The sequence below is a fragment of the Poecilia reticulata genome, chromosome 1, assembly GCF_904066995.2.
Source record: "Poecilia reticulata chromosome 1, P_reticulata-male-v2, whole genome shotgun sequence".
In the NCBI taxonomy this organism is placed as follows: domain Eukaryota; kingdom Metazoa; phylum Chordata; class Actinopteri; order Cyprinodontiformes; family Poeciliidae; genus Poecilia; species Poecilia reticulata.
In genome coordinates, this window is record NC_088830.1 from 27,021,717 (window position 1) to 27,148,859 (window position 127,143).

Genomic DNA, 127,143 nt, shown 5'->3' on the forward strand with positions numbered 1-127,143 from the left:
ATGATTCTGTATGCCTTAATATGACCTGAACATGAATTTGGTGGGGGAGGTGGGTCCAATGGAGTGGCCAACATTTTTCAAGACGGGGGTCATGGTCCCTCAGGGCCCCTTCTTGGGGTTGCCACTGTTGTATCCTTTGATATTTTTTTTCCAAATTAAAAACAAAAAACTCTCTTAAATTTTCCTCACCCTCAGCGGTATATATTTTTTATAACAACTGAAGTTTATATAGTTACTTGATTGTGCTATAAAATGGGACTATATGCCCAGAAAATACACAACATTGTTCCTTTAATACATTTTAACTTCATAGATTTATTTATGTATGAGGATTTATTTATTTGTCAGGGTTTATATTTATGTCTTTATTGAAATAGTTACTCTGTATGCCTTTCTATGACCTGAACATGAATCTAAGGAGCCAGTGGAGAGGCCAACATTTTTCAATAAGGGGTCATGGCCCTCTTTTGCCCCCCTCTTGGGGTTGCCACTGTTTGTATCCCTTTTTTTTCTTAAACAAAATAAAAACCAAAAAACCCCTTATATTTAACTCACCCTCATACCGTTACATTTTTACAACAACTAAAATTTACATAATTACTTAACTGCCTCGTGAACCCAATAGTAACGTGCTCCGAGACTTTTATTTTGACATCACACCCGGAAGTTTAACGCCTCCGACGTCTTGTTTTGACGCTCAACACAAACTATTTATTGTAAACTTGGGTCAGGCCGGAGAGACGCGGAGGACTGCAGCTGCTTTTACAGCTGACACCCTTCCAGCTGCTAGCAGGTCAGTCGCTCCTCTCCTTCCTATCGCTTCCCCGGTCCGCCGCCGCCTGAAACGCGGCGCTGCCTCCAGCCGGGCAGCTGCTGCTGCTGCTGCTGCGTCAGTTCCTAACAGTGACAGCCCCACGCCCTCCTTATGTTTATTCCTCATTCTCTATTTGGATATAAAGTGTGTTTTAAAATCGCGGAACTGCTGCAGAAAGTCACTTTGCGATTTGTTTAGTGAGTCCAGCGGGCGACAAGCAAGTCAAACACGCAATGGGCTCCAACCAAGTACAGCGAGTGTGAACACATTTTTGTTTTAATTAAAGCTGTATTAAATAGGTGAGTCTTTATTCTCCCCAGCCTCTCGTCTATAAAACGGCAGGCTTTTATGCGCACCAATGAAGGAGAGGGAGAAGCAGGAGGAGGTGGGGTGGATTAGGGAGGAGAGGGGGGTGTTATACAGCCCTACAACCGTCTTTCCTGTCCTGTTTATCCGCGATGTAGGCCAGCTCTGTCCGGCTGCGAACCAACTTCCTGCATGTGGCCGTAGGAGGAAGGGGATTTCTGAGGCTTTGGCGGCCGCAGCTGCCGTCTGATCGCGATCCCCCGCTCCCCTCCGCGGATGGTGCGGGGTGGGATCATCTGGAGAGGCCGTGGCAGACATTTTACCCACGGTCTTCAGGAGCCTGGCAACTCGGACGGGGACCTCCGCGAAGGTAAAGCATCATTATGTTGTATGTTTGATACACGCAACAACAACAACATAAAAGTAGTTGAATAAAAGTTTGACTCAAGGATTTTAAAGCTTCACATAAAGAAGAAAACAATTAAGTTGTATTAAAGTATGACCTTCCGTTTAGAGCATGGGGTTTAGCTACTTTACATTTGTTCAAGGTAGTGAAATAAGCAGCTGGGCCTTTAACTCATAAGAGCACCAGAACTTTCAGAGTGTAGATTGTGTGTGTTATGCACCTCAAATCTGGAAAAACATGCAGAAAACTGCAAAACAGCTGAAACAGAGTTCATTTAAACCAAAATGAGAAACGCACCCCGATTACAGCTGCTTTTGAACCATGAATTGTACCAACATATGTGATGTGTATTGATGATTGCACTTTACAAGATGTAATGTCTGTTATTATTATTTTTTTTACAACTGTTGACTATATGATGTGTTTATTATGTTTACACAACGTTTAATAAATGCTCTATAGAAATGAAATTGATTGATATAATTGATAATCTTTCAAAACAAAACTGTTGATCATGGATGTAAATTCCTTCCCCCCCTTTGGGAGTATCACATTTTTGTTGAATAGGTTAATAGGTGAACTCAATGTTCTGGTTTTCAAAAACAAAGGATAATACTGCCTTACACTGATAATACAATTTACACATGCACAGACAGCTGCTAAACACAGCAAATGCTAGATGGCAAGAATTTTCCCCCGTATTTTGGCGCCCCCTCTAATGCAGCGCCCATGGTGCATACCCACTTTTTACGCCAACTGTCATTGGTTTAGAGCAGGGGTGTCAAACTCCAGACCTTGAGGGCCAGTGTCCTGCAACTTTTAGATGTGCCTCTGCTGCACCACACCTGAATAGAATAATTAGGTCATTAGCAAGGTTCTGGAGAATATATCTACACAAAAAGGATGTAATTAAGTCATTTTATTCAAGTGTTTTGTACCTGTGGCACATCTAAACACTGCAGGACAGCGGCCCTGGAGGACTGGAGTTTGGCACCCCTGGTTTAGAGCATACATACTTTAAAAGGACCAATTTAGAGAAACAAATTAACCTTATAAGGAAGTAGGAGCACCCCGAGAGAGCCCACAGGGAGAACATGGTGAACAACCCCAGGTTGAAACTCATGACCTTTATAGCTGCAGGGCAACAGCGCCTCCATTTAAACATTTAAAGAGGAAATCACTCTCTCTGGTGATAGTAGGAACCCCCTTTCAATTCAAAATCCTCCCTGCGCATCCCGGAGCCTTGAGTCGGTTCGGATTTTATTCCAAAAAAGCAACATTTCACACCGAGTCCAACTTGTTTTTGGCCCGCTACCATCGGGGCTGCAGGTGGATATAAACAGCGATTAAACTGTGTTTTTTTTTTTTTCAAGCTTTTGCCAAAGTGCGAGGCAGATTGGTTAAAACCCAACCCTTGATGGCGGGCGGGGGGTGGTTAAAAAAACGCGCAGGTTTGATTCTCATCCTCATTAATATCGGACATCCGGTGGCACTGCCAGCTGCGCCCCATTTTTTATTGTTGTCTGTGCGCTGAAAGGATGACTGCCGGGTCGTCTCTCCGCGCCGCGGAGCGCAGCAGCGGCTGCTGGTGAGGACATATTCGCTTCTTTTTATCTTTTTAGAAACTGAATATGCATAAGGAGGGTTATTAGGACTGTGTGTGTGTGTGTACAGTGGAAGAGAGGCTGTGCCTTTCTGGATGTTCTCCGCCGGCCACCCAGCTCCCTCCCCCGCTGCTGTTTCATCCAGCTGCGCGGACACAACCGCGTGTTCATGACCAGATAGCCCACCAACCCGCACCCGATCTCCACCCTTAGATCCAATTTGGTTGCCCTCATAGAAATGTTTTTTTTTTTGTGTGCATCCGATCGGGGTGAAGATGCGCTCTGAACGGACAGAGAGCCACTTCCATCCCTCCGTGGCTGAGTGGGAAACGGAGCTCCAAGGACACTGAGGGAGGCGGGGGTCGTTTATTTAACCTACTTTTCCTCTTTTGCATTCATTCATGCAATTACGACAGAAACGGAGAACTCAGACGCACGTCTATGGTTTGATCGGTGTCCAGATGGATTTGTTTAGCTTTAATTTGGGTTTAAATGGGCTTCCCAGATTGACTGACTGACTGACAGACAGCACGGTGTCTCCCCGGACCGCTTCCCCGCCTCCTCATCGCGGTTTTCGGCCATGGTGCTCCATCCCAGCCTCTCTCGCTGCTCCGCTCGCCTTGTTTCGTGCGCAGCCATCCGTGGCTCAGGATCATGCTTGAGTTATGATTGAGTCTTTATTCCAGCGACTGAATTTTGATTCTTTCTCATAATCTAAATTTACCGCAAGGTTCACAGACAGGTTTACTTTGTGCCATGATTTAAAGAAAGAAAAAAAAAAAAGAAGTTATTGCCTTGAAACTCATAAACATGTTTCTGCAGCTTAAGTTTAGATGAATTAAATTAAATAGTAATTAAAAAAATGATTGACTAGTCACATTTACTTAGATAACTTTTTGGACAAATTGTTCTTGTAGTATTTTTACTACGCTGCACTTTTAATTTTTACTTCAGTATTTATTATGAAGTATCGTTGCTCTTACTTGAGTAAAATTTCTCCCACTGTGAAGAACAAGCTTGTTTTAACTTAAAAAATTCACCACATAGACACATATCTGCAGTTTTTGTTAAAGTTTTGTAAGTTTCATAGTGAAAAAAATTGATTTGGAAAAATGTTATTTATGCCTGATTTTGCTACTTAAGAATGATATTATCTGTGTGAATTATTTTCATTTTGGACTTAAAATACCAAAATGTCCACATAACTTTGTATTTTGGTCCATCTGAAGTCATTTTTAAATGTTACATTATTTATTTTTTCAGTACTTAAGCAGCTTTTTTACCAAATACTTTTTTTACCGAGTAATTTCTTGTGTGGCTACTTTTTTTAACTTTTATCTTGAGTAAAAATATGTTGAAGTACTGCTGCTCTTACTTCAGTATAATCTCTGGACACTCTATTGATAGAAAGTATTAAAATGCTCCAGTTTTAATATAGATGTTATAAAATTTACATCTTTCAGGATTTCTGAATATTTTCCAGACTTTTCGAAGTCTTAAGCCTCAAATTTCCTCAGGCTTTATAAATGAGAACTGTTAAATAAAACCCTGTAAAAGACAAAGAAGAAAAGTAGAATAGAAATATCTTTTATTGGGCCACAGTGGGGAAATTTCTGTGCAACAGCATGAAAGTGTCAGACAATAACTGCAAACAGACTCACACAAGTATAAGATGTACATAAAAACAGAATAAAGAGTGAAACTAATGCACAGTATGGGCAGAAATTCAACATAAGTAGGAATGAAAGACGTAAGGATTATTGAATAGATGGACATACAAAATCGATTGATATATGAATGACTGAAAAGAGACAAATTGACTAGATAGATGGATGTATGGATTGATTAGTGGATGAAAAAAGCCTGAAGATACAATTTTTTTCCATTTTTCTAATATTGCATTTTTGTGTTTTTGTGAGATAAAGCATTTTGAACTGCCTGAAACGTGCAAAACAAACAAACTTGATTGATTGATTGAAGTCAAATTCCAAGCAGGAGCTTATTTAGATTTCTGTCCCGTGTTTATTTGAATTGAATGTCTTTGTGCATTCCAGGCACAAATATATTGTATTTTTTTATTTTTTGTGCAATTTTGACTAAATTATTGCTCTGACTGCGTTGTTCTGTCAGTAATTTGTTCTGTTTTTGAGTCTGTATGCTCCATTTAACGATTAATCGCTTACTAAATTAGTTGACGATTATCTCAATAATCGATTAATCACGATGAATCCAATTAGCCGTTTCAGCCCTATAGTCAGTTATGTCTTTGGTTGTGGTAAACATGTTCAGTTTTACTTTGAGGCTGGTGTTTTTGCTCCTACCTCCCTCTGAAACGGCGTAGCCCCCCTCTATGGACCGATATGAAGGACAAAATGGCCGCCGTCATGCATGAACTGCACCACATGAGCCGTATCGCTCCACACTGTAAATGTTAGCACTCTTGTTTACCTTGTGAATATATATCTGGTCACAGACCCTGCAGTGCTCAGGGCATTTTGTTTGCTCCCAGATTCTTGTTTGCAAAGAACAAAACAAATCTTCGGTCGATCTTCACAGTGATGGGAGCTGCTGGATTGAAACTTACGGTGTTTGGAGATTAATGGCTTCTGTTTGGTTTCCCTGTGGTGCTGCTGTAAAATCCACCTGTCAGAGTGAGTTTATTAGCTGTGGGACCTTTGGACCGAGTCCGATGTTGAGCCAACACTTGCAAAATGAAGCCAGTTGTTGCAGAAATACCTGCTTTGTAACTCGGCAGGAGCCTGAAATACTGTTGAACTTAAAAATCTCTGATTTTTTCAACCATTTTATTAGATTATTTTTCTTACTTTTTTATTTTAACCTTCTTTTCTGTAAGTTGCACAACAGAGTATTAGAACCTGAAAGAAGGATATTTGTTTAATTAAGAGAATATAGTCATAATATTAGCAGAATAAAGATGCCATTCTACCAGAAGACTGTCATAATATTTCAAGAAAAAGTAGTTTTAATTATTACAAAGCTTGAGTAATTAATCTTTTGGTATTTTTCATAAAATTTCTGGCTTTATTCTCATATTCTCATACTGTATTTTTGCAACATCATGACTTTATTTTTTATTAAAAGAAGAAATCTTAGCTTGACCCTTTGAATTCAGAGTTGACCTAAATTCAAAGATCAAATAAATAGAAACTGTAAAAGACTTTGGTCAAACAGGATGATATCTTCGTGGTGTGCTGACATCACTCTGAACTTTGAACTAAATAAGAAGTGGATTGGTGAGAAAAAAAATCTGGATTTTTCAAAAATAAAAACAAACAAAAATGTGATCAATCAATAAAATTGATTTATTGTCCAGCCCTAGTCTGAACGGAAACATAGAAGAGTCAGGGAGGAACATGAGTGTCGGGCTGAAACGATTAATCAATTGTTGTAATAATTATTAACTAATTTAGTAATCGATTTTTTTTTTTGCATTTTAGGCTATAAAATTTTTATTTTCTTACTTATAAATGGAATTGAATTACTTGTTTATTTGCATATTTTAATGTATTTCTCATATTGTATAAAAAGTCTTCAGTGGTTAAATGGAGAATGTGCAAACTTTTTATTTGATTAATCGATTAATCATCAGAATAATCGGTAGAATAATTGGTTATTGAAGCAATAATTTGTAGCAGCCCTAAAATCTGAGATTTTATTTGACTAAAAAAGCATGTTGACATGTAGCTGAACTCCTTTGTGTGTTTCTTTTGTGCCATAATTTGATGATTAATGTGATTACTAACAGGATTCCTGAGTTGTGGAGGCATTTGTCATGTTTTTCCTAAGTAGAGAAGGAAGCAGTTTAAACTGGCATTTAAGCCGGTCGTGTTATGTGCACAAGCAACCGCTGGCATGAAAATGCACACGGCACTAACTCTTCCACAAACCTGCAGCACTTTGCGGGTTGAATCGCCTCTTCTCCGTGCTAGAGAGGTATGTCTCTTAGCGTTCGTAGTTTTGCAGGGATCATTATACTTCTTATCGATTTCAGACTTTACTTTATGGGTCTGGCGGCTGTTTGTGTTACAGCGGCTTGGTAGCTGGCACGCTTTATGAGCCAAATACCAGTTTTCCAAGCGGCTTCTCACAACTGCCAGGCAGATTTTCATTTCCTCATTCCTGTGCTCCCGAGGTCAATCCAAAGGGAACATATTCTGGCATTGTTCTCAAATCACTGAGCAAGGGTCTGTTTGAGCTGCATGCTTTGGCTTTTCCGCAGTTTTCCAACAGTATGCCAGCATTGTTTCTGCTGTGTGTGTGTGTGTGTAGATGTTGCCCTGTATTTCATCATGTTGCCATTTGTAAGCATCTCAGGCTGATCAGTGCTTGCAGCTTTGCCGCGTCTCTTCTTTTATAAAGATGTCGTTGGTTGAGTGTGATCGGGTCGGGAGTCAAAACGCACTTTTTCTAAAGATTCGGTTTAACATGTTTTTCTGAACAACCTCAGCCAAAATCCCAGTATTCAGTTGTAAATGAGAAAGCAGTAAAAACCTGCCTGCGTCATCATAACAATATGCGGATGACTTGTCTTTTTTTTTTTTTTACCGTTTACAGTGAGCCGTTTTATGCAGCTAAGAAATGTTTTCTATAAACTGCAACATTTAGGCTCATCGTGGTGTTTTTGTTGTTTGTTTCCAGTGGACATTGACTCTTTATCTGCGTCGTTATAAAAAAGTTGAGGTTTCCAAGTAGCTTCAGCTGAAGTCGTTCCAATAAGAAGCTGCAGGAAGTATTAGAATATCTGGGCTTTTTTTGGAACATAAAGTGACAAATTCAAGTTCAAAAATACGTAATTAATCCCAGAGGGAAGTTAAATAACCTGCTCTCACATGTTGCTGTGCACTGCTAGTCAACTGGCCGAAAAAAGGTAATTAGATTGAGATGATTAATCATCATTAATCGTGATTAATTGATTATTGAAATGATTGTCAACTAATTTGTAATTGATTAATTGTTTACCAGAGTAAATACAGACCCCCAAAATTAAGCTTAAGTAGTTAAATAAAAGAAATTCTGCAGAATGTGCTAATTACTTAATCCAATTAATCGTCAGAATAATGGGCAGAATAATCGATTACTAAAATAATTGTTAGTAGGTAATCATATTAAGCATATTAACTTAAAATTACAGCTTCTATAGTAGGAATTTCTATATTTACGATATAACCGTTGTGTCACACGTTCTCAATTTTGTTGCCAAGGTTTTGTTAAAACTTTGTTAGCAGGAAACTGGTATTTTTACTCAAAGTAATCTGACCAAGATAATCTGGTAACAGTTGTGCACAGAATGAGGGAATATTGTCTTCTCAAACTCCGTTTCTAAAGTAAATAAAAGTCTACTTATCACAACAATTTCTTTTTATTTTAGCCTGTTTTCAGTGGGGATTTGTTAGCTAAGCTGCCTCTCAGTACATATTGACTGATCAGCTGCAGAAAAGCTCATGTTTAGACTTCAAGGATAATGTTTTCTTTCCACTTCCTGTTTCACAGCTCAGGATATTTTCACCTGGAGAGATATGAAGTCATGGCGAAAGGTTCTGACAGTGCAACAAATATATTCGGTGAACGTTGCAGATTCAGTTCCTGTGCGCTAATTTTAGACTTCAGTCTCTGACATATTCAAATTCAATCACAAAGACCTTAAAGAATGAGCTTTATGCTTTTGTGTTTGTAAAAATGATCAGCTGCACTTTATTTCAGTGCGGTGATATAAATATAATAACCCACCATCTTAAATCCGTTTATCAATCTGATTAGCCGATCGATTGCTTTAAAAAAATCAGTATCTACCTCCTGAACACGTGCAGCTACCATTGCTTTGCTTCAAAATGGCCTTTTGTTAAAGGAAAATCAGATAGAAAATGGAAACATTCTGCAGATTTTTTATTTAAGCTTTTTTTTTTTAAAATGCAATACTAAAAATACATAAAAATCATTGTATACTTTCCTTTTAAAATAAGAAAATAAACATTTGATTGCCAAAAATGCAATAAAGTAGCATTCCTTTAATGTATGGTTGATCATTTAAGGATGCATTTGCAGTTAAAAAATACTTTACAGAAAATAAATTTGCTGTATTAAATGAAAGGCGTCTAGTTTTTAGTTTCTTTTGGGCTTGATTTAACAAATTTATTTTCTGTAATAACAGGATTTCAAGACGCTCGCTCTGTTTATGGCTTATAAAAATAATTCCTCTCTGGCTCTATGTAAATATCATATTTATAAACTAATAAGAGTTTATCAAGAGAAACTTCTACTATTGTGGATTACTTTTATTTTTCTTCTGTTCTTTTGTTAGTATTCATGTAAAGCACGTTGAAATGCCTTGTTGCTGAAAATGTGTTTTTTAAAATAAAATTACCTTATCTTACCTAAAAAACAGATAAAATAAAAGCGGATGTGGGAGCAGCAGAGTCGGCTTTTCAGTAAACGTCTCTGGATAAATAAATGGTTTTACTTCATGTAAAAACTTGGTTATGAAAAGACGAATACTTTGTGTTGCACTTTACGTTTTTATTTTAATTAATTCGGTAATAGTTTCACCCTGATTACAAATAAAAATTGCATCATAGTTGAATTGTAGTTGGGGGGGGGGGGGCCGCAAAAATTAATCCAAGGTGCACAAACTGGCCGCTGCGCCGCACTTTTAACACCCCAGCTATAAATATTAAGCTTTCACAGGAGAGGATCCTGTAAGACTTACAAATGTGTTCATAACATGTGTGAAAAAAACATTTGCGCCGCCATTGGCCATAAATCTATAAGCTGTTTGAATTTTGCTAAGATTTTGCCTTCATGAATCGTTTAGTTTGTGTTTTTACTCTAGATTTACTGTCTTCTCCTGTTTCCAGGTGCTTAGATTTCCATTCCACCTCTGCAAGTTGTGTAATATTTAACAAAGTGACATCAAAGTTATTCTTTGTTGAAGCTCGTGTCAAAACATCTGTTCATGCAGAAGTAACAAATGCTCTGTGGTAATCCTCCCTATTTGCTGCATAATCAAATTTAACCTTTTCTTGCCCCATAAAAGCTTCTGCAGTTGTTGTTTGGAAAGCTCTCTGTTGACAGGAAGTGACATGTCCTACATTTCTGGCAGCGGTAGCAGGAAGCTGGTTTATGTCGAATAAATGGATGTATTAATAGCAAAAAGAGAAGCAGGCCACGAACGTGAGCAGTTTTAGCTTTGGTGGCTGCACGGACTTTAAAAAGCAAAATACAGCAAAATAAAGCCAAACAGTGAAAAATGGCTCCTGCTGCCGAATCACATTCATCTCAGAAATGTTTGCTGTTGGACACATTAAAATCCTCTGGTAGTTTGTCGTTTTTTTGATCAAACAAAGCAAATGTGAGTGTAAATTTAAGGAGACTCACAGCTTCTTGTTTCTTTTGTTTCTTCAGACTGTGACAAAGATTGTTTGGGAAACGAAATGTGAAAAAAGGGCTCCACTTTTTCACCTTCTCAGTCTAAGGTAAGAAACATTTCCTTCTGTCGCTTCTGTTTGGAAATGTTTTGACTGTGTGACGTTTTCTCTGGAAATTAATTCGTCTTTATCTTTTTTTACTGTAAAATATTTTCCTCTGCTGTGTAAAACCTTTGTGTTTGTGTAAATCACTTCCACTGATGCTTTATGGGTCACTTTCCCTTCTGCAGAAAAGCGGCTGCTTTTGAAAACCCACAAAACGAAACGCCTCCCCTGCCTCCTTCAGTCTGAAGAGCTTTTTAAATTGTTTTGGATAACATTTATTTGGCAAGGTGTGCATAAATAACTCTGAGATGAAGATGGAGTTTGAATTTTTATGACGGCTGACACTTTTATGATGCAAGTTTTCATGCAACTTTGCTTTAAAAGTGTCATTATTTTTACCAAATAATGCAGAGTTGACACTTTTAATTAAACTTTTAATGCGACTTTGTATTAAAGTGTCATTATTTACTGAATGACACTTCATGACAACAGTCGCAAATATTCATGGAGACTCCTTCATGTTCATGCTACGTCAGTCTTATGCACACCACTTCAAATAAGGTGTTACCTTTTACTGTGTGCAAAATTACATCCAAAATTTATTATTTCTGCAGCTTTAGCGATCTGAATAAATGGACATTCTCAATGGGATTTAAAAACAAACAGAGAAATCAGTTCAACCTGCTTTATTTAGGAGAATTAGCTTTTTCTAATGTAGTTGTATTGTTTATAGTCACAGTAATTCAGCTGTTTTCTGTGTGTGTGTCGTTTTATGAAGGTCTGGGTTTTAAATTAACCTGCACAAAACGACGGTTGCTTTGTTTTGAACATGTAAGATCGCTTGATGTGCTGCTGTCCTTTAAGTTGAAACGGAAACCAGCTTTTATCTTCATTTTTTTGAATTTGGCTACTGAGGGCGAATCGATGAATCCTCCATAATTTCCTTAATTTTTGGGAGATTGTCTGATCTTTTCTGTCTTGACAGAAAATGAGCCTCGTCTCCTTTTGCTCTGCAGAGAGAGAGGACTGAGTCTGAGAGAGGACACGTCTCTGTACCCACAAATTTAATGTTTTTTCCCCACACGCCAAAAAACATGAACTTATTGGCAGAAAGCAGCTGAGTGTGTTTTTTATTACTATTTTAAAGCACTTGAGCTGTTTTTAGAAGCAGTAGAAACTGAAACTGAAAAACAAAAACATGAAAGTTTTCATGATACGTCCCGTTTAAGATCTAATATTATCAGATTACTACTGCCAAATATAGTCAAGACCATTTATCGCATTCATCATTTCACTAACACTTTAAAATGTGAGCAATGTGAAACACTGAAGCATAATAGAAACAAATAGAAATAAATAGAAATAAATAGAAATAGAAATAGAAATAGAAAAGGATAAAGACATCGAGGTGGTAAAGTGGGAGACGACTGAGACAAGATTCAACAAGTATGAAATATTTTCCTCAACAAAACGCCACCAGTTCAGCCAAATTTAAATAGTTTTTCTGGGGTGAAAAACTATTTAACTTCTTTTTCTTATGCAAAAACAGAAAATGTTACCTAATATTTTTGGTCTAGTTTCTAGTGCAAATATCTTAGGACACTTTAAATAAAAAGTAACTTATAAATAACTTTGCAAATTTAATCAAGATGAATTAAGTCAATAATTAATTTAATAATTATTGACTTTCTCAGTCAAAGTGCTTGTATAAGGAAGATAAAAACACATCAGACAGATTAAAGTTAGACAGATTACATTTAAAAAGAAAAAAAAACGATAAAAAGTTCAAATTTTAAGAGTAGGCAACAGCAAACAAAAATGTTTTTAACCTTTTTATCCAGGTGAGGGCAGTTTTTTTTTTTCTTGCATATTGTGAAATAATTATTTGGTTTAAATTGCAGCATTAAGTTAAAACTCATAATTCATATTAGTGAACTTAAAAACAATGTCTAGACTACTTGTCTCTTGTTGTTAAATCAACTTCATGAACTTTAATTTCTGAATTTAAACCAACTTTCATTTTCAAGTTACACCAACTTCACATGTTTTACAGTGAACAAGCTGCTTCACCTTGCAGAAAGTCGGTTAGTTTTGTCTGATTTCGAGTGAATTACGACGTTTATTCTAATAAAACACGTGGTCAGGTTTTGTGTTTTTGCAGAGCGGAAACACGCAGCAGAGCTGTTCTTGCCTGAAATTTTGTTTTCGCTGCAGAAGTTGCCTGATCTGACGTGTCCACATCCTGACACCTTCCTGCCTCGGGCATGCCTCAGGTAAAGCCGCTCCGGCGCCGTCGCTGCGCTTGGCCGACATGTTCAGAGTTTCTCACCTGCTTCTCCGCTTGCAGCCGGGTATGAATGGGATGGAGCCTGCGTTTGGCGAGGCCTACGGGGGCCACAGGGGCCTGCTGAGCCCCTGTCCGCTGGCCATGTCGCCACAAGGGGGCAGGACTGAGTACGATCAGGTAGGAGACCAGGGTGGGGGATGGGAACTGATGGGAACTGATGGGAATTTAGTGATACTAATTCCATCATCGATATCACTTATCGATTCGTTTATTTCACAACTCTTTGAGTTGTGAAATAAACAATTTGATTAAGAAATCGCTCCATGATTTAAAAAATAAGAATCCCGCTGTCAAATGAACATTTTAAGCTAAGTTTTATCCACTGAACCCCATTGAAAATCTCCTGGTTTTTCCACCAAACATTGATTTCCGAACTCTTCCTGATTGAAACATTAGTATTGTTGTTTCTAAATGAACATGAATTTGTTTTCTTTGCATCATTTTAGGTCTGAAAGCTCTGCATCTTCTTCGTTATCTTGACTATTTCTCATTTTCTGCAAATAAAAACTAAATTTTTGCTGGTAACTTCAAAGACATGTTGTCAGAAGTTCATAGAATAAAAGAACAAAGTTCATTTCACTCAAACGAAAACCTATAAAGAGTAAAATCACAGAAACGGGTCATTTTTAGTGGTTTCTTGATGGTTTCCAGAGCTGCATGTTTGCTGCTTTCAACAAATTTAATTTCCAGTAACATTTTCTTAATTTAAGAATATTTTTCTTATAATATCTTATTTGTCTAAGTACTTGGTGTATTTTCAGTGGTTATAAGTGAAAATTCTTACTTGCTGCTTACACTTTTAAACAAGAAATAGGGGCTTGTTTTAAGCCAATAATTCCTTAATACTGATGAAAAGTGCCAGTTTCATTGGCAGATTATTTTACTTTCAACGAGACTTTTTTCCCATTTTATACGTGAAATAATCTGCAGTGGAACTAGAACGTCTTCATCAATATCAAGGAGTTACTGACTTAAAATAAGCTCTTATATTTTGATGAAAAGTAAATTTTGTCTTATTCCAAATGAAATAAGATATTTGCACTAGAAATTAGAGAGAAGTACTCTAGTTTCTACATTTTGAGCTTTTGCAGTTTCAGTTTTTGACCGAGCAACTTTTACTTGTAGTTGAGCAGCATTTGACCATCGGTATCAATACTTTCACTAAAGTACTCCAGTACTTTACTAAGTAGTACTTTGTCCATCTCACACATAAATGTCTTTCCCCGCTGTAGAGCGTGCTCCTGATGCTGGGCTCCCCGGCGTCGCCACGGAAACGGCCCTTCGAGCTGCTGAGCGACCTGGTGGATGACGGCGGTTTTGGCGAGGACCAGCATCCGGAGCGCTGGGACGTGTCGGCGCTGGACGAGATGGCCCGCTACACCAAGCTGGGCCTCGGAGTCGGCGGGGAGCTGCTGGCGTGCTCCGAGGACGCCATCTTGATGGGCCGCTGGGGGAGGAGCCGCGAGGAGGAGGAGGAGTGGAAGAAGAGGAGGGACGGCTGCGCGGCCCCTCCCGTAACCCAGGAAGTCCAGGTCACGGCGGCGGGGAAGGAGTCGCCGCGTGGCCCCGTTACCGTGGCAACACAGAGGGAGCTGTGCGCCGCCGGAATGGGGATGGGAGACGAACGCGACCAAGAGGTGTCGAGGGAGTGTACGGTGGAGGTGTATCAGGTGGCGCCCGAGGAAGAGGAGGGGCAGGAACAGGAGGCGGCGGCGGCGGCCGGGTCAGGGCTGGCGCTGGAGCACTGCAGCGAGGAACACAACTACTCTCTGAGCCAAGGAGGCGAGAAGGCGGCCAGGCCGGCGCTCAGCGCTCCGCCGGAGGAGGCGAAGGAGGCTGAGGTTCAGCAGGAGGTGCAGGGCAGCGAGGACAGCCAGGCGAACACAGAGCTGGAGGACGAGGAGGAGGAGGAGGAAGAGGACGAGGAAGAGGAGGAGGAGGAGGAAGGGGCGGAGGAAACGGCGGTGGAGGCTGAACTCTCGAGCTCCTCAGAAACTGAGTGTGGTGAGTTTTGGCTTCACGTGGCAAAGTCAAGTCAAGTTTATTTATTTGCACAGCACATTTCAAAGTGTTTTACTTCATAAAAACATAATAAATTATGAAATAAGCAATAAAAACTACAAGTTTTGAAATCAAACAATCTTACTAAGTAAATTAAGAGCCTATTTTAGTCGATCTTTTGTGAATCTTGTTTTAAAAGTTCTGGTTCCACTGGCAGATTGTTTCACTTACGGGAAAAATGTCATGTTATAAGTGAAATAATCTGCCAGCGAAACCAGAACTTTGTATCAATATTAAGGAATTAATTACTTAAAGCAAGCCCCTATTTCTTACTAAAAAGTTACTTGTAAGTCAGTTTTGTCTAATTTCAAGTTTAATAAGATATTTGCAATAGAAACTGGACCAAAATTCTTAGTAAGATTTTGTGTTTTTGCAGTGACATTGTTGCTCATTTTTGTCCCACTACAAAAGTGCAAATAATGTGAAATCCTGGTTGGACCAGAGGTTTCATTATCGGGAATAAACCTGAAAAAGGCCTGACCATATGGACATGTAATCCAGAGCAATGACGTCAGTAAGATTTTGTGTTTTTGCAGCGTAGACTTTGTTTTCCAGAATGTGAACCCAGTTTCAGACTGTGATATCTGCAGTTGGTGGATTTGAGCCACACACTAATCTTTGTGACTTGCTAATTGTTCTGGTACCAATAAACCAGAACCTGAACGTGCAACAAGAGCAGACCTGCACAATGTTCCACATCTGAAAACCAGCATCAACATGATAAAGAGGGAGATCCTACAACCAAACAGTTTTTACAGTAGCTTCTGTTTCACCGGAAATAAACACGGGTTCTAATATTTTCAAAATAAATCTAAACTTCTTGTATTTAGCAAATATAAATAATTATAGTAATGGTAACTGGTCTGAAACAGGAAATATTTAATCTGGTTTAATGTGAAAACAGTGATTTAAAAAAAAGAGATGTTTTTTAATATAGTGCATAAATGTCTAATTTCATCTGGGTCTATACCAAATGATAAATAAATAAATTATATAATAATAAATAAATTACCAGGGAGCCGCACTGGTTTGGTTCATTTTAAATATCAGGAGATTTACTGTAAATATACCTGTGTGAAATTTAACCTAAAAACATCAGGTAGATAATTAACTTGCTAACTAAGAGCATGCATTCATTAGGATTCATTAGTTGACCTGAAGTGTTTTCTGAAGAAATGCTTTGCTTAGCAGCTAGCGGTGGGCGGCATGGACATAAAGTTTTAGCATATTTTCTACAAATACCATGATATTCCTGCAATTTGTATCACTAACCTGCAAATAGTAAGTGCTTTCAATTATTTTTGACATTTAAAAAAAATATTTATTGATAGTTTCATTGAAAAAATATGAAATATGCAGAGTTTCCCACAGAAAACTACTGTAGCTAAACCCGATGGTTTATGCTAGCTTATATTAGCTTCTGGCAGATAGCAGCTTCAGGAGACAGACCACTGCTGCAGATTTGAAATTTAAATTGAACAAATTAAATGCCACATATCGTCCTGATATGCTACATTACATATATATGTTATATTTGTATGTAATACACAGTGTTTCCCACAGAAAACTAGCTAAGCCTGGTGGTAGGGCTTAGCTAGTTTATGCTAACATATATTAGCTGCTGGTGACAGACCACAGCTGCAGATTTTAACTGTATAATGAAGAGATTATATATATATATATATATATATATATATATATATATATATATATATATATATATATACATATTACATACAAATATAACATTTATATGTAATGTAGCATATCAGGACGATATGTGGTATTTAATTTGTTCAATTTAAATTTCAAATCTGCAGCAGTGGTCTGTCTCCTGAAGCTGCTAGCTGCCAGAAGCTAATATAAGCTAGCATAAACCATCGGGTTTAGCTACAGTAGTCACACACACACACACACACACACACACACACACATATATATATATATATATATATGTGTGTGTGTGTGTAGATCTTCAGAGTAGATTTTGTTTTATTTTTCCAGTCTCCTTCCGATTATCATCCCTTCTCCCATAAATAAACAAATCTTAGGCCTCCTACTGCAAGGTAACAAAGGGATGCATCTCGATCCCAAACCCCAGCTGGAGTCATATTTCTCCCTTTTTCTTCTCCACAGAGTTGGTGTCTATTTACCCAGATAATCTTGTCATAACAATTTCTGACGTGGCAAACCAAAGGCCTCTGCAATGGGTGGAAATGTGTTGAGTTTGTGAATTTAGGAGGTTGAGGGAAAACGGCAGAATATGTCTGTGTGGGATGGAAAGATTGAGCTGAGGGGAGAATGTGAACATGTAGACAATGGTGTTATCTGCAGACTGGACCAGATGACATTATGTTACATAAGCTGTGTGTGTGCGTGTGTGTGTGTGTGTGTGTGTGTGTGTGTGTGTGTGTGTGTGTGTGTGTGTGTGTGTGTGTGTGTGTGTGTGTGTTTATCTGGAAGCACTTGGCTAATGGAAAAACGCTCGGACTTGGTGTTTTGTTTGTACACATCAGATTTGCTCTCACTAGAACATCTTCATCAGAGCCGGATTTTATTGGGATGTGGAGAAGTGTCTCTTTTTGTTGTCCCAGTGGCGGATTTGTTTTATTTATGAAGCCATTATTTGTGGCTTTGGACGCCTGAGGCTAATCTACAGTGATGTCTGTCCATGAAACAGTATACGTGCCTTCTGCTGGTGCTAGCTTTTCATTTGGACATGAAGCCTGTGTTGGTGGATTAAGGCTCCCAGCATGATTTCATACAGGCGGGAATATAAACTTAAAAACCTGTCAGTTATGATTAGGGCTCAGATTTTTTAGGTTGTTCTTCTAATAATTGTCTTATATATGGCTGTCAATGTTTTCCACTTCTATGGAGAGTGTGACATTTACTAATAATAGAAAAGCTCGGGGGTCGGATTCAGCATCGGGATGGTTTCATCACCGTTTCTCTGATCACTCAAAAAAATCAACCACTGACTTAAGATATTTTGTTTCTTTTCAGCAGGTCGTTAGTTGAAAGCAAAACACACTGTAAAACATTTGAAGGTGGTTTAACTTGGAGATGAAAGTCCACCTGCTGCCATGAAAATGCAAGAAAATTGTTTTGTTTTTGACTCAGAAATTAAAGTTCCTGAAGTTGATTTAACAACAAGAGACAAGTTGTCTAAACATTGGTTTTTAAGTTCATTAATCTTGAATTGTGAGTTTTAACTTAAAGCTGCAATTTAAACCAAATAATTATTTCACAATGTGCAGTCCTCACCTGGTTAAAGAGCCACATTTCTCTGATATTTTGATTTCAAGTTAAAATAGCTACTTATTTTACTGCAGAATAATTGAAATTCTGCTGATTCTTGACAAGATTAGATATTTTGTTCTGGTTATTATTTGTTCTCTCTTTTTAAATTTGAGCTAATAATTCAACTTGAGGCTAATGCCTAAGGATAGATTAACTTCTTACCTGATGCAAACATTTAGCAACACTTAATTTATGGACTGTCTGTAATATTATAACACTATGCACACATGCTACAGAAATTACTGAAGTACATTCCTCTGGTGGCTGTAATTCATTGGTAGTCATCAGAGGCAGGTAGAGTACACAAAAACTGTACTCGAGTGAGAGTAGTACTACTTCAACGTACATTTTAAAGTAAAAAGTAGTCGTCCAAGAAATTACTCAAGTAAGAGTAAAAAAGAATTGGCTGCATAAGTTGATATGAAATGTTGAGAACTGATAACTTTCCTTTTTCTACACATTGCTCATATGAGTAAACCTTACATCGTTTCCCTCAGTAACAACTTACACACTGAAGAAGGTGGTTACTTGATTTCACTCAGGAATAGACAGAATCTTTGAATTCAAGAAGCAGCCAGAAGACCTCAAAGTAAATTAGGATAAAACTAAAGTCCACCGTCTTTGTACTAATTCTGCCTCCTGTTTTTGCCTGTTTCTCCAGAGGTGGAACCTGAGCCAGCCAGGCCGCCAGGCGAGCGTCCGGCTAAGCGTCGCTGTTTCTGGGAGTACAGACGCTCCCGGGAGTCGGCCACGAAGAAGAAGCTGGGCGGCAACGTCCACTGGTCTCTGTCCTGGAGCTCCAGCACGCTGCCCAGCACGCTGTACCGCCGTGAGGGTGAGCAACATTTAGGAGAAGGAACAAAAAGGATACAACAGTGGCGACCCCAAGAGGGGGCCACGAGGGGGCCAAGGCCCCCTCATGAAAAATGTTGACCAGATCCCGGGATTCATTTAGTCATCGTCCTAAAGGAATGACTTATACATTTTGCCTAAATCATCTCTAGGCAAAAGAAAATAAAGGGGGTGATTTTTTTTTTTTACCCTGCCAAATTCACTTTTTTCAAAGAAAAATTACTTAGTGACTCCAGCTATTATTTTGGTATTTTAGGAAAGTGACAATTTTTAGGTCATAGAAATTAATACAAGTTCAATCAAGACAAAAATGTAAAACCCAATAAATAAATAAATAAATGTATAAAATTAAATATTATATATTTGTATATTTATAATAAATAAATAAATGTATAAAATTATACATAATTATATATTATCATTATTATATATTCAAAATATAATTTTATAAATAAAAATACAAATATTATTTATTTATTTATTTGTTTATGTCTATTTTCATAGAGGTGCCCACCTCTAAAATCTTTCTATGAGCACCACTGGGATTTTGTGTGTCAAACTGGGAGCCAGTTATGAATTGTGATGAAGTAACTGGTTAATCAGTTGGTAATTGCAGACGTAATTACTGAGGTGAAACCAGAACTGTGAGTTTAAGCTCCACTAAAGGAAAGCAGCAAGAGTCTTTACACTGACAGCTGTAATCGCCCCGGTTCCTCCTTCTCACATTCAGCCTGTGTCCTACATGCAACTTTTATGTCAAGCTTTGAATATTTTAGTACTCACTGATAAGTGAGTCTTACATCAGACCCAACTGTTGCAGAGCATTAGCTTAGCAGTCCGTGATCTCAAGCACAAGGCAGTGTGATACAGGCCATTAATCTAATTTAGGTCACTGAAGTCACAGCCTACTAACGGCTGAAGTTCAGGGATGTTTTCACAGCTACCATCAGGGCCGGATTTAGAAAAATAAGGGCCCCTGGGCTGGAGCCAGTTTTGGTTCCCAATCTCAGAACAAAAAATAAAAAATATCTTTAACTCAGGCAAAATGCAGAACATTAACAGGTAAACCTACATATCTGCAGATATGATTTTATGGATAGTTGGTTAAAAATGTCTGGCAAATGGCACCATGTTGGTCACAAAACCCTAATATTCAAATATTTGAGTGTAGTTTAAATTAATGAAAATCGAAAAATATTTTTTAGAAAACACCACCTGCCAAAGGAGCTCATTACTTTACTGTAAAGAGTATTGTTTTGTAAAATTCACATTTTGCACGTTTTTACACGTCCATTTGGATCTCTACTGCTTCTAAAAACTGACCAAGCACTTAAAAAAAACAGCCAGTTTTTGACAATACGTTCATATTTTTTGGTGTTGGGGAAATGAGCAGTTTAAAAAACAAATGACTGTTGAGTCATAATCGACAAGCACTTTGCCGTCACCTAGCAACCCCAGTGGAGCTCCATTACGTTTGGTCAGCTGGTTTTACCGCTGTACGTGGTGTACAATGGCTGCTGGAAAAGACAAGTGTTTTGTTGTTGACTTGTACTTGCTGCATTTTTGTTGACTGTGCAGGAGGCCCACTTCTGCTTTTCAAAGATGTACAGATTGCAGCCATTTTAATGTGCGAGTTGGGTTGAGTGGCAAGCAGCAGCTTATTTGCATTTAAAGTGATAGGACACCCCAGAACATCTCAGAATAGACGGAATGGAGAGTTAAAACCTCATTATCTAAGAATGATTTTGTGCAAAAAATGTAATGAACATGCTTTGTAAAGCCCATAGACCTATACCAGCTCAAGGAAACCAAAACAACCATGTAATTTCTTTGCAAACTGCTAACAGCAATTGACCTAATATTAGTATTTCTATATATTTTAAATTTGTGCGCCCAATTCTTTTAAACATCAGAGGATGTGTGTTGTATCATCATTTCATCAGGAAGAAAGATTCTGATGCTTTAACAATCGGGCCACGAGTTGATTCCAATGTTCCTTGTTCAGGCAAGAAAGGGCGCCGCAAAGCGCGAAAGACGGACGCCAGCGACCTGACGCCCAACCCTCAGAAGCTGCACAACATCGGGGAGCAGCTGCAGAAGCTCAACGCCGCCATCAAGGGCATGGGCCCAGTCAACGACCTGCCCGCCGTGGCTCGAGCGCGATCCCGCAAGGAGAAGAACAAGCTGGCGTCCAGGTGAGACGATCCTCACTGTGACGTCGTCTGTGGGGTTCGGGGGGTTTCCATCTGATGTAATTTTTAAATATTAAATGGTTGATAATTTCATCAGTTACTCAGCAGGTGAGTCGACTTTTTACCAAATACTTTAATACTCTTACTTGAGTAACTTCCACGTTTTACTTTTACCTTTGTAAAAATATACTGAAGTAGTGCTACTCTTACTTGAGTACAAATATATTTACTTAAGTAAAGTAAAAAGTTGAAATTACTCAAGTAAGAGTCAAAAAGTATTTGGTACAAAGTCTATTCAGGTACTGAGTAACTTTTACTGTGGATAAAAGTGCAAACCCCGCGTTCAGGTTTGTTAAGGCAGCTTTTCTTCTGTTCAAAGTTACTTAAGATTGAGCTTTTCCAACAGAATTGGAAAAGATGTCACTCATATTTCTTCTGAAGCCTAAATATGTTGAGATTTAAGTAAGTCAAATGTTGATATCATCATGAAAAACGTCGGGGGAAGAAGAAACGATGGAGAGATGAAGCATGAAAGGAAATAAACCAGGCCGGAGTTACAGACAAGAAGAGACAGCCGGGTCATGGGAAGTTCATTTCTGCAGTAAGGGAGGGGCAAAATTCAGAATTTGGGTCGGTAATAATGTAGAGCATAGAGATTTCAGGCTCATCTTTTACTCTCACACAAAAACCTGCATTAAGACATAGTGCTTTTGTTGAAAACTTGCTTCTCTTTTCTTTTAACATGTCAGCGGGTTCATGTTTTATGTGAACATGCAGGTATTTCATGTGAGAAGAATCTTGTCTTTTTGTGAATTCGTATTGTGGCTGTCTGATCTGAGGTCAAAGGTCAGCAGCATAATCCTGACCGCTTGCAGACCGCTTGCAGTCCTTCCCTCTGGTGCTCAGTTACACCAAAGTAAAGCTGTTTCCTACTGTATCAGGGAAATATTAACAGTAACCTTTAGTATGTTCACCCCTTTTACTGGCCAAATTGTGTATTGTCATTGCTTAAAACAGGGGTTCTCAAAGTTGGGGTCGGGGCCTCCCTTAGGGCCGCGAGTATTCAACTTTGGGGTCCTCTTCAGAAATGAACCAAAAATGACAAGAACAAAGCAAATGCATTTGAGTAAAGTTGCAAAATGTGGAAAGCAGGACTTGAAAATAACCTGAACAGCAACATCTGGGCTGTTGATGCTGATTGTGTTGTGATTGCTCCACTTTTTAACTCACTATTCGCTCATATCCTCAACCACGTGTCACAGTTGTGATCGTTTCACATTTCTGTTTTGTCGCCTCAGCTAAGACCCGCCTCCTGGCTCTGATTGGTTGTTTCTAGTTGGCACTGGGAGAGGCGGAGGATCGCAATCATTCCACAGATCATCTGTATCGTACCGACATAGTGACAGTTTCAACAAATATGTAAAAATTTAATTTAGTTTCTATTGTTAGATTTGTTTGTATAAACTTCCTCCCTGTAAACACAGAAGTATAAATATTAAATCTCCAGGAATCCTGAGCTATTATCAGCAGTTCTGATCTGCAAGTTGATTTAACTGAGTCATGGCTGCAAGACGGCAGGAAGCGCTCTGCTTTCTGAGGAGGCTGATCCCCACGAGGCTGCTCAATCTGTTTGTTTTAGTCTCGTCTTCAAACGCTCTGATGTCCCCTCCCGAGGACGGCGAGTCAGGAGAACAAGGCAGGGTTAAGGAACACCTCTTTGTTTAGTTTGCTTCTCCTGCTAAATCCCACCAGCTGCTCGGTAATGGGATCATGCGATGAAAGGAAAGCCTGTAGCGGAGTTAGCGGTTCCAGTGGATGACGGTCTTATTTCCCTGGGTTTCAGGGCCTGCCGGCTGAAGAAGAAGGCCCAGCATGAAGCCAACAAGATCAAGCTGTGGGGGCTCAACCAGGAGTACGGTGAGCAAAGTGGCCACTTTAATGCTCATGTTTTCTGCTGAGCCTGTTAAACGTCTTGAAAATCTATATTTGTGTTAAAAATAGTAGTGAGTAAAGCTTAAAACATAAACCCAGTGGAAACACTGCAGCCTCTGATCTAAATAAAACACGAAGGAAACTTTATCCTATTGATTCGTCCTCTGCAGAAAGTATATGGTAGGCTGTTGGGGTTTTTTTTATTTAAAGTGCATATTTCTAAAAAAAATGCAACCTTTAGGGCTTTAGTCAAACTCATTTTCATTTTCGGTCATATCTTTCAGTATATTTTAAGTTCTGATATGGTTGAAAATAGGATTTTTCTCATGTCTTTTCATAATGTTTGTAAGTTATTGAACCAGTTGGTTTAAATTTTATGTTTAATTCAACTTCCTTTGTGTCTTAAGAAATACCTTTATGTTTTTTAGGAATGTTTGTGAAGGATTTGCATAATAACGCTGATGTGAACCCCAGGAAAAATACTACAGTAGACTAATGGATCCTTAAATACACAAATACATTAATCAAGATCATGAGTTTCCTCACAGGGCCGGTCGGTTAGACTGGGGGGAAAAACTGTGCAAAGTTTTTTATTTTATTTATCTTTTTCTGGTTTGCTGCCATGATTCTAACACACATCTGATCTTAGAGCTTATGTTGCATTTAAAGGCGGCTTGGAAAACCACATTATGGGATGTTAACAGTGGATTAAACTGTTGTAATGGCTGAAAAGGGAGCAGGAGGCAGAGGGAACAGAAACAGGAAGTACTGGAGTTCCTACTGCAGCAAACTGAGATAAGAACAATAGGTTAACTTTATTAATTTAGTTAAACCTCTCAAGAGTTTAACAAACTAGAGTTTTTAGGTTAGCACTTAAAAAACTGAAAGGAGAAAAAGACAGGAGTGGGAACTATTTCCCAGAATGCTTAGCGGCATGTTTCTGTATCCTGAGATAGAAGTGCGTTACATTGATCTGACTCTGGTGTTTTATTAAGGAAAATGTTTATTTTAAAGCTTGAGGATAAAGTCCTGATCACACTGAATGTTTCTGAGCTGAATTCATTGTGAAGTTTAATAAAATTCATTATCAGGTCAGAAATTTTGTTCATGCAGTTTGAAACAAGAATTTAAATTATCCTAAAGTAAAACAAGTAGATATTTTAACTCAATACTGAGAGTAAAACAACAGAGAAAAGTGACTCTTTAATTTGTTTCTTACATATTATGAAATAAATATTTAGTTTAAATTGCAGCTTTAAGTTAAAACTCACAATTCAAGATTAACGAACTTAAAAAACAACATTTAAACAACTTGTCTCTTGTTGTTAAATCAACTCCATGAACTTAAATTTCTGAGTTAAAACCAAAACAATTTTCTTGTCGACTTAAATTGCAGCAGGTGGCTTTTGTTTTCAAGTTAAACCACCTTCACATGTTTTACAGTGTATAGTCTTAGATTGCATAGAGCAGCCTATTTATTCATAGGCAGAACAAACAAACAGGAAAATTAAATTCCTTCATCAGTTATTGATTCTGTGACGCTGAATCAGCAGCTTTCTGTCGGATCGGCTGGTTCTGTTATTGCAGATTGTAAATAATTCACCACAACCGCGGAGTGATTGGTCAACAACGCTGAACTATTTTGAGCACAACTGTGAAATTCGAAGCAAGACTTCAACCTTCCTCTAAATATGGACTCTTAGCTTTTTAAAGCCTCCTGAGTGCATACCCATAATCCTTCACTCTGTGTGTGGCTACAGTAATGCAGACGGTGGCACACAGACGTCTCCACAAAGCCTAATAGCTTTTATCCAGGCTGATCCTCTGACATGCAGCAGATGATGAGCGGTAGCTCGGCTAACATATGCGAAGAATCCGTCGCTGTAGTAATGAAATAAAAGGCGCAGAGACGCCATCTGCTTTGAAAACGCCCCGTTTAGGAAATCCACCCAGAGCAGAAAGCTGATAGTAACAGGGCCACTCCGGAGCATGTAAACACACAGAGTGAGGAAAAACCTGAGAAGTGTGACTTCACCTCCTTCCTGCTAATCAACACCTCTCCTCTGCCAAGTTTCCCGCCCAAGTCCTCCTCTTCCTCCTCTTCGTCCTCCTCCTCGTTTAGTTGAGCCTTTTTTTTTTTTATTTCTTTTTACAGCCTAGCCACGTTCTGACTTCCTTAGGTTTCCTCTTCCTCTAATTTTTCAGCATTCCTCTCATTCCTGATCTTTGTCCAGCGTTTCTTTGCTTCAGTTTTGGCTTCATGAAATAGTTTGTATTTTTGGTAAAAGGCCTAAACAAACACAGCTAAACCTCACGTGGTACTTTGCTTCCTTTTTCCTCTCCGCCATCGTTTCAGAAGTGAGGGGGACAGAAAAACCTGGAAAAACAAGAATCTTCAGACAATAAAACGTTTTTTGAGGACGTGAATATGGTTGCGGTTTTCGAAATGGGCAGTTGAACTGGAAAATAAAATATATCTTATCAGTCAGCTGTCCCCAGAACAAGTTTGCTGCTACTTGTGTGCATGTGTAATGGAGTAAGTTTCCCTCAGTTGATTTTGAGTACATAGAGACAACATTACCTGCTTTCTGCTAAAAAAAATCAGATAAAAAGATTAAATAAAACCCCGTTGGACCTGCATTTTAATTGGTTTACAGTTTGACAAAAGGAAGAGCTTGCAGAAACCACAACTGTGTCTGCATTTGTATTTCAAACAAATAGACACAATTTATGCATTGTGATTAATTTAATTTTTAAATTTATGCGTGAAATATTCTGCCGGTGGAAAACTAGCAATTTTTAAATCAATTTTAAGTCATTATTGAGTTAAAACAATCTTACTAAACGGTACTTGTGATTTAGTTTTGCCTTATTTTAAGTGTACCAAGATATTTGCTCTAGAAACTAAGCCAAAAATGCTTGGTAATGTTTCAGCAGTGCATTATCTATACCTGCATATTCAAGGATTCAAGGATTTTTTTTTTATTGGCATATCACACTGCAAAAGGTCCTCTTTCAAAAACAAGAAAGAGGACCTTTATTTTCTTAAAATAAGAAAATAAATTGTAACAGCAACAGCTTATAGTAAGAAAAATATCTTATCAAAAAAAAAAATACAAGAAAAAAATCAACTTAATTTAAGATATTTTATCTTAAGATTTCAGTTTTTGCAGTGCAACTTTGTTTGTGGCACAAAATTCAAACACAGGTCCAATATTAAGAAATCTACCACACAAATAAAAAATAAAAATAAATAAAGTAATTTATGTGATATGTAGATATGTACATTACAAACTGTGTGTAAATAATTCATGAGATGAAGCTGAAGTCTGAAGGGAAGAAACCGTTTCTCAGGCCGCTGGTCTCCCTCTGGATGCTCCTCTTCTGCACTCTGGACACCAAAAGACATCAGAAACTTACAAATTCACTGCCTGATTCCGTGTCATAAATACTTAAACTTTCCACCAAAGACAAGCAGGTTACAGAAATTTTATCCCATCCGTGTGGAAAAAGCGCAGCCTGGCAGAAGATGTTTACTCGGGTCAGGTGACCTGACAGAAGGCGAAGTCAGAATCGCAGGCGGCGCTTATGTTTCGCCCCGTCAGCGGCAGAGTTAAACCACGGCCTGCGGTTTTGTAGATGCACAGAAAAGCAGCTGATGCAGAGAAACTGTGCGTGAGTGAAAGCCGAACCTTTGTTGTGCAGACGGGGAGACACTCAGCTGACTAATTAGAGAGAATCCAGTTTGGTGCTGGAGGCTCTTCCCGCCCTGCAGGGGGATTAGATGCAGTTTCTGAATGTGATTTGTGGAGCAGCCAGATGTCAGCAGCTGCACTGCTGCGCTCCTGTTACGTCTTTCTTCCTGCAGTGCAGACATATGTCAGCATCTTCCTGCACCGCGTCGTTCCTCTACAGCACATGCGTCAAACTCAAGGCCCATGGGCCAAATCCGGCCCGCCGTAGCTTTCTATGTGGCCCTCCAGATTCTAGACTAAACACTCTAAGTGTGCTTAAATATTATGTAATCAATCAAATCAATGCAGTTTTTATCTGTTTACTGCAAATTATATCAATCAGTCCCTCCAGTTTCTTGAGAATTATAGTGGAAATTCACACAAAATCAACAAATCCCCGCACTAATACATAATTTGGAGTTTACTGCAGATTATGTATGCCTCGGTCTTAATAGGTGTCAGATTATAGTCCATAATCTACACAGCGAGTAACAAAAAGTTGAATTTATTGTTATAAATAAGCGCAAATATTTCCAAATTAGGGGCTGCACAGTGGCGCAGTTGGTAGAGCTGTTGCCTTGCAGCAAGAAGGTTCTGAGTTCAATTCCCGGCCTGGGGTCTTTCTGCATGGAGTTTCCATGTTCTCCCTGTGCATGCGTGGGTTTTCTCCAGGTACTCCGGTTTCCTCCCACAGTCCAAAAACATGACTGTCAGGTTAATTGGTCTGTCTAAATTGCCCCTAGGTGTGAGTGTGTGTGTGCATGGTTGTGTGTCCTGTGTGTCTCTGTGTTGCCCTGCGACAGACTGGCGACCTGTCCAGGGTGACCCCGCCTCTCGCCCGAAACGTTAGCTGGAGATGGGCACCAGCAACCCTCCCGACCCCACTGAGGCAAAAAGGGTGCAAGAAAATGGATGGATGGATGGATTTCCAAATTAGTACCACAAACACTTTGATTTTTATTACAAAAATCACAAAAAGAATCACGAAATCCTGGAAAAGATGCTCAATAATATTTAATTTTAAGAATTCATTGATGTTTTAATAGTTTGTGAACAGGTTTTATCAATACATTCTGGCACAACCGGCCCTTTAAGAGCATTCACGATCTTGATTTGGCCCAAAGCAAAAATGAGTTCCACACCCTTGATCTACATTTATTCAAGATTCATGATTTATTTTAATTCAATGGAGAAAAAGATTATGTTCCCAGTAAAAACACAAAATATTCCAAAGTTTTTCTGTCTTGTTTCTACAGCAAATATCTTACTGCACTTTAAATAAGACTTGTTTTAAGTCAATGATTCTTTAATATTGTTACAAAAAAAATTTCACTCCCATATTTTTCACTTACAATGCAGGGAAAAATGTTTTGTTATAAGTGAAATGACCTGACAGTAAAACTAGCAATTGTTTACATTTTTAAAGATTTATTTACTTAAAACAAACTCCTAAAAGTTGCTTGTTTAGTTTGCCTCATTTCAATGGTACTGAGATATTTCCACTAGAAACTAGACAAAAATACTTGGTCAGATTTTGTGTTTCTGTTGCTCAAGCTCATAAAAACATTTTTAAAAAATGACGGTGTAGTTTAAAAAAATAGACGTGTTTGACAAATAAATACTCATATTAATGCATAATAAAAAACACATAAAACAGGCAATTTTTGCAGAAGAGACATTTTGATTGCACTGAAAATTTTACTCTTTTATTTTATACAGGTCATCTCATTTGATATAAAAACAAAATCACAGAAACAGTACAAGTAATTAAGATTGATTAAATTTAAATAAACTAATAAGAGGTAAAAATAGGGTCAAGTTTTATAAGAAAATTTCTCTTTTTCTGTCTGAAGTATTAAAAATGTTTTTGACAGTTTTGAAGAATGTGATAATTTTTACAAAAAATACCTTCAGTCTGTTGGACAGAGAAACCAAAGGTCACAGAAAGGATTGAAGACAGAAAATGAGTCATTAAATAACGTTACAAATTGTTTCTGTGGCTGCAAACGGGTTGCAGTTTCGACATGCAAGAAGAAGAAATTGACCTTTATCCGAGATTTCCAGGAATCCGCCAGCATTTCCCAATCCAGGATCTTCCACAACAGACCAACAGAATAAATTACAGGAAATCTTCTGCTGTAATCTGCTCTGGTATCTGCTGAAGTCAGATGCAGGTCATTCTGCCCCCCATCAGTTTCACAAAACGACCCGAACGTTGGTCATAGAAAGGTCCTGTTTTATTTCAAATAACTGCCGTCAGCTTTTTATGCTTTTTCCATGCGAGACGGGAGTTTCTGCAGGTTTCTTGTTGAGCTTAAAGTGGAGAAGAGTTTAGATTGCTGCTTAACTTTAGAAAAGCTTTCGATCTGCTGATCATTGTCTTTGTGCCCTGGATAATTAATTCATAAAGATTTCCGGCTTCATGTGATTGTTTGTGTCGTAGAAAGTTTCTGTCAAGAGTTTTTCCGCGCCTGATAGTCCGGTAGACTCGGTTCAACTGGTGATAAAAGTTGCAACATTTGTTACATTTTCAGCTGGAGTGGTTCGCTTTCACACTGCACCGTGTCAAACGATTCAAACTAATTCACCTAGTTCACCTCCACGCCAGTGAACAAAACGGCACAAAAACCTCAGAAGAAGCAAAACTTCCTTTTTCACAGAAGAAACATAAATGAAATGCCGTCAAATTTTAGCAGTTGCAGGTTTTCTCTTCTGGCTTTGGTAAAAAAATCATGAGCCATTTCTCCTGTTAGCGCTAGACTCTTATGTTTGTTTTGGTTGTATTTACCCAGAATGCCCTGCGCTACAGTCCGTTTCCTGCTTCTGGAGCAAGCTACTTGGTATTCACATATGCATTCAAACAGCGCCAGGGTTCACTTGAACCAAACCGGGACCAAAGTTTTTATCACTGACAAAAGAGAAGCCCTACTGACCGCATCTTGTGAAGAAGGAGGTTTTGCTCGTGTCTTCTTCTGGGGTTTTTGTGTCGTTTCCTTCAGTAGTTCCAAGTGTAGCGCCACCTCCAGGTGAGGAGGTGAACAGGTTCTTCACTTGGTTTGGATTGTTTGACACCTTGCAGTGCGTAAGCGAACTGCACCACCTGAAAATGTAACAAATGTTGCAGTTTTGCTCTCTAACCGAACCGACGCCACCAGACTCTCAGGAGCGAAACCACCCTGAGAACCTCGTCTTCAGAATTTGACCTTTGCTCACCTTTGGATCTCGATATTCCATGTTTCAGAAAACCTGTTGGGAGCCCTGCTGCGGATCAAGGAGGTGATCCGACGGCGGGTGGAAAGCAGTGAGGAGGAAGACGGAGACGAACGTGGAATGACCCAACGTCTCGAAGACATTCTGAAAGAGTCCAGCGGTGAGATGCTGGAATGTTCCCAGATTCATCATCTTAGGTTGTTGTTGCAATTAACAGTCAAAATCTGGCACATTCTGCAGATTTGGCATTTTAGAAATATGTTAAAAGATTAAAATAAACAAATAATTCAATTCTTTTTTAGATAAGAAAATAAGTATTTTATTTCCTAAAATGCGATAACTTATTATTCCTTTAGTATTTTCATTTGTAGCAAAGATTTTATCTAACATCGTTTGGAAAGTTCACCCATTTCTGCGCAACATAAAATAAATACAGTGTCGCGCTGATCTGGGGATTATTATCTTCACAGAGTTTGAATCAGGTGAAGCTATATTTATGCCACTTGAGGAGCACAAGGTTTTTTAATGCAAAATGTTGTTTTTTTGTTGTTTGTTTTTTACAGTTTTGGCTTAATTACAGCTTTTGGGTTCACCAAATGACCCATACTTAGAGTTTATATCTGTCAGTTAAGGATTAACGATCACTAAATTATCTGATGATTATTTAATTAATCAATTGATCAGGATTAATCTGTTTTTATTTAAATGCGAAATGCAAAGTTTTTGGTCTGAGGCCGTTGTTCTTTCAGCAAATGACCTTTTTAGATTTTATATGTTTTAGTTAACGATTTATCAATTACTAAGTTAGTTGATGATTATTTCATTAGTTTATTAATCTGATTAATCATTTAAGACTATGTTTTGTAATTTTCTGGCCTAAGTAGATTCCGACAGTTATTTCACCAGTAAATGGACTTTTGTAGATTTATTAATGATTAATCAATTAAATTGGTTGATGATTATTTTGTTAATCAACTCATCAAATTTAATTGCTTCAAGTTCTTTTATTACTTTTAAATGCAAAATGTGATTTTTTTTTTGGCTTACAGCTTTGAGTGTTATTCTTTCAGCAAATGCCTTTTATCAGTTAATGATTAATCAATTACTAAATTAGTTGATGATTACTTCATTAATCAATCGTTTCAGACCTAGTCTTTTTGTTTTAAATGCAAAATGTAATTTTTTGGTTTAACTTCTGCTCTGCTGTTCTTTCAGCAAAAGGCCTTTTTTTAAAGTTTATATACGTCAGTTGATGATTATTTTGTTAATCGATTTATCACAATTAATTGTTTCCACCCTAGTTTTTTTTTCACTTTTAAATGCAGAATGTAATTTTTGTTGGTTTTACTGCATGTTGTTCTTTCAGCCAATGGCATTATTTTGAGTTCATATTCGTCAGTTAAGAATTAATTGATTAATACATTAGCTGACAATTACTTCATTAATTGATTCATCACGATTAATCCGATTAATCGTTTTGGCAGCCGCAGTTTTTTTTTCTTTTCTTTTAAATGTAACATGGTCATTTTTTACTTAATTAGAGTTCTAGGAGTGTTGTCTTTTAGCAAAAGGCCTTTTTTAGAGTTTACTAATGATTAACTGATTCCTAAATTACTTGACCATTATTTCAATAATCGATTAATCAGATTAATCGTTGTAGCCCTAGATCTGTTGTTCGTTTTCTTTCCTTCTTGCTTGCTTTAATTGGTGTCGTCTGTCACATGTAGGTCCCCTAGTCGCTGGGCGGACCAAAGACTTTGTGCAAAGGATTCTGGATGCCAGCGCCAGCGGTCAGAACCAGCGTAAGGAGTCGCTGCAGGGCGGAGACGAGGCGGCGGGTTAAACTACCCAGCGCCTGTGGTTTTTTTCTCCACGTCTTCCCATCCCAGCACCCACCTGGCCAAGCACCTCCTCTGCTCTCACCCTGCGCACATCGGAGTGAGAGCTGAGCCGAGAAGAGGCTGGGAAAGAAGAAACCAAGACGGGGGATTGTTTCCATCCTGCTCTCCTTCAACAGCAGCTGCAGGCTGCACCGCAAACACCACCAGGCTAGAACTGCTGCTGATGTCTTTACTGTCCGTCTGCGTGTGTGTGTGTGTGTGTGTGTGTGTGTGTGTGTGTGTGTGTGTGTGTGTGTGTGTGTGTGTGTGTGTGTGTGTGTGTGTGTGTGTATGTGTGTGTGTGTGTGTAACATACTGTATGAGAGTGCATAGTGCTTCTGTTTCCCTCCCTGTGCTGTATTTGTATCCCATTGTGCCTATGAATAGACATTGCACTGTTTTGTAGATAGTCGTAGTTTTTGGCGGGTGAGTGAGCCGAGGGCACGGAGGCATCCGAGGACACAGGAAGCTCAGAAACCAGGAAGTGAGAGGAGCCCCGTTTCACAAAACAAAGAGGTGGATGGATGTGTTTTCTCATTCCTCTGGGCTCCGATGAAATCACTTGAGGGGCCCGGAAACAGAGGCCCGTTTGTTAGAGAAACCTCTGGAGCTTTAATAAACCGCCGTCTCTCCGAAGTCACTTTTCTTTCAGTTCGTCTCCACTGCATCAAAACGAAAGCAGAGCTAAAAACGAAAGTGAGAATGGCACCTTAATTTAAGCTGACCAAAGACAACTGTAACTACTGCAATGCTGAAGCATCACAACCAGACCAGCCGCGTCACAAACCCATCACAAAAAGCTATCAGAATACTGTGACTGTTGTCATATTTCTACAAGTTATTTTTAAGTCATAATATTAAAACAGTAAAGATGCAGTTAGGGGTAGGCGTTTATCGTATGTTTACAAATTTTGATTTATTGTTGGTCACGATAAATTTCAGTTAATGCTAAAAAAAACTGACTGAAATGGTGTTTTTACTATTTTATCCCATTTTTTTCCAACAGCAGAAACAAATATCAGTAAATTAAAAAATCTAATGAATTGCAGCCTCCGTGTGCAGCTTAGTGATAAAAATCAGACGTTTATTTGAAATAGGAATATTTTTCATTTGTGGCGCCATCAGTTCTGTCCCTTCCAGTTACCTAAAGAATAATAAATAATATTTTACCATCTTTTTTATGGTTATCACAATATTAGTACCATAAAATCTAACATCACCAACCTGATGCAATATCACCAGAATAAAGTCGTTATTGAAGATGTTTCTTTCTTCTGTTGTGTTTAAAGAATCGTTTCCTGCTACTGATAATAATTTTATGCTGCTGTTAAAAATTATTTTCTTATTGTACCAAAGTATAACTTTTATTTTTTTATTTTTTCATAGAAGTTCTCATAAAATGTCTACTTCTTTCTCCTAGTGTTACAACCTTGACTTTATTCTCTTATTATTTCAAATTTATTGCTATACAATTTTTTTCTTATAATATTATGACAAGAGAAGAAAACCCTTCAGTTTCTAGCAATCGATTAAATTCGATTACAATTTTTAGGGTTACATTGAATTCAAAAACGATTTTTAATTCAGAAATCAATTTTTTTTACTCAAACAATTTTGCGATTGTTTAAATTATGTGACTTGTAAGAAGAAACGACAGTGCAATCAAATGTAACATTTATTTAAAACAACTTCCATCAGTTTATATTTGCACTAAAATAATTAAACGACCTGTTTCAGGTTAGCTTAACTTCTTATTAAATAAAAAAATACCAAAGAATCATTTAACTTGAGTGCGGTGGCCGAGCGACGCGTAACGCGATGTTTAGCTTATAAATAGGAGCAACAAAGACGCACAACTGAAACGCAGAATGAGTTTGTCTTCATCGAACGAAGTGTAATAAAAGAATAAACAAAAATATGCAAAGAAAATGAATTTTAAACAAAAGCAGCAGAAAGAAGCTTATTTCATATTTGAGCGTTTTGAATCGTCTGCACCTCTGATTGTAACTTTATCGTTATGTATTTTATTAGCCTGGCTAATTCTTCATCTGTAGCTGTGAAGCCTGATGCTTCTCCGGTTTGTCTGCAGTGGCTTCATTTGAAAAAGGGAAAACGTCTCCGCGCTGCCCCCCTCGCCCTCGGCTCAACCCCTGGCCTGGTTATGTAGCGCAACTCCCTGAATTGCAATGACCAATAGAGAAAACTCTTGTAGATCTAGACAGCAAATAAGTCTATTTTTTTGTTTGTTGCTGTCGATGTTTTGATTCTGTTGTTATCTTGACGACGCGGCGGCGGCGGCCCACTAAGTGGGTGCTGCTCTTGAGGATTTTTGAAATCTGCCTTTGTCTGTGGTCTTTGCTGAAGCTGTAGACCAACCTGTCCAAGCTCTCTAAAAACTATTGGACACACAACAAAAAGAAAAGATAGTCAATGACCCTTTGAATTGCACTGTGGTAAGAGCAAATAAGCACCTTTGAGGAGGGTTTTAAATCCTCGAAAAGAGAAGAAAAAAAAAAGACTTTTTGGCACCTTTCTGCAAAAACAGATATCGATTCAAAGACTTGAAGGTGCCTGCTGCTTCCGAGCAAAAGACAGTTTGGGTTTGTCTCAGTATGGTGCTACTATATGATGAAAAATTTTTTACAGAAATGCAAATCTAGCATGGAAGCATGAGGCAGTAACTGCTGACTGGGTTTTTGTCCTGCGAGCACACGCTGTTGGTGGCGGCTTGCTTGCATAATAATGCCTTTCTGAAGTGCCTGGAGCTTAAAGCCACAGGGGCCTGTGTTATTACAGCTGATCCTGATTCCTGTGAGCGTCACAAACCTCACCTGCGACTGCTGCGCCACGCTTAACGCTCCTGAGGAAGGAGAAGGAATGTCTGGTGTCTCATTGCCTGTCAGCCAAAACAGTAAAACAAAAAGGTTTCATGAAACCTGCAGTCTCTGGAACATCACATGTGGTAGGAAAGATGTTTTCTTCCTCCATAGCTGCTGTGTTCCAACTCGGTGTGCTCCCCTCCTGACTGAAAAGCATAGAGAAACATTTCCCCTCCTGCAGAGCTTGATGTTGGTCATTAGAGAGCTGTGGTGGAGGAGTTCATTACGCTGCAGGAAAGGCCCAAAATGCAAATTTAAATCTAATTTTTATTCATGCAAGTTTTTTTTTTCTTGGATGGAAGCAGAAATAATTAAGTGATATTATGATCAAAGTTATATTTGATATACACGGCATTCAAGTTAACGTGGTTACTGGATGGTGCTGGAAAATGGCTGGAAAATGTAAATATTTACATTTAAAAACAGCTTCTGGAAACGTTTAAGCTGTTATCAGGATTGGATTAAGCAGGTATTTACAGAATCCAGTGTTTATTTATAAAGGAAATGGAGGTTGGAGGCGGTGCATCACCAATAATCTTCCTGTGTCAAACGAATACCGGGAACGTAAATGTTTGCTACAAAAGTAAGGCAGTGCAGAAATCAATAAATCAGGACTCACCAAAGCCGCTTTAAGCTTTAATCTGATGTTTTTATAGCTTACAATGATGTATTAGAGCCACATTTAGAAAGTAAAAAAATAAAATCACAAGACTAAAGTAACAATATTTTGAGAATAAACTAACATGAGAATAAAGTCGCAGCTGAACGAGAAAAAAGTTACAATATTATGAGAATAAAACCAAAATAACATAATAATGAAGTCACAGCATTACGAGAATAAAGTCTTAAAATTATGACTTTATTCTCGTAATTCGGTAACTTTATTCAATCTTGTTCTCATACAATTATATCCTCATCATATTGTAAGTTCTTGTACTTTTATTGTTTTCAATTTTTCTTATTATGTCCCTAATATTTACTAAAACGCCTGAATTCGTGGCAGAGTTTTAAAGTGCTGCTCAGCCTCCAGCCATGTGGGAGTTTTAAGTTTCAGGTTCCAGTTTCTCCTGATGACTTCATTCCTCCACAGCCGCAACACAAAAATCCATCTGCTGCGTGCATTTATAGTTATGTGCCAAAAACTAAACAAAGAAAGAATAGCTCCAGATTTACACTGTAAAACATTTGAGCTGCATGTAGTTGTTTCTGCTGTCTTCTACTCTTCAAGTCAAATAAATTTAAAGTTTTAGATTTTGAGCCTAAATGTGAGTTTGTGGAAGATAAACTTACAGCAGTAAGTTGTTAACTTTTTATTAATTTAGTCAAACCCCCAGTAGTTGAATAAACTAGTTTTTAGGTTAAAAAACTGAAAGTAGAAAAAGACAGGAGTGGGAACTATTTCCCAGAATGCTTAGCGGCATGTTTCTGTTTCTTGAGATGGAAGTGCGTTACATTGATCTGACTCTGGTGTTTTATTAAGGAAAATGTTCATTTTAAAGCCTGAGGATAAAGTCCTGATCACACTAAATGTTTCTGAGCTGAATTCATTGTGAAGTTTAATAATATTCATTATCAGATCAGAAATTTTGTTCATGCAACTTGAAACAAGAATTTAGATTATTCTAAAGTAAAATAAGTAGATATTTTATCTTAATATTGTGAGTGAAATAATAGAGAAATGTGGCTCTTTGAGGAGTTTTTTTCTGCATATTGTGAAATAAATATTTGGTTTAAATTGCAGCATTAAGTTAAAACTCACAATTCAAGATTAATGAACTTAGAAAACAATGTTTAGACAACTTCCATTCTTCCATCCATTTTCTGTACACCCTTGTCCCCTAATGGGGTCGGGAGGGTTGCTGGTGCCTCTCCAGCTAGCGTACTGGGCGAGAGGCGGGGTCACCCTGGACAGGTCGCCAGTCTGTCGCAGGGCAACACAGAGACACACAGGACACACAACCATGCACACACACACTCACACACCTAGGGGCAATTTGGAGAGGCCAATTAACCTGACAGTCATGTTTTTGGACCGTGGGAGGAAACCAGAGTACCCGGAGAAAACCCACGCACGCACAGGGAGAACATGCAAACTCCATGCAGAAAGACCGGGAATCGAACCCAGAACCTTCTTGCTGCAAGGCAACAGCTCTACCAACTGCACCACTGTGCAGCCCTGTTTAGACAACTTGTCTCTTATTAAATTTACTTCATGAACTTTAATTTCTGAGTTAAAACCAAAACAATTTTCTTGTCGACTTAAATTGCATTTTCAAGGCAGCAGGTGAACTTTTGATTTCAAATGTTTTACAGTGTAAACATGGCAGCAGATTTTATGCGTCTGAAGGCATCATCATCATCATCATCATGCGGAGGGTTTTCGTCTCACCGACTGTTTTGTAACTTTGAATATCCCTTTAACGGGGAGGAGCCTCGGTTGGCGAGGCTTCTTGTCTCCGCTCACATTCCTCAGCTACTTTTCCTGAAATGTTCCTGTTTATGTGTGACTGAAAAGGAAAGAAAGAAAAAAAAAACACAGCACTTTTCTGATGCGGTTCTCCTGACGCTCACATCTGAGCCACAGACTCGCGCTGCAGCTCAGACCTTATAAGGACTGTGACTCTGCAGAAACTGGACAGTTCCTGCTTCCTGGTTGGATGCCACTGTCAGGCAGGGACACAGAGATGTAAACAGTTTGGAAATCTCAGATTCTCACATGCACGGGAAAACCGAGTCCGAGTTACATCTCCTAAAAATGTTGAGGTGACGGAGAGTGAAGCTGCTGAAATCACTCCTACGTTTGTTTATATTTGCATAGATATTGAACTGAGCTCATCGGTGAGGAAACCTGCTGCTGTTTGGTTGTTACCATCACAAAGCAACAGATGATCTGAGTTTAGGAACTACAGCAAACAAAAGAAATTAGTTCAGATATGTGAACACATCTGAACTACATAACTCTTAATTTTGTAAAAATCAATGTTAGTTTGTCCTGAAAGCTAAAGCTAACGGCTAGTCTGAGCAAGTCCAGTCTGAAAAACATCATGGTGGTTCAATCAACCCACATTTTTTTACTATTTAAACCTTCATCATGTTCCCATTGGGTGGTTATTTGGAGAGATGCCAGTGTTTATATACACAGGAAATGGAGTAGAAGGCCGTGTGCCACCAGTGATGGGGAAACAAAACACATATACACTGAAAAAAATAAAATCTCACTAAGTATTTCTGTCTAGTTTCCAGTGCAAATATCTCAGAACATGTCAGACAAAACTAACTTACAACTAACCTTTTTGCACAATGTGGGAGCTTGTTTTAAGTTCTGAATATTGATACGGTATTAGTTCTACTGCAGATTATTTCACTTATAAAAACACATTTTTATCTCAAGTGAAATAATCTGCCAGTGGAACTAAAATTTTTCATCAATATTCAAGAATTATTTACTTAAAACAAGCTCCTATATTGTTACTTGCGAATTAGTTTTGCCTCATTTCATGTGCAACAGAGATTTGCACTGGAAACTAGACCGAAATACTTGGTAAGATATTTTTATTTTTGCAGTGTAAAATGTTTCTAGTTCAGGAGTTTTAGAAGTTTTATATTTTTACACTTCCTTACTTTTCTACTAATTTCTTACTTTTACAGAAGAAGCTTTATGAGTTCAGTGTTTCACATAGGAGGATTATTGGTGGTGCACCGCCTCCAGCCTCTGTTTCTCATGTAGATACTCCTCTTCCTCTCTCCCAACGTGAATGTTGCTGCTTTGAAATGATTGATATTGGCTTTTTCCATCCTCTATTTTGGATTTACACTAAATAAAAGCACAAAGACAGTGATCTACTCCTAGGGCGCGTTCACAGCAGCCATGTTTAATCCGCTCCAATCAAATTCCAGTTCATTTGTCTAGAAAGTTTGGTTCCTTTGGGGAGGTGTGAACGCGCAATCAAACTGCTACGGACCAAAAAAAGCGAACTCCGGTCCTCTTACAAACCTCAGTCTCGGTTCGACTGAAGTGAACTCTGATGGGCTTTAAAAGCACGTGTGAAGGCTAAGCGGAACCAAAGACCGTTCCAAAAGCAGGAAGCAAACTGTAGCGCATGGCATTCTGGGTAAATACAACCAAAACAAACCAGACAGTTCAGCGCTAGCGGGAGAAATGTTTCATGATCTTTTACCAAAGACAAAACAGAAATCCTACAACCGCTACTCCATTTTTGTTTATATTTTGTGAAGAAGGAAGTTACACTCAGTGTCTTCTTCTGAGGTTTTCTTTCAGTGGTTTTTGTGGCAGCGCCCCCACAGGCCAGGAGGGGAACGAGTTTTTCAGTTGGTTTTGGAACCACTCTAGCTGAAAATGTAACAAATGTAGCTGCTTTGGTCCCCAAGCGAACAAAATCTAGTACCCGTCTATAACTTTTTAACAGAAAATCACCTAAAGAAGTCCTGAGCTCACCCCTGGTTGGACTGATGGCTCGGCGGGTTTTTAGCACCAGTAGAGCCAGTGGGCTGAATAGACATATCAGTAAGATTACACTGGTGCGACGCCACTGACCTCCGGGTGGCTGTCCCCTCTCTGCTCTAGCGCTCTCATTGTCACAGACGCTTAGGCTTCTCTGGTTTCAAAGGAGCCGCCTCCTCCCTCCACGCTCAGGCTCGGCCTTTGAGTAGGAACCTTTTAATCCGCAGCATCGCCTCTGCTCTGACAGCTGTGGAGGAGCGCTGCTGCCACCTGCTGCGATGGTGGTCCGCATCGCTGTCAGCTTAGACCCACGGCTCCTCGTGGCGTCTGCTGAGTTTCATCTCTGTTCCTGGTCGTTACCCTGAAACGCCTGGCATCTGTTTCTACGTCTTTCTGAAGTCAGATCGCGGCTTTAACACTTTGAACATTTTCTTAGTATTACTGTTAACTCTGGTGAAAGTTTAAAATTTTACCCAGTGGCTAATTGTTGGCGCATGTAATGCACCTGCGGCCAACAATGACTGAACAACTTTATTCAGTTCCTTCAGTATAATTAGAAAACATAATGTCGACGTCGTCGATCAGAACTTCTTCTGTTCGCTGATTGGTCCTGTTGAAATTCTACCGGAGACAATCCAAGTCAATGGGAGAAAGTATGACAGTGTGTTTGCCTCGTTGTAGATAGGAAACAAAAAGTAGCTGTAAATTTCCTAGAAAAGAAAAATGCTTTAGATTAATCTCAGAAATATTCTAGAAACAATTTGGACAGTTCTGAGTTTTAATAGATGAAAAATTACACAGCAAAAAACTGGAAATCTGCACAAAAAAGGAGAAAAGTAAATTTTTTTGACTTTTGAATCTCAGACATTTCTTAGTCTTGTTTGCAAATTTCTGAGATTAATCTCAACATTTCTGAGTTCTTTTAGCAAATTTTCACCTTTTGGAGTTCAGAAATGCTCGTTTTTCTAGAGTTTTTTTGTTTCAGATCTTCGACTTTTGGTGAAATTTCATTGGTTTTTTCATAAAATTTCTGAGGACAATCTCCAAATTTGAGATTTTAGCTTAGAATTAAAACTTTTTTTTCTATCTACAATGTCCCTAATTCGCCCAGAGCCAAGATTAGAAACCAGGAGAAATGGTTTCGTAAAGCAGAATCCAGCTGCTTTTTCGCTTAACTAACAGCATCTTCATTTTTTCAGTCTTTCCTTACACATTTCCTTCACCTTTCTCACCAGCAACTTGCTTGTGAGTTTGTGCTAATTTGTGGCCAGAGTGTTGAAAACGCAGGCCTGCTGATTACCGTGCAGGCAGGCAGCAGAGGCTCCTGGTGGCTTTAACCAGAACCAAGTCAGTGGTTTCTGTCCAGATGGACTGTGTGACGGCTAGCTGCGTGTGTCCTGCAGAGAGCGAATCATCCCAAAGCTGTTTGGTTGTCTGAAAACACACTGAACGGCGGGAGGGAAGGAAAACCGAGAATTAAACTTACATTCCACTGTCTAAAACTGTACAGCAAACGCGTTTGACATTACACCCTCTGTCTGTCAGTAACCAGTAATACAATATTCCAGTAACACATCGGACCTGGTAACACATTAACACACCTTTATGTACAACTTGTTCATCAGTAAATAACCTTTAAGAAAATGGTTGAAAGAAAAAAAAAAAAGTGCCGTACAAATAGAAGCCTAATATTTTTTGTTCTTGTTTTGTGTGAGTGTACTGTACACCTGTATAATGTATATTTTAATATTTATATGCAGCTGTTGTATTAAAGTATATTTTTAAAATAAAAATCTGGAGTTGGGTTTTTCCTGTGTGTTTAATTAAAGCCTATATTATGTGTTAAAGTTTGAATTTAATTACTGTTTAGTGATAATTCGAGAAGCACCTGATGTGGAATTCAAAAATAAATAAATCCTTCTTGACTTGCTAATTTATTTTGAGGAGTTTCAATGTGTGAAACCGAGAGGTGAGAGTGAAGAAGAAGAAGTGCTTCATATTTAAGGAATCGGGATTAAAATGTTCACCTGGAGCTCAGGAGCGCAGCGGAGCTCCTCCTGCAGGTGTTATGGGGTACTGCACCCGCCTCATATTTCAATTACAAATAAAAATCGCTCCTCTTAGAAAATGTTTAGCTGATTTTTATAAACGCGGGACAAAAATAATTTGGACAGTGGAACAGTCTGGTTCAGCACTGGAGGAGAAAAATAAATTATGTTATTGCTTCTTTTTATAGCAAGTGTGGGAAAAATAATATATTTCTGAGGGGAAAATATTCAAATACAAATCCAGAGTACTTTAGAATCCTTTAAAAAAAATAAATAAAAACTACATAAAATACATTACATAGTTCTGTCATGACTAAACCCAAGACCTGTAATGAATTAAAAATATTTTCAAGCTTAAATTTTAGATACATTAATTTAAAAAATATATCCTGGTTGATAAAATTTTGATTTTTTTCTATAAAATCCAAATGATCCTGTGGAATAATTCAACACGGCGACAAAACACCAGTTTCTCCTTGTTTTTATTGGATTGGAAATGTTTAAATTCACATTTATGTTACCTCAATTAAAAACATTAAAAAGGAAACACTTTCTCCTTACTTTCTAAAATTGCACAATGCCCAGCTGAGAGTAAAGAGCGGTCCTTTGGGAGGAGGCAAAATTAAGAATGTTCTCGAAAAAACTTTGGACTTTTCTGAGTTTGAAAAGTCAAACAATTCAAAGAATTTTTTTATTTTTTGACTTTTGAATCTCAGAAAATTTCATGTTTTTTTCTCTCACAAATTTCTGAGAATAAAGAAGCAGATGAACCAGAAAATCCCCGTCATGACGGTGATGGACGTGAAAAAAGACAACAAAGAGTCAGAGAAGATGACAGAACCAGCTTCTGTTTGTCCTTTAGCCAAACGCTGACCAGCGGGATCATCACCTGGATGAATCATTCCCGCGTTTCTGAGAGAAAACGACCAGATTGTCTCCAGACGGCAGAAGGAAAACGCCGTTCTCCCACTGTGTGGTCAACACAGAACACAACTTATCAGGAAGCGTTCCTGGCTCCATATTTACACCATCCATCAAGACAAGAAGCACTCACTTTATATCAAAACACAAACAAAATGCGGCCCATGTGGAGACTGGAGAAGGAAACGTTCTTTCCTGAGGGTTAGGCTTGTTTTCCTTAAACAAAATAAAACATGTTGGTGCCACAGACAAGTTCCCCACCAACAGCATCAGTTCACTGCAAAAACAAAACCTTTCAAAGTATTTCTGTCTAGTTTCTAGTGCAAATATCTTGGTACACTTGAAATAAGACAAAACTAACTTACAAGTAACTTTTCAGCAATAGAAGTTTAAGTAAATAATTCCTTAAAGTTGGAGGTAAAGTCATTTTTCCACTGGCAGATTATTTCACTAATGAGACGGTTTTGCCCTGTTATGAGTGAAATCTGCCAACAGAACAAGGATACTATATTTAGTGAAATGCTTCTGGAGTCAGACTTTGCTCTAAATGAAATGGATGAGGAGGAGGAGGAGGAGGAAGAAGAAGAAGATGGCTTTGAAAGGTCGTTCAAGTATCAGGGGGTCGTTTTGTTGTTGTTCTTTCTTTCCAGGGAATCTGGTTTTCGTTTCCGAAGCCTCGTCGTTTCTTTCTGCTGGAATGGAGGGAAATGAAACGGAGGTCGCAGACCGACGGCTGCAGCTGAAGGAATGATGGTCGCATGTCTTGGTCAACATAAGACAACAGCGATAGCAGTTAGAACAGCTCCGTCTTCCTAAATGAGCACAACATGGCCGACCCTCGTTGACATTTTAACGTTTAAAACGATGAAAACGACGGTAAAAGAGTCGGAACTGAATCTGGTTCTGATCTCTTCCTCCTTCTTCAGACGATGCTGTGGTCAGAAGTTTACATACACCCACTGCTGTGCACGACCTTAGATGATTTATTTCAGCTGTTTACTGGTGATAGAAGAATAAACAACTTCAGCAACAATTGCAACTACTTTGAATTAATTGTGATTCTGTTTGAGCACCACTAGTAGCCATTAAGAGGTTTCTATTGGACCACACTTCTTTTTATAAATGTTAGAACTCATTAAATTGCGTCCAAACTTCAGCCGTTCAGTTGCTGATTGAAGTTTTGCTTCTTTATTATTTAGTCAACATTATGTAATGCACCAGTTTGATGCTTCCAAATATGTTTATGCAAATTTGACCCAAAGATTTTTGTCTACAACTTCTACCAAGAAGAGTGATCAAATGTGCAGAAGCCTCTAAAGAACATTAAACCAGCGTGAAGGTGTGTGTTTATGTTTAAGCCTGTTTGAGTTAGAGGAAAACAACAAAATCAAACCTGTTCCCCTAATTTCTAATTAATTAAAGACTAACATGAATCATTAAAAGTTTATGCTGATGAGTGGATGCAAACTTCTGACCAGAACTGTTGATCATGTTAAGGAGTCATTAAAACTGAGGTTGTACCAAAGCCAGGTTTATAAAACACTCGTCCTGTTTGTGAAGGGAATGAAGATCAGAAAGAGGAAAAAACTCTGAAATGTGGCTCTGACGCAGCCGTTCAGGTGATTCTGTTCATGCAGGAAAAGAAGGTGAACCTGGACAACGTCTGCACCGCAGCGCGATCAAAAGTCTGAATATCCAGGCGACTTTGGCCTCTTGGCTCATCGGGTTTTGGACCAACTCCGTCCCGCCACGTTTTCCTCGACACCCACGCCGAGTTGAGGGCGCTGCGGCGCGCCGCCGCGTCTCTCAGGGCAGCAGCGCCTCTCCCTCCTCGACCCAGAGGAGATCCAGCACCTCCACCTGCCGCAGCCCCCGCTGGTGGATCCTCCGCAGGCGCAGGATGTAGAGCAGGATGGCCAGAACCACCACCAGGAGGCAGAGCGAGAACAGGTGGTGGTTGTAGACGAAGGAGGGCCGCAGCCAGCCGGGGTGGCCCTGCCGCAGCGACTCCTGCTGCAGATCCCTGCACAGACACAGCGGTACTGAAATATCCAATACTCCGATCGATTCCCAAATCTACGTTTCAATACTTCAATACTTCAGTCAAGTATTAACAAGAGCATGTTAGAAAGTAACTAAATTATTGAGATCTTGACTAAATGGGAACTACTTTTTCTTCCGCTTGGTAAGTGTGTGATGTGTGAGGACGTAAAGCCCAAACAGGGATTTATTTTAGTAGGGTTATTACTTCACACATTTTATTTTAGTTTGCAACGTTCTCACATATTGTGTACGACTTTTTGCTGTTGTTAAAATAGCCTGGCTGTAGTAAATGAAGCTGCTATGTGAGTTTTAAATAAACACACTACAGCAGTGTTTCTCAACCGTTTTTGGCCCAGCGCCCCCCCAGCCTTCATCCAGGTCCCTCACCGCCCCCCACCAAAGAATTTGCAGGCTACTTTGCACTGACCATTATTTTATCATTAATATAACTATCACTATTGTAGATGTTTTGATTTTTATGCTTGTTTCTGTATTTATCATCAAAAATAATTTCCCAGAGAACAAAAAACAATTTGCAAAATGACTGAGCTCTGCAACATTAAAACATGGATAAACTGTAACTACATTAATCATAGCTCTTCTTCTCTTCGGTGTTTGTCAGTTTCTGGTGGTGCAGCTCTGTGCTGCCTTCAGGAGAATGGGACATCAGAGTATCATCCATAAAACTTCACCCACATGGCATTTATTGTGCAAACCAGAGCTTTCAGTGCACCGTGTTAACTCTATAAAATGAACGCTCTCTATCGTGGTGTCACTCATGGAGGGATTTCTTTATTTCTTTATTTAAATGGGTTCATTTTTCAGAGGGATACAAAGTGAGGGTATCGGGATTTTAGCTACCAGTAGCAGGAGAACGGAGCTGCGCCAAGAAGCTAACAGAAGCTAACAAACACTGAATAGAAGAAGAGCTGCCATCGATACAGTTGCAGCCAAGCATGATTTAATGTTAGACAATACAGTTTTACCAAGTTGCTCAAAGTCTAAACTGGTATTGTCGTGCATTTAAGGTGTAAAGTTTACCTTCGACCAAACGCCCCCCAAAGGCAACCCAGCGCCCCCCTTTTGTAAAAATGTCCGCCAGCGCCCCCTGCCGTCCTCTGAACGCCCCCTAAGGGGCGGTACCGCCCACGTTGAGAACCGCTACACTAGAGTGATGCGCCATGTTGTTTTTAGGAAGATTTGAATTTAGGACTCTAATGATTCCTCAATTATCTGCCTTGAAGCTTCGTTAAATTGTGTTTTTTTTATTTAGCGCTCCGTGTTCCGGCCTGGTGATTGATTATGTTGCGCAGCGATCTCACTTCCACCTCTGGGCTGTTGCTAAGTGCTAACAGCATAATGCCCAGTTTTCCAGTTTGTTCAGTGAGGATTTAATTGATTGATGATAATGTCTGGGTTTATCATTTATGGGGGATCAATAAACATCCATAAAATAAAAATACTGATTTATAGACATTTTTTATAGGCGTTTTTGTGAGCATGATGCTTGAATATCATGTCGTAGTTTTTCCATCATTTTGTCCAGGTTAACTTAAAAAGTGACTCATTGTTGTTATAGGTTAATTCTCTATATAGCAGAAAAGTAAAAATTATGTACAAATATGAAAATCGGGCCAATGTTGATATCCGATATTAATATTGCTGTTATGGTAGAATTTCCCAATATTTCACTTTTTCTAATTTTTTATCTAATTACTCGATTAATCGTAAGAACAATCAATAGAATACTCAGTTACTATAATAATTAATCGTTTACAACAGCCCTATTTGAACTACAGCTTTTTTTATTTAACAGGAAAATTAAGAGCTTTTGCACAAAGTGTCGGATCGGCATCGCCAATACCAGCTTCAATTTTACTCAGTGTTGGATCGAAAAGGGATTCGGCGACATCGAACATCACAGACGGACGGATGTGAAGAGGCGGCCCTGCGTCCGCTGTAACGAAGGCAGCAGCTCTGACTTAAATACCTGAGAGGCAGGAAGCGCGTCTTGAACAAGATGGCCCCCAGAGTCCACTGCACCTCCTTGTCGTAAACGAGCTGCGCCGTTTTCAGGCTGGCGTAGTCGGAGGGGAAGCGGAAGCCGGAGTGCAGGACTTCATACATCCAGGCTGACTTGAAGCACTGATACCTGAGGAAGAGGAGGAGAGCAGAGCCACACCTGTAAAGTCAAGCCTGGGTTTTAACATCCTTTCATTATAGTTTAATTTTATTTTGTTGTGACTTACTTTTTATTTGTCTTTTTCACTTAGTTTTTAGAGTGTGTTTGCTACTTTTTATTAGCTACATGTTGTTTAGTTTTAGTTCAGTTGTCATTAGTTGTTAGTAGTTTTAGTTTTTACACTCTGGTTCATTTTTGGGTGCAAAATTCAAAAACATCAAAGTATTGTGATTATATTTACATCGACTGGGTGATGAATAATCAACAGAAGATACTAGTTTTAAAAAATATTTTTAATTACTGTTGAACAACCAACTCATTGGTGTTTCTAACTTCTTGCAGCCTAACCCTAACCAGGAGGAGCATCAAGTGCCGTAATTTGCCAACAGCTGACGTAAACAGATTGTCTGTGAAAAAAATAATAGATTTCACATCAGTACGAAAGACTGTTAAATAGATTAATAAACACAAAAACAAATATTATACCCAATTCTACCTATAATTTCAGGATGTTTTAGTTAGTTTTAGAAACACGCAATATAGTTAGTTATAGTCTTCACCCTTTAATTACCATTTTTATGTATTTCAGTTAACAAAAATGTTTCCTTAATTTCAGTTTTTGTTATTTTGTTTTATTTCATCGTAATAATCTTGGTTCAAACCTGCAGCCCAGGATGTTGATGTTCAACAGTTAGGAAGAGTTTGGATTTGTTGCTAAACTTTATTCCAAAGTTCAAAACATGTTTACTGAGCCCCACTGTAACCCAGCAATGATCATGCTCATGTAGGCGCTGCCCACATCCTGCCCCACTCAAGCTTAAGATCGCAGGTTTGCTGCAGCTGCGCAGCCACTGGTGGCCATGCTAACTAGCATTAGCATCCACAGCAGGTGCTGCAGGCTGCCTGGACACGGTAATACAAACAACCTGCGCTTCTTTTCTTTTAAGGTTTCAGTGTTTTGTTTTCCCAGTGAAACAAAGATTAATCCCACCAGAGCGGAAACGTGACAGAAAACACAGCGACAGCTGAGACTGAGTCAGCTGCTTACTTCAGCCTGGTGATGTCCGCCTGCTGGGAGAAAAGCTGATTGTCGAGACGCTGTTTCAAGGTTGACCACTTGGTGGCGCAGTAGTCCTGTTAAAAATGATAAAAATAGATATTCAGCTAAATAATCCAGTGCGCTGCTTGCTTATTTAGCTTGTGTGTGTCAGCACCTTTGCAGCCTGAGCGTATTTGTCGCTGCTGTACTGTCCGCCGATCCGCAGCACGTCCTCCATGCAGTAGAAAAACTCAGAGAAACCGTAAAACTCACTGTTGCTGAAGTTGATGGGAGCCTGCAGAGCAAAGCGCCAACATTTAGCCATCGCTCATTTCTGCTCCAGGAACAGATCAGAACAGATTGTTCAGTGAGAGGAACGAAAACAGCATGAAGGGAAACATGAACTGAGGGAACCTTAACAGACTTTATTCATATTCTAATGTTTAAAGTTCACATTTTCCCAAAAAGCGACAAAAAAGTCACAGCTTTTCCATAAATTTATGAGAATACTTTTAGACAGATGGATCTTCAGACAGTGCTATCGTAAATAAAGTCTGTATATATAAATATTTTGCCACAAAATTCCAGAAAGAAATAGTTAAATTGACCTTTATACTTTTCCAAACCTTGAGTAAAAATCCTGCATTAAAGGGGCAGTTATTGTGTATTTTCCAGGCACAAATTTTCAATTTATGGCACAACCAAGTAACTGTTACCTTCACTTGTTATAATATGACTCAAAAGAAATGTTACTTTGCAAATTGACGGTTTAAAATTGGGCCTCTGTCTCTTTAAGACAGCTCCTCTTTCCAACACTCTGCCTTCAGAACGTCATCACAACAAAATCTCTCCATTAATGCTTTGACTTTGTTCTTAGGAATGTTGCACTCAAAAGTAGCTTGTATGACGAGTTTAGCAGACGCACAGTTTCACCAGCAGTTTGCTAATGGCTGCTGCTGCTAGTCTGAAGGGTCAGAGTGGAGGAGGTGCAGTGGAGGGATGAACTGTGAGGCGGAAACTCAGCTGGAAAAAGGCAGCATTTCTACAAACAGTGGTTGCCATGAGAGATTAAAGGATTTCTAAAACATGCATAAAACATTTTAACATAATGTAAAGCTCAAAAAAAGTCGATTTTACATAACACTGTCCCTTTTACGTCCGACAACCCAAACGCACAACTGTTATGTGCCGTACACATTGATCAGTAGTACCTGGTAGATCCCCTGTGGAGACATGGTGCCGTTGTGGAGGCCCAGGAAGGGTCGTACTGCCTCCTGACACCGACTCCAGTCGCCGCGGCCCCGCAGGTACACGGTGTGGTTGCCCCGGGTGATGGTGTCAGACATGCTGACCGGAAGACAGGGGTCCAGGTAGGGCTTCTCCTCACTCAGGCCCGTCTCTGTGGCCAGAAACCTGAACAGGAACATGGAAGCATCACCTGACCTGGAAGCTGAATATTTCATCAGCACTCAGCCTGAGTCCTAATCATGGTGCTACTAGGAAAATATTTTTGTTACCATATGTACAAAGTAGAGCATAACTGTGAAGTTGATGCATAAATGCAGAACAAATCAATGTGTGGACGTGCCATAATTTAGTGAACAGAAACAAACGTGAAATTATTATCTAAAGAAGATTACAGTTTTCTTTATTACAGTGAAAATCAGGCTGAAAATCTAAGCATAGTGATGAACTCAGAACTGTACCTTCAAAGCCACATAAAGACAGTTACAAAGCCGGCCTTCCATATCCTGCAGAACATTTCCAAGATTAAAGAACTAATGTCTCAGCAAAATCTAGAGAAACTCTACCGGGCGTTTATCTCTTGATTACTGCAACAATGTCTCCTTAGGTCTGTCCAACAAATCAATACTCCAGCTGCTGCTTGTGTCCTGACTAAAACCAGAAAAACGGAGCATAAATAACTAAATGGTTTAGCACCAAAATACCACTCAGATCTTCTGGGTCTAATCTGCTCTGCCCCCCAGAATCAGAACCAAACATGAAGAAGCAGAATTCAATTTTTATGCTCTTCTAATGTGGAACAAACTTCTAGAAAACAGCAGAACTGCTGAAACACTGAATTCCCTTGAAGCAAGACTAAAAACTAGCTCATTTTAATGGAAGGTGAAGTAAAGGCAGCTCCTCAGTGATTTCCTGCTCTCTTACCATTGATACTATTTTATCAAACAGCACAGAGGAAGTTTCTTTGTGGTAACAAATCAACACCTTTTGTCTCTCACCTGTTTTTGGAAATTGTGCTGTTGGCCAGCTGGTCCTCGTAGCGCTGCCGGGCCATGTTGCCTCCGAAGCCCAGGAATGTGGTGACATAAACTCTGTAAACATGCTGCGTTTGCTCAACGTCGCAGCCGAGGTTAAACTCGGCGAGAACGCTCTTTCCTGCCTCCTCCTGGAAAACACGGGGAAGCGTCAAACTGAATCACAGGACATCAAACGTCTGGGTCGGACCGGTCCAGCTTCTGCTTTTCCTTACTTCTTGTGGTGAGCTGAATGTGATGGCACCGGGCACCTCGTAGGCGATCTGCAGCGAGGCTCCGCCCATATCCATGATGCCCACCGTGCGGCGCCTGCTGATTGGCGGCTGGTTTTCCGACCCAGTTGTCACCTCAACTGTTGCGTCCTCTGATTGACAGAAGATTTTTAGATTTTTTATAAAAATCAGTCATCGTCTCCATCTGATTACATTAATATCTCCAACTCACCCTCGTCAGGATGATCAAAGCGACCGAGGACAAAATTAATGCCAATCCATGCGTACACTCCTAATGTCGTCAAGGCGACAGGAACATGTCACCACAACAAGATGAGAAAATAAAACAGTCAGGGAATACACAGAAGTTTACAGAGCAACGTGCACCTTCAACTGTTTCTCTGTCTGCTAAGATGTGAACAAACATGGCAACCGTACCTTCCTGCTTCCCAGAGATGACCTCAGCGTGTGAACGGGAAAACAGGAAGTCAAACTCCAGAGGAACGTCCATGACTAGGTCCTCCAAGATGGCCGCCTGCTGGCTACAAAGGCACAGCTTTGAATTAAACACCGACGGTTCCAAGAGATGGAATATTAGCAAATAAAGACAGTAAGAAAACAGATTTTCGTTATGAACTAAGTGCTGGCTGAAACGATTATTTGTTTTAATCATGATTAATCAATTGTTGAAATAATTGTCAACTAATTTAGTAGTTGATTAATCGTTAACTGGAGTACACCGACTCAAACTGAAAGAACAACATACTCAGAGCAGCAAATAAGCCAAAACTGAACTAAATATATTATATATTTTATTATCAATATATATCCATGTTTAGAAACCTTCTGAAAAATGTGTTCCACCCAAAACTCCTCCGTTTTTGCTTCATCTGGTTCAAATTCTGTTTAAAAAATCTCCTGCTAAGCACCTTTTCCTAACCAATTATTAATGAAAAACACAAACAGATCAGCCTCACACTGTATTGATGTTAAGCAGAACAAAATGAACTTTTCACATGTTAATGGTAAAAGGATTGTTTTGTTGCAGATCCGTCCGTTCCTACAAATGATCAAATGTGAACTAAAGAAATATTTTATTACATTTTAGGCAGTAAGCCTTTTACTTTCCTATCTAGAAAGGGAATCCAATTACTTCTTATGCATTTCTAATATTGCATAAAAATGCTTACGTGCAATAAGTCACATCTGCAGAATGTGACTTATTTTTTTTATCTGATTACTCGATTAATTGTTTGACTTACTAAAATAATCGTTAGTTGCAGCCCTAACGTAAACTAGTTAAGATTAGAAATAAATCTGCATTTAGTCACTGTAATAATTATACATTCATATAACAGGACAAAATGGTAATTAATTCTGGGTTTTGAGAGAAACTCTTAGTTTTCCCCTGATGTAGTGGGGAGGGGAAACTAGGAACCCTTTCTTTATACAAACACAGTAAAGGTTTTGCATATCACAAACTGCATTTTAAATATTTGTACTTATGCATTCAGTTATCTAGGTCTGGTCTGATCAGCAGTCGTCACTCTCTCTACCTGTCAGGCAGCAGCCGCATGCCAGCGGTGCAGAGGATGTAGAGCGGCGTCTCCTTATGTTTGCTTTGTGGGACGTGAGCAGCAGCAAAGCTGAGGAGAGGCTCCAGGTAGTCGCTGGCTTTTGTTGGTGTGTTTGCCAGAGTGGAAATACCTGAGGAAGGAAAAAAAAACACGTATTTTAAAGCAACAAAAAGAAAACATCTAAAGTGTAACTTTGTTCATTATTTTGTGTGCACTTTGGATGTCATTGTTTCCCCCAGAAAACTCGCTAAGCCTGGTGGTTGAGGCGCTCGGCAGTCGTTCATTCAGCGATCCGCCGTGTTTTTAAGTTAAAAAAAAGTGTTTAAAGTTGACAGAAAATTTGTGTTAGTGGAAGATCAATATCTGAACACCAACTATAAAGTCTTAAAAAACGCAAACATTAAATAAAACTTAAATAAATAAGCAATGCTAAGCCTGGTGGCCTGCCAGGTTTATAATACACTGAGGGAAACCCTGGATGTTGTACTTCTAATTGCACTGACTGAACAATTAAAGTTGTGTTTTAATATCATGTTGGACCAAGCTTGTGAAGATATTGGTGTATTTTAGTTCCAGTGCAGAGTTATCAAATAAACTTGTTATTCAGTACATTTTATGTCTGTGTTTTAAAAAAAAAGAAACATCAAGTAGAGAAACGGTGATTATACAATTTCCTGGTCGGTTGCTGATTACCTGCCGATTCCGATTTTAGCCAATACTGATTTTTATAGTCTGAAATCCAGACATCTTCCTCCCACTTCTACAAGGAAGTAAGTAAAGTACAGAAATAATGAAGCTGACCAGGTTTAATCTTTTTGACAACAGGTTTACTGTCGCTGTCCCTCATCTGCCGGATGTCCAGCAGGGTGTGTGGGTTCCCGTTGTGAGGGGGCCAGTAGTACACAAACACCCTGGAGCCGCTGCTGCCGCAGTCCACCACAATCCCATAATTCAGAGCAGAGTCGAGGATATCAGTGGCCTCCATGGACTCTTCAAGGGAGAGGTACCTGGAGGAAAGACGATGAGACATTCACACACTGCAAAAACACAAAATCGTACCAAGTATTTTTGGTCCAGCTTCTAGTGCCAATATTTTTGTTACACTTGAAATGAGACAAATTAACTTAAACGTTACGTTTCAGCAAGATACAGAGGCTCATTTTAAGTTCATAATTCCTTAATATTGATTGGAAAATCCTTAACTTATAACATAAATTAATTCATAAGCTGGGGAAATGACTTGTTATAAGTTAAATAATCTGCCAATGAAACTAGAGCTTTTTCATCAGTATTAGGGAATTATTTGAATAAAATAAGCTCTTATAGTTAGTTTGGTCTCACTTTAAGTTTACTAAGATATTTGCATAAAGAAAATAGACCAAAAATACTTGGTAAGATTTTATTTTACAGTGCAGACAGTGCAGACATTATATCTATTTTAGAAACTATTAAATTATTTTAATAAATCGACTATTTTCTTCCCACAGTCCAAAAACATGACTGTCAGGTTAATTGGTCTCTCCAAATTGCCCCTAGGTGTGAGTGTGTGTGTGCATGGTTGTGTGTCCTGTGTGCCTCTATGTTGCCCTGCGACAGACTGGTGACCTGTCCAGGGTGACCCCGCCTCTCACCCGGAACGTTAGCTGGAGATGGGAACCAGCACCTCCTGACCCCATTAGGGTCAAGGGTGTAAAGAAAATGGATGGATGGACTATTTTGACAATCTAATAAAAGAAAACATTAGATTTCTTATTCACCAATTAGACTTTTTTAATTCAGTATTAGAAAGACTTTAAAATATTCAAATAAATTAATAATTGAATTCCTTTTTAAATCAGAAAACAAACATGTTATTGCCTTAAATGTAATAGCAGGACTCCTTTAATGGACGCTTGATCATTTGTAGCAAAGGATTAAAAAATACTAACATTATGTGAAAAGTTCAGCCTTTTCTGCTTTACTGACCATCAACAGCATCAGTTGATTATTTTAGATTAACTGATTAATAATTGGATAGGGAAAAGTGCTTAAATAGGAGATTATTGTCTTTTTACCGAATTTGTACCGAGTTCTGTTTGTTTTTTTATTAATCTTCAATGCAAAATCTATATATTTTTAATGTAATGTTGGCTTAATTACTGCTCTGAGGTTTTCGCTCTTTGAGCAAATTGCCTTTTTTAAGTCTGTATACTCCAGCTAACAATTAATCAATTACTAAATTGGTTGACGATTATTTCAATAATCCACTCATCGCGATTAATTTAATTAATTGTTTCAGTCCAAGTGTATTTCAACTCTTTCTGAAGTCCAGTTGCTCAACTTCAATGTTTCCTTTCTGAACATTCTGCACACGGTGTGAGAAAACGGCCGATGTGGAACATCTGAGGTACTGGAAGTAATCTATTTATGTAGAATGATGAGAAACAAACAGATGCTTCTGCTTTTTATCGCCACTCAAACAAAAACAGGCTGATAAACTAACAAAACTTAAAGTCTCTCACTCTGCAGCTGCCCATTTATGCTAGAAAACCTAAGCTACTGCTTTCACACGAATGCAGTTTTCAGAAATCTGCATTCAACATGCAACTCTCAAAAGCTCAAATTTCCTAGCGAGAGCAGAACTCAAAGGCAGCATTTCTTCAGTTCCCTCATCTCTTTAATTCCACATTTTCCACTCACTTCTTGACTCGGGCCCCTGGCCGGCGCTGGGGGCCCCACAGCTGCCTCTGGTAGGTCGCCAGCAGGAGAACGGAGGTGATGAACAGCAGCAGCAGGAAGAGGAGCCTCTGCTTGGTCGCACAGTTCAGAGACAGCAAGGACACGCTGCAGTACCAGGAGGCTGGCAAGCAGGACAGCGTGATCCTGCAGAGACGGAAAGCAGCAAAAACTGAGCTTCGGCCGAATTAAAAAAGGAAAATATACACGCCACACCTCACAACTGATCAGTTTGTTACCTTGCCATGTGTCCCAGTGAGGTGAAGCACAAGATGTCACAATCGTCACCTCATGGCGGCTGCAGTCGGACCGGGATCCTGTTGAGGAAAGAAAAACAAGACTCGACTAAGAACGTATCCATCTCATGAAGTTTAATCTGAATGCAAATAAACTGAAAACAGACAAGAAAGCCAGAACTTTTTGTTATGTTCACTTTGTTATGAAATCTTGTTCAGCACTGAGTCAAGCCTCCCATCATGGCTTATCTATAAACTATACAAAGCACATCCTGTTAATCAATGAAAAAGATTAATAAATGCAATACTTTCCAGAAGTATTCATACCGTGAGCTTTTTCAGATGCTGTCACATTACGACAGCAATACTTAAAGTCATTTACTGTGACAGATCGACACAAGCCAAGGTTTGATTATGAATAAAGAAGATTACAAGGTTCCAGAATTGATTCTGTTGAACCACCTTTTGAATTTATAGCTGCAAGTAAGCACGTCGTAATAAGCGATTAATAAATTAATTGCCCATTAATTAAAATAAGCTCCATAACTTCCATTCTGATTTAATATCTTTTGAAGGGTAAATTTGTTTACACATTTCATTAAATATTTTCTTTTACGGTTTTCATCTCATGTCGATTTTATTTCTGTTTTACTTACTGTTTTTGGTTGTTGCGTTTAATTTTGGATATTTAAGATCAGTGTGAAGTGTTCCTTACTTAATGTTCTTATTATTGTGCCACTATGTATCACTTAAAGATGGTCTCAAAACAACAATATTATCTTCATTTATCGCAATCACTTCTGGGACAATTTATCATCTCACAAAACTTGTTATTGTGTCAGACCTATCTGAGTATGTCTCTCCCAGATTTGCATAATTGATCAATTCCATTAACCTGTTTCTAAAATCTGGCTTACACTACAAAAACAAATAAAACACTTTAAAGTGCAAGAAGAAAAAACAACATCTACCAGGCTGTTTTGTTGCAGATATGGCAAATTAATCTGACACATTTTAATAGGATTTTATGTAGTTTACTCACATTCACTGCAAAAACACAAAACCTTAAGAATTTCTGGTCTAACTTGTAGTGTGAACATCTTAATTTCAAGTTTACTAACAGACAAGTAACTGTTGTGCAGATCTAGGGACTGGGTTTTTAGGACTTTGTGTTATTCTAAAACTTCAAAATGCCGTCTGAACCTCTCTGTGTATTTGTTGTCCTGCTGTTTGAGGTATTTATTCACCTCTAACAGGTGCCTGACCAGAGCCTGTTAGACATGTCAGCTGTGTCTACAGAAGTGTTAGTCAACCCTATGCTGCATGCTTCAGGCTGCAACCAGGTGTGTTAAAGCAGGTAAACATCTAAAACATGCAGGTCAGTCTGCCTGAGGACCAGGGTTGGAAAAATATCTTCTGCATAGCCTGTGACAAACCTTAAAATATTTTTTTTATGCATTTTGACTTCTTATTAACTTCTATAAAGCCAGGTGCATGACTAATAGTTATCCTATTGGTTTTTTCTCTGATTGATTCTCCCAGTTTAAATGGGAAGATGTTCAAATGCTGCTTTAGTCGAATACAATAGTCTCTCATTGATCCCACTAAACTTACACCAATGGAAATAAACATGTAAAAAAACAATATAAAACAACCGTGTATTAATGATGTAGCGAACATAAAATAAAATTTTAAATAGAAACCTGAACATCTGGGAGATTTTTTTAATGCAGAATAAATAAATACAGAATATGTTGATCAATTTTCTCCTTGAACTCTCTGCTGTGCTTCTTGGTCTTCAAGATGCTGTTTAATAATGGTGTCAAACAAACCTGAGACCTGGGTTTGTACAGATATTCGTGTACAGATTAAATTTATTTTGTTGATTTCTGATGGCCACTGGAATATTTATTTTCAAATTCACAACACACGTTTTACTTAAGATTTGGAAAAATCTTATAATAATAAATGACACTGTTACATAACAAAACGTAGAGTTAAAGGGTTATGAATACTTTTTTAAAGCACAGCATAGACATACCTGACTGAACAAAGTACATTCTGGACTGTGACACGTTTCATTTATTAGTCAAATCAAATCAATTAGTGGAATGAAATGTTGTATTAGTTTAAAGTTGAGATACTAACTGTTCAAATCTCTAACAAAATCGTGTTATTAACTCCCAAAATAAGCTCTATGCGTACTGCCAGTAATTTCTGTTCGTGTTAGCGCAGCATGGCTTTATTGGTGTTGCTACTGTAGTATTAGCTCTGCTTTCTTCAGTAAAGGGCCTCATAAAGACGCCTTATATCGTGGTTACTAAGCTACAACTGTTGCATGAAGGCAAAACAGGTGTCAGTCAAAACGGATCGAAGCCGATTAAAACGGGAGAAGGTAGAACTTAACACTCGTTTATACTTGTATAGCTTTATAAACTGAATAACATCCCTGCCGGCTAGCAGTGAGTTTATAAGCAACTGCTGTGAACGGTGTCCGTATGCTATCGGTAACAGTGGTATTAACCTACCTAAAGGAGCCTCCTCTTGCCAATGACGGTCAATTCCAGCAATAAAATATGCCACATGTTCCAGAATGGAATTACAAAAGGTAAAATTCAACCCTCTTCCTTCTGGGAGACGGTTTTAAAGGAACACGACGAACAGAGGAGGAGGAAATGACCGATTATGTACGGAGCTTCCGGTGACAGGCAACCCGTTGGCGACGTCATCCAATCCTTGTGATGCCTTCAGGTACTGCAGTAATATTCAAGACTGAGGATATGAAAGGATTCTTTTTACTGTATTTCCGCGTACTGTTTTTGTTAAAGTATTTTAATATATAATTTTAGCATAATATTATATTTATGTTTTTAATTGTGGATTTTTTAGCTGTGGATTTGTCTGTGTTTTGGTCGGCAATCGATATCACTCACGATCTCTCTTGGTCCCTAAACAACACACGTTATTAAAGGAATAGATCATAATTTTTGGAGCGCGACTCTGTTAAAAGGTTATAAGAAGGGCCGTGCAGAGACCACTAAAGGGGCAGGTGCTCAACAAAATAAGGGCACAACTAACCGCCTTCTAGGACAGAATATGAACAAACAGCTTTCAGAGTTTAATAATAAACAATGAGAAATAACAAAATTGTGAGATATACAATCAAAGCTAAGGAAAATCTCTATATAAAGCATACAACTATGCATATGTAAGATATTTTATTAGTCATTTCTTTCTGCAGGTCTATTTTGTTATAGGAAAGTATTGCCATATTCAAACCCGCAATTTAGCAAGATATGTAAATCAGAGCTAGAAAACCAGACATATTTTGTCTTTACAGAATTACACTATTAAAAATATAAACAAGGGCACAATGCAACCTTTTAGTGGACTGTAATCTATAAAAGAGCTGCCTGTTTGCTTCACTTGCAGTGGAGATGAAGATGGTCCATTCAGGAAAGCAGAGCTGCATCAAACTTTAACGTGGAACTGCAGAAAAAAGAGAAAATTTAAACCAAAAATGTAATTGTTAATGCATGTCACCATGAGAAAAGCCTACTGAGTTTTGCTTAAAAAACTTTTTTCTCACATGACATCATGGGCGGGGCCCAAAATCACAACAAAATATTTCTGCTGTGTGCAAATAAATGTTTATGTTTGGCAAATAACTTTTTAAGTTCATGAGACAAAAATGAGTTATTTTATTTAGAAAAAAGTTATTTAAACAAAACATTTTGTTTTTAAAAATGAAATCATTACAATTCCAAAAGTTTTGATTACAATTTTATGTTACTTAACTGAGGTTCATTTTTTTTCCCATTGAATAATTGGGAAAAAAATATATAACTTCATACTCTGCGAACCAGACCCTAAACTTACTTAAAGTCTGGATTGAGTTTTTTCCCCTTCATTAATGATACTTTTATTACATTCATTATATCTATCATGGTAATTCAGGGCGAGTTATTTTTAATTCTAAATTAATATCCTTGTTGGACTTTTATTTAAGTGCTATTCTCCTTCAAGATACATGTACCTAACGCTGGAATAAATTAAATGTACATTATGCAGCAAAAGGAAATTAGAAAACATATATCCATTATGGAGATGATAAGTTTTGGACGGGCAATGTGCCCTTATTAAGCAATACTGAAGAATGACCACGATACAGGGAAGAAGCTTTTAGTTATCTTGCTTTGCTAGCAAAGTCGTTAGCTATCAGCTAGCTAATAGCACAACAACAACAGCCTAATGTCTGCATGATAAAAATACTGAATCGATAGATAAGAACAGTTTCTCCTCACCTGGCTGTCTCCTCCCGCTCAGTAGTTCTTCAGAGAAAGGCAGACACAGAGGCCTGTCAGTGTCTGTTGTATTTCATTACCTCTCTGCTTAAACCGCGACTCCGAGCTGAAGCAGAAACGATACTTCAACGTTCACCAAAAACGGTTTTTTTATTCACCAAAAACTGTTCTGTAATCTGGAACGTTCGCTACGTTGAGCTCCAGTTAGCCGCCTTATCTCACTGCGCGAGAGGCAACTGCCTCATGCTTCACGGGCAAAAGGTCAAAGGTAACAAAGTGACCGGGGGCTTATTATGTTGTACAAAAAAAAAAACCCTAACAAAAAACAAATATTTTTAGTACATGTTATTATGTGTCAGAAGAGGGCTTAGGAAATAATCATACCAAAGAAAAAAAAAAATTTGACCGAAAGGGCACTTGGGGGCAAGGAGCAAAGGGGGCAGGTGCTCAAGTCCCCCCCTCCCCCCTCTGCACGTGCCTGGTTATAAGCAGGTAGTATCCTATCTACTGTGAATAACTCTCTTAAGATCATCAATACGTATAAATGCAGATTACTTGATCACAGATGTTAAAGCTAATGGCTCGTCAGAAAGAAGCCCAAGGCCAAATGGTCTGCCTTTGTCTTTAAATAACTCCAGTCTACAAGAGAAATGACAGCGGTTAATGCTAATGTTATTTAGCATTTTGAAATACAAGTTGTATGATCATGTGCTTCAGCAACAGAGGCAGTGCGCCACCAATGAGCTTCCTGCAGGGAAATAACACAATGAACAGAACATAACAGCAATCCAGGTCAGAGAAATTGTCTGACATAAAAGTAAAATAATTTTATCTGTGTAAGTGAAATTATTTTATTCATTTTTCTAGTAAGTAGTTATTCTGTTTGGAATAATTTTATATGCTATATTCTTGAAGATGTTTTACATGGGAAGATTTACATGGACGGCGCTGCACTGCCTCCACCTTCAAGTTTCATAGATCTGCTCCTGCAACATGGAAGGATTCAATATTTATTATTATACCGGACATGCAAAAACCGTGACATCCCACTGTTACAAAACCGTCAACGCCCACTTTTTAAAGCCCCGCCTACTTACCCAATCGAATTGAGTTATCTAAATATTGACAGCAATCTTATCCAATAAGATTCGTTTTTGGGGATGGTCACGCCGATCAACATTCTAATTCCCGGATCTTTTCAGCTGCCGCCAAGTGTCTGCCTTAACCGCCGGCCGGGGGGGACGAGGAGGTGAACAACCGGGAACATTACATCAACAGTAGGCCCTCCGGTGTTCTCGGTACAAACACATCTAACGGATTTAACACGTTCGCCTGCGTAATGGAAGCGGACGGGTTTGTCCCCTCCTCGACCCTGGAATCGCCGGCTGTTGAAAGGCGGGTCACGGGCACTATAGCCGCGACGGGATTTGGGATTCTTGGCAACAGCGTCTTGGATGCCACGGGGGGCTTTGTCGGGACCTTCACGCCGAGAATGACGGGGGAGCCGGATTTTATCTCCATGTTGCACCGAGCAACTCCCGAGCCCTCGGCCTCCGTTGAGCCAGAAGCAGACTATGAAGGACTGCCTCAAGGAGCAGCTAGCAGCACACACATGCTGGCTGGAGCTGTGGCTGGAATCATGGAGCACTGTCTTATGTATCCTGTCGACTGTGTCAAGGTACCACAACAATTATTAACAAAATATAGTGTATCTTGAAACTTTTTGGGGAGTTCGTTATGTCACGCTGTGCGCAGTCCCCCCGGTTGCGTAAAGCTGGAGTCAGTGTAGGCCGCAAAACAAGCCTGCTTAGTTGTTAGTTAGCTTCCAAGCTAACCGATGCAACCTTGCTAACTGAGGTCAGCTAACCGTATGACTCATAAAACGAAACACAGGAGAAGAAATTTATGTTTTTAAAAGCAATTTAAACCACTAGTATGCGGTAAAAATGCTAATTGTTGTAGTTTATGACGTTTAATGATCATTAGCAGTCACTAAATGTCTGTCCTCCAACATGTATGTAATGTTGTATGTAATGTAATGTTCCATCTCCAGCTTAAATCTTTTGTCAGCCTCTCTAAAGCCTGCTTGAAATCAAATTGCTCACTGTGCACATGCATACAGCATTTTAAGTTAAATACAACTTTTTGCCATTTAATTATTTTCAAGTGAAATTCGTGTAAGTACATAACGGGGGGAATTTGGTTTCGGTTTTATTTCTGAGGTTGGAGCCTATTAAAACTGATCAGATTATGAACACCCTTTTACACAACAGGGAAGCTAATCTGGAAAGTCCAATGTGACGAGATAGACAGAGGTTGTATTGGGTAACTGGGATTGAATAAGCAGCCTCTAGACACAGTGGAGACTCCAGCTGCATAAATTCTCCAAAATTAGTCATGATTTGATTATTTAAGTCTGTTGATGTGCAGTTATTTTAAACAACTTGTGAGAAAATGAAAAGGGCAATTTCATTAATTACTACTTCAAGCAATTTATATCACTTAAAACAGCACTTGGACTATTTCAGTCGATTGCCCAGCATGTTTAGACATTGAGTTGATTTATGTTCTATGAATACATTTGAAGCAAAGATGCTTAGGAGACAGATTTCCTAGAGGTGTTGCAGGCCACTTTGCAATGCCTCCAAATTGATCCTGCTATCTGTCGCCTTGATTACATATTAGAAAAGCTTTCGTAAAAAACTAAACATCTCTTCTTTTTGTTGTGGGTCCATGAATAAAATGGATCTTTTTGACTTTTTAAACATGTGATATTAGTGTTAGAAGTGACGGGCAGCTGTTTAATGTTGGTTATTGTACAGAACTATAAATGTGTTGACATTCAAGTTATCTTAATGTTACTATTTGTTTTTGGCTGAATTGCCTCAAACTTTTTCTCCCAATATTTACGGTGTATTGATTGATGTGCTTTGGTGCATCAATTTTATGATTCACAAATCTGTAGAAAACTTTCGACTGCTCGCTTAAATGCTCTCTAATTTATTTTTCCATTATAGTAACTTGTGTGTGTTTTGTCCACTAAAAGTCTAAAAGAAAAATACTTGCAATGCTGAAAATGTCTATTTGGACGCCATTAAACCGCATAGTGCAAAAATCATGCAAACTGTTTATCAACTTTAATTTGTAAGCTGAAAAAAATAGTTTGGTGAAAAAACGGAAATTATAAACATTTTTCTGTAGCTGAAACTTTAAATGAGACATAAAAGTTATTTTAACATTGAAGCAGAATGAGGAAGTTCCTCCCTAATAATCTTCTTTTTAATCATCTTTACGGTTTAAGGAAATCAGTCGGACGTGTTTTACCGTAAAACTCCACAAAGAAGCTTCCTGTTGGCCGTGGCTGCTCCGTTTTAGGGTTTTAGTTTCCTGTTGTCTTACGCTGTGAACACCCTGCCCTCTAACTGGGAATTTAGCTGTAGTTAATTGCATTTTTCTAATTTTATCAGTTTCTTTGTGCCTTCAGAGATCATTGTGTTTGGCTAAGTAATTAGCTTTATTGAATTTTAAAGATGTTTGTTACTTTGCCTAAATTATTGACTAGATTAGCTCAGATTATACTTAACTGTGAGACTGGGTGAAACAAAAATATTGTGCTCTAGAGGCTTTTTTAAATTTCTAAAATAATTAAAGTCATCTTTTGTTTGAGCATTTCTCTTATAAGGAAGCACCTGAGTAACCCACAGTTAACTACTTGCTAATATGAGTAGCCTACTGATCTCTGTACTAATTAATCTTATTAAAGTGATTTGAAAATGTTTATTTTGAGTAACATTTTACTTAGACTACGTCTTCAGAGCATGTTACATGTGAAGAATTGCACTTTTAATGAGTAATAATAGTAAGTTTTAACATTTACTGTATCTTTTAATTGTCAACAAAGGTCTTTATGACAATTGTCACCTAAACACAGCTATTAATTTTAACTCTGCCTCGATGCTTTAACTTGTTTGTCTGAATATCAGTGATGAAACTAAGAGGTGAAACACTTTGCAACAGGTGACAAACATGTCCTGAATCTCTAACTTCTGTTTTTATTTTGTTTTTTATCCACTTTGTAAAGAAGTATGCAATAATTTGCTGTAGTGTTGGAAATCCACGTCAGTCCTCACATGCTTTCCAGCTGTTCTTAGAAGAGGGGAAAAAAACCACAGATCTGATTATTTCCACTGCTCACATGGGAGATGTGTGATTCAGACCCGTTTTCCTACATTTTCACTGTTTTTCCAGCTGTTAAGTCATTTATAATGACGATGATGCCGCTATCATCAGCAAATGTAGAACAAAATGTCTGAGGAAAAAATGTACGGTAATCTGGGTGTTGCAACAGTTCAAAGTTCAGACCTTGATCTGATTGTTCACAAACCCGTCTGCCAAACGGCGACGAACTGAACCAGTGTTAACAGGTTAAAGTTCATCATGAGGGAAACTGATTAGGACAGAAGTATTTCTGTGAATTGGCTTCTAAATGTGCTTCCACTAAACTTTGAATTATAGAACAAATCAGAGGTTTTTATGTCCTGTTTTGAAAGATTAGAGAAGTTAAACATTTTTAGTCAATATTTGCAGAAAGAATGTTTTTTATTAATGTTCAGAAATACATGGATCCTGGGCATCCATGTGTGCTCACGATGCTGCTGTCATGTTTTTCTTTTACACTAAAAGATATTTTAGTGTAAAATATCTACACTAAAGATGTTTAGTGTAGATTTTCCTAAAATGTAATGACATGGCATTCTTTTAGTAATTCTGAACTGAGTGAAGCTAAAACTTTGCCACTTTGAGTTTTGACTAAAACATATTTACTAGAGATGTGCCAATCAGGTTTTTTCCTGCCGATACCGATTCCGATCACCCATGAGGGCCGATACCGATCACGTAATTGGCACTACCGGTTACATTATGTGGAAAAAGGAACCATAAATTCACCTTAATTTAGACAAAAACTTGTTTTTAATAACTTTTTCCAAGAAGAAAACTAAACTAAACAGGCATTCTGCAAATTGTCCTGCTATCGGTAATACAATCTTTAACAGACTGAAAACATATGAAGGCTCTGAAGAGGCTAAATAATGCAAAGAGCCAAAATAAAACCTCTCTACATTACCAAAGAAATTCAAGTATTAAACTTAATATTCAAAGGCAAATACAGGATCCATTACAATAAACAATCCAGAGTTACTGAAGGAAAACTTCCTGTTAGCATGGCGGCTAGCTGTTTACTGTTAGCTCTGATTGGCTGTTTCTGACTGAGCGGAGTAATTTAATTATGCAGAGCAGGGAGGAGATCGATTATTTTTTTTAGAGATTATCTGTCTCATGTTAGAACAGCAAAAGTTTTAATACGTATGTAAAATACATTTTTTTAGGTTAGATGCTGCAGCTTTAAGCAGAGGTTCGGTGTGAGAGTCACTACCAGGTGGAGCAGAAGCGGCGCTCCGTCTGTCAAATATTACTACCTGTAGCGTAGCAGCTGTTCAACAGCGAGAGCAGAACCAGCGTCTTACATCGCAGCTCGAAGACTTAAATAATTTTGCTGGTCATTTGTTTAGCTTTCTGACCGTCATGCTAATCCGGGTGAGTGTTTGTAGCTGTGCGCTGCTTTACCTGCTATCTGATCCTCCATATGTCTTTTTACTGCAGTGAGCCTCGATGTAGCCAAACTCCGTCAAGTATGGCATTGTTTTTATGTCGTATTAGCTTCGTCGTGTTGATGCATTTTGACTTGCTTCAATTTTCCGCCGCAACACGCAAACTTCTCCATTCACTCAGTGCGTGTTATAGCTCCACATCGCTTAGGATTTGTTGCTGCGCGTTTGCGCAGTGTGAAGGAAAGAGGAGACCAGCTGCACAGGCAGGCTGAGAAATGAGATGCAGGTGATCGGTATCGGCAACAAGAGCCAATGATCGCCGACCACCGATCATGCACTTTTTCATGGAAATCGGCCCAATTATGATCGGTGGCCGATCGATCAGCACATCAGCACACCTCTAGTATTTACAGGCAATCTTAAGTATATATTTGTTGCCTTATATTCTGCTCTGAATGTTTTATTTTCAGAAGATGGCCTTCTTTGACTCTGGATACTCCAGTTACAGATAAACCAATTACTGAATTGGTTGATCATTCTTTCAGTCAATTAATCTGATTAATCGTTTCAGCCTTATACTGGTGTGTAAGTAGTTCAAACTATTGGTATCATACAGTAATGAGTGATAAATAAGCCTGCAGTGCTTCTTGCAGCTCCAGATGGTTGTAAACGACCCATTAACGTCTGAGGAGGTGGAAACTTTTTCTGCCGTGTTTGATGAACATTTGTAGTATTTCTGCTGCAACGATTAAGCAGTAACGAGGAAACCGGTGTGATGGCGTCTGAGATGTGTCAGTCTGAACACTTCGGTTCCTTTACTGATGCACCTGCTGGTCGTATCTCCAGGTTGCTTTTTCGTAATTGAACGGCTGCTCTGATAGTCGCTGCAGGGTGTGGACAGAAAAGTCTCCTTCAATCCAGGTTTGATTCTGTTCTTGCAAAGAAATGATCAGTTGATTTTTAACAGTCACACGGACTGTTTGAAGTTTGCATCAATGCAGAAGAAACACAATGCAGCATATTTCATATTTCAGCCTGGACTATAAATGCTGACCAGAGCCCTTTGACCTGGTTCAGTTGCTACCTGTGAATCAGAAGTAACTCACAGGTCACTGGTTTGATAGCAGAAGTCACTGATTAGCGATGACGTTTCGAAAATGTTTCAACACATGATGATACAGCTCAGTATGTTTTTAGGTCGGGACTTTAACCTTTTGTGCTTTTAGACCACAAACGTCGGAACGTGTGTTTTCTTAGGGGGGTCCAGCGCAACTAACCCTAAAGTTCATGTAAGAATCAGAACGAAGAAGCGGAAATAAATGTAGACGCAAAAGAAAAGTTAATAAAGGTTCAATTAAATAATTTTTACTGATTAAAGATTCAGTCTAAATCTGAACAACAATCCCAAGTGCTTCAAATCTTCTTGTATAAAGAGATGTGTAATTCAGGCCAGCAGGGGGCGGCATTGTACAGGTCTGGATTCAGGCTCTTTCATTATAGGAGCCAAAATCAGATTCTGTATTAAACAGCATTTTAAAGTTGGTATGAATATAGATGTACAGACGTAATGTAAAGCCGTTTGGTTGATTTTCAGATTCATTGTGATGTAATGTGACCCTTGAGGTTTATTTAGGACCAAAACAGGGGGGGAAAACTAAATAAATAACAATATACTTAAAGTAATAAAATGTGAATGTACTATGAAATAAATGTACCAATAAATATGCTATTAAATATTTAAATATACCTTTCAAATGATAAAATTCAATTATAACATTTCACAATAAATGTGCATCATGATTATATCACTCTGTATTTATTAATTCAATTAAAATAAAGTGAAATAATTATGGGTATTTTGTAGGAGGGCTGGCGCTTTGACCCTGTTTTTTTTTTTGTCTTGGTCTCTGTTTTAAGAGTAAAAAGATCAGGGCTTCTGAAATATTTTACACATTAATCTCTAAAGCGGTTTGACAAAAAAATATCAGAATACAGTCATTCAATAAATTAAAATGTGCTAACATGTGAGGCTCATCTGTCAGATTAAAAGCACCTTTTGAAAATAACCGTAAAGATGGTATTTTGTTGTTGTTGTTTTTTCTAACCTAATTTAAATGTCATGTTTTCTTTAACTGTAGCAGAAAAACATAATTAACAGAAATAAAGGCCGGAAAACCTCAATCTATTGATAAAGTTCCTGAAATGAGTGAACTTTCCAATAATATTCTTCTGCTTATTGAACGAATCTGTAAGTACATTTAAAAAGAGCAGTAGTTTCCCTACAGCAGCAGCTAATCTGTACGCGTTTGTTGTGTTTTCTGCAGACCCGTATGCAGAGTTTGCACCCGGAGCCGGGGGCGCGCTACCGGAACGTGATGGACGCCCTGCAGCAGATCGTACGGACAGAGGGGCTGTGGCGCCCCATCAGGGGGGTCAACGTGCTGGCCGTGGGGGCCGGACCCGCACACGCTCTTTACTTCGCTTGCTACGAGAAAATAAAGTTTTCACTCAGCGACGCAGTTCATCCGGGCGCAAACAGCCATTTTGCAAACGGTGAGATTATCCAGAAAGTTTAATTTTTATTTTAATTTCAGATATTATGGAGGGAGATTCATCGTATTTGTTTATGATTTGTAGGTGTAGCAGGTTGTGCAGCTACTGTTCTACATGACGCCATCATGAACCCAGCTGAAGGTAAAAATCCATTTCAGCCTCTTTTTGTTTACATGACACACATACTACTTCAAAGTGTCTTTTCAACTTTCAAAACTTTTAATATTTCCACGTTTCTTCTAGAAAATAACTGGGAATTTTTGGCTTAAATTTCCTATTTTTAAAAGTTTTTTTTTTTCTTTTTTCTATCTACAATGGCCCTAATTCTCAGTCGTATAGTTTGAACCGTTTCTCTTTTCTGTTCTGGAATTGCACGCAGCCATCTTTGTTTCTGTATCAGCTGACTCTGCATAAGAATGACCAGTGGCGCCCTCTGCTGGCCATCCTTAAGATCAGCACCAAAACAGTAAAAGAAGGTCTAAGCAGACGGTATTAGTTTTGGTGAACTAATTTTCTTAATTTTGGGAAATCGATGATCGGCTGATAATTACATGTGAAGCTGATCTTATCTACCTCAGCAAATCAAATCAGACGCTTTCTCCTTCTGCTTTTCTGTTGGAGCGGTTTGACTGACAGACCAGCCTGCCAGGTCATGTCTGCACCTTAGCAGTTAACAATATTTAATGTATCCAACTCAGCAACTTTATTACTATATTTAGCAACATTTCAGACAAAAACTGGAAAATCGGCAGGTCGTGCTCTGTAAAGATCGGCCAGAAAAAAGGAATCGGTGCACCCGTAGTTTGCTTTCATTCTGTGTATTTTTCCGTCTGTCACATAAAATCAGACAAACGTGTTAAAGTTTGTGTTTGTGATGAGACGGAGTGTGTAGTGGTTGTGTTTCTCTTTCCTTCCTGGCCCGGAGAATCTTATAAATCCTGTCATTTCCAACATCCCTCCTCAGTTGTAAAGCAGCGGATGCAGATGTTCAACTCGCCCTACCGCGGCGTTCTGGACTGCATGGGCTCTCTGCTGAGACAGGAGGGTCCGGCGGCCTTCTACCGCAGCTACACCACGCAGCTGACCATGAACGTGCCATTCCAGGCGCTGCACTTCATGACCTACGAGTATCTGCAGGAGCTGCTGAACCCACACAGACAGTACAACCCGTCCTCGCACGTCGTGTCGGGCGCTCTCGCCGGCGCCCTGGCTGCCGCCGTCACCACTCCCCTCGACGTCTGTAAGACGCTGCTCAACACGCAGGAAGCTCAGGCCGTCCATGTGATCCCAGCTGGAGCGGCGGCGGCGGCCTCGGGTCCGGAGAGCCGCTACATCTCCGGGCTGAGCGAGGCGTTCCGGACTGTGTACCGGACCGGAGGCGTGCCGGCGTTCTTTAAAGGCGTCCAGGCCAGAGTCATCTACCAGATGCCTTCCACCGCCATCAGCTGGTCGGTCTACGAGTTCTTCAAGTACATCATCACGAAGCGGCAGCACGAGAAGAGGCTGCGTGGCGATCGGGACGGAGACAAATGAACCACATCTGGTGTTGCTAATGAATCCTCAGCATCGCATTCGGTTCACAAACGAAGGCGGGTTAAGGTTCTTAGTGCAAAAAAAGTCAACTTTATTTTGTTTACAGAAATAATGTGTAGTTCATATGAAAGCCCAGGGAAGGCAAGTTGACCTTCAAGTTGAGTTCAACTCGGCACCTGGAGGAAGCAGGAAGTTGTGACTCCAGCTGTGTTTTATTCTAGCGCTCAGCTTGATGAGCATCTCCTAAGTGGCTTTTTAAAGAAAAACAGGAAACATCACGCACATGTATAGGATGTAAAAGGTGCTGCTATTTTCTGACCACCAGAGGGCGCAGTGTTGCACAGCTGCAACAGAAACGACCCTGGAAACGCTGAGAAGGAGAGCGTTTGAGTTTGATCCGTTTTTGCACATTTTTGAATGTTATTAGCAGGTGGCTGGAAGTCGAACAGTTCAGAGCAAAAAATAAAGAAGTGAAAACAGGAAAAATATCAGTGTGGAGCCAACAGAGAGAAATGATCACTGGCAAAAGGAATGGGCCAGCGAGAGACGCTTGGTGTTGTGGTGTCACGGCTTTAACACAAAACATGATATAAATGCTTTTTTCTGATTCAATAATATAATTTTATCAGTTTATAAAACGACTCATTAGGGCTGAAATGATTCAAATCATCAACTAGTTTAGTAATTCACTCAAAAACAAAACCATACAAACAAAATACATTTTGCATTTAAAATGTAAATAAATCTATTTGTAAAAATATTCTACCCAAAACTCCTCGATAATTTATTAAGTTTACATAGTAATACCTAATATCTCTATGCTGAGATTGAAATTGAAGTCACAATTTTAGACTTTAAATCTGATTTTGAAAAAATTCATAGTTTCTAACTTAAATTCACTTTATTTTGGTGAATTAGCGTTACAAAAAAAGAGAGAAAACGGAACAAAATGCTACTTTATAAACCAATAAATTACTAAAAAACCTCAAACTTGTTCCTGGTTGATTTGAAGTCCTTCTTGATATTTAGGAAATAATTTCATCAAAAAAACTCTGAAAAGCTGCATTTGTTGTGTCTTTATTTAAATACATTAACTGGAGTTAAGAGCCGCTGTGAAAGGCCTACAGGGCCACTTCTGGGTCCGGAGCCGCAGGTTGCAGACCGCTGGTTTAAACCATGATGCTGTTTAATCGTTTAATGGTCGTCGATACGCCGGCCCGGCCCTACCTGACTTTGAAAAACGTTCTCTCTGTCTGTCTTCAGGATCCATTCGGTCTGGCACATTGCATTCTTCCTAAGTGAGTTTTAAACACTGTATTTATGTATATCCCACAAAAAAGGTGATGAGAGTCTTTATTTTTGTCAGTATTTTGTACTTGCACTACAGTAGCACTCACAGGCAGATATTTTATCCAATTTAGTAACAAAACCGCTCGCAGGATGAGGAAATTACTGATGCACGCCTCAGCTAGCCGCAATGCAGCCAGCGCACAACTCAACATGTTCTTGTTTTGAAGCCATAAACTGGACATAAGATGTAGAAAATGTATTTAAAGATATTTAACCCCCCCCCCCCTGAAACTTTTATTTTGAAAAGAAATCTAATTTGTACGATGTGCTGTAAATACTCTGAGCTTTGCACCTTGACAGAAAGCCTGTATGTGTGGCGAGTTTTAACTCCTGGAAAGCCAAAGACTGAGAGCTAGTAAAGGACAGGAAGTAGTTTGTCGGTTGAACACACTTACTTACTTACTTACTATGAAATGCTTGAACAGTGTTTGGAAGAGACACCTGTTTTTTGTGAATTGTAAATAAACGTGCTCAAGGCAGCTCCTCGCAGAAGCAGGGTCTTCTCTTGGTGCTGGCTGGCCAAGCGCTGAGAGACCAGAAACGCGTCTGCTTGTCTTTCTTTCCTCACCTTCTCTCCTGTCCGCAAGACGCAGCCACAAATACCCGACAAGAGGTTTTATCTAGCAGACGGCTGTTATTTTAGCCCTGCAGGCCGTCGGCTGCTTTAACACTTAATTTAGAAACACCAACTGCAGCAGGATGTTGAAGAAGGGAGGTAAGTATTTTAGAGCTTTCTTAGAGTTTATAGGGAAAAAAATGAGTGTGTTGCATTTTCCTCTTGATGTTTCCTCAAATGCCGAGTTGGTAGTAACTACATTTACTTAAGAAAAAAAAAGAAGTATTTTTACTATTCTGTACTTTTTACTTTTGAGTCATTTTATTATGAAGTATTTTTACTCTTGAGTAAAATTTCTGGATTTCTTTGCCCACTGAATGAAAAACATGTTTTAGCCAAAAAAACACCAGACACACGCAGACCTGCAGATTTTGTTAGTTTAATCAGTTTTTTTTATTGAAAGTGATTTGGAAAAATGTAATTTTGCCTGATTTTGTTATTTTTGGTTACTTGTATAAATTGTCATTTTTGTTCCTTAAAAGACCAAAATTTACATTTAAATTTATGTTTTGGTCAATCTGATGATGTAATTTGTAAACATTAAATTATTGATAATTTGATCAGTTACTCAGTACTGGAGCAAACCTTTCACTGGATACTTTTTTTTTACTTGAGTAATTTCTTGGACAACGATTTTTAACTTGAGTAAAATTATGTTGTAGTGCTACTCTTGTGTACAATTTTTGTATTTCTGCAACTGCCAATAGAAAATATATAAATATGTGTGTTATTTGAAAGATGGATGCACGTGTGAGAAACCAAACGTATTTAATTCACTTTTTGGTCTCATGATGTTGCTATGGAAAGACTCAGAGTCTTGATTGCATAAAGGAAATGAATCAAAATAATTTTTTGCGTATAGCTGAGGGAGTTGTACCTCAAACCATTGCAGCCGTGAGGCACTGAAAGCTGCAGTAAGTAACTTTAATAAGAAATATGTTGCTTTATTTGTTAAAACTGTCACCATGTTGTGGCAGCATGTTCTGAGAAAGATAATCTGAAAAAACAGCCTCTGCCTTTTCCCAGTCTGCCCAGTGGTGATAAGAAGCAGCCAATCCGAGCCAGGAGGCGGGTCTTAGCGTTGTCAATCAAATCAGGCTCATTCTCCCTAATCCTCTCGCTGTTTGCTACTCTGCAGCTAGCATAGCCTGCCAGTGCTTATGCTAGTTAGTTAGCATGACCACTGATGACGGCAGATGTACAGTTTTCCTACAAATGTCTGTTTCTCTGCCACATTTAGTAGCGAGTACATGAGATGAGTGACAGCGCTAAGACCCTCCTCCTGGCTCTGATTGGTTGTTTTTGCATTTTTTGCATCCCAGGGACGAAGTGGAGGAGACCGATCTTTCACAGATTATTATACTTTTATGACATGGTGGCAGTTTTGACAAAGAAACATATTTTTAATAATAGTTACATACTCTACCTTTAATCAGAGAAAATCCACAATACTTTCCAATTCATGCAGAGATTTTTTGTGTTTTTTGTACAGTTGATGCAGGTTATTTTATATTCTCTTATATTCTGGCATTTCGTCTTTTATTACGGTAGATGTTTATCATTGATTGTTTTCAGCATTTTGAGAATCATCCACCATTCTGTCCTTCAGGACCTCGAAGCTCTGCAGCAGTTCAGCTGCCTAAACTTTCCTCCCTAACAAACTGTTTGTTTGGAGACAGTTTGAACTTCAACGCCTCACTGGAAACAGAAGGGAATCATTCAAAGTCAACATGGTTAAAAGGGCATGCGTCTCTGATTTAGATGCATTTAGTTGATCTTACATTATAATATGTTAGATCAGTGGTTCTTAACCTGGGTTCGATCGAACCCCAGGGGTTCGGTGAGTCGGTCTCAGGGGTTCGGCGGAGCCTCTGCCGCGGAGGTAAAGACACACTTGTGTAAAGTCGTAATGACGCGCCACTTTGCCATCACTTGCTGCAGAGGATCACGTTACATTGGTTAACCAATCAGAGGATCACGTTAACATTGCTTAGCCAATCAGAGCTGCGGAGGAGCCCTGATTGAAGGAGCTCCACTCTCAGCATGGATTTGAACTTTTGTCTTTAATTACTTCAGCAAAGCTCACAGTTTCTACCAAATACTGTAGCTTTCGGTGAACTTCTAAATCTGCTCCTTAGTCACATCTTTTCGGGGTTGCTACTGCCTCTAGTGGTGTGAAGGTGGTAACACAACTAATATAATTACATTACTAAATCAGAATCCCGCAAAGTCTTTATTATTTATTATTAATTTTTCATTCTCTTAAGAATGTAGAGCTAATTAAATGACCTAAACAAAACCTTAAAGTGGTTCCAGTTTCTCTTGATGGCCAACCTGTTGAAACTGTGGCAAATTTTAAATACCTTGGGTCGTTCCTGGACAGTCAGCTCAACTTTGCTGAAAACACTGACTATATTTTGAAGAACTGTTCTCAGAGACTCTACCTTTTAAGAAGACTTGGTGATCATGGAGTGACCCAACTAGGGTGACTCTAGTTGGGTCACCCCTATGTCTTGAATTGGGGGGGGGGGGCGGGGGGGGGGGGGGGGGGGGAGGAATAATAATATTTTATTTATCACTACAGAAGGGTTCAGTGAATGTGCATATGAAACTGGTGGGTTCGGTACCTCAAAAAACGTTAAGAACCACTGTGTTAGATTATAAAAGCCTCTCAAAAGAGAAAACTGTACATTAGTTCTAGTTAGTAGATTTTATTAGTTTGTCTTTCCTTCTTTAGCCAAACTAATAAGTGCCATTGATCTGCTGATGATGATTTCATCGGATTGTAAATGATTGGGGGGAAAAAAACGAAAAAAGTGGTTTTAGAAGTAACATCTTGTCCTGCCTGATCTTTAGTTTCTCAAAATGACAGGATGCATCTAAATGAGTGGGATATAAACTACAATTCATCAAACAGATTTTTGTTTCCGTTTTACCTGCTCAACAAACACAATTTTTATCAAATCAATTTATAATTAAAGATCCAAAGCATTAGAAGAACTTCAGACTTTATCTTATTAAAAGCAAAAACAATTTCCACATTTTGGAGGATCATCTGTTAGTTGTTTCCTATTTAGTTGGCCAGATTTTGACCATTATTGTTTTGTGGCCAGGGCCGAACAAGGTCATGTCAAGCGCCATAAATGGACCTCAGGCCACACTTTGGACAGCCCGAATTAAACCGTCGGCTTGGTGAGCTGAAGTAAAGTATCTTTGTTGCTGCTATGTCAATAAATCCAAAATAATTGCAGACGCTCACAGGAAACATGCCAGGATTCAAACCCAGAGCTTTCTTGCTCAAAGGCAGCCCCAGTTTGTTTATGTGAAACATTTTCCCTGTAATCTTGGAATTCCTCAGGGTTCAGTGCTTGAACCAAAACTCTTTAAGTGGGCTTCCATTGTGCATTAAGAGCTTTGTCTGTGTTTTTGTGCTGTCAGCCCCCAGCCTGTCAGAGGAGCCGCTAACGCAGCCGTCCTGCTGCAGGCTGGAGCTGCTGCAGGACACGCTGACCATGTTTACTCATTCTGCTGCTCCACGCATGCATTATCTGCATCTGCTGCTGCCATTTTCTGTCTTTGGTTTCTCTTTTTCTTTTGATTAAAGTTACATATTTACTGGCATTTTGGTTCAAATGTGACACAATAACATGTTATTTCGTTAACCTGTTATGCTTCCTTGCACAGGTTGGGATTCGTCTGTGGGCTCTACAATGTTAATGAGATTTTAGTTTACTCAGTTCTGCAAAACAAAACAAAAACAAAGGAAACCAACAACAACAACAATAAGATACTGTAAACTAAATGTTTAGTTGACCCGTAGACATAGCACATGTAATCAGATTTGGGTAGTTAGTTACATTTACTTGAGTAACTTTTTTGAAAGTATTTTTATTCTTACTTGAGCAAAATTTTTGGATTTTCTTCCCACTGAATGAAAAACAAAACATGTTTTAACCAAAAATTCACCAGACAGAGACACACACCTGCAGTTTTTGTTAAAGTTTCTTAAGTTTTTTATTGAAAGAAAATGATTTGGAATTTTTTTTTTTTGCCTGATTTTACTATTGTTTGTAACTTTTATAAATTATTGTCGTTTTGGTTCTTAAAATATCAACATTTCCATTTAACTTTATGTTTTGGTCCATCTTTCTAAATATTAAATAACTGATAATTTGATCAGTAACTCAGTAGTTGAGTAGACGTTTTACTAAATACTTTTGAGTGATTTCTTTGATGGCTACTTTTTATTTTACTTGAGGAAAATATCCTGAAGTTGCGCTGCACTTACTTGAGTAAAATGTTTGTGTCCTCTGCCCACCAGCAGACAATCCATTTCCATCTCCTCCATCTTCCAAACACAAACTGTTAGCATGAACGTAAACAAAAACATACAATTTCAAATTAAACTCAACTGACTTGATTTTCCCATAAACAATCGTTTTAGTTTCTATATCAAGATGCCTCGATTAAAGGTTGATTTTTAGCTATTTGGTTGAAGTGGGAGTGGATTAGCACGGCCTCCATCTTGTCTCTACATCAGGTCCCGTTTCCTCCTGGCGCCTCGTGTTTGTTGTGGTTGCCTCTGGCCTACAAGCAGAAATGTCGTCTTTTCATGTCTGTCAGCTCAATTTACCGCCCTGCTCTGCTTCCCCTCCTCTCTGCTGCTGCTCAGCGGCAGCGGCGTGAATGTGAGGGGATCCATTCAGTTGGGCGGAAACGCCTCAACAAGGAAGGTCACGGCCTTGTCTTGGAGGCACATGGCGGCGTGCCTGGTCAGAGCCAAGGTCAACTCTATGCAAGCGTGTATCGCTGCAGTACAAAGACAAATGAGGTAAAAAAAAAAAAAAGACCCTAATCACGTTCTGAAACCCCCTGAGTTGATAAATTAGACAAAAGGTTTGTCTATGTTTAGTTCATAAAGACAGAACATGTTGAGCTTTGCACCAACACACACTTCATTTTCTATAAGTTTGGCATGTTTTGTATGAATCTGTTTGAAAATACAGTTCTGGAAACAGAAAGTGCCCACTGCACTGAACCGTGATGAAAACCTCCCGGTTATTTCACCAAACATTGATCTCTGAGCCGAGTTAAAACATCAGTGTTGTTGTTTCTAAACGACTATCAACTTGTTTTCTTTGCATTATTTGATTTCTAATCATTTTTGTTATTTTGACCATTTCACTTTTCTGCAAATAAATACTAAATATTTGCTTGGAATTTTGGAGGTCTGATAAATTTATGATCTGATAATGAATTTTATTAAATTCAGCTCAAAAACATTTAGTCTGAGCAGGACTTTATCCTCAAGCTTTAAGATAAACATTTGCTTTAATAAAACACCAGAGTCAGATCAATGTAACGCACTTCCATCTCAGGACACAGAAACATGCCGCTAAGCATTCTGGGAAATGGTTCCCACTCCTGTCTTTTTCTTCTTCCAGTTTTTTAAACTCTAGTTTATTAAACTCTTGGAGGTTTGACTAAATTAATAAAAACTTAACACAACTTACTGCTGTAAGTTTATCTTTCACAAACTCACATTTAGGTTCAAAATCTAAAACTGGATTCATTTATTTGACTTAAAGAGAAGAAGACAGTAGACACGATTACATGCGGCTCAGATGTTTTACAGTGAACCTTTAAGCTTATGCCACTTTTTCTCATTTATATTTCTGATTCCAGAATTTCCAGCTTTTGCGAGACGCGTATTAACGATTTTTAGTCAGACACACACACACCACAATTTATGGGTGTTATTGTACGCAGTGACAGTTTAGGACAAATCTCAGTGGGTAGCACTGGATAAACATGGTGTGGTTGTGTATCTTCCCAGAAACATAATGTTTTAGCCCCAGAAAGCGGTACCACTGAACGGATAAATGTGGATCACAGGATAAATATTTAGATTTCTGGGGCTGATGGACGAGCTGAAGCCGCTCCGTTGGCCGGCCTTCCTCCCATCTTCCACCCCAGCACACGGGAAACGAGTTAAAAAACACATTTCCAAACATCCCCATTCATTACAAAATCTATTAAGCTGACGTCAAAATGCATTACACGTCTAAGGCCTGAGACAGAGAAGACACTGTCCAGCCTCCACTGAGCACTTCTATAAAGGTTTTGCATGTGTCAGTTTTTCAGATTGGTGGATATCTCATTGTGGAGCTCGACTCCCACAGGCTGTGATCATACAGATCAGCTCAGAGCTTTCTCCACTGACGCTTAGCAGTTGGCTGCTGATAAGCTCCTCACTTTATATCTCTGTATTAGACTGATAATTCAGAGCTTACAGACAAATCCTGGTGCAGATCAGGTCCAAGGCTGATCTAAGACGGACACAAACCGCCCTCCCAAAAATAAACGAATAACCTTTTGTAAATGGAAATCATTGTGTTTTATATTCAGCCTGATGTTGCTAAATCAGGGGCGTCAAACTCAGTTTTGTTTTGGGCCAAATGAAAATCTGGCTGCTCTTAAAGGGCCGGTTGCACCAGAACGTATTGATAAAACATGTTAAACTGTTAAAATATCAATAAATAGCTGTTTGTTTCAGCATTCAGTAAGTGTATCTTATAATACTGAGCATTTTTCACACTAAACAGTCCATCCAGGATTTTGACTGTTTTTGTGATTTTGTGGTGCTAATTTAGGAATATTTGAAGGGAATTTTTAAGATTTCTGTGTGAGGCTAAATGTGACTTTTTGTTAATCGTCGTATTGGTCACAGACGACAGCTTGACATCAAGTAAGGTTGAGGTAGCAGCCACTTAAACCCCATGTTGTTGCCTAATTTTGAAAATAATCCGCAATAAAAATAATTCGGATGTTTTGCAAAGTAAAACAGAACAAAATTCAGCCTGCAGATGTACGAAGTTCAATCGTGACAAATAAAGTTCGTGGGGTTTATGTGCTTTGAAAGTAAACAGTGTAGCTGCTTTTGCCTCCTTCATCCTGAAATCTCAATCCAGCCAGTCGCTAAAAGGTCAATGTCATCAAGATTTATCGCTGCTAAGCAAAAGTTCAAGTTCAGCCGTCGCATTCTTGCAGAACAGCTTCATCCTTTCCAGCCAAGGCTCTGTGAGCTGCAGTCACATGTGACCCTGAAGATCCTTAAACCAAAAATCAGACAGAAATTAACTATATTTTAAATGAAGGCTGTAACAAAAGCTAACTGGTCTAGTTTTATCGGTATCTTCATAAGATTCCTGCAAATAGAGCATGCTATTATTACAAGGTTACTTTTATTTTTCAAAGCAATACTTTTCATTTTCGACAAATATTGTAAAGATTTAACAAAATGTATCCATCGGATTGTTTTTCATTAAGCTAAAACCAGCCAAAAGGTGCAGCATTATGTAAAATTGACTTTTTTTTTTGTTTTATATCACATTATAAAGTCATTCCCTCATCCAAAACATACCTGGAGTGTTGCCTTGATCTTTCATGCATGTTTCAGAAATCAAAACGCCTGGGTGGACTTAGCCCCGCCTACAAGGCACAGCACCTCCTCATAGCTGCAGTTTCCATTTTCTGAGCTTCCACCTAAAAGCAGCCCTCCCCTGTGACTCTCCCACTCAGCTCCTTCAGACTAGCCACCAGCAATTAGCAAACACCTGGTGGCGCTGTGCCTCTGCTGTGCTCATTATAGGAGCTACTTCTCAGTGAAAAGCTGGTTAAAACTTTGCTAAAAGGTTAATAGAGGAGAACAGAAAGAATAGAAGCTTTTTAAAGAGACAGAGACTCAATTTCAAGACATTAAGTCATATTTGATATATATAGCATTTTTATAAAAACGGAAGTTAACATGGTTACGTGATTGTGCTATAAAGTACATGATACTGCCTCTTTAAATGCTACTTTCATACTTTTTTTTCTCTTTGTAACCTGCATTTGGTTTTATTTAGCTTTTTTTTTTCAAACTAACCAACTGACAAAAGAATCTCACTAATATTTCTGTATTTATTAAAATTAACATCAATTGTAATTTTTGCAAAAAAAATATTTTTTTCTGCTTATATGGGTTCAATGTTTGCTACATGAACTCTTGTCTTCTGTATCATCCAGAATGTAGATAATTTATAGATTTACTTAAAAGATTTCTGGTTTTCTTCCTAACGGCAACAAACAACCTAATCAACAGAAAGAAAAACAGAACTATTCCACTTTATTCTGATTATTTATTTTTCAATTACTGACATGAACATTAAACGACAGTTTTACAAGAAAAAAAAAGTTTCCCTTAAAAGGGAAGTTTTGGCGTTTTTCATCAGAGATCCAGTTTCAGCTCTGCAAAAATCTTCCTATGAAAACTTTATTTCATGTTACTGCATAAATTAATACGTCATCAGCATAAAATTGTATTGCTGCAGCAGCTGGATTGGTTGGGTTACTATTATCTGCTTTCTCTCCAACACTGCAAAAACACAAAATCATAGCAAGTATTTAGGTCTAGTTTCCAGTCCAAATATCTTAGTACACTTGATTAAGAGAAAACTAACTCAAAAGTAACTTCTAAAGATATAGGAGCTTGTTTTAAGTCAATAATTCCTTAAAATTGATGAGGTATTGGCTCCAATGGTAGATTATTTCACTAAAATCATGTGGAAAAAAATCAGTTGTATGTGAAATAATCTGCTAATGGAGCTGGTACATTTTCATCAAAATTAAGGCATTACTGACTTAAAACAAGCACATATTTATTGCTGAAAATATATGTTTAAGTCAGTTCTGTCTTATTCTAAGATATTTGCAGTAGAAATTAGACCTGAACTAGGTGGTGAGATGTTGTGTTTTTGCAGTGCGGCCCTGGTAGCCGGTTGTTTCACAGGGAGCAGCGTTTCAGCACCTCTCTGTGTCTCTGTTTGAACGCTGCCTGTCCGGGCCTGTCGGCTCTCAGAGCTGCAGCCTGTTGCAGCTCATTGACCACTGATGGCGGGAGTCTCGCTTAGAAACTAAGTAATGGTACGAGCCGTTTGAGTGCAGCTCATACGGAAACCCGCCCAGCTGCAGAGCATTAAGTGAGTCAAGAAACGCGGTCCAAGCTGATAAAGAGAGCCGTGATCTCAGCACTTACTTCATACAGCAGGCTAACAGATTTCCTCAACCAGACACTTTTACCATGGTTACACAAATACAACCCCTGAACGGTGAGCTGGAGCTGCTTGATGACTCATACTTGGCTGATGCGTGACTGCACTGTATTACTGAGATCATGCAGAGTGCTGTTTGGATAGAGTTTGCATTGCACTTACTCTCTGTGCATGGGAAATTTATTCTTTTTTTTTAAGGAAATCAATCTTTATCACAATCATTTTGGCTTACGTGTGCCAAACTCGAGGTCCGGGGGCCAAACTTGGCCCGCTGTAGCTTTCTTTGAGGCCCTCTAGACTCCAAATTACATCAGTAAGTTCTTGCAGTTTGTCACAATTCACACAAAATCAACAAATCTCCACATTTTTCAGATTTTACTGCAATTTGGTCAAAAACATTTAGTTTAAGTGACTGCTGCTTCAGCTCCATAGTCCATGATTGAAAAGGCAGGTAATAAAGAGTCACATTTAACCTCATACATTAGCATAAGTATCGCAAAAATTCCTAAATCACAAAATCTGTGATTTTGATCGTAAAAAAACAAAAACAAAAATTCCTGGAGGGACGGATCAGTGTGAAAAGATGTTCACTATTATTTAATTTTAAGAACCACTTATTGAATGCTGAAACAAACAGTTATTTATTAGTATTTGAACAGTTTAATGGTTTTATCGATACATTCTGGCCCTTTAAGAACATCCAGACGTTTAATTTGGCCCAAATGAAACTGAGTTTGTCGCCCCTGTTTTGGCGCTTCGGTGTTTTCTCACACTGCAGCTGTTAGATGTAAGATTCAGAAAATTATATGGCCGGGAAAACTTTCTCAATCTTGATGTAAATATTAAGAAAATCATGTTAACGCTAAACATTTTTCCTGAGTTGTGTCAGCAAGAAAGTGGGATTTTCAGCTCCACACCCCACATAACCCAAAGTCTTTGAGAACTATAACAGGCATTCAAAGCCAGCTGCAGGCAAAGTGATAACTGGTGTGTGAAAATGTGTGTGTGCTCGTCTGAGATTTGTGTGTCAGAGGGCGGCTGCTGAAAAGTAAACAAATCAGCCTTTCTGCAGCAAATGATACACTTAGTAAGACCTCTTAAGTGTGTAAGGGCTTTTAAAGCATCCCAAGTCGCAGCCAGTTAACACCAATTTCTATGATTATAGTTCAGCAAGAACAATAACTCCTAGTGATGCAGCTGAAAGTATTAGTTATCGTAAGATGATGTGGAGTTAAAGGAGATCAGAATGATTTGCCGGGTTTCTCCCTGTGTTTGGTATGACATAAGTCTAGTCACAGAAGAAAACTTAATTGGGTGTTGAGCGAAAAATTGTTCGGTGCGCTCTGGTGGGTTTTATTTTTGTTAGATTTGTAAAATGTGTTGCAAAAATGTGTTGCATATGAGTCAGTTAAATAAAAACGCTGCAAGACACAAAAAAAGGAGAAATTAATTAAGAGAAAAATAAAAGTATGTAATAAAATAAAATAAAATACTCAAGTCCTGGAAAAAATAAAATAATAGGTTTTAGAATTATTTTTACAGAATTTTTAAAATGCATTTATATAAATTGATATAAAAACTAAATATATGTAAATCATTTTAAAAATGATAATTTTTTTTATTTTAAAACAATTTAAAATATATATATTTTTAAATAATTTATAAAATACATTTTTTTAATTAATTAAAAAATATATGCTTCTACGGAACTATTTCTATATACACTGCTCAAAAAAATAAAGGGAACACTTAAACAACACAATATAACTCCAAGTAAATCAAACTTCTGTGAAATCAAACTGTCCACTTAGGAAGCAACACTGATTGACAATGGGGACCCTCGTCGGGTCAATCAGTGTTGCTTCCTAAGTGGACAGTTTGATTTCACAGAAGTTTGATTTACTTGGAGTTATATTGTGTTGTTTAAGTGTTCCCTTTATGTTTTTGAGCAGTATATATAGATATACAGATATATGTATATCAACATCTCAAAAATTACTTCAAAATTGATGGGATGAAAATATTAATCCCAGGACAAAAGTAGGAGACCTTGTGAAGCTGAAGATTGGTGCAGTTTGCATTATAGGAGAGAATATTATGTAATAATGCAGAAGCATCACCTTTGGAAACTTCCAGGAAGTTAAACTGGTGGGTCTGATGCTACACATGTTGTTTTCAGGAAGCTTGAAGAAAACGTTGATTGTTTTTCGAGTGGCCGTCCCAAAATGGGCAAAGGTCCTGTAAGCTTACGGGGAGGGACTGTGTGGTCTGTTTAAAAGACTATTGAACCCAAAACTAAGGAGACGAATGTAAACAATTATCTTTCCTTTATTTTTTTAGAAACCCTGTCCAACAAAGATGACTTCTGGAGCAAATAGAAATAATTCAGCTGATCCAAAATGACCAAAAACATGAAGGTTTTAGTCTGATTTAGTGTGAATAAAATGTTGGCACACTAAAGCTACTGGAATTTCACTGACATGATTCTTCGGACTGGAAGTAGTTGAAAAGTCTTAAATCTGATGGGAAAAACTGAAAATTAGGGCGAGAGCAAAGAGGTCTTCTGAACTCAAAATCTTGAAGTTCATCACTAAACTGAAAAGTCCACAAAGTTGCAAAGACAAAGTGTTGATTGATGTGATGCCAGTAAAGATGTTGATGGAAGGAAATCAATCTGAAATAATTTCATTAACTATAAAAACTGATCCATTTCCCTCATAAACCTGTAGGGTGTAAAAATTCTGGGTTTGACTGAATATAATAAAGAATCATATATATATATATATATATATATATATATATATATATATATATATATATATATATATATATATATATATAGTTGTTGTTGGCAACAACCGCCCTCTCTCTCTCGCTCTCCTCTTCTCAGAGGAGGGAGATATGCAGCCAGCTCTCCATATCACGGGTGAATTGAGTTTTCTAAATCTGATGGGATTTTACCCTGTCCAGAACTGAAGTAAACTCTGTTTAAGCTGAAATCGAGAAAGATAGCCTGGTTTTTGACGACCTCCCTCCAGATGTCCCACCCTTTTCTCACCCTGTGAATTAGCCAGATTGAGCAGCCTGAAACCAACTAGCTTCACAGAGCCACCTGTTAACGGTCGCTCTTTCTTTTTTACAACTTGCACTTGTTACTGAACCAGGTTGGTTTTAGTGACTCGTGTGAGTCCCAAGGGTGTTTTAGTTTCGGCCAAAGCAACCTATAAAACACTTTTTCCTCCCAGAATCAAACTTCATAGCTATTTTATGACCATCAAAGAACTTTAAGGCGACTCATTAACTGAATGTCCACAACATCTTTTAGATTTTCTTAATGCTAATTATTTTATTAGTAAGGCAATTTTGCAAGGGTCAGTACAGCTTAAATCAGTAGCAGAAATAATCAAATAAGTAAAATCAATAATCTAGCCTATCTTTCCCTAATGCTGACACTGAGAACTAAAAAAGGGAAACTTTGAGAGAGACGGACAGAGTTTGGCATTTTGAACCCCAGAACTGGCCTGATGATGAAGAAGGTGTTGCAGCAGCAGGAGGTTCCCAGTACAGGAAGAGTGCTGACTTAGAGCGGCAGGTCTCGGGCCTCAGGGTGACTTCCTCCTGCGTGAAGCGGTCCTCAGCTTCTTGTCGTCTCACGATCTTCCTGGTCCCACGGAAGGAACACACCAGTTCTTCCTCTTTGCCTTGTTCTTTGTCTTTGGGGTCTGAACCCAGCTGATGAGAGAAGTGCAATTTGAAGCCACATGTTGCGGGGCTAACGGGTTGGTCCCCATGTGCAGAACAGTCTCCGGCTCTGTGGCCCCGGCTCTTCTTCAGCTGCAGAGTTCTTTGTCCATCTCGATCTTGGCTCGAAGCTGCCTGAAGGATCCAACCAAAGACTCCTCTTTTGCACCCACCTTATAAAGGGTTTATCCAACCTTTTGGTGTGTTTATATTGGTTGCATTAACAGACATACATGCTGTTGTCATCGTCGGTTCCAAAACGTGATGATGTTTGCCTGCCAGACGCCTCCGTGTCTCGTCTTTATTTGCGTCCATCAGTCTCTGTCCTGCGGCCCGGCAGCACTTCTGGGCGCACAGCTTATCGGCTCCCTGTGTTTACCCCCTAAATGGATCCCCATTAGCAGCAGAGAGCCGAGGAGGGGGTGAGATCTGGGCCTTTCCACCGCTGTTTAATCCCAAACAGCGGATCAGCTGGTCCGCGGCGCAAACACCTGAAGGAGCCGCGGAGACGCGTCAGCAGCGGCCATTAACTAACTTTTCACTCAGTTCACAAACACTCAAAGGTGAAACCTGGTAACTTGTAAATATGTAGTAATTTCCACTGATTTAGACCAGAATATTTTAAAAGCAATACGATATCCCTGTAGTGTTTTCGCTTGGCGTGTCGCGTTGGCTGCTGGGGATGTAAAAGAAATCCCCACCTGGATGCTGGAGATATTCTCGCGATGTTTGTCCATAGGCTTGTAGTTACTGGTTTTCCACATTAAGACGCGAATGTGTGGCTGTAATTATACAAGAATGGCCTTGGGAAACCGCCGATCTGAGACTGGAGGAACAATTACGCGAAGAGAAAACAGCAATTGATGCTTCCCCACTCTCATTTTCACACAACTTCTTGGACAGTTTGTCTTCCCCGATGATAAGTTCAGCAAATATCTGGACAGGTGTTAGAAAAAACCCCCCAAAAAAGCTGAGTTCAGGCCAGAACTGCCTCCAGACGCGGTGAGTCGCCGCAAGATGGAAAGGATTGTTAATTAAACGCACCGGAATAAAACCGTAATTAGGCTGTTTTCAGAGAACAGGATGTGGCTTCCTCTTCTCCTGTTCCCCAAACATTTCAGGTAACATTTAGATTTGGTCAGACCGTCTTTCGCCAAAATGAAACATTTAATTAAATTAAAATAAAATAAAAACAACCAGGAAATTTTAGAGGATGTCTTAAATTCATATTCTTCACGTTTTTATTAAGTATGTTGCAGAGCGTTATTTATTTTGACGTTTAACATCTTAAAGTCAAATATTACAACTCACTACAGTTTGGTGAAACTTTTGATAAAATGTTGTATTTTGATTAAAACCATTCTTCTGTCGGCTAATATAGAGAAACGCTGCCACTCATTAATTGTCCATCCGACATGAGTCAGGAATAAAAAGATACAAGAAAATTCATTATTACCCGCTTAATTAAACGCATTAATTTGTCATTTTTAGAAATGTTTAAACTGGGCTTCTTTACCAATGAACGGCACATCTTCATGTGGCTTTGAGAAAAATGTTTAAATGCTACAAATTGGAAACGCTTGTGACTAAGTAAGATTTTATGAATCAGAACCAGTTCCACTTTTTTCGGTCTTTTAATTAAAAAAGGGCAAAATAAAAGATTGAAAATGATCTACGTAGTTGGAATTTAACCTTTTTTCCCCTGACATCTTAAAAACCTGTTGAATTTATTAATCATCTACTTAAGTTTACTGCTTCTGTCTAAAAACTAAATGCATCAGTACTAATCAGAAATATTAGACAAAATTTATTAAAAATGAAAATTATGGCATCAATTTTAAACTCTTTTCTCCGGGGTGAATGAAAAGCTGTTGGTTTATTGCAGTTTTTCCTCATTTCTCTAAATAAAAGGGAAAATCAAACCTGGATTCATTAAGTTTTGGTGCGTATTTTACGGATCAGTTTCATGATCTGTAAAAAAAACCGCACCCACTCGCTCACTTTGGAAAACTTGGATGGCATAATGGGGTTGTTGTCGTCATGGCAACAAACATATTGCAAAAAAAAAAGTTAAATGATTTTGTACTTATAGTTGAAGGGGAAACCTGTTCTTTCAGGAGATTGCTGCAAAGTCAGCTGGATTTTTAAATCCTTTTACCAGTTGGATTAATAAACCAGAATTAACTTTAGTGGATAAAACTCGAATTTATGTAGCTGACTTTGAATCAGTAAATATACGTTTTTATTCGTATAATGTCTTGAGATATTCTTTGTCTGTCCATAAATCAACAGCCGATCGTTTCCAAAGTTCTTTTGCGGAGGTAAGACAACCAACATTCAGAAACGCATATTCCCTTCCTGACCATTTAATTTATTTCAGCTCATCGTGTTTTATTTTGGGGTAAAATTCATTCTCAACTTCTGTTGGAGGAGCCGTGGGTTTCTGCTGAGGGAGTCACCTGTGAGAAAGAATAACTTCGCTCTGCAGCCTGAAATAGCACACAGTTCCTCTGAAATAATGAGAACACGAACCTCCTCCCCTCTTCGAAAAAATGTTCCCGTCCATTTTCCTCATCGGTATAAATGGTGAAACTTGTAGCAATAATACCCCCTTCTTTCAGACAAACGCCTCCCCGCTGTCTTCACCTCCAGCCCGGCGGCCCCTGAAGCCTCTCGGCTGGGGATCTCTGCAGAGCTTTTCTGCGCTGACAAAAAAAAAAGTGAGAAAGAAAGAAAAACCCTCCTGAAGGAGAACAAAAGTGACCACATTTTCCCTCTGTGTCCCCTTCTCTGCGCAGAATAACCCGCTGCCTGTCGCTCAAATGGGAATATTAGGACGTCAATCTCACGGCCCCGGTGCGCTTTTGTCTTTGCTGAGTGGTCGGCTCTGCCTACCACACACCCTTTGTCCGGCAATCCAATAAGAGCCATTATTTCTGCTTTCCAAGCCCGGCTGCAGCTCGCTCTTCGGGGGTATTTTAGGTGCTTAATCGCGTCCTTTTAAGGAGCTCAAATGGAGAAACACTTCCTCCTTTCAAGGCGCCTGGCACAGGGACAAAGAGTCCCCGTGGCCCGGCCTCCTCCAGCAGCTCCCCTCTTAACATGTTTATGTGCAAAATTCAGCTTCCAATTTGCAGCCGAGCATCTAAATCTCTGACCCCATGGAGGTGACACATTTTGTTTCCTTCGTGCTGCATTACATTCATGTTTGTGTATTTGGGCGGTCAGGTATACGCACCGGAGTTTCTGAGCTACAATCAAAACGCCTTGGCTCTTTAATATTTTATTTGAATAAATGTGAATAGACTAACAATTCTCTGTTGAACCAAAACACCTTTCGTCTCTAGAAAAACAAAAAGTTAAATTTTAATACCAATTATTGCAAAATCTGTTAGGGGTTCTGGTAAGAAAAGCGCTATTTTCCCCTCTGCGCCTTTGCCTTGCGGCGCTAAACAGGGGCGCACATTCTTGGACCAAAAATAAAATAAAAAAAATTAAAAAATGTCCACCTTGCAGTGACATTCAACCTCCACGGAAACTCCTGTTCTTTGGCCCGAACAGTTGAGTAGGAAATACTGCCATTCAGACATTTTGCACCAAAATGAGTTGATAAAAAAATAAAATAAAGAAGAAAAGGAAAAAGTTTTATAAAAAAAAAGGACACTTGTTCTGTTCCGGAGAGGCTACCAGGCACGGATCCCCTGCAGGGAGCCCTGGCAGGAAGTGACCGCTGTCCCTTGATGTGTTTGGGCCTGCGGGGAGCCGCCGAGGCCGCCCACGTTTCCCAAGTTCATGTTCATGAAGGCGTTCGGGGTGCTGGACGGCGGCAGGGCGGGGATGCTGGTGTACGAGCAGCTGTAGTTGCTGTTGTACGCCGGGCTGCTGTAGGTGTAAGCCGGGTATCCGTTATAGCTGTACGGGTTGGAGCCGTAGGGCGCGGCGGCGGCGGCGGCAGCTGCGTAGCTCTGCGCGCCGCCCAGACACGGCTTCCCGTCTCTCACCAGCACCGGCACGGCGACGCGCCGCGGCGGGGGCGGGTGGTGCTGCTGCCCGGCCGCCTCCAGAGACTTGTCCTGCCGCTGGCGCTTGCATTTGTAGCGGCGGTTCTGGAACCAGATCTTCACCTGGTTGGAGGTGAGCTTCAGGGTGGTGGCCAGGTGCTCCCGCTCCGGGGCGGACAGGTAGCGCTGCTGCTTGAAGCGCCGCTCCAACTCGAAGACCTGCGCCTGGGAGAAGAGGACCCGGGGTCTCCGCCGGCTCCGCTGCTTCTGCACCGGCCTCTCCGACTCACCGAGCCCGCCCTCCGCTGCGTCTTCCCGGGACACCAACCCGCAGTTCTCTGGGTGAAACCGGAGAGTCGAGTTACATCATTGTTTGTTTTACTGACATAAGGTGGAAAATGAGATGGAGAAACGAGCTAATGTGTGTGTTTTTTTTATAATAATCTTATTTTTATTTGTTGGCATTGAATTAACTACTGTTGTGATGTTTTAGTTGTATTATTTTACTTTTTCCGTCAATTTATTCTCGTTTTTGTACAGCTCTTTGGTGCAGTTTTCACCTGATTTAAATAAAATTGACATTTACATAAAATAAGGAAATGTGGGAATAATTCTACATCTTCGCCACAAATGAAGTCGGAACGGATTTCAGGAGCACATCATGCTGAAAAGTGAAACGTCACATCTTTTGAATTACTGTTTGAGAATGTCATTTATTCAACACACATCCATACGTTGGCCACTACAGATAAGCACCGCCACAAATCCCACATTTGTCCATCTGTCATGTGTCAACAATGGAAGGATACACTATAAAAATGAAATCTGAAGGGTCTTCAATTTTAGGCATTAAATGATTTACAAACACATCAAGCCTGTACATATAATGTTTAAGATTAGTTATTCTCAGTCCAAGAGTTTCTGTATTTATTTATTTATTTTTTACATGTAAGGGCAAACCTGATTAAAGCAAAGTATATTTATCAAATTTAAGCAAGAACGTTTTATAATTGCCTGCATGTACTAATTCATATCTCTATTGAGAGATGGAAATATATTTTTTTAAAATTACCCAAATAAATTGTCAGTGATTTTATTGGTTACATTTTAACCGCCTGTTTTGTCAGTGTAGGTTGTCACAACACATTACTTTTATTCCATTTATTTTTTTGTATCTGTAAAAGTAAAAATTTTAAATAAAGCAAAAATACTTAGTTATTAATATGTATTTTCTGTCACAATAATTTTTTCCTCTGTTGTTGATAGTAATGCCGCTATTTAATTTTAAAAATTTTACTCATAAAACAGTTTTTATTCTGTAATTAACAGCCTAATGAATATTCGACTTTTCCTCATTTTTTATAATAAAATGTCTGCACGTTTCGGAGCTGAACAGTTGATATCCATCCCGTCTGTGTTTATCGGCGCTACTTCTCCGTGTCACTTCTTTTACAAGCCTCTTTAAACTAATTGTCGGTTTATGGTCCACACATCATAACAGAGCCCAAAGTAAGAGGCGCGCAGCCGAACCACTAGAAAGTGTTTGACATGTGCGCACTTCCCTGGATCCGTCTCAGCCTTCCACCATTTGATAGCTCTTTATTGGAATAACGTCGGAACCTGCGGCTCTGTGAGGAAACGTAGAAAAACGTCCATGAATCTTCTTCTTGTTTTCAATAGTTTTAGTTTAATTTGGTGTGTTTCTCAGGTAGATTTGACAAAATTGGGTTCATTTTTTTATGGATGTCAAGCGATAACTCGCACTACAATACCCAGGTAAATTCATAAACAAAAATTAGTTAAATAAATTAATAAAATCCCGACATATTTTTCGTGACATCCGTTTTCAGTTTTGAATTTCTAAAAACCCACCATCATTAATTATAATAATTTAGCTTTAAACAGATTAACATATATTGCATTTATCGTATCATTTATCATTTATCGTGAAACATTTATTGTCACCGCAAGAGTTTTGGCTTATCGTTGTCATAATAAACTTCAGTTAATGTTAAACTATTAATTTTACAGATTTCTACAGCTTTTCCATGACACCATCAGTAAACATGAGTAAATTTGAAAATATATTTAAATAAATTCACACTAATCTGCACATAGGGAACAATCACTGCAACACTGACCAACATATTTGACGTGTATTGATGATTTTGATGATGGCACTCGACTAAATGTAAACACTGATGTCTGTATGATCTTTTTATGTCTTTTTATTTTTTAAGTTTTTATTATGTAAAGCACTTTAAGCTGCCTTGTTGCTGAAAATGTGCTATATAAATACAATCGATTGGTTGATTCTTTAATATTGTGGCGTCCTGAAGAAGTTTATATCAAATAGGAACATTTTTCAAGACCGGCATTTAAGTTTGTGGCTCTATGAATGCTGTTAACTGAAAAAAAAAGTAGTAAATAGTTTCTATCAGATATTTTTTTTATCGTTATCACAGCAATACGACAAAATATCGTGATAAAATTCTCAGTTCATATCGCCCACCCGTAACAGCTTCCCTCATCCTTCTGAAATAAAGTCCCTTTCTTTCTTTCTTTCTTTCTTTCTTTCTTTCTTTCTTTCTTTCTTTCTTTCTTTCTTTCTTTCTTTCTTTCTTTCTTACTTTCTTGTCAAAAATTATGTTTCTTTTTTATTTTGAAGGAAAGTTGTGGTGATTTTTTTATATACTAAAATCACTTTAGGCGAAAAATTACTTAGGCCGTTGTTTTAGGAAGGTGGGGATTTGTTGACCAACACCAGGTAATGACAGCAAAAAGCCCAACATGCATCAATCCCTCTGTGAAATATGGGATCAGTTTTTGGAGCCAAATGATTCCGCTCTTTAACGCTGATTACTGAAGTTCCTCTCCTTCAGAGAACGGTGTGGATGAGGTTTAGACTCACTGCTCTCCTGCGCCTCCAGCTCCGCGGCCTCCAGCTTGGCTCCCTGCAGCCCGGGATGGACGTACATGCTCGGGGAGAGGCTCGGGTCCCCGCGCTCCTCATCACGCACCGCCAGCGCGCTGAGGTACGCCAGGTTGTCCTCACTGTCCGAGAAAGACGGGCTATCCCGAGGCACGGCCAGCATGCATGACGGCGGGCTTTGGAAGTGCTGCTGCTGCTGCAGCTGCTCCTGGTGGGACGGAGAGCGAGTCAAGTGCTGCTGGCTGTGGACGCGGTGCGGGAGCTCCAGGGAGCCGGACTGTTGCTGCTGCTGCTGCTGCTGCTCCAGCTTGAGGATATCCTTGACGGAAAACGGCGTGGAGGTGAGCGGGCTCTGCAGCATCATGTCATCCAGCTCCAGCTCTCCGGCATCGACGAAATGAAGCCCGCCGAGTAACATGCACTCCCCTTCTGCAGTCCCCGCTGTTTCTCTAGCAAACAATCCACCTCGGAAGCGTGGGTAATTGGAGGTCCGCTAAGCTTCTGGAATCCTTCATGGCCATAAATCGCGGTAAAACACGGCTATTATCGCCGGGTTCGTCCATGCAGCTCTCCTCTCTGACAGATATAATGTCGGGCTTTGTGAGGGGAGTTCGGACCGGAGTGTTGGAGCGTCTCTGCCTCTTTTTGGAGCGAGGGGGAGGGGTGTGTGTGAAATAGAAAGTCCGTGCGGGACGTAGGAAGAACCCTGGGAAGGTGGGAAGTACGTGACGTAACCGCACGTTCCCCAGTTTTATTTTCCACATGGAAAAATCTGCTGGACGCGGTTACAGACGCTGTTTCTGGGAGCGCATTTGGACACATTTTACGCACACATTTTAAGCCGGAAAACATTAAAACTCCCTTGTTTATTACAACCCCAAATGTAACTACGCTTACCTCTTTTAGACTTTCACTTTGTGCTGAGCAAACTGTTTAGTGCTAATATGGTTTCCTGCATAAATCAGTAGGCCTCAGGAAGAGGAGCGACTCTTCCAGCAGCTTCAAGGCCAAGGTTTCCCAAAAAACCAAAAAACTTTGCTTGTAATTGTTTCCTTTTCACTTGTGCAAAATGGGGAACTAATGGAAGAGACTTTGAAGTTTAGCTCTTTGTCTGATTATAAACTTTAACAGCATCGTAACTCGAGCTGAAATGTGGTGATTCAATCCTTCCACAAACCGGCTGCGCGGGATGAAACTAAATCCAAAACCACGTTGTGAAACACCTTTTACGCTCTCAAAATCTTTTTACACTTTAACGCAAAGAAGAAAGCATAAATACAAACTTTCAGACTGTAGCAGTGGCGGATATTGCATGATAAGATACTGACAGCGTGTTTGCGTAAAATGACTGCGTTTGGGATTTTCACTGTATGACGGTAAAGATTTGAAACTTTGAAACCAAAATGTATAAAATGATTTGTTGCTTCTATTTAAAAAAGAATTAAAAAAAGGTGTAGCTAAATTTTACACGATCCTTATAATCCTTCACATAACATTTCTGTAGTATCGTAATTTTTTATGCAAAACTAAAACGGTTGAGTTGAGATGTAATTTTCAGATCATCTTTTGCTCGATATGTTTTCTGCAGCGTAATTTTGTTAGCTTGTTAATTTATCCAGTCAGCTGATTAAAAATACAACGCTTGTAGCTTTTTTTTTTAAAATTAATTCATTCAAAACCGCTCAAACTTAATAAAAAGAAATCTAATGCGCGTTCTTTGTCATGTTTAGAATTATTGTTTTTATTTTTTATTGTTTTGAAAAGTAACTTTTGAGAGAGCTTGTTGTCACCCCCTGATATCTGTGTCTGGTTCTCATTCTGTAATTATACAACAATTTGTTCCAGTTTTGACCCGCGAATCTGACACCGGACACCGACACACTCTCAGAAAAAAATAATCTAATATGCTCTTATTTCATGCAGTCTCATACATGCTAAAGGTTATGCAAGGTGAAGCAAGACGAGTTTATTTTCATCACAACTCAGCAACAAGACAATTCAAGGACTTTATGGTAAAATCAGAAAATAGGATAACAATGCTTTGTCATGATAAGGGAAACTAAATAAACACTCAAATAATTTTTCTCTTATTATTTGTATTCAAAGGTAGTTCTAAACAAAAACGTTTTATCTTTGATTTAAATTAACGCAGTGTTTCAGCAGTTTTACAGTTCTATGGAAGTTTGTTCCAGATTTTGGCGCTTAAAAACAGAAAGCTGTTTCTCCACGTAGAGGTCTGGGAAGTTGATACAACAGCAGATCTGTAATTTATTCTGATACTAAACGGATCAGTGATTTAAAAACAAAAATGTTTTAATGCTGTTTTTTCTTTTTTTTTTTTTTAGTTCCGGGAATCCGGGACTTTAGAAACAGAGGGATGTGCTCTACTTTCCTAGTTTTAGTGAGAACACGAGCAGCTGCAGCTGCCTAATAATAATAATAATAATAATAATAATAATAATAATAATAATAATAATAATAATAATAATAATAATAATAATAATATGTCAGGTTTGCCATGAATTTAGAAACTGAAAGCTATAAAAATCAGTTCAGATTTATTTATTTTTTTAAGTGAAATAACTCCGTAGTTTAGCTCCGATGATGAATCTGACTCACCTCCAGTTTTATTACAAGCTGTATTGTATGGACATTTTCTCCCGGTGCTCAAACAGTGCACAACACATGAGGGAGGAACTTAACATGCAAATAAAACAACCTTAAACTCCTCCGGTGTGACTGAAAAATAACATTTTTGAGCTCCAGCTGCCTGAAGGCGTCCCCTGCCTGCCTGCCTGCCCCGCTCTGCAGCGGCCGTGCAGCCCGCTGTCCTCCTTATCTCGCCTGTCGCATTAATACCCGCACTGGGTCGATAAGCAGGGCCCCCAGGGCAATTAAAATTCCTCCACGAAAACTTACCGACGTTTTTAGCGCGGCCTAATCTGCTCCTATCAGCTCCCTTCCTCTTTGCTCGCCTGCTTGTCACCCCTCCGTCTCCCTCCGTGTTTTCCTCCGCAGGTGGATGAAATCCCGTCAGAGGGCAAGACTTGATGCTCCACAGGAAGGTCAGACCCGGTGGATTCGGAACTGAACGTTCTGTTTGGATCAGATGATTAATTTATTGGGGACTGCTGCCGCTTTCTGTTAATAAATTATCTTTGTTTTGTTTTTTTCATGTAATTTTCTAAAACTTTTGGACTACTTCATGTTAAATCACTGTTTAACCGAAGAAAACTTTTGAAATTCGAGTAAATTCCTTTTAACTTTTTCTTTCTTTCTTTGTCTTTCTTAGTTAAAATATATTTGAATTGTGCAAATCTATTTTCGAAACGTATTTTTCCCCTTTTTGTAACACTTGGAGTGAGACTGTAGTCTGGTTGGAAATGCTCCCTACTTCTCATGACATTTTCTTTCACTTCCTGTGTATTTGTTGTTACTTCCTGTTATAAGAAAATCATTCCTCTCTACTGTCGCCCTGTTCTTGCTTAGAAAGCTTTAATGCAGTTTACTCTGTAAGTACAAAGAGATCGTTAGATTTCATGATTTATTTGCTCAGAGATCAACAGGAGTCATGTCTGAACTAGTGATCTCTCCAACTCCTTTAAAACTGATCGTCTTTCCATTTCTTCTTTTCTGCAGCTCTGAAATGTGAGCTGCTCAAACAGTAGAAGCTTTCTCATCATAATACAGTTTCCAGATATTAAATATAACTATTTTACTTTCAAAACACTAAATGTGAGGCCAGCTGTCTGAATCAGGGGGATTATTTGTTCGGCCATCAAGCAGAAAGCCAAACTTCTTGGCATAACAGAAAAGTATTGAGATGTTTGGGGGTAGAAAACAAGCAGTTTACAGAATATCTCACCCTGACACGTTGGGACATTTGTGTTTATGCACAAAAATGCTGCAGTCCAAAGCGAGCTGATTGCGACTCTCGAACTTTTGGGAACATTTGGGAACATTTGGGACCTGAAACATGTTTGAGTCAGGAAGCTGTCCATGTCAGTCATTTACAGTTAAAAAAACACATCCATACTTCCTGAACCTGTTCAATTTGGTGACAAACTTTAATGCATTTCAGTTTTTTGTGTGTGAAGTGGCTTCAACTTCAGTTATTACAGCTAGAAACAAGTAATCAGGTTCAGAATCTGGGTGTAGAGATTAAATCTGACCTGAGCCTTCAGGGTCACATAAAGACAGTTACAAAGTCGGCCTTCTATCACCTGATCAACATTTTCAGGGATAAAGGACTGATGTCCCAGCAAGATTTAGACCAGCGGTGTCAAACTAATTTTTGTTTTGGGCCAAATAAAGATCGTGAATGCTCTTAAAGGGCCGGTTGTGCCAGAATGTTTTGATAAAACCTGATCACAAACTGTTAAAATATCAACGAATTCTTAAAATTAAATGTTATTGAACATCTTTTCAGTCCCTCCAGGATTTTGTGATTCTTTTTGTGACTTTTTGCAATAAAAATCAAAGTGTTTGTGGTACTAATTTGGAAATATATGCGCTTATTTATGGTGGTAGATGCGACTTTATGTGACTCGCTGTGTAGATCATGGACTGTAATCTGGCATCAGTTGAAGCTGATGCAGCTGTTTAGTACAAGTAAGAAAGTTTCTGACAACTTTTGAGAATAATCTGCAGTAAACTCCCAATTATTAGGTCAAAAAAGATGGGGATTTGTTGATTTTGTGTGAATTTCCATGATGATTCTCAAGAAACTGGAGGGACTGATTCATATTATTTGGCAGTAAACAGATGATTGATAACATAATATTTAAGCACATTTAGTGTTTAGTGTAGAATAGAGGGTCACATAAAATGCTATGGCGGGCCAAATTTGGCCCACGGGCCTCGAGTTTGACTCGTGATCCAGAGAAACTCATCCATGTGTAACTGGGTCCATGTTAATATTAGTATAATCACACAAAATGTGTTTTTTGATGCCTTTGTCTGTTCATATCTGACTGGGTTTGGTCCTCCAGCTCCACCTCACTTTCTTCTTCTTTTGTCCTCCAGGACCATTATAAATGTAAATGATTAATTTTCTCTTATCTATTGTTGTTTGTTTCGCTTGGAAGAGGCAAGTTTTCACAAACCTTTTACTAATATATTTCAAATGTTTATTTTTTCTTTGTGTATTAATGATAGGTGTTTGAACATGTTCACTGAAGTCATTATTACAGCTTTATAACATTTAATGGTGCTTCGTTTTAGTTTGACCATGATGCCAGTTTTAGTTCAACTGGCAGATTGTTTCACTTATAGCGTTAGCAATACATGCTAACAGTATTATTTTTGTATAGATCATGCTGGAGATCTGCAGTACATCCTATGAGCTAGCGCTAATATCTCTAATATATGTCAGGCTGAATAAACAGAATCCGCCTTCAGATTTGGTGTTTTGTGGTTTATCTGATTACAACACAAAATCACACAACGCAGCAGTCCACCGGCCACACATGCGTTTATCTTTCATGCATTCTGCAGGCGATCCAGAATGCTACTGCTGGAGTTCTGACTAAAACCAGGAAGTTTGAGCACATAACACCAGTTTTAAAGTCTTTACACTGCATGGTTCTCTGTAGCTCAGAGACTTTAAAATCCTGTTGTTAGTTTATAAAACAGCCAAAACACTGAGCTCTTTTAAATCCAGACTAAAACCCCACCTGTCTGGAGTTACTTTTGAAACATTATAAATGGAAAATCAACCAACGTTTTAATGTGTGATGCTGATTTAACGATGACATTTGGTGACTGTATGATATGTAAACCTCGTTGGACTGTTTTGTTGCTGAACTGTGTAATACAAATAAACTTGATTGAATGATTGAAGAAGGTAAATTCATTTAGCCTCCAGTGTAACCGATGTCCTTCAGCATTAAAAGAGTTCATCTACATGCTAGCAATTTTTTTATTGTCCCCAAGAAAACACCTTAAAGTTTCTGTTTGTAACACGACAAAATATTTATTCATACCCAGGGGTGTGAATACTTTTGCACTGAGAATTATTGCTTCTCAGTCTCAGAGATTAGACAGTAAAATTGTGCAATGAATGAATGAAACATATATGCTTACACATTTTACGCACAAAAGACGAATCCAAACAAATTGAAGATGCAGACGTTTACATGTAAGGAGTGACCCATTTTGAAATCTAAAACATTTCTAGTTTGTGCACAGTCTCCCATTAGGCATAGAAAACATAGATGTGAGTGTAAAAGCTGACGCAGGTCTCTGCTGCCTTTGTGTCTCAGCGTGCAGGCCTGCAGGTTGTAAATATCCCAGCATGCAGCTCTTTCCAGGGAGCTGGAAGCAGCCTGATATATGCGTGGATGTCTCTGCATAGACTCCACGGCGACTCTGTCCAATTCAAGCCACATCATCATCAACTCATCCCTGTTGAAAAAAGAGAAAGGCTGGATAGTGTTTAGACTGGCACGCAGTCACCTTCAGTCATTTTAAATAAGCATTAAATCCAAAGACGCCAGTCTGAGCGCCGTTTTCTGACGCCCAGATGAGCGATCGCTCCAAGCAGAAAATATATACAACAGTTACACATTTCTTCTTTTTTTAACCTGAGTGAATGCAAACAGCAGGTTTTAAATAATTTCATTTATGAAAGAAAAAAACTATTCAAACCTACTCAATCCTCTGGAAAAAAGTATTTGCTCCCTATTTCTAAGAACTGGTTCAGACTCTAAGCTGTTGAAACAACCAGTGGTGAGTCTAGTTGTTTCAGGCTGAACCCGTTTAGCAAACACTCAGACCACACTTTAACATATACAGCCTGAAATTAAAATATTAGTCTCTTTCTCATTGTCTTTGCTCATCCTAATGTGAAGGATGCCACTGTTTCTAAAAGCACCAAATGTGTCTGGCCACCATGAAACCATGAACTGCCACTTCTACAACTCGAGGCGTTTCGAGTTATTTACACATTTTGAAAGTGTTGATTCTGAGCTTTCCAGTGACGGAAAACATGGAAATCAAAAAAGTTTTGTGTGCATTAATAGTTTTAGGGCTATTTGTAATTTAGAAAATAGACCTGAGTTGCTTTGGCAGAAACATTTTCCTTCAGCCCGTAGATAGCCCAATGTGAGTCATTTTAATTCAGCTGTTAAGATGCAGATAGTCAGCGTGGGGCGCAGCGCTGCTCACTCCCTCTTCTCATTCATAATGCATTCAGCAAAGCAGCAGACCTAAATCTGCATGACGGCTGCATGCGATGTATTGTAATAGTGTTGGAAAAACAAAAGTTCTGCAGCTCACACTGAAAAACTTTCCACTTTCCACCGAGTGACCCGGTTTAAAGCCATTTATCCATTATCTTTTAAAAACGCATAAAGTCAGTAAGCTAACTTTATGCGTCGCACTTTGAGCTCATGGCATGCAGCACCGGACCACCTGTGATCCGCGGACCACGGTTTGAGAAAGGCTACATTTTGACGATTCACATCGGTACTTTCTGGTATTTTTTTGGATCATTGTCCTGATGCGTAGCCCAGCAGATTAACATAAAGCTCCACAAACTGCCTCAATAATCCTGGAATCAAAGTAAAGCTGACACAATTAAAGAGACTCCATTTGAAGTGTCAGTATGACAGCAGCTGTTACAGTTTCAGAGCCAGTTTATTGTCATTTGCTGTCATTTTTACCACATTATTCAACATATGAACCTTTTAAATAAGACTACAGACTTTTGTAAACCATTGATCCACCTGTGGAAATCAAAGGCTGATGCAGCTTTTAAAAATACCTCGGCGAATTGACTTTGTCACAAATTGGCACCATTTACAAAACTGAAGATGTATTTTGTTTTTACTTACTAAACTTATTTTTACATGTTTAAACAGCTTGTTTTTTTTATTTGTTAAAAATACAGACATTTATTTATTTTTTGATCCAGTTATAATGAAACAATAAAAAAATTGCTATATTTGACTCCAATGGAAGTGAATTTTTGGAAATAAGTGATTTCTTCTTCTTCCCACAGGTCAGATCAGTGAAAATTGGCCAAAGTTTTAAAGAGAGCCGACATTTTTACAAGAACGTTTAGGTAGAGGTGTAACGATAGAATGTGACCTGACAAGATTTTAATATTCAAGAAAACTTTAAAGATCAAATTTCTGCATTTTTATTGGCTGTGGTAAGCCCAATGGTTGTTATACGTCTTTCAGCAACAACTTTCTGTTTTTACATATCGTTTGTGACTGTTGTCATTTTTTATTCCTATTGGGAATCCAAAATGCTTCCAAACGAATAGTTTCAGAGTTTTTGGTGCATCTCCTTTACAACTTCATCACGACAATTTCATTTGGCAACTCAAAAAACATCGCGATGAGTCAATATCGCAAGATCATTTACGACGAGCTCTTGTTAAACTCCTGCTTTCTTTGGTTTTGGAAGAACCTGCATCAGCACCATCTTGAATTTTGAAAAGTCACCAGTAGAGACGTATCAACATTGTAACAATTCTACAAACTGGATGCATGTTGACAGGAAACAAGTAGCCAGACTGTGATGGTAAACTTAACGTCTGGCAATGAAGCAGATCCTGATTTTATCTTTGTTTCTCCAAATCCGGCAGCTTTAGGGAACCTTTTAGCCTGTTGTGGCAGACGGCTGTCTTCAGCTCCAGTGAAGTCTCTGCTCAGTGGGACAACGTGTCCTGGAGAAGGTGGACGATGTGGAAAGGCTGAAGAGTCGAGCCGTTCAAATAACTCTCCGACATAAAAACAAGCAATGCCCCCGGGGTTTTACTCAGCTAAGTGGTTTTACCAAACAGAAAAGGGGAAAGTGGCAAACGTCTCGAAAGAGCAAAGATTTGTCAAATCAGAAATATTCCTGGAAGCTTGACTAAGATTTGAAAAGGAATTGTAAAAATAACTAACTAAAGAAAGACATGACACTGTGGTGATATCAGTAATGTGTGATTTGCAAAAACACCAAACCTTACCAGATCATTTTGGCCTAAATGTGCTAGTTCCACTGTAAGATTATTTCACTTATAACAAGACATTTTTCCCGTGTCAGAAATGAAATAATCAACAATCAATATTCAAGAACTGCTAATTTAAAACAAGCTCCTATATCTTCCTGAAAAATTACTTGTAAGATAGTTTTGTCTTATTTCAAGCTTATTGAGATATTTGCACCAGAAACCATAATACTTGTAATATTTGTTCATTTTTTCTTCACTGAATTGAGTTGGGAATCAAACTGTGGGCCATTTTCCCATCTGGAGATGCTGCTGCTGAACTTTGCTGAGACACAAAGCTCATGATCTATTCATCCATTTGTCTTGGTAAACACAGAAACGAGCGGAAAGCTGAGTCTAAATACATAATTTAAGGAAGATTGACAAGAGAAAATCCATTGTTGAAAAAAATCCAGACGAAATCCTGCTTAGTTTTACCACCAGACATGTAGGAAACACAACAAACACTGTGAAGAAGGTTCCCTGAGTAGTTAAGACGAAAATGTAACTTTTTGGCTTACATGAGGCAAAAATAAAAATAGCAATAATAAGGCAGAACATCACCTTGATCACTCTGTGCCCACAGGGAAACACGGTGGTGCAGGGTCATGCTGTGGGGAGGCTTTACTCAAGCAGGGTCATGTCAGCGGTTTAGCTGATGAGAGGTGATAAGATGAGACTAAAAACAAATCATCCTAGAAGAAAGTCAAAAGACTTCAGCAAGCAGTGAAGCAAAAATATTAAACGTACAACTTGAGCTGCGATGGGACGATTCGGCTCCAAGGGTATCTCCATGGCCTAGTCAAAGGCTAAACCCAAATCCTCTTTTTGTTTACTTGTAGCACTCAGAATTGTTGTTTGAGTGCTAATGAGAAACCAGCTATTTACAATACGACTTACGCTATGATGCACCACTTGACATTTATAAAGCTTTATTGGAAAATGCTTTGGGTTCATTTCAAGTGCAATAGACCTGGAGATGGAAAAGAAAGGAAGAGGGAGAGAAAGAGAGAGAGAGCTGGTGTAAAAAGATAAAAAAAGAGATAATAGAAGAGAGGAAAAAGGAGTGAGAGAATATGAGAGAATATAAACACACGCACTATTGATCTGCTTCTACACCTGCAGAAAGAGAGAAAAGCAGAGGAACAGGCCCAGACCTGAAACCTGACTGTGAAGACATTAAATGTTATTTTTCATGGACGCCCATCCGATCAAACTGGGCTACAAACCTTAGCAAGACGAATATAAGACAACATTTCCGGAGTATGAAGCTGGTATAAAGGTGAAAAACGTGAGGAAGTGATCAGGTCCATGGTCTATACAAAACATGTTCATTACAGATGGTTGCATAAACTAATTCTTAGATGAGGAGATTTTAATCTGATCAGTTCTGCATATTTTGAGCTCCTTTCAGAATGTTTTAGGGTCTCTGTCACTTTAAATCCAAACAAGGCAGAAAACCAGCTGACCAAACGTGCTAGCGCTCAGCTAGGGTTGCTAGGTGACGGGCGGGCTGTGCTGGGGTTGCTAGGTGACGGCCGGGCTGTGCTGGGGTTGCTAGGTGACGAGTGGGCTGTGCTAGGGTTGCTAATTGGGAGGTTTTTTTTTAATTACTTATTTTCCAGACACCAGAGAAAGAACTTGGTTGGTTTTAGAAGCAGTAGAGACCTAAATGGAAGCACAAAAAACGAACAAAAAGTTAATTTTGCACAATAGGCTCCCTTTAGCGCTTCTTTTCAGGTGTATTTGCTATACGGTTAAAAAGACAGATAGGTTTCTGTTGGAATGAGCAGCTCGGGATGATCTTTTCATCATGGGGGCAGCAGGTCACATTCATGAAGGTCTAACTGCAAAATTCACCCTCACGTTTTGTTTTCACCGCTACTTAATGCCGCATCCCGTGACGTAATGTGCGCAGTTATCCAGCTTATTTATGGGGAAAAATCCTCAACATCCAAATAAACCAAAGGTCAGACAAACACTTGAAGCCAGTCTCCTCTCTCCGCGCGCGCGCGCGCACGTGTGTGTGTGTGTGTGTGTGTGTGTGTGTGTGTGTGTGTGTGTGTGTGTGTGTGTGTGTGTGTGTGTGTGTGTGTGTGTGTGTGTGTGTGTGTGTGTGTGTAATGGATGGTGGAGGTGACAATAGGAAACGCTACACCTCTTGTCTGCTGTCATTTGCAGGCCAGCGGAGGCGCCAGGCGGCTCTGGATGGTTGGCTGGAGAGAAGAGACGAAAAGATAATCTCAGCCGGCCTCCTTTAATGTGCTCCTTTTGCGTGTGTGTGTGTGTGTGTGTGTGTGTGTGTGTGTGTGTGTGTGTGTGTGTGTGTGTGTGTGTGTGTGTAACATTTGTTGCGTGCAGTGACAGTGAACATGTGAAACAATAAGGAGACCCATTGATTCAGTTTAAAACACAAAGACAGGACAAAGGCGTGATGTTCCGTCATTTTGTTGCTTGGTTACCTTCTTGTTGAGTTTTTGTTAAATCACCTTAAAGGATTCCAGCTTTATCACTTCGTCCTACAGAGAAACATTCCCTGAACATATCCGGGTCATTTCACCCACACTAACTGGTTTCCTCCGTTTCGTTGCCGTTTTTGTCCAAGTCTTATTTCCATTTCCAATCTGAAATTATTTTGAAACCATCCTCTTAAACTGTTCAATTTCCTTTGTAGTTCATGAATTATGGGGTCAATAAAACGACAAATTCTTACAATTTAATGAAACTAAACAATCATTTTCTTTCTCTGTAGTTTCTTTTGATGTGTTTTGTTCTGTACGAAATGCTTCGGGGCGTTTCGGGTTCGGGGAAACTTCGTGCCTCCTTGTCGATGATTATAAACAAATTTATTCAATTCTACTCAAAGTAAATATGGATAAATTATAATTATCTTCCTGGATTCATAATCTGAGATGTTTCATAGAACTAAACTGGACCAAGTGGCATGAAAACCAAATTAATTTGAAATGTGACAAAATTAAATTAGAGGGGAGATTCGAGTTTTTGATTGTTCGTTTTTAACATTTTGTGTATTTATTTATTTACTTCACTAGAACAACAATGCAAAACGTACGAACTGCATAAGGCACCAAAAAAAAATCACTCAATCACTATAATTAATCTTTACGACAACATATTTATCTAAAAACGTGCGACGCATATTAATGGATATAATAAATAAAATGTTTGCTCCAGAAAAATCTAAATCTGAATCTCCCCCGTGGCGGGAGCGTGTTTTTATTTTGTAATAATGTTATTTCTTCTTTTTTATTTATTTATTTATACTTATATTTTGTTTGATGACATTACTTGTGAGTATTCAATCTTTTTTTAAAACTTAACTGAGTGATTTGTTGTTGTTATAAAACTACAAAAAAGATAATTATCATATGTGAAGTTTTGAGTTCACTGTAAATATATATGTTAAACATTTAGATGATCGATTAAGATCGATAAACCACATTACATCTGCTGACCGTCATTCTTTATTTCATTTGATAAATTATATTTATACAACTATTACCTCGAAAGGTTGTAGGTTTTTTTCTCTCTTTTTTTCATCTATTTGTAAATCTGTGGGAAATAAATTTGTGCTGTGTTAGAATATATATATTTTTAACTGTCCGACATGAATAAAGGAAAAATGAACAAGAAAAGATCCTGTTAAGCTTCATCAACACATTTTCTGTGGCCATGACACTGAAATGTAGCAATTGTGAAAAAAAATATGATCGGTACTTCCGTTATTACTCGTGGATTTCCGCAGGAAAACGTTGTAAGCACATAATTCAAACTGGCCGAAAAGTGGCGCATTCCTGTGCGCTGATCTCACTCTTTCTGCGCAAACACAAAACCTGTGATAGCGGCATCGCTGATCTCTGACTCGGGTTTTACGTGGCTGCAGGGGAGCATTAAGGTTAAAACACAGACAAACACGCCTCCAGCAGCAGCTGCTGTTTAAACCGATCCATTCATTTTCAACACTGAGGTTACTTCGCGCGCGTGCTCAGGCAGTCCCACCTTTGCAGGTTCATTGGATGAGAGCAGTGACGCTCATGCGTGACGTCAGCGGTCAAACAGCGGCCACATCACCTGACGTCAGGCTCCAGAAACAGAACGATAAAAACCTTCAATATCAGACATTAAATTCAAATATAACAGAATTTATAAGCGCCATTCAACATGAGCTACTTTAAATTCAAACTTTAATAAACTTTGACTGGTTCAGTCAGTCGTTATTCTGACTTTTGGTGAGTTCATAATGAGTTTTCTTACAATTAATCAGTTTTGTAAAAGTGATCAGATTTTCAGTTGAGAAACTCCTACAGTAGTTTCCTTTTCCAAACGTCTTTGCTGGAGGGAAAAGGTTAACATGTTAGAGTTTAAAATGTAATTACTTTTCCAATAAGTATTTATGTCCTAACTCTAAACAAAAAGCTCAGTGAATGCTTCATGCAGAGGACCCACTGCATCCAGTCTGCAGCTGCGAAACTTCATTATTTATCTGGTGGTTTAGCAGCTGTACAGGTGGAATAAGCTGCTAAAATGAGATAAAAACAACCAGTTTGACGATTTACAGACTAATTTGGTCAGATTTCAGTTGGTATTTCTGATTATGTGCGTTTATGTTTGACAGCTAACAGACAATATGACCAATGATCTCATTTAGATTTTATAGGAAGGATTTGAAAAAATGTTGGAAATCAACTTATTTACAAACAAAAATGTGCTTTATTAAAACTGAATGCCTTTTGTGTCGAATAATCTTAAATACATGCTATAATTTCCTGTTTATGAATGGCTGATGGTCAGATACCATCACTTCATTAGCATGTAAACTGAGAAACTGTGCTTGATGTGTTTGACATTTAAGTCTACAATAAAGCAGAATAGTTAGAATATATTTTATAAAAAAAAAAAAATTGGAAGTTGATAGAGTTTCGCAAAAATGATACCAGCAATTAAATAAGTAAATAAATAGGTAATTAAATAAATAAGTAAGTAAATAAATACATATTTTAAGATAGTTTGGAATATAATAAATGTATTTTATCAAGCGTAACACATTTCAGTAAATAGTGCACTTCAAAGGGCTTCACATAAAAACAGAAAAATACAAAGTATGAACAATTGAAACATTAGTTAGAATCTATTAGCTGCTGAATTTTCATTTCTGCTGGAAAATGTTGATTAATTCCCTCCAAAAATAAAACATGTAGAAGTCTCAGTCTACAGATTGAAGAGCTGTGAACATCATATTTCTACCTAGAAAAAACGGTCTTATCTCTGCTGAGTTGACTTTTCTTGTGATTTCTTCCTCTCCTTTCTGCTGAACTGGTTGGAAATCATTCACATCTCTCTCTCTCTCTCTCTCTCTCTCTCTCTCTGTCTCTCTCTCTCTCTCTCTCTCTCTCTCTCTCCCCTCCCCCCACCCGAGCCCACGCACGTCCACGGCGTGACTCAGCCGCGCCGGCTGTGTTTATGAAGCCTCCCGGCCTGCTGTGTATAAATTGCGGCGCTGAATGGTTTACCTAATGGGACTTCTGTTTCTCGTTTTCTGTCAGCCGCCACGCCAGACTCCGCTGACAAACGGCCGACTTTTACCGCCAGAGGAATTCTGGATTTATGTGGGAAATTAAAGCAGAGCGACTCTCCTCCTCCTCCTGCTGCTTCTCCTCCTTCTCATCCTCTCTTTTCTCTGTTTCTTCTTCTGGAGCATGCATATAAAGTAAATTATCTCCCAGGCGCAAGCATTAGGGCCGGGAGGTTTGTATATAAACGCGCCGGAGAACAGGAGGCCGTGATGGATGTGTGTTTTGTTATTTTTGTTGCTCATATTAGCGCGGCCATGCCTGCATGCAGAGGGACCATCATCGGCCCCTAATCCTCCACTTCCATTGTTTTACTCCAGGAGGAAACATCTTGTTGAGGGGCTCTGATTTATGATCTTGTTGTTGCTTAAGTAGAAGTTTCCAGAGAGGCTGCTTGATCCGATGAAATGAGAAAAATCACGCTGCAGGGAGTCATTTCTGTCCGACACCTCTAGAGGTAAAGCAGCCAAAATTACTCAGGAGTAAATTAGTGATTGGTAAAAAGGTTATCAAATTATGAATCATTTCATATTTAAAAATTACGTCATCAGACTGAACAAAATATCAAGTTAAGTGGAAATGTTGGCATTTTAAGGACCAAAATGTTGCATAAGTAACAAAAAAATAACAAAATCAGAAAAAAATACATTTTTTTCAAATAATTTTCTTTCAGTAAGAAACTTTGGAAAGTTTAATAAAAATGCAGGTGTGTGTCTGAGTCTGGTGAATTTTTGCTTAAACACGTTTTGTTTTTCATTCAGTAGAAAACCCAGAAATCTTACTCAAGAAAGAGTAAAAATACTTCATAATAAAATTACTCAAGTAAAAGCAAAAAACACAAAACTAAAATCCATCCATCCATTTTCTGACACCCTTGTCCCTCAGTGGGTCAGGAGGGTTGCTGGTGTCTCTCTCCAGCTAACGTTCCGGGCGAGAGGCGGGGTCACCTGGACAGGTCGCCAGTCTGTCGCAGGGCAACACAGAGACACACAACCATGCACACACACACTCACACCCACCCACACACACACACACACACACACCACACACACACACACACACACACACACACACACACACACACCTAGGGAGAATTTAACCTGACATCATGTTTTTGGATTGTGGGAGGAAACCGGAGTACCCGGAGAAAACCCACGCATGCACAGGGAGAACATGCAAACCTCATGCAGAAAGACCGGGAATCAAACCCAGAACCTTATTGCTGCAAAGCAACAGCTCTACCAACTGCGCCACTGTGCAAAACTAAAATAAAACTAAAAAAAATCTCCTGTATTTATAACCAAAACTCTGCTAAATTCAAAACTGAGAGGACAAAATATTACAATTTTATCAATTAAAGTTGCTACAATTGGCCAGAGTAACTAATTCCATCAGAAACGGATGTGGAAAATGTTTATTTTGTCTGAATTATTTTCATTTTGATGCTTAAAATACCAAAAGTTTCACATAACTTTACACTTTGGTTCATATGATTTTATAAATATAAAATTATATTTTTGATCAGTTACTCACTTTTACCAAATATGTTAGTCTTGCATAATATCTTGAGTAAAAATGTTGAAATCGTGCTGGAGGAAAATTTTGGGTCTCCATCCTCCTCTGCCATTGGCACATGCATGTATTTAATTAATCTCTTAAATAAATACAACATAAATATTAATGTTTCTATCTCCTTCTTCACTTTACAGATCTGTAATTTAAAATAAAACAGAACAGAAAAAAACATGCATTTAATTTCATGCCCCATTTTTATAGTGTAATTCACATGTATAGCAATTATTATTTTATTCTTAACTATTCCATGTTTTTAAACATATTATCTTATAATCTAACTCTGTGCTGACAAAGGGACTTTATTATTATATGATCAGTTTGTTAGTTTTTAGAGTGGAGTTTATATATTATATTTTTCAGGAAAGAAAAATGAAATTAAATGAAAAATTGACCTCTGATTGACAATAAATAAACCAAAATGTTCAGTTAAGTAAAGTAGGGAAAGCTGGAATACAACCACTATTATTCATTTCTCTTTTAAATTATGCTGATTATTTTTTTATTTATTTAATGGCTATTGTTTAAAATGATCTAAAAGTAATTTTTGCAGTGTAGCTTGTTTAATTTTTAACATATTTTTCACTTTTTTCTGTTTAATTCATGAAACAAGATCCTGAATTTCAACATTGTAAACTATATTTTTGTTGCAAATGTTCATGCTGCAGAAATCCCACAAATTTTTTAAAAATGTGAAGTTTTTGGGATGATTCTGATCATTATCATTTGCCTTTTTAAAAAAAAAAATATGGAGAGTTGAGCCCCTCCTGATGTTTTATCCATCATTTTTCTCTTTAAAGAACAAAATCAGAAGCGCAAACCTTTTTCATGTGACTTTCCTTTACTGCCATGCAACCCAGAAGCGTTTTTTGCACATTATTTCAAGCGAAAACAAACAGATCGCAGATGAAAGTCAGGCTGAGGATCCGGATCTGGCCTCTAAAAACTCCCTGCTGTCCTGCAGGAGCTCACTTGTTCAGACGATGCAGGGAAAGTTCCCACTCACACGACCTCTGTCAGCGCTGATGAACGACCCCCACATGAAGGCGCAGCCGTTCTCTGCAGCTTCTCAGCCTGCGCCCATCTCACTGCTCCTGGACAGGAAAAGCAAACATGGGTCCCTCAGTTCTGCCACAGGCTGGAGAAAAGATGTCTAAAGATCCAAAAGTCAGTCTGAGCTCCATCAAGCTCAAAATGTTTGGAAAATGCAGAGAACAACCAACAGGTCCTCTGCTTTTCTGGTTTATCACCATTTGCTTTAAGTGAAGCTTCATGTGCAGGTTCAGAGGTGAGGTGGTCATTTTCCACAGAATAAATTTCTGTTCTTGTTTTGTTGTTTTTCTGTGTTCAGCTTTTATCAAGAATGAAGTGACTTTTGTATTCACTCAAAACAGACAACTCACAAAAACGTTAGATTCTTAAAGGGGCAGTATTTCGTGTTTTCCAGGTACATGGTGTAATTTTATCGCACAATCGAATAACTATGTTGCCTTCAGTTGTTTTAAAAATGCTGTACATATCAAATATGACGTAAAAGAAATTAGACTTTGTAATTTAATACCTGGAAATTGGGCCTCTGTCTCTTCCGCTGCACAGTCACAGCTTCTGAAATGCTTCATCACAGTTGCTGTTTATTGGATAAATAATAATAAATTAATGTCACATATTTGATTTGAAAGGAACCTATTATGTAAAATTTGTTTTTATGCAAGTTTTTGTACTTCCCTTTGGATCATAACTGCTTCTAGAAACAACCGAAGAGCTTAAAAAAAAAAAAAAAAACATTTTTTTGGCATCTCGTTTTTACCACTGTACAATGGCTGCTGGAAGACAAGTGTTTACCGTCCAGAAACCACTTGCAGCATTCTTGTTCGTTGTGCAGGAGGCTCCACTTCTGCTTTTCAAAGATGTATAGTTGTACAGCGGCGCATCTGTTTGCAGCCATTTTCATGTGCGAGTGTAAACGTTGAGTTGGGGGCGTGACCAGCAGCAGCTCATTTTGATTTAAAGTGACAGGACGCCCTAAAACAGCTCACTATGAAAGGAATTCAAAACAGGCAGAAGTGAGCAAATTAAAATTTCGTTATCTAAGGATGATTTTGTGCAACATGTTTTGTTTAACCTGCAGATTATTGTTTCCTGTTCAATGAATCATAATGGGCCACCTGTAAGGAATTTACTGTTAACTCCTCAGTATTTTACCTTGAGGGTGTAAAACATTTAATCAGGGTGGGAGCCAATTCTGGGCTGCACAGTGGTGCAGTTGGTAGAGCTGTTGCCTTGCAGCAAGAAGGCTCTGGGTTCGATTCCCGGCCCCGGTCTTTCAGCATGAAGTTTGCATGTTCTCCCTGTGCATGCGTGGGTTTTCTCCGGGTACTCCGGTTTCCTCCCACAGTCCAAAAACATGACTGTCAGGTTAATTGGCCTCTCCAAATTGCCCCTAGGTGTGAGGAGTGTGTGTGCATGGTTGTGTGTCTTGTGTGTCTCTGTGTTGCCCTGCGACAGACTGGTGACCTGTCCAGGGTGACCTTGCCTCTCGCCCGGTGAGCTAGCTGGAGATAGGCACCAGCAACCCTCCCGACCCCACTGAGGGACAACGGTGTAAGAAGATGGATGGATGGATGGGAGCCAATTCTGCTCGGGGCCCCATTCAGCCTCAGGTCGGCCCTGCAGAGTCTGACCTGCTGGTGACCTCTCTCATGGCGAAGGACCGAATTCCCAGCAGCGTTTTGCTGTTTAGTCGGAGGAAGGGGTCTGTTTCCTGGACCAGCCTAAACACGGGCCTCTCTGGGCTGCACCCTCTGACGGGACGGACCCGCTCCCGGCCGGACAGACGGACACCGGCTATAGATCATCCCAACCGCTGAGGCCCCTGGATGCAGAGCCACAGTGAGAGAGGGGCCGATCTGCCTGCAGCCCTGCTGCCTGGGAGTTTGTCATGTTTCAGATTCCCCAGCAGGACAGCAGCAGGGTGGAGGAACAGAGGATGTTTGTTAGTTTTCCTCAGGGAAACTTCCTTTCGCTTTCACTTCCACAGACACTTTAGCAGGATCTTAAGTTTCTCCATCCAATCATCCAGATTGTGACGAGAGAAAGACACAATAAGGAAAAATATGAGAAGGAAGGTGGAGCTGAATACATTTTCCAGGAACATGGTGACAAATTACAGCACAATTAAGTCACCAGATTGACATTAACTTTGGTTGTCAGTGTCAGATTTATCTACGTAGTACTTTAAAACAAGCTTAAAACTCCACCAAAGATTAAGATGATGAAAAGAGAAATTTAAAAAAATACAAAAATAAAAAAGGGAAAATAAATAATAATAATAATAATAATAATAATAATAATAATAATAATAATAATAATAATAATAATAATAATAATAATAATAATAAAACATCCCAACAGAAAAGTTACAGTATCAAAAATGCCAACAAATAAAAATCAATTTTAAGAAGCGATTTAAAATGTTTAAAATTGTTATGAAATTGTTGTATATCTCAAACATGACTTAAAAAAGTTTACTTGAAATTGGGCCTCTGTCTCTTTAAGAAGCTCCTGTTACTTTGCGACACTCAGGAAGTCCTATCGCTCCTCTTTTAACCCTTTAACGGCGTTTTTACCAGCGCTGCACTGAGAAGCAGCTCCTATATGAGCTCAGCAGATGTTCAGTTCCACTGGGTGTTTGCTAATTGCTGCTGCTAGTCTGAAGGAGCTGAGTGGGGGGAGGAATGCTTCGTAATCTGGAAACTTGGCTTGGAGATTGCAACTCCATAGAGGAGCTGCGTTGAACAGGTGGAGCTGTGTCCACCCAGGCAAAACACAGTATGATGCCAAATCCACTTTTTAAAAAAATCTTTACATCACATTATATTGTTATTTTCTCACATTCTCTCAGGTGGCTTTGATTTTTTTCCATGCATGTTTGAGAAATCCTTTAGTCTTATGTGGCAACCATTCAGCTGTGCAAAACTCAGCTCCTTCAGACTAGCCGGCAGCAATTAGCAAACACCAGCTGAACTCATTATAGGAGCTATTTCTTATTGCAACACTGGCAAAAAAAAACCCAGTTTGGCTCCATTTCTAAGCTTGTCTATTAGGTAAATCAGTCTCTCTATGGTTGTCCACCCTGTGTGTCTCTGTGTGGCCTTCCTCTCGCCCATGTGGTTTAGACAAAGGATGGATGATTGATGGTAATAAGAGGCAGTCAATGATCTCGATCAAAAGAAACGGTTCAACTGTGCGGCTCGGTGCCTTGGCCTGTGCTAAGCATGCATTGTGTTCCCTCGAGAAGCAGCGTGTGTTTGTCAGGTTAGCGCAGCGTTGGGTTTCCTCTGAGCTGAAACTGAAGCTGAAACTCAGTCCAGCAAATCAACTAATTAGCCTGTTAGACATGTAATTAGCTTTGGAGATAAGTAAGGACACTGGCAGATCTCCATCTCACTTATCGTGTGTGTGTGTGTGTGTGTGTGCGTGTGTGTGTGTGCGTGTGTGTGTGTGTGTGTGTGTGTGTGTGTGTAGGTGTGTGTGTGTGTGTGTGTGTGTGTGTGTGTGTGTGTGCGTGTGCGTGTGTGTGTGCATGACCAATGTTAGCATCTTTCAACATGGCTGATGTTTGAATATACAGTATAAAACATGCAAATGCACCTTTTGCAGTGAGAGAAAAACAAAAGTGATTTCTTCATCTGAAATATTTTACGGAAATTCAAATATTATTTCTGTGTTTTACAGGTTTTATATAGTTTAACCTTTATTTAACCAGAAAAAGAGCTATTTGAGAACAGTAGACTGGGTTACAAAGCAGCAAAACAAGCTAAAAAAAGCACAATTTCAACATTAGACGTTAAGTTACAACATAACAAATCACGTTAATGTAATAAAAAATGACTGCACATCATAAATAATTTGGCATGTTTGGTTTTTCCCTGTGATGTTGAACACTGACTTTCTGCTTGTACTCTAAGAAATAATTCTGTAAATTTACAGCAAGATGCTGGCAGCTGCAGACGCCGGCATTTTACTATTAATTTACATTTTTTGTACCTGACAGTAGATTACTGTAAAAACAATACAGCAAAAAAAAAAAAAAGAAATTTAAAAGTGAAATACTGGTGAATTTAGCGACCAGTAAATTACAGTAAAATGTAATTAATTTTAAAAGTAATTTGCTGTTAAAGTAAATACAGTGGTGAAACTAAAAATACAGTAAAATACTGGTGTCTGTAGTTTTATTACAAAACATGCAGTAGTAAATTACTGTAAGACTGAAGAAAGATACTGAAAAAAATGAAGAAAAACTCTAGAAAACATATTGTATGAATTGCACCGCTATTTTAATAGTCATCATTCTTGATTCTAAAAACAGAAAAAGACGTCAAATAACAGTTTTGCACTGTACTTTATAATCACAGCATGTTAGATTTCTGCAATAAATTAACTGAAATTTCTAAGAGTACAGAGGAGTTTGATTTTTTTTCCACAGATTTATTTTATTTTGTCTCGATATAGTGACAGTTTTAGCAAATATGTAAAAATGTTTTGTAAAAATATAAGCTAATGCAGCTTTAAAAGTTTGTTTTTGATACTACGATGCCGTGTCCTCGTTACGTCTCACATCTGTTCACTTTAGTAGAACAACACAAAAACTCAGCTCAGCATTAAACTGCAGCAGGATCAGAACATGGCAGACTGACTGACATTCAGAGCTGCAGCGGGTTTAAGCCAGGGGTCCCCAAACCGTTTCCTGCGAGGGCCACATAACTTTTCCCTTCTCTGGTGGGGGGCCGGAGTCAGTTTGTAACAGAAAAAGTGTTACACGTTTATCACCTGCACTGCCGGAAATTGTTGACGGGGGGAAAAATGGGCAAAAACCGTTAGTGAAACAGTCACTGGGACTGACTAGTATATATTCCATTGAGGGAAAGTAACTTTAACATATGAATTCCTCATATGTTAACATAAAGGCTTGTTTTGAAGTATAAGTTGCTACTTATAGGCATTGCTTCGAAGAATTTGACAAACACGTGTTCATCTGCAAACAACCGTACTGATTAAATAACGTAAAAGTCAAGCAGTTCCCTAAAAGTCCCTAAAAGTAGATGGCAGAAATGCACCATGCTAAACAAAACACCCACAATCTGAATGCTCTCTGGTATTGTTCAGGGGGCCGGACCAAATGTGGAGGCGGGCCGGATACGGCCCGCGGGCCGTAGCTTGGGGACCACTGATTTAAGCTCTCTCTCCCTCAGTGTGAGTGCGAGCATGTGTGTGTGTGACAGAAGCAGATACTTTACCTCTGCTATCAAGCCACAGATACATTAGCTGGTTAATCCTGTTCGGGTCAACTGGGTCACACGTCCAACCAGCTGCCTGATGGGAATGAGTGCAGAGGATGGATGAGCATCCATTATGAAAGATAAAAACAAGAAGAGAAGGACAAAGCTTCACATGGTGTGATATATTACACAATAAATGGTTTTACTGACTGGTGCATCGTGTCATCCTGGGTTCAGATCCTGAATGAAAAATATATTGTTTAATTATTTTTTTTTTTTTAAGTTGTGGTATTTGGAAAGTGCTGTGAGCCGCTGAGGATGAAAAACTATATTTTGCTATGAAGGAATGAGGATGAACATTGTAAAATCAGAAAAAAATAATTATCAGTTTGAGATCCTATAAAAAGATACACTCTTAGAAATGTTAGTACATTTATTGCAGGAATCTAACATACTGTTGTTGTAAAGTACAGTCCAATACTATTATTTAATGCCTTTTTCTGCTGAATCAAGAATGGCAACTAAAATAGTGCAAAACAGTATGTTTTTCTAGAGCAGACATTTTCCTCATTTTCTTCTTTTCTTCAATTCTAACATTGTAATTTACTAAAGCAATGAAACTAAACTTACAGTAAAGTCCTGGCAGCTACAGGCACCAGTGTTTTACAGTATATTTAGTTTCACCACTGTTTTTACTTTAACACTGATCTGCTGTCAAAACAATATAACAGATGAGTTAAATTTACAGTAAAATGTCAGTATCTTACTGTACATTTACAGGATTATTTATGCTGTGAGTGAAAACAATAGAGAAATATATACTCTTTAATTAATTGATTTAAATTGCAGCATTAAGCTAAAACTCACAATTCAAGATGAACAAACTCATAAACAATGTTTAGGCAGCTTGTCTCTTGTTGTCAAATCAACTTCATGTGAGTTAAAACCAAAACAATTTTCTTGTTGACTTAAATTACATTTTCAAGTCAGCAGGTGGATTTTCATCTTCAAGTTTTACAGTGTGTGTTTGGTTGCACATAAAGCAAATGTAAAGAAAAATAAAGGTTTAAACTTTACGCTGAAACAGCAAGTGGAACGTATTCAGGAAATCGTTTCCCTTTAAGTCAGAAAGTCAAGGTTCCCGTCTGCAGCAGAATGATGATGAGGGACTCAGACCTGCAGCTGCTGAAGCTGCTGAAGCTGCTGCAGCTGCTGCAGCTGCTGAAGTTGCTGAAGCTGCTGAAGCTGCTGCAGCTGCTGCAGCTGCTGCAGCTGCTGAAGCTGCTGAAGCTGCTGAAGCTGCTGAAGCTGCTGAAGCTGCTGAAGCTGCTGAAGCTGCTGAAGCTGCTGAAGCTGCTGAAGTTGCTGAAGCTGCTGAAGCTGCTGAAGCTGCTGAAGCTGCTGCAGCTGCTGAAGCTGCTGAAGCTGCTGAAGCTGCTGAAGCTGCTGAAGTTGCTGAAGTTGCTGAAGCTGCTGAAGCTGCTGAAGCTGCTGGAGCTGCTGAAGCTGCTGAAGCTGCTGATGCTGCTGAAGCTGATTAAGCTGCTGAAGCTGATGAAGCTGATGAAGCTGATGAAGCTGATGAAGCTGCTGAAGCTGCTGAAGCTGATTAAGCTGCTGAAGCTGATGAAGCTGATGAAGCTGATGAAGCTGATGAAGCTGATGAAGCTGATGAAGCTGCTGAAGCTGCTGAAGCTGCTGATGCTGCTGAAGCTGATTAAGCTGCTGAAGCTGATGAAGCTGATGAAGCTGATGAAGCTGATGAAGCTGCTGAAGCTGCTGAAGCTGCTGAAGCTGCTGCAGCTGCTGCAGCTGCTGAAGTTGCTGAAGCTGCTGAAGCTGCTGCAGCTGCTGCAGCTGCTGAAGTTGCTGAAGCTGCTGAAGCTGCTGCAGCTGCTGCAGCTGCTGAAGCTGCTGCAGCTGCTGAAGCTGCTGAAGTTGCTGAAGTTGCTGAAGCTGCTGAAGCTGCTGAAGCTGCTGGAGCTGCTGAAGCTGCTGAAGCTGCTGAAGTTGCTGAAGCTGCTGCAGCTGCTGAAGCTGCTGAAGCTGCTGAAGCTGCATCGTCCTTGAGTTGGACGTCAAACTCCTCCCACCGACTTATCTCCATCTGGAAACTCCACATATGAAAATGAAATCAGACTCTTAACCACGGATCATTTCCTCACCAACTGACCAGGCGAGGAGAAACCTGCTTCCTGTTGCCACCTGAGAGTTCAGCTGCTGCAGGATGTGTGAAACAGAGAGCCTGTTTCCCGGAGGACCGGCGACTCTCAGCCAGCAGGTGGGCTGCAGCGTTGATAGGATCCAGGGTGTTTGTGCTGCAGCTCCTGGGATCGCGGAAGCAATTAAATTCCCCACACACACACACACACACACACACACACACACACACACACACACACACACACACAGAGTTTCACACGCGCTTCCTGCTGCGTGAGAGAAATTTACTAAACTGATTCACAGGAATGGTAAATAGGTGGATCTGGTGACATTAATGTTTCTTTTTATTTGATCTCCGTCTGTTGGTGGAGGGATTTGTGATCCAACGTGTCTCAGTTTCTAACAGAAAAGGAAAAATATCAACTGAAATTTAAAGACAAAAATAAAAGCAACAAATCACACAAGAAAATGTAGTGAATGGAGAAAATGTTGGTATCTCTTTAGCTCATAGTCAAAACTCTGATCTGGGCCTGATGCCACATCAGAGTTCAATGTGCAAAAAATAAAATAAAATAAAATAAAATCTTTGTCCGCTCACTATAAGTCAAACAAAAAAAGGTAACAGCAATAAATAATGCATAAGTGAGATTTAGTAAATACTAGAGCTGTGTAGTAACTACTTACATTAACTCCGTTACCGTTAGCTGAGTAATCTTTTAAGAAAAAAAACATTTTAACTTTGCTGTACTTTTTGTTTTTACTTGAGTAATTTTACTATCAAGTATTTCTTCTCTCACTTGAATGAAATTTCTGGATTTTTTTACCTACTGAATGAAAAACAAACATGTTTTAACCAAAAATTCACCAGACACAGAAACACACCTGCAGTTTTTGTTAAAGTTTCATAATTTCTTTATTGAAAGAAACTGATTTGGAAAAGTTTTCTTTTGCCTAATTTTGTTATTTTTTTGTTACTTATATGAATTATTTTCATCTTGATCTTTAAAGTTTCCACATAACTTTACATTTTGGTCCATCTGATGATGTAATTTGTAAATATTAAATTATTGATAATTTGATTAGTTACTCAGTAGCTTTTGTACCAAATACTTTTTAACTTTTACTTGAGTGAAAATATGTTGAAGCAGTGCTACTCTTACTTTAGTGACATTTTTGGGAACTCTACCAACTTATAAATAAAACACAGAGCAGTTTTTTAATTTGTTGCACAGAGGTGATGAAATCTGCTGATTCTTTTGAATATCTAATAATCAGGCAGATCAGTGGAAGAGAACAAAGAGATTTTCTGGCATATTCAGAAAGCATATTAAGTGATTTCCTCTTGTGGTTTCAGATTAGCCTGTTTGCTATGAGTCAAGATGAGCCGAATATACTAATTATTTCACACGAAACTAAATCTGCCCGACTTTATGCTTAAATCTGTGGCTCCTTGTTTCTGTCAGTGCAGATTTCTGCGGTGAGGAGAGACGAAGCGGATGGTTGCGGCAGCTGTGATTAGATTGGGCCACCTCCAGCTTGTTTTGGGATGTGAGAACATAAACAGCAGCGATCAGTGACACGCGTCAGGATGTCTGCTGCATCGCTTTGTCCTGAAGCTGTTTAAATTTAGCTTCACACGCTTTGTTCAATAATTATTATGATATTCAAAGTTTTCCATAAATATTAGTAATTAAGAGTTGTGATAAAATATTTAATTCAAACAAAGCCTCATCCTGACATAACAGAGGCTTTCTGACGTAGCAAATAAAGTCAAACTTCCTGCCTTGTAAAAAACAACTGACTTAAAGAGCTAATAATAAATAAAATTAAAAATAAAATAAAATAAAATGAAGGGCTAGTTAGATAAGCCAGGTAAGCTAGTTAGTTCTATCTTATCTTAATGATTAGAAAAGTTCTAAGATAGCTTAGAAGTAGCTAGCCAGATGAGCTAACTTAGAACTAGCTTATCAGATTAACAGCACTTGAAAAATGTTTCTTTTGCCTGAGTTCATTTTATATATATATATACTGCTCAAAAAAATAAAGGGAACACTTCAGTATTCACTTAAATGTTAAAGTGTTCCCTTTATTTTTTTGAGCAGTGTATATATATATTATTTTCATTTTTATTTTTAAAATAGACATTATATTTTGGTCTGTCTGATTATGTAATTTTAAAATATTAAACAATTGATGTTGTGAATAATTTCTTGTACTTTTAACTTTTAAAAGTAAAAAGTTATAAGCTAGCTTATTAGCTAGAACTATCTACAACATTAGCTAGCCGGTTCTAGATAAGCTAGCTAGTTCTAGGATATACTAATGCCTAGAAGTAGCTTAGAAGTAGCTAGCTACATCAGCTAGCTACCTAAGCTAGCTAGTTGTAGATAAGCTAGCTAGTTCTAACATATCCTAATGCTTAAAACTAGCTTAGAACTAGCTAGCTTAGGTAGCTAGCTAGCTAAGCTAGCTACCTAGCCTGCCTATCTAGATAGGCAGGCTATCTAGATAGGCAGCCTATCTAGATAAGCTAGATAGGCTGCCTAGTTCTAGCTATCATAATGCTTAGAACTAGCGTAGAACTAGCTTATCTTAATGATGTGAAACCTGTCTCCTGAACACCGATTAAACAGGACAGACGTTGTCTGTTTCAGTTTCAAAGATGTCTTCAGCCTGCCTAGTTTATGTGAATGAATCCAGAACAGTTTTTCGGCGCTCCTGTGACCAGGAACCAAAGGTCAGGGAGAGGTCACCGCTGTCACCAGCGCAGAGATGGGAAACTATTATTGGTGCTATTGTGGAAGGGCTGTTAATTATGTGAAAGGAAGTTGTCTTGTTGTGTATATGTGTCCATCTGCATGTTGTAGTGACAGTATGTTTAAACAAGTCTATCTATAGACTCCATGTTGGTTTTGATTTATTGTGCTGCAGGGACCATTTAAAATCCCAAATGTCCTCACAGTAGACTGAAATATTCAAAACTATTAGCTGAGACAAAAAAAAAAAACTGAAAGATGGATCTCAACATTTATCATGTTTAGGCTGTTCTAATGGATTAATTAATAGCAATAAAATCTGTTTTTATTCTAAAGAGAAACAGTTTAACTCCAACATAATTCTAAGTCATTCCATGCAAAAAGCCAGAGAAAAAGGGATTATATGAGTGTTTACTTCTTTGCATGTGCTGTGTGTGTATTTGTGGCCCTGAGACCTTCCCGGATGTAAACAGCGTTTCAGTGAGATGAACACAGGCTGCCGTGTCTCTCCGTGTGGCGTCAGCGTCAAACTGACAATCTGTTATTGGGATGGACCGCGCCGTTCCCCCATCACACGCTAGTGCTGTAAATAAAACGCTGCGAGAGCCAAGCTTTTGGCCCAGGGCGCCACGGCTTTTAGACAGCAGATGTCTTTCCTGGTGATGTTTAGGGGAAAGTAAATTATACATAATAAAAAAAAAGAGTTTCAGTCCACTGTGGTCCAGAATGTGCAGGCGGTTTGCTGTCTCTTTGACTCTGTATTAAAGTTTCACATCAAACCTCAGAGGTTTTACATCGATATGTTTTTAGTGTTACGTTTTCATGCACACAGCCACATTTAAACTGATTTGTTCACAGGGACATCCACAAAGGGGGCTCAGGTGGGCCTCCGACACCCCTGAAAAATGAGTCTATTTTATTTTTTAAAGAAATAAATCAAGACTTTTTTTATTTGAATCATTTCAAATGTGATTTAATTCAATACAAAAATATACACTGCTCAAAAAAATAAAGGGAACACTTAAACAACACAATATAACTCCAAGTGAATCAAACTTCTTAGGAAGCAACACTGATTGACAACGGGGACCCTCGTCGGGTCAATCAGTGTTGCTTCCTAAGTGGACAGTTTGATTTCACAGAAGTTTGATTTACTTGGAGTTATATTGTGTTGTTTAAGTGTTCCCTTTATTTTTTTGAGCAGTATATATACAATATGACTCAATACCATATACAATATGATGTCACTGCCTTCCTAAAATCATGTTTTTGATAGAATAAAAAAATCACCACCTCTTTCTTTCCAAAATATGTTTTAGGCAAAACTCTTTTCCTTATAGGAAAAATGTTTTATTGTGGAATTAATACTTTTTCATCAATATTAAGCTCCTATATCCAGCTGAAAAATTGCTCTTAATTGTCATTTTTCTTAACAACTATGGCACATTTGGTGCTCTTACATATATTCAAACAGACAGCTTTGTAGCTTGACGACACGTTTTTCAAACACAGCCAGATTTGGGTCAGTTCCCATCCATTACAGTGAGAGGCGTTTGTTCCCAGAAGGAACCCTGAGCATCCAGAAACAGCAGCTGGCCGTTTCCAGACCTCAGTCATGTTGAACCGTAGGAACCTTGATGACAGCAGCCAGCTGCTGAGAGCAGAGCGAGGCCAGCAACCAAAAAAACACGGGCTTGTGTTTCTTAATGTAACAGAGAGTATGTTATAGATCAGGGGTGGTGAAGCTGAGGCTCCCGCTTTGACAGATCCCATGCGGCTCTTTGATACTCAAATTTTCCACAGTCCTTGAAGGCAGCACTGACGCATAACGCGCAGCAGAGGCTGAGAATTTCTGTTAAGCTGGCGGTACAAATCTGCAGTAGTTGTCGGTCCAAGAGGAGAGACTTAGGTGATAGATGGAAGCTGAATTGGTCTACATTACAGATCTGCCCTCCTCTCCCACTCAGCTCCTTGAGACTAGCCAGCAGCAATTAGCAAACATCTGGTTGAACTGCAGCTCATTATAGGAGCTACTTCTCAGCGAAATGCTGGTAAAAACATTAACAGATTAATAGAAGAGTGAAACTGTGATGACTTCCTGAAGACAGACTTTCAGAAGGAGGAGTTTTTAAAGAGACAGAGACCCAATTTCACATTTTTAAATTACTAAGTCAAATTTATTAAGTAATATTGGATATATGTAGCTTTTAATAACAGCTGAAGGTAGCATAGTTACTAAAATATCACTATCTGGCTGGAAATACATTAAACTTCCCCTTTAAATGTAATATGTATCTACATGTATATTTTTATTTAATTTTTTTGTACTGTTTTGGTTTATATGTTGCTCTAACTGTGTTGTTCTTTCAGCCATTGTTTTTCCTTTTAAGTCTGTGTACTCCAATTAACAGTTAATCAATACTAACATTAAATTAGTTGATGATTATTTCAATAATCGATGATTAATCTGAATAATCGTTTCAGACTATATTCTTGTAATTTTATTTGTTTTATTTTCCTAGTGTTGCCCTAATTCATGAAGGGGATTTTATTTATGGGTATCAGAGCAAAGGGGGATGAACACCAAGATATACTTCATGTAGTTTTTCATGACATCCACCACTTGTGCGTCACAAGAATTTGCAATAAAGTTCATTAAAATGGGCTGTAAGGAGGAAAAGTGCTACAACATCCTCATCGCTCACTGCAGATGTATCTTTTAGTGCTTCCACCCATTAATCCATCTCTTCTTTTCCCCTCTCCTCTCCTCTCTACGGTCTGATGACAGGACAGGCCTCTGGTCAAACAAACAGCAGACACACTGCTTGTATAGGCCGTCAGTCAGCAGCCCCCTCCCACGTTGACCTCTGACCTCCCTCGCCTGCCTGAACCGCCGCCGTCTTCTGTTCCTCCGGCTCCCCACAGACCCGGGTCCTGCTTGTTGATGTGTACGCAGCGACACGGATCACTTCCTGTCAGAGATCAGCCAGACTCAACACAGACTCCGAGTCAGAAAACGGGGCAGTGGAAATGCGAGCTGAGGTGATACAGCGCGAACCTCAGCCTACACTTCCAGTGAGTAAAGGTCCTGATCCCTGCTCTGCGCCGTAAATTACCGCGACGACAGCAGAGGAAATAAGACCTGCAGATTGCAGATGAACCAAACTCCATCAGGTGTCAAAGGCAGAACACATTTACGGACGTCCAGGAGGCCTGACACACTTTCTGGGTCAGATTTTATTTTAACAGCATGTTCAGACCAGCTGCTGTAGAAGTATACCCACTAATTAAGAAGGGATAGTTTCATTTCCTTTTGACCTCCAGCTCCTCTCCGGATCTCCACTGCCTTGGTTTTAATTGTTCAGGATCCATGGGAAGCAACTTTACCAGCTGCTCTGGTCAACAAGCAGCTAAAATGAGACAAGTTGAGCTGAAGCATGAAAAATGTTGTTTTTAATCACATTTTATTGAAATTATTCTTTCAAAATCACACAAATCTGGAGTGGAGTTTTGGTTTTGTTTCTAGTGGAAATATCTTAGTACACTTGAAAAAAGGGCAAAACGAAAATACAAGTAACTTTTTAGTAAAATACAGTAGTTTGCTTGACGTAATATTGATATTAATATTGATAAATTGGCAGATTATTTCACTTGTTTCCCATAAGTGAAATAATCTGCCAATGGAACAAGTCTTTTTTTCATAAATATTAAAGAATAATTTCCCTAAAACAAGCTTCTATATTTTGCTTAAAATCTTTTTTTGCTAGTTTTGTCTTCTTTCAAATATACTAGATATTAGAAACTAGACAAGAAATACATGGTAAGATTTTGCAGTGTAATTAAAATACGTATCCAGTCTTTACCAACAACATTTAGTGACTCACAATAGACAATAAAAAGTTTTATTTTTTGAATATGAAAATTATTACTTGTCTTGTATTTAGTAGTTTGTGGGCAAAGACATTCAAATTTTTCTCATTTCAAGTATTGAAATGAGAAATTTTATTACTTGAAATGATGTGTTGTTTGCACAGTTTTCACATATGGGGCCCCAAATAAAAATCTGCTTCGGGCCCCACAGAGGCTTTGGCCGGCCCTGTCCTGATGAACGTGTGATTTCTGTTGATGTGATCAGCGGACGACCTGCTGATGACGTACCAGAGATATTCAGGCTGCTGCCTGTTCTCAGCGCAAAGAGTCAATATGTGTGCAAATTTTAAAAATACTCAATGCAATGTATTTATTTTTATTGATTTAAATTTAATACATTCCCCTTTAAGAGGCACACTGTAAAACATTTGAAGTTGGTTTAACTTGTAAATGAAAGTCCACCTGCTGCCTTGAAAGTTTTATTTAAGTCACAAGAAAATTGTTTTTGTTTTAACTCAGAAATTAAAGTTCTTGAAGTTGATTTAACGACAAGAGACAAAGTTGTCTAAACATTGTTTTTAAGTTAATTAATCTTGAATTGTGAGTTTTAACTTATAATGCTGAAATTTAAACCAAATAATTATTTCACAATATGCAAGAAAAAACTGTCCTCACCTGGTTAAAAAGCGACATTTCTCTATTATTTCACACACAATATTAAGATAAAATATCTACTTATTTTACTTTAGAATAATTTTAATTCTTGTTTCAAACTGCATGAACAAAATTTCTGATCTGAAAATAAATGTTATTAAACTTCACAATGAATTCGGCTCAGAAACATTCAGTGTGATCAGGACTTTATCTTAAAACAAACATTTTCCTTAATAAATCACCAGAGTCAGATCAACATAACGCACTTCCATCTCAGGATACAGAAACATGCCATTAAGCATTCTGGGAAATAGTTCCCACTCCTTTCAGTTTTTTAACCTAAAAACTAATTTATTCAACTCTTGGAGGTTTGACTAAATTAATAAAAAGTTAACACAACTTACTGCTGTAAGTTTATCTTTCACAAACTCACATTTAGGTTCAAGTAAAGTTGAAGGAAAGTTAAATTGTTCCTTTTGATCATCTTAATGTTATTATTTTATTATGAGCAAAACATGGCCGTAATCTGCGTGGCATTAAACTGCAGGCCCCGCCCTGCGCTCTCCCAGGCCCCCCAGGTTGGGAATCGCTGCCCTGCAGGGTGATTCCCTCATATAAATCATGTAGAAATACTAATTTTCAGGCTAATTTTGTCCAGCTTCTGACATTCAGTGATGTTTTTCTATGTAACTCACCTGTCTGTCTGTCTGTTTGTTTGTTTGGGGTCCACTGAATCTCCCTGCTGGATGTTTTTAGTTTCTTAATCAGCGGATTAACGGTGAAACAAGCCAACCATCGTGGGATGAATCAGAATCTAATCTCCTTTATTGATGCCGGTTTCCTCCTGTTTCTGCTTCCTCATGACGTGCCTCGTTAGAAGTGTCCAGAAATGCAGCGGTCCGTGGATTTAAGCGCTTTCTTAATGGGTGCATTTGTCTCTCCACATTTCTGCAGATTTTGTGGACCTGTTTAACTGCCCTGTGATGTGTTTACACATGCACACATCAGAACCTGTTCCAGCGTGCATTTCTGAGCATGAGCAGGAAGAATGAAGCTCTAATCAGCTGTCAGGAGCGGCTCTGGGTTTCGTCTTCCCCGGGGGGTCTGCCTGTCAGCTCTTTCCACCGGCCGCTCTCCTCTCTCGGACTCACACTGCCAGGACCAGGGGTGTTTGAGATGTGTGTGAGTGTGTGTATCCTGCTCCTGCTGGGGGCTAGACAAATCTGATAATTACTGACCTGACAAGGAATCTCCCTGATCCCCCAAACAGTGTCTCCCCAGTCCCAGACCTCCCCTACAGGCAACCACTCATTGCCCAGTAAGACACATAGAGGATGAATCTCACATAAAACCTCACCTGAACACACACACTCGCACAAAACCAGAATATCTTCACCGCTCATTAGATCTTTTCCCACGTGAAACCTATTGAGGATTAATCTACAGTCTGGAGGAACCGCTGAGGATTCTTGGTTGTGCATCACGGGTGGATGTGAAGAAGTTTAGAGTTTAGCAAGAAAAAAGTGCAGCTGACAACGTTTTAAGAACTGCTGTGTACTGTTAACCTCAGTATGTTGGATTTAGTAGGAAGAACATCAAACCCAAATTAACCGAGTTCAAAAAGTGGTTCAAGTTCACCTATCCATATCAACATGGTCACAAAAGGAGGTAGTATGGGATTGTGTAAAAGATTAACTGTGATACACAAACTAGAGTGCAAATTAGCTGTAGCTGTGTCTCTGCGGCTATAACGAAGTCTTGTGTGAGGCGGCCATGTTGGAATTTGAGGTTAAAAACGTCCAGCATTCCTGTTCTGACAGCTTTGGACCTTTTGGTTCATTTTTTTCACTTTTAAACCTGACAGTTTAAACGTTTTTTGGAATTAGATAAGAGAAGATATAAAGAGAAAACACCATAGGAGTCTACACCTGCAAAAAGAGAGAAAAACAACAGACAACCAAGATACCAGAGCGATAAAAAACAAATTAATATACAGCTCTGGTAAAAAACTAAGAGTCCACTGCACCATGAAAACCTCCTGGTTATTCCACCAAACATTGATTTCTGAAGTCTTCCTGAATAAATCATCAGTATTGTTGTTTCTAAATGAATATAAACTTGTTTTCTTTGCATTATTTGAGGTCTGAAAGCACTGCATCTTTTTTATTTTGACCATTTCTGATTTTCTGCAAATAAAAAGTAAATCTTTGCTTGTAACTTCAGAGACATGCTGTCAGTAGGTCATGGAATAAAAGAACAATGTTCATTTTACTCAAACATAGACCTGTAGAAACTAAAATCAGAGAAGCTGATCATTTTAAGTGGTCTCTTAATTTTTTCCAGCGCTGTATAACAAAGTTTTATATGGGGCGGCCATGTTGGAATTTGAGCTTGAGGTTGGTTAAAAACCCTCCAGCACTCCCCTTCAGTTCATTTTTTCAGTTTTAAACCTGACAATTTTAACTGTTTGGGAATTAGATGAGAGTAAAAAAGAGATAAAAGGATGAAGAGAAGACAAGAAAACACGTCTGCTTCAACACCTGCAAAAAGAAAGAGAAAAAACTAGAACCAAGAAACCACAGAAACAAACAACATATGGACATATAACAGCAACATTACTCAAAAGTACACAGTTCTTGTTAATACAAGATGAGTTTACAGTTTCAATGTCTGAGTGCAATTTTTTTCTGTAACAAAAAGCAAAAGATAGAAACTTATTTCAACCAACATTCTTCTCCTCTAGCCTGGCAAATATTATTTTAAAAAATGATTGAAAAGACAAAATCAGATTTATTTTTTTAATAATGATACAGAGGATATCGTCACTATTTGATTGGCTGCCATGACATGGTATTTTGAGCCTTTTCATTGGTCCAGGCACCATTTTGGATGCCATTTAGCTATTTTAAATAACATTTCCTGACGTTTCTGAATGAAAGAGTCTAATGTGAAGCAAGTGAAGGCTGATAGACGAACAGAATAAACTGAGCAGTTTAATCCAAGTCAGGCTGAATAAACTCCTTATTGAACAGCTTAATCCCAGCCCCCTGATGCGGATGAATAGATGCTAAAATGATGGATAATTTCCACACTGCAAAAATTCAGAAACCTTCTGAATATTTTTGGTCTAGTTTCTAGAGACAACTGGCTTTTGCTAATATGCATTTTTATATTTTTCTTGTTTACAGTCTGGTCTGGCTATAGTTTGTAGAAATCCGGCATGTGCGTGTGTGTGCGTGCGTGTGTGTGTGTGTGTGTGTGTGTGTGTGTGTGTGTGTGTGTGTGTGTGTGTGTGTGTGTGTGTGTGTGTGTGTGTGTGTGTGTGTGCGTGCGTTTACCTTGTGGGGACGATTTTCCTGACGCATTCTACGTTCTGGGGACCAATTGCTCCTTGTGGGGACCGGAGCCTGGTCCCTAAAAGGGGAAACCCTGTTTTTGGGTCAGGGGTCAGAGTTAGGACTACGGTGTGAATTGAGTTTTGGGTAGGGTTAGGTATGTGATGGTTAGGGTTAGGAAAAGGGTAAAGGTAAAGTTTAGGCTGTAGAAATGAATGGAAGACAATGGAAAGTTCCCACAAAGATAGCCACGCAAACATGTGTGTGTGTGTGTGTGTGTGTGTGTGTGTGTGTGCGTGCGTGCGTGCGTGCGTGCGTGCGTGCGTGTGTGTGTGTGTGTGTGTGTGTGTGTGTGTGTGTGTGTGTGTGTGTGTGTGTGTGTGTGTGTGTGTGTGTGTGAAACATCCCAGGTCCTGTATTTGCCTCACACACACCTCCCGCCGCTCCTATCCTTGGAGCAGAATAACAGCTGCTGACTGAGAATTCACAACTGCAGCATCTCCTGTTTCTCCAGCTGCTGGAAGTCAGATAATCTGACTGCTCGGCTTTAACTAATTATTATTATCACTTCCGTGTGTGGACAACTCTTAGTTTTCAATTACTTTCAGTGGGAAACGCAGTGGAGCTTAAAACAATGAGCAATTTATCACTCTTGATAATCATAGTAAAGACAGTGTGATGGCTCCACCTGTTTAGCTGCTTGTACACAGACTGCAGGATGAAGCATGTGCTCCTGCCTGTTACCTCTAAACTCATGCAGGTTGTCTTCTTCTTCTACTGTTACAGCTTCTGAGAAACATCTTTGTGCTTTCGCCAATTTCCTCATTGAAAAACTGTTGCTCTTTTGTTTTTAAGAGAGTTAAAAAAAAAACATGATTTGCTGTCTAAATATAATGTTTCACTACCTGTTCTCAGGATTATAAATCAATCTACGGAATTGCTTTTGATTCTTCCACACCCCGCAGTCTGCAGGAGAGCAGCAGCCGAGGCCGCAGAACATCCATCATGTCGACAAATTGACTCAATCGGCTACATGCAGGAGCGTGAGCCCCTCGGCCCTTTGAAACCCAACACTGTTGATGGTTCAGCGGAGTGCGTCTGGAGAGGCAGACGGAAGAGGGAAGAAAATGGACGTCTTGTTTGTCATCCATGCCAGTGACAGAATGATGGGTGGCAAGTGGTGCAAGTGCATTTGTTATCCCGACCGAAATCAGCTTTAGTTTGACGGGTGAAGAACCCCTGTTCTCATTTTAGGAAAAATAACTTTCAAATCATAACTTTTATAATTATTATTTGCTTTATTTACTGACCTACCTTTAACAGAAGTGAGGTCGCTCCATGAAAACCTGCAAAGTAGGTTTGAAGTGGATGCTGCACCGAAGTAAGACCAAGACTATTCATCAAGGTCTTCCAACCGAACGCAGAAAAGAAAAAGGACAGAGAGAAGGCAAGTAACAACAGCATCCCTGCAAGTGTCTACACCTAT

The 127,143-nt window shown here is 38.9% G+C and overlaps 4 protein-coding genes across 8 annotated transcripts; 2 read left to right on the plus strand and 2 right to left on the minus strand.

The window, feature by feature from the left end:
• Positions 1–249: 249 nt before the first annotated feature.
• Positions 250–41,250, plus strand: LOC103470055 (uncharacterized). Of its 5 annotated transcripts, none has more exons than XM_008418191.3 (11): positions 250–793; positions 1,279–1,490; positions 10,550–10,620; positions 12,832–12,890; positions 12,965–13,081; positions 14,197–14,968; positions 18,990–19,163; positions 21,186–21,375; positions 23,216–23,289; positions 30,280–30,408; positions 31,976–41,250. In XM_008418191.3, exons 4-11 carry the CDS (start codon positions 12,882–12,884, stop codon positions 32,089–32,091), a joined length of 1,581 nt encoding a protein of 526 aa, XP_008416413.2. In that variant the 5' UTR covers positions 250–793; positions 1,279–1,490; positions 10,550–10,620; positions 12,832–12,881; the 3' UTR covers positions 32,092–41,250. The 5 variants fall into 5 exon arrangements, with proteins under 5 accessions (XP_008416413.2, XP_081466617.1, XP_008416422.2 ...); XM_081610491.1 differs by having other exon boundaries at positions 1,325–1,490; XM_008418200.3 differs by lacking the exon at positions 250–793 and adding an exon at positions 809–1,113.
• Positions 41,251–41,982: 732 nt separating this feature from the next.
• Positions 41,983–57,441, minus strand: LOC103470073 (ectonucleoside triphosphate diphosphohydrolase 7-like). Its single transcript, XM_008418217.3, has 14 exons — positions 57,250–57,441; positions 54,725–54,802; positions 54,450–54,632; positions 52,572–52,777; positions 51,750–51,900; positions 50,632–50,735; positions 50,426–50,485; positions 50,197–50,345; positions 49,946–50,112; positions 48,914–49,115; positions 47,878–47,997; positions 47,712–47,797; positions 46,472–46,633; positions 41,983–44,461 (listed from the first exon to the last, which is right to left on the minus strand). Exons 2-14 carry the CDS (start codon positions 54,730–54,732, stop codon positions 44,245–44,247), a joined length of 1,815 nt encoding a protein of 604 aa, XP_008416439.2. The 5' UTR covers positions 54,733–54,802; positions 57,250–57,441; the 3' UTR covers positions 41,983–44,244.
• A 2,755-nt stretch (positions 57,442–60,196) lies between these two features.
• On the plus strand, positions 60,197–70,611 carry LOC103470085 (mitoferrin-2-like). The gene is made up of 4 exons (XM_008418237.3): positions 60,197–60,703; positions 66,959–67,187; positions 67,272–67,328; positions 68,152–70,611. Exons 1-4 carry the CDS (start codon positions 60,365–60,367, stop codon positions 68,718–68,720), a joined length of 1,194 nt encoding a protein of 397 aa, XP_008416459.1. The 5' UTR covers positions 60,197–60,364; the 3' UTR covers positions 68,721–70,611.
• A 16,189-nt stretch (positions 70,612–86,800) lies between these two features.
• LOC103470093 (homeobox protein Nkx-2.5-like) lies at positions 86,801–90,831 on the minus strand. The gene is made up of 2 exons (XM_008418250.3): positions 90,432–90,831; positions 86,801–87,858 (listed from the first exon to the last, which is right to left on the minus strand). The coding sequence occupies exons 1-2, from the start codon at positions 90,814–90,816 to the stop codon at positions 87,203–87,205; spliced, it is 1,041 nt and encodes a 346-aa protein (XP_008416472.2). The 5' UTR covers positions 90,817–90,831; the 3' UTR covers positions 86,801–87,202.
• Between the last annotated feature and the right edge of the window lie 36,312 nt (positions 90,832–127,143).

Bases quoted from the DNA above. Each gene is read 5' to 3' on its own strand.
- LOC103470055 (XM_008418191.3), top strand. The intron at 19,164-21,185 runs GTGAGCAACATT...TTCCTTGTTCAG, and splicing joins CACGCTGTACCGCCGTGAGG to GCAAGAAAGGGCGCCGCAAA. The intron at 23,290-30,279 runs GTGAGCAAAGTG...TCCATGTTTCAG, and splicing joins GGGGCTCAACCAGGAGTACG to AAAACCTGTTGGGAGCCCTG.
- LOC103470073 (XM_008418217.3), bottom strand. The intron at 51,901-52,571 runs GTCAGCTTCATT...TTCCTTCCTCAG, and splicing joins TGTCAAAAAGATTAAACCTG to GTATTTCCACTCTGGCAAAC. The intron at 44,462-46,471 runs GTATTTAAGTCA...GTGTCTGTGCAG, and splicing joins ACGCGCTTCCTGCCTCTCAG to GGATCTGCAGCAGGAGTCGC.
- LOC103470085 (XM_008418237.3), top strand. From the start codon at position 60,365: ATGGAAGCGGACGGGTTTGTCCCCTCCTCGACCCTGGAATCGCCGGCT. The intron at 60,704-66,958 runs GTACCACAACAA...TGTTTTCTGCAG, and splicing joins ATCCTGTCGACTGTGTCAAG to ACCCGTATGCAGAGTTTGCA. The intron at 67,329-68,151 runs GTAAAAATCCAT...ATCCCTCCTCAG, and splicing joins CATCATGAACCCAGCTGAAG to TTGTAAAGCAGCGGATGCAG.
- LOC103470093 (XM_008418250.3), bottom strand. From the start codon at position 90,816: ATGATGCTGCAGAGCCCGCTCACCTCCACGCCGTTTTCCGTCAAGGAT. The intron at 87,859-90,431 runs GTGAGTCTAAAC...GGTTTCACCCAG, and splicing joins GCTGGAGGCGCAGGAGAGCA to AGAACTGCGGGTTGGTGTCC.